Source organism: Lotus japonicus, chromosome 3 (genome assembly GCF_012489685.1).
Source record: "Lotus japonicus ecotype B-129 chromosome 3, LjGifu_v1.2".
Lineage (NCBI taxonomy): Eukaryota > Viridiplantae > Streptophyta > Magnoliopsida > Fabales > Fabaceae > Lotus > Lotus japonicus.
This window is the reverse complement of record NC_080043.1, coordinates 70,894,360-71,037,524: the sequence shown is the minus strand read 5'-3', so window position 1 is coordinate 71,037,524 and position 143,165 is coordinate 70,894,360. Positions and strand designations below refer to the sequence as shown.

The 143,165-nt window shown below is 38.1% G+C and overlaps 9 protein-coding genes, 1 long non-coding RNA gene and 1 pseudogene across 15 annotated transcripts; 7 read left to right on the top strand and 4 right to left on the bottom strand.

Moving 5' to 3' along the window:
* Positions 1–18,013: 18,013 nt before the first annotated feature.
* Positions 18,014–18,469, top strand: LOC130744637 (uncharacterized). Its single transcript, XM_057596805.1, has 2 exons — positions 18,014–18,175; positions 18,257–18,469. The coding sequence occupies exons 1-2, from the start codon at positions 18,014–18,016 to the stop codon at positions 18,467–18,469; spliced, it is 375 nt and encodes a 124-aa protein (XP_057452788.1).
* Positions 18,470–19,059: 590 nt separating this feature from the next.
* Positions 19,060–22,834, bottom strand: LOC130744635 (uncharacterized). Its single transcript, XM_057596804.1, has 6 exons — positions 22,668–22,834; positions 21,498–22,515; positions 20,618–21,397; positions 19,873–20,543; positions 19,491–19,779; positions 19,060–19,392 (listed from the first exon to the last, which is right to left on the bottom strand). The coding sequence occupies exons 1-6, from the start codon at positions 22,832–22,834 to the stop codon at positions 19,060–19,062; spliced, it is 3,258 nt and encodes a 1,085-aa protein (XP_057452787.1).
* Positions 22,835–28,901: 6,067 nt separating this feature from the next.
* On the top strand, positions 28,902–33,687 carry LOC130745615 (MICOS complex subunit MIC10). Its single transcript, XM_057597965.1, has 3 exons — positions 28,902–29,098; positions 32,489–32,628; positions 33,442–33,687. The coding sequence occupies exons 1-3, from the start codon at positions 28,966–28,968 to the stop codon at positions 33,460–33,462; spliced, it is 294 nt and encodes a 97-aa protein (XP_057453948.1). The 5' UTR covers positions 28,902–28,965; the 3' UTR covers positions 33,463–33,687.
* A 487-nt stretch (positions 33,688–34,174) lies between these two features.
* On the bottom strand, positions 34,175–36,154 carry LOC130745614 (uncharacterized). Its single transcript, XM_057597964.1, has 3 exons — positions 35,914–36,154; positions 35,119–35,413; positions 34,175–34,764 (listed from the first exon to the last, which is right to left on the bottom strand). Exons 1-3 carry the CDS (start codon positions 36,038–36,040, stop codon positions 34,242–34,244), a joined length of 945 nt encoding a protein of 314 aa, XP_057453947.1. The 5' UTR covers positions 36,041–36,154; the 3' UTR covers positions 34,175–34,241.
* Positions 36,155–37,653: 1,499 nt separating this feature from the next.
* Positions 37,654–42,829, top strand: LOC130745613 (uncharacterized). Its single transcript, XM_057597963.1, has 3 exons — positions 37,654–38,072; positions 38,910–39,058; positions 41,948–42,829. Exons 1-3 carry the CDS (start codon positions 37,841–37,843, stop codon positions 42,617–42,619), a joined length of 1,053 nt encoding a protein of 350 aa, XP_057453946.1. The 5' UTR covers positions 37,654–37,840; the 3' UTR covers positions 42,620–42,829.
* A 15,932-nt stretch (positions 42,830–58,761) lies between these two features.
* LOC130745611 (cinnamoyl-CoA reductase CAD2) lies at positions 58,762–69,389 on the top strand. Its single transcript, XM_057597960.1, has 6 exons — positions 58,762–58,941; positions 59,078–59,247; positions 59,351–59,542; positions 66,712–66,874; positions 67,556–67,742; positions 68,997–69,389. Exons 1-6 carry the CDS (start codon positions 58,821–58,823, stop codon positions 69,139–69,141), a joined length of 978 nt encoding a protein of 325 aa, XP_057453943.1. The 5' UTR covers positions 58,762–58,820; the 3' UTR covers positions 69,142–69,389.
* A 263-nt stretch (positions 69,390–69,652) lies between these two features.
* Positions 69,653–74,030, top strand: LOC130745612 (cinnamoyl-CoA reductase CAD2-like). The gene is made up of 7 exons (XM_057597961.1): positions 69,653–70,215; positions 71,200–71,371; positions 71,493–71,662; positions 71,747–71,938; positions 72,223–72,385; positions 72,842–73,028; positions 73,375–74,030. Exons 2-7 carry the CDS (start codon positions 71,251–71,253, stop codon positions 73,517–73,519), a joined length of 978 nt encoding a protein of 325 aa, XP_057453944.1. The 5' UTR covers positions 69,653–70,215; positions 71,200–71,250; the 3' UTR covers positions 73,520–74,030.
* Positions 74,031–74,260: 230 nt separating this feature from the next.
* LOC130745610 (basic leucine zipper 34) lies at positions 74,261–77,863 on the top strand. Its single transcript, XM_057597959.1, has 6 exons — positions 74,261–74,412; positions 74,935–75,244; positions 75,345–75,466; positions 76,270–76,345; positions 76,437–76,563; positions 77,364–77,863. Exons 2-6 carry the CDS (start codon positions 74,960–74,962, stop codon positions 77,540–77,542), a joined length of 789 nt encoding a protein of 262 aa, XP_057453942.1. The 5' UTR covers positions 74,261–74,412; positions 74,935–74,959; the 3' UTR covers positions 77,543–77,863.
* A 7,664-nt stretch (positions 77,864–85,527) lies between these two features.
* LOC130744634 (cytochrome P450 93A3-like) lies at positions 85,528–100,983 on the top strand (annotated as a pseudogene).
* LOC130745608 (uncharacterized) lies at positions 88,139–92,180 on the bottom strand. Of its 6 annotated transcripts, none has more exons than XR_009021823.1 (6): positions 91,619–92,180; positions 91,471–91,529; positions 90,629–91,402; positions 89,349–89,460; positions 89,157–89,254; positions 88,139–89,058 (listed from the first exon to the last, which is right to left on the bottom strand). It is a non-coding gene; the product is annotated as an uncharacterized LOC130745608 (long non-coding RNA). The 6 variants fall into 6 exon arrangements; XR_009021826.1 differs by having other exon boundaries at positions 88,142–89,058; positions 89,157–89,460; positions 90,629–90,739; positions 90,962–91,402; positions 91,619–92,178; XR_009021824.1 differs by having other exon boundaries at positions 88,143–89,058; positions 89,157–89,460; positions 90,629–90,727; positions 90,962–91,402; positions 91,619–92,178.
* A 19,561-nt stretch (positions 100,984–120,544) lies between the features above and the next one.
* On the bottom strand, positions 120,545–123,194 carry LOC130744633 (inactive poly [ADP-ribose] polymerase RCD1-like). The gene is made up of 6 exons (XM_057596803.1): positions 122,470–123,194; positions 122,136–122,389; positions 121,673–121,776; positions 120,849–121,001; positions 120,673–120,768; positions 120,545–120,568 (listed from the first exon to the last, which is right to left on the bottom strand). The coding sequence occupies exons 1-6, from the start codon at positions 123,192–123,194 to the stop codon at positions 120,545–120,547; spliced, it is 1,356 nt and encodes a 451-aa protein (XP_057452786.1).
* Between the last annotated feature and the right edge of the window lie 19,971 nt (positions 123,195–143,165).

The window sequence follows — 143,165 nt, the reverse complement described above, 5'->3', positions numbered from 1 at the left end:
TCAGGTTCATCAAGACTATCGGTCCTCTTGGGATCAAACTTTGGTGAGACATGGTTCCCTTTGGGTATCTACGACACCGGAGGTTTGAGTTTCTATTGGTCTAGCTCAGTCACTTCTTGCAATTTGGAGCAATCCTAGTTTTGGTTTAATTAAAATAAATCTTAATGTTGTGGAGGAATCGAAAAATGTTGCGGGTTTTGGTTATGTCGCGTGTGATTGTGCTAAAAAAGTTTTGGCAGCAGCTAGCAGCGTTGACGAGTCTGCTTGATGTCTTTTCGCCCGTGATTGTCGAGGCTTTAAGCATCTGTTGGGCCATATCTTTGGCCAACAATCTTTCCTTCTGTCCTGTGTGCCTCTGAGGCAGAGTGTTTGCGTTTGATTTAGCTTTGGAAGAAGCCCAAGGAATTTTAGTTATCTTGGGATCATCATTCAGAATTGTCGGGACTTAGCTTTTTATAAGACCCTGAATTTAATTCAAGGGTATTAGAGTCTTTTGATGGGCAATACTATAAATAAATAATGTTTGAACTCTTCTCTAGAAGATAAATATTTGTTGTCTTGCTTGATTTTATTTTGGGTTATTCTATTAGGGGATAAGTAAGGGGAAAATATATATATATAAATATTTATAAAATGTGAGTTTTGGTTGCTTATCAAGTATAAACAGTTTAAATGCTTCAAGTGGTCCGTTGGGTCATTGTGGAACAGAAATATAACTCCTTTTAATCATTAGAAAAAAGATTGGTTATCGATAAAAGAAAAATGAGTTGTTTTAAATTTGAAAGTTGGTTTCAGTGTAGAGAATGGGAGTAAACCAAATGACTAGATACATTGGTATTAAAACAAAATTTAAACTTAACGAAAAAGAAGGGAGAAAGCAACTGAGTTGTTGTTGTTGCAGAACAGGGTGTTGTTGAGAGGTTGTTTCTTTTATTGTCTTCCAGTAGATTATATATAACACTCTTCTCTATGGGAAAAATTCATCAGCTATCTCTCCTTCTTTCTGGAAAATTTGATTCAGAGAGTACATGTGATCAATGTTCTGAAAACCGGACCGATCATCGAACCAGTTAAGGTACTGATTTAAGGTTTAAAGGTTTAACCGGGGTTCAACCTGCAGTAACTAAATAATTTATTTGTAAATAAAATATACAATATATCGAAAGAAAGTTATTTTAATTTCATGTTAATATTTTTATAATTTCTTGTATTGCTATACTTTTCTAACTATATCACGTCACTAAACAAATTTTAATATACACTATATTAAATATCACATAACTCATTAATATTTTTGACTGTTTTTATATTTTCGTTAACGTTATAGTTATATGTATGTGAGATCAAATTATTGTTTTTAGATGTGTTAGCATTAGAAGTTTGTCACGCTCATGCCCAAAAAAATACTACTTTAAACAGATAAACTATATTTTGATCAAATAAAATACTAAATCAATAAAGAGTATAAGGTTTTAGGTCCATGCCCAGAAACCAGAATAAAGATTCCACTTTTCTTAAACCTAATATTCTAATGAAGTGAAAACACTCATTAAAGTTGTTGTGTCGTCCACTCTTTCATTTTCCCTTCCACTGTGTTGATATTGTTCCGTATTTTTCATTCTTTCTCCCCAGCACGTAGCTTCAAACCCAGATCACTCGCATGTCTCTTGGGAGATCATGCATACATGATTTGTGGAGAGGAGTTGCGCGCCTTGATGCTAGCAGGACACGAAAGAGACAGGCCAAGAGGGAGATCTCATATCTGCGCGTTGAAGACAGACAAAAGACAGTCCGGTTCAAACCGGTGGACCGCCGGTTTTTAACCGGTTACACCTGTTTCACACCGGTCTTTCTTCCATCCAGTTTTGGTGGTGTTCCGGACCTGCTAACAGTACGGTTCCCGGTCGAACCGATTGGACTGGTCGGTCCGGTTTTCAAATCATTGCATGTGAAACTACCTCCGAAGGTGAGGGTGGTGTCGGTCTAGAGTGTCATATATCTATCTATCATAGTGCTTCCTGAACTATTGATGTCATATCTGTATATATTGTCGATAACTTTTTCTTAACTATTTTCGTACCTTAGACATGCTATTATAACTTGGATTTTTGGAAGTCAACTTTTACTGTTTCATGACTAAATTAAGATAATTATTCTGAAATTGGAAGATATGCTTGTATTTGTTGCTGCCTTGTGAAACTCTATGTCCTCTATTATTAATTACAGTCAGTTCTATATATACATTTACATGTTATGATGCCTTGCAGACTAGTTTGTGGCCCTTGATGTTATATATTTGTTTTGTGTGCTTGTAGTTGCCTTGATATGCTTAGTCCCGTAAAAGTTATTTCAGTCTTCTCTATCATGGAATCACCTTAATAACTAATAATTTGCAATGTAATTATTTATTTGGAAAGGAAAATAAGGTTGTATTTGACCAGCATTGCATATGAAATAACATGTTATCCTTCTAGTAGTGAATAACTTTTCCTTTATGTATGTTGCTCGTGGGGCCTATGCCTTTCATATGCAAAATAAGTGAAACGGATTGATGAAGGTATATACTTGGTAAACCCTTGAATTGTTTCTCCATGAATTGTTACTGTCTTTTGATATCCCTACCTCTTAATTATCGATGTTGTTCTTTGCCATAATAAATTGGTGATAAATTGGATTGGATCTTATATCTTGTGATTGAAAGAGATTTGCAGATACTATATTTGGTTATTAATACTTGGAAAGAGGGCAGGTGCATACTATGGTTGATTACATAATGTGTTGACGTCCTGATTGAAGTGGCAATGTGATGGCAGTTGTCCCATCGATTGTCCCGCCTCTTGTGGCATTTGAACCGGTTGTTGGTAGTTGCATATAGTTCTCAGAAACTGACACCCCTACTTGACTGACTTTTGTCTTGAGTTTTATTTACTTGGGTTTTGATTATCTGACATATTGGTGCCATCCAAGGTTTTAGACTTGATTTTTTTGTTTATTCTTATATGGGCGCTAACCCTCTCTTTTTTGATGTGTGTTATTTGGGCACCTATCACCAATAGATAAAGAGGATGTTGCCCCGCGTGAAGTATAATCTCTTTCACAAGGATTCACCAGACGCGTGGGAAGTGAACCACGACACGCTCATGGATCTGAATTAGGATCTAATTGAAGGCCCGCGAAGCTGACTTAAAGAGCTACAACTATCAAGTTGACCTTGAATGAAGATTAGGCCTTATTGTGGGACCCGCGGATGCCTAAGTGTTCATCATCTTACTTCTTTATTTGTGACCGATTTTGTGAAGATTTATAAAAGATTTAGATAACAAGATATTGCTACTTGATAAACAAGTTTATCCATTAGTATAAATAGGCTAGTTGAGGCTCTTGTCAGGCACCTCATCTTCCATTTTCTTTTACAATCCTTATTTTAATTATGGCTTGCTAAACTTTTCAGTTAGTCCTAGGGTTCTAAATTTTCATGTGTTTGCATACCTGAGGTTCAGTTCTTAACAGTAATTCGTCTTTTTATTCAAAGTTGATTTATGATTTTTTCTCATGCTTGAATATGCTTTATGTTCATGAAGTCTGAATTTGAAGTCGTATTCCGTTCTAATTTCCTTATATAAGCGAGTGAATCAGCTGAGAGATTGTGAATGTTGATCTTAAAGGTACGTAAATCTCTAACTCTGATTGGTTGTTAGCTTTGAGGATCCTGAGTCCGTAGATTGTTCTTGTACTTTAAGGGCGTGATGTTTCTTTCTTAACTTGAACTAATCAAATTCTGGGTGATTGTCCGGTAGAGGATCTAGGATTCCAACTCACGATTGTGAGTTGAGTTTCTACTCAGAGACTTGAATAATTAATTGAATTAATCTCTTGTAACCGATGAACGTATGCTGCACTTGACTATTGAAACTTGAAGGCTAACGTTTTTCTCATTTGATAATTCAATCTTTTATTTTCCTGCTTGATAATCAATCAATCAACACCTTTTATTTGCTTTCGTCTCTAAATTCAGTTTATAATTCACTTTAGTCCTGGTAAGAACGATCCTGGTGTTACATCTTGTACTACACTAATCAGTTTTGTTGCAGGATTACTTTGACACACATTATGTGCAACTTCTTCCTGAAGGTTCTGGCCTCTCGCCATAACTAAGGAGCCCTGTTGATGTCCGTGGCGATTTTCTTTTCTTTATTTCTCTTGTTAGTTGTTTTCGTTTAGCACGAGTTGAGTACTAAAGACAATCTTCGACATTTGCTGGTTCCGATTTTAAGTGTTATTTTCTATTGAAGATATTTATTTTGGTTTATTATGAATAATGTGTTTGGAAGATATTTTTGAAAATAAAAAAAACTTGTGAAGTTTTTATATATAAATATGAAATCTCGTTTGGTTACTAATGTAACCCCTAACTTGAAATTGGGGCGTTACACTTTTGCTTTTGTTTCTTTTGATTTTTCGTTTGTGGGTGGTAGAAGTAATTATAATGCAGAGTTTTCAGCCCATAATATTTTTCCAACAAGGTTGGGTTGAAGAGGTTCTTTTGGGTCTTTTTTCTGTTGATCAATTTGATTTAATGGCATCACTGTCTATTTCTTCTTAATGTAGAAAGTGATTTTAAAAATAAAAATAAAAACATTCTCTTTCTTCTAGCAAAGGGAAAACAAAATTAATCATGTGAGAGGGAAAAACATGTTCGACGGACATTCGGTAGGTAACAGTTTATTTTCTTTATATTATTATTAAATTTTATATATAAATAACATCTATGAGTGTAACCACAACGATCTATCATGGAATTATGCTTTCACCTTTTTTTAAGGAAAGTATAACTCATTTCATTAATCTGAAGCTAAAATGTCTACAATTAGAGCCTGATTCACAATAGCTGGCGGGCTATCCCACCACAATTTATCAACAACACTAGCTAAAGCAGCCATTTTATGGGCAGAAGAATTTTCTTTCCTACCAACACGTGTAAGATCAAGTTTTGATCTAGTAGTACAACTCTATGTTTTGATGATTACAAGTTAACCTTTTGATATGAACAATTGTGGTACTCTAACGTGTTTTTCTGAGTGTGCTATTTACAGGCTCTGACCTCAACTCAATCTCACACAAATCAGAAGCACTGTGTATAAAGGGTAACCCAAGCAACGCTTTCGCATTCACCATGTTCAGTATGAACAGTGGAAAAGCTTCAGAAGTTCTGAAGCTATACAAACTCTGATGTGGACTCAGTCGCTAGAAGCTCTGAAGATCCAGAAGTTCTGATAACCAAGAAACACTGAAGGTTCAGATGTTCTGATGGTGTAGAAGACTCTGAAGATCCAGAAGCTGAATAGTGGAAACTCTGAAGTCCAGAAGCAAGAAACTCTGAAGGCCATGTTCTTCCCTCTGAGTTCAGAATCAGAAGATACAATGGTCAGAGGATCTGTGCTTTCCCTCTGACTCTGATCAACCGGCTTCACAAGTTCCAATATGAAGTATTCCCCTGATCAGAAGTCTCCTAGGTTAAAAGGTCAAGTCGCTATCCAAGTACAAAAGCAAGTGTACCTTCCTGACGACCTACCTAACGTTCTCAGCCACAGCAGAAGCTGGATTTTCCAGAACTGCCCTCCAACGGTAGCATTTCCCATGCAACGCTCAACCCTAATCCTTGGAGTATATATAGAGGCTGAAGATTGAAAGAAGCGGCTAGAAAGAAACACATATACGCGCAAGACATATTCAAAATATTCTAAGCTTTCTTTCATCTGAAATTCATTGTGTTTACTATTAGCTTTTTAGAAGCAAATCTCTTGTAAACAATTCTTTGATAAACAGTTTGTTTAGTTCCTTTAGGAGATCAAGGTTGATCGGATCCTAGAGAAGACTAAGAGAATGAATCTTAGTGTGAGCTAAGTCAGTGTAATTGTTAGTCACTTGTAGGTTTCAAGTGCAGTTGTAACTCTTACCTGATTAGTGGATTGCCTTCATTCTAAGAAGGAAGAAATCACCTTAACGGGTGGACTGGAGTAGCTTGAGTGATTTATCAAGTGAACCAGGATAAAATCCTTGTGTGCTTTTCTATCTCTTATCTTTAGCACTTAAGTTCTCGAAAGATTTGTCAAAATCTTTAAGGTGGAAGTTTTGTTCTGAAAACGTTATTCAAACCCCCCCCTTTCTACCGTTTTTCATACCTTCAATTGGTATCAGAGCGCAAGTTCTGATTACCACACCTAACAGTGTTCAGTGATCCGGGCCGGTGTGAAAAACAATGGCTGCCACCACCAGTGAAACTCAAAGAGATGGTTACAACGCAAAGCCTCCTATGTTCGATGGTCAAAGGTTCGAATATTGGAAAGATAGACTGGAAAGTTTCTTTCTGGGTTTCGATGCAGATCTCTGGGATATTATTGTGGATGGCTATGAGCGTCCAGTTGATGCAGATGGCAAGAAGATCCCAAGGTCAGAGATGACTGCAGATCAAAAGAAGCTGTACTCACAACATCACAAAGCAAGAGCAATTCTTCTAAGTGCTATTTCCTATGAGGAGTACCAGAAGATTACAGATCGTGAGTTTGCTAAAGGCATTTTTGAATCTCTGAAGATGTCTCATGAAGGAAACAAGAAAGTCAAAGAATCAAAGGCATTGTCTTTGATCCAAAAGTATGAATCCTTCATCATGGAGCCAAATGAGTCCATTGAAGAAATGTTCTCCAGATTTCAATTGCTTGTAGCTGGCATACGACCTCTCAACAAGAGCTACACAACAAAAGATCATGTCATAAGGGTCATCAGGTGTCTTCCTGAAAGTTGGATGCCTTTGGTGACTTCAATAGAGCTCACGAGAGACGTTGAGAATATGAGTTTAGAAGAACTCATCAGCATTTTGAAATGCCATGAGCTGAAACGCTCAGAGATGCAAGATCTGAGGAAAAAGTCCATAGCCTTGAAATCCAAATCTGAAAAGGCTAAGGTTGAGAAGTCAAAGGCTCTTCAAGCTGAAGAAGAAGAATCTGAAGAAGCATCAGAAGATTCTGATGAAGATGAGCTGACTCTGATCTCCAAGAGACTCAACCGCATCTGGAAGCACAGGCAGAGCAAGTTCAAAGGCTCTGGAAAGGCAAAAGGAAGGTATGAGTCCTCAGGCCAGAAGAAGTCTTCAATCAAGGAAGTCACATGTTTTGAGTGCAAAGAATCTGGGCACTACAAAAGTGATTGTCCAAAGTTGAAGAAAGACAAGAAGCCAAAGAAGCACTTCAAGACGAAGAAGAGTCTGATGGTGACATTTGATGAATCAGAGTCAGAGGATGTTGACTCTGATGGTGAAGTCCAAGGACTCATGGCAATTGTCAAAGACAAGGAAGCAGAGTCAAAGGAAGCTGTTGACTCTGACTCAGAATCAGAAGGAGATCCTAACTCAGACGATGAAAATGAGGTATTTGCTTCTTTCTCTACCTCTGAACTGAAACATGCTTTGTCTGATATCATGGATAAGTATAACTCTTTATTGTCTAAGCATAAAAAGTTGAAAAAGAACTTATCTGCTGTCTCCAAGACTCCTTCTGAACATGAGAAAATTATTTCTGATTTGAAAAATGAAAATCATGCTTTGGTAAATTCTAACTCTGTGCTTAAGAACCAGATTGCTAAGTTAGAATAAATTGTTGCCTGTGATGCCTCTGATTGTAGAAATGAATCTAAGTATGAAAAGTCTTTTCAAAGATTCCTAGCTAAAAGCGTGGATAGAAGCTTAATGGCTTCAATGATCTATGGCGTAAGCAGAAATGGAATGCATGGCATTGGCTATTCTAAACCAATTAGAAATGAGCCTTCTGTGTCTAAAGCTAAATCCTTGTATGAATGCTTTGTTCCCTCTGGTACCATATTGCCTGATCCTGTACCTGCTAAAATTGCTAAAAACCCTCTTAAAAAGGGATCTTTCTCTATGACTAAATATCATGCAAATATTCCTTTAAAATATTATGTTGAGACACCCAAGGTGATCAGAACCTCTGGGGTAACTAACAAAAGAGGACCCAGAAAGTGGGTACCTAAGGACAAGATTATCTATGTTGCAGATATCCTTGATAGCTCCACTGAAACACCAATCATGGTATCTGGACAGTGGATGCTCGCGTCACATGACGGGAGAAAAGCGTATGTTCCGAGAGCTGAAACTTAAGCCTGGAGGCGAAGTTGGCTTCGGAGGAAATGAAAAGGGTAAAATTGTTGGTACTGGTACTATTTGTGTAGATAGTAGTCCATGCATTGATAATGTTTTATTGGTAGACGGCTTAACACATAACTTATTGTCTATAAGTCAATTAGCTGACAAGGGTTATGATGTTATATTCAATCAAAAGTCCTGCCGGGCTGTAAGTCAGATCGATGGCTCTGTTCTGTTTAACAGCAAGAGGAAGAACAACATTTATAAGATCAGATTATCTGAGTTGGAGGCTCAGAATGTGAAGTGCCTTCTGTCTGTTGATGAAGAGCAGTGGGTATGGCATAGACGGTTAGGGCATGCCAGTATGAGAAAGATTTCTCAGCTGAGCAAGCTAAATCTTGTCAGGGGCTTACCCAATCTTAAGTTCGCTTCAGATGCTCTTTGTGAAGCATGTCAGAAAGGCAAATTCACAAAAGTCCCTTTCAAGGCAAAGAATGTTGTCTCAACCTCAAGGCCGTTGGAACTTCTGCATATAGACCTTTTTGGACCAGTGAAAACTGAGTCTATAGGTGGCAAGAGATATGGGATGGTTATCGTTGATGACTATAGCCGCTGGACATGGGTAAAGTTTCTAACCCGCAAGGATGAGTCTCATGCTGTGTTCTCTACCTTCATTGCTCAAGTGCAAAACGAGAAGGCTTGTAGGATTGTGCGTGTCAGAAGTGACCATGGTGGAGAGTTTGAGAATGACAAGTTTGAGAGTCTGTTTGATTCCTATGGAATTGCACATGATTTCTCTTGTCCCAGAACTCCTCAACAAAATGGTGTTGTTGAGAGGAAGAACAGAACTCTTCAGGAGATGGCTAGAACCATGCTCCAAGAAACTGGCATGGCTAAGCACTTTTGGGCAGAGGCAGTAAATACAACATGTTACATTCAGAACAGAATCTCTGTGAGACCAATTCTGAATAAGACTCCTTATGAATTGTGGAAGAACATAAAACCCAACATTTCTTATTTTCATCCTTTTGGCTGTGTTTGTTATGTTCTCAATACTAAGGATAGATTGCATAAATTTGATGCTAAGTCTTCTAAGTGTCTATTACTTGGTTATTCTGATAGATCTAAAGGTTTTAGATTTTATAATACCGATGCTAAGACTATTGAAGAATCTATTCATGTTAGATTTGATGATAAGCTTGACTCTGACCAGTCAAAGCTAGTTGAAAAGTTTGCAGATTTAAGCATTAATGTTTCTGACAAAGGCAAAGCTCCAGAGGAAGTTGAGCCAGAGGAAGATGAACCAGAGGAAGAAGCTGGTCCCTCTAACTCACAAACTCTGAAGAAGAGCAGAATCACTGCAGCTCACCCTAAGGAATTGATTCTGGGCAACAAAGATGAACCAGTCATAACCAGATCTGCCTTCAGACCCTCTGAAGAGACCTTGCTGAGTCTGAAAGGATTGGTGTCCTTAATTGAACCCAAGTCCATAGATGAAGCTCTTCAGGACAAGGATTGGATTCTGGCCATGGAAGAAGAATTAAATCAATTCTCCAAGAACGATGTTTGGAGCTTAGTGAAGAAGCCTGAGAATGTCCATGTTATTGGAACGAAATGGGTATTCAGAAACAAGCTAAATGAGAAAGGAGATGTAGTCAGAAACAAGGCAAGGCTAGTTGCTCAAGGCTACAGCCAGCAGGAAGGAATAGACTACACTGAAACATTTGCTCCGGTAGCAAGACTGGAGGCAATCAGACTGTTGATCTCCTTCTCAGTAAATCACAACATAGTTCTACATCAGATGGACGTAAAGAGTGCCTTCCTAAATGGTTATATCTCAGAGGAAGTCTATGTTCATCAACCCCCAGGTTTTGAAGATGAAAAGAAACCAGACCATGTGTTCAAATTGAAGAAATCACTCTACGGTCTGAAGCAAGCTCCCAGAGCATGGTATGAGAGACTTAGCTCATTCCTTCTGGAGAATGAGTTTGTAAGGGGTAAAGTAGATACAACTCTTTTTTGCAAGACTTATAAAGATGATATCTTAATTGTGCAAATTTATGTTGATGATATTATATTTGGTTCTGCTAATCAATCTCTATGCAAAGAATTTTCTGAGATGATGCAGGCTGAATTTGAGATGAGTATGATGGGAGAATTAAAGTACTTTCTGGGAATACAAGTTGATCAAACACCAGAAGGAACATATATCCATCAGAGCAAGTACACTAAAGAACTTCTGAAGAAGTTCAATATGCTGGAATCTACAGTGGCCAAGACTCCAATGCATCCTACATGCATTTTGGAGAAAGAAGATAAAAGTGGTAAAGTATGTCAGAAGCTCTATCGTGGAATGATAGGTTCACTTCTATACTTAACTGCATCTAGGCCAGACATATTATTTAGTGTTCACTTATGTGCTCGTTTCCAATCAGATCCAAGGGAAACCCACTTAACTGCTGTTAAGAGGATCCTAAGGTATCTGAAAGGCACCACTAACCTTGGCTTGATGTATAAGAAAACATCAGAGTATAAGCTTTCAGGTTATTGTGATGCTGATTATGCTGGAGATAGAACAGAGAGAAAAAGTACTTCTGGAAATTGTCAATTTCTGGGAAGCAATCTAGTCTCATGGGCAAGCAAGAGGCAATCAACCATTGCACTATCAACTGCAGAGGCAGAATATATCTCAGCAGCAATATGCAGCACTCAGATGCTCTGGATGAAACATCAGCTGGAGGATTATCAGATCCTTGAGAGCAATATCCCAATCTATTTTGATAACACTGCTGCAATCTCATTGAGTAAGAATCCTATCTTGCATTCAAGGGCAAAGCACATTGAGGTAAAGTATCACTTTATTAGAGATTATGTACAGAAGGGCGTACTTCTTCTGAAGTTTGTTGATACTGACCATCAATGGGCAGATATCTTTACAAAGCCCTTAGCAGAGGATAGATTTAATTTTATTCTGAAAAATCTAAACATGGACTTTTGTCCAGAGTGAAGATGGATCAGAACCTCTGACTATGATACTTCTTGATCAGAAGATGTCTAGTCCAGAAGGTAACTCAATCAGAGTGTGTGTGCCCACTGGTACTGACTCTGAAGCTGAGACAACAACACGTGTGTCAGAATTTCTGATGCATAATTCCTTGTGCCCGTGTGACAGTCTGTTATGATTGCGTGTAGATATGCTTATCTCCTGTGTGTGATTGTGTATTTTACTGTTACTATCTATCTTTAATTTTCAACCTTTGATCTTAAAGTGCTTTTTGAATCAACAACGGTTATTTGATAAAACCCACTATACACACACGTTCTCGTTCACTTCCGGTTTTCACTCTCGCACTCTTTGCTTTTCAAAACCGCCTCTTTCTTGATTTCTCTCTCGATCTCTCTTCATCCTTCAAACTTCATCTTCTACCTCAAACCTTCAACCTCTTCAAAATGGTGAGACAAACCAGAAGATCTACTGCAGATGCACCTCAGTTCCCTCACATGGTAGTTGGTTTGGCAACGGGTCAAAGGGGCTCTGAGAACCCGGCACAAGAACAAGTTCAAGCTCAAGAGCAGATTGTTCCAATTGCAGAACGGGGCTGTGCCGTTCACTGCGTATTTGCTCCTGAGGAACTCCAAGTCCTGGCAGAATGGAGATTCGACCTCGACAACCTGGCTGCAAATGGGTTTGATCTTCGTCCTGAAGTCCAAGCTCAAGGTTGGGGAAACTACTTCAACCGACTTCGAGGACCGGTGTATGAGAAGTTGGTCAAGGAATTCTGGAAGCACGCCGACTGCGATGATACTCAAGTGGTATCTCATATTCTTGGCAGGAAGATCATCATCACGGAGAAGTCATTCGTGAATCTGCTAGGTGCAGACACTGCTTATGGGTTTCGATTCCAATTCACTGAGTCGAAGCTGAAACCCAGCACCAAAGACAAAACCAACCAGGCCCTGTACACCACTTTCAAACCGGGCAAGACAAGTTACAAGGTGATGGACCTTCACCCCAAACTCAGGATCTGGCACAAGATCCTGCTCAACTGCATCAATCAGAGACCGAAGGGCAGTTCCCCAGATTACATCAACTTCAACCAGAAGGCGATGCTGTTTTTCATTCAAGACAAGAGGAAGATCTGCCTTCCCTACTTCCTGTTCTCCTACTTGAAGGAGTGTATCCGGAAGTCTAGGACTACTGCCTCAATCAAGTCAGCAATCAAGTATATCCCCTTTGGGAGACTGCTGTCTGATCTCTTCATTGAGAGTGGCCTCATTCAAGACCTGATCAATGCTGGTTGCACAGAGGACTTGAGCACAATTGTCAGCGATGTCTTCACTGCCAACTCTCTGAAGAAGATGGGTTTGGTCCAGAAGAAGATTGCTCCTGCTCATGAAGACACATCTTCTGAGATCAGAGGAAGAAGGATGCCTCTGAATGACTACCCACTGTGGACTCAAGCAGACAATCCTGAAGCCATCAGATGCTATGTTGAAGACCTCAGGGCTCAAGGATTAGAGATTGATCTTGATGATTTCTTCAGCAGACTGCCGCCAGCTCCAGAGTTTCCTTCTCCGCCCAAGAAGAAAGCTCAGAGGAAGATGGTTCTAGAAGAATCCTCTGAAGAATCTGATGTCCCTCTGGTCAAGAAGACAAAGAGAAAGCCTGATGATGGTGATGATAGTGATAGTGAGGATGGTCCTCCAAAGAAGAAGCAGAAGAAGGTCAGAATCGTGGTGAAGCCTACTCGGGTGGAACCAGCTGCTGCAGTGGTCAGAAGGACTGAACCTCCTGCCAGAGTGACTCGATCATCAGCACATTCAAGTAAGCCTGCACTTGCTTCTGATGATGATTTGAATTTATTTGATGCACTTCCTATTTCTGCCTTGCTTCAACACTCCTCAAATCCCCTCACTCCTATTCCTGAATCCCAACCAACCGCACAAACCACCTCTCCACCACATTCCCCACGATCCTCCTTCTTTCAACCTTCTCCTACCGAAGCACCTCTCTGGAATTTGCTTCAGAACCCAACCTCTAGGTCAGAAGATCCAACCTCTCTCCTTACCATTCCGTACGACCCATTATCTTCTGAACCCATCATCCATGACCAACCAGAGCCCAACCAAACAGAACCACAACCCAGAACGTCTGATCACTCTGCTCCCAGAGCATCAGCACGTCCTGCTGCCAGAACCACGGATACAGACTCTTCAACAGCCCTTACACCTGTATCCTTCCCAATCAATGTTGTTGATTCTTCTCCCTCCAATAACTCTGAATCAATTAGAAAATTCATGGAGGTTAGAAAAGAGAAGGTGTCTGCCTTGGAAGAGTATTACCTTACCTGTCCAAGCCCTAGGAGATATCCTGGCCCTAGACCTGAACGTCTAGTTGACCCAGATGAACCTATCTTGGCCAATCATATCCAAGAGGCAGACCCCTTAGTTCAACAAGCTCACCCTGTCCCTGACCAACAAGAGCCCATTCAACCAGACCCTGAACCCGAACAATCAGTGTCTAACCAATCCTCGGTTAGATCACCTCACCCTCTGGTTGAAACTTCAGACCCTCACCTTGGAACCTCTGAACCCAATGCTCCCATGATTAACATTGGTTCTCCACAAGGTGCCTCTGAAGCTCATAGCAGCAATCACCCAGCCTCTCCTGCACCCAACCTCTCCATAATTCCCTATACTCACCTTCAACCCACATCTCTCTCTGAGTGCATCAATATCTTCTATCATGAAGCCTCCTTGAGGCTCCGCAATGTGCACGGTCAGACTGATCTCAGTGAGAATGCTGAAAATGTGGCTGATGAGTGGAACAATCTGAGCACTTGGCTAGTGGCTCAAGTTCCGATTATGATGCAGCTCCTGCATGCAGAGGGCAGTCAGAGCATTGAGGCTGCAAAGCAAAGGTTTGCTAGAAGGATGGCTCTTCATGAACTAGAACAGAGAAATAAGCTTCTTGAAGCTATTGAAGAAGCCAAGAGAAAGAAAGAACAAGCAGAAGAAGCTGCACGTCAAGCAGCAGCTCAAGCTGAACAAGCCAGACTTGAGGCAGAGCGACTTGAAGCTGAGGCTGAAGCTCTTAGATGCCAAGCACTTGCACCAGTTGTGTTTACTCCTGCTGCTTCTGCTTCCATTCCAGATCCTCAAGCTGCTCAGAATGTTCCTTCCAGTTCTACTCAGACAAGCTCATCCAGACTCGACATCATGGAACAACGTCTTGACACTCATGAATCCATGCTGATTGAGATGAAGCACATGATGATGGAACTTCTGCGACGCACTGACAAACCTTAGTTTTAGGATCTCTTCTTTTTCTTCTTTTTCGTTACCTTTGTTTTCCTTTGTTAAACTCTGTTTCTTTTTATTTATTTATTCTCTTTTGTTCGTTTGTGATTATATATGCATAACTATATACTTATGTCACATATGTTTGCTAAACTCGTTTTATTCATAATTGTTTTGTGTTTACATCATATTTCTTTCCATCATATAATCTAGAATGGAGGATCTCTCCTCATTCTTCTGCACTCCTGGCGCTGCTCTGACCTATCCTTCTCCAGACGCTCCAGTACATGCTGGATGTTGCTGAGCCTGATCTTTAGCTCATCCCTCTCCAGAATCTCTTCTGAAGTCTTGAGCTTCTCTTCCAAACTCTCTTTCTCTTCCAGCAGCTTGAGTTCAAGCCGGCTGAGTTCTTGCACCTCCTCCACGAAGGCAAGAAATTCCTTCAGGTCTCTCTCCAACTCTGGACGCAGGTCCTCTTCCAGCAGTGTCCGTGTCAGCTCCGCGATGGTAGTTGCACCCTCTGGATGCCTGATGTTCAGGAACAAGTCCTCTTCAAAGGCCTTCTTCCTCAGCTCTTCTAGTGCTACGTTGTATGATGCCATTTTTTTTTACTGAAAATTATTCGAGGTGTGAAGCTTACCTTTCTCTCCAACGCTTTTTATAGGCTTCACTTTCTCTCTGAAAGTTAATGCTCTTACAGTTTCTCGAGGTTAAGTTCTTGGTAACTGACCCTTCTATTTACTCACTTGACCGGTGGTAAACGTTCATCCCTTGCATTAACTCTTCTATTTATTTTCGCCTAACTCTGATTCTTACATCGTTTTCATTTTCTTTTAAACTTAGACCTTCTCTAAGGGGGAGTACCTTGTACTTCAAGCTAAGTTTTTCACACCCCAAGCTTTTTGCTTATGACAAAAAGGGGGAGTAAACCCAGTTTTTGATTTGTAAGATGTGTTAGTGTGACTTATTTTTCTTTTGGAGATTTTAAGAGTTCCACCTTCATGACCATAGATGTGTCACTGGGCAAATACAAGGAATACATTTCACTTCTTCTGAAGTGATTCTAAGTTGACTCTGATACCCAAGACTCTGATACCTTGTCCATGACTCTGATCACTTATGCGCTCTGATTATTCGTTTTTCATCTATGTCATAAGCTTTTCACTCTGAACTCTTATATTTTTTTGCTCAGAATCTAGACTTTACTAACGTTTTCATCAAGTATTAGATTCAGGGGGAGCTAAGCTCAGAATCAAGCAGTGACTTGAATTCAGAATGAGCAAGATAAACTATTCACATCAGGATAAGTCTTATTCTATATCTCTAAACTCTGAGTGAATTCAGTTTAATGTTTAAGAATTGTTCATCAAAAATCTTAGTTTTGTCATCATCAAAAAGGGGGAGATTGTAAGATCAAGTTTTGATCTAGTAGTACAACTCTATGTTTTGATGATTACAAGTTAACCTTTTGATATGAACAATTGTGGTACTCTAACGTGTTTTTCTGAGTGTGCTATTTACTGGCTCTGACCTCAACTCAATCTCACACAAATCAGAAGCACTGTGTATAAAGGGTAACCCAAGCAACGCTTTCGCATTCACCATGTTCAGTATGAACAGTGGAAAAGCTTCAGAAGTTCTGAAGCTATACAAACTCTGATGTGGACTCAGTCGCTAGAAGCTCTGAAGATCCAGAAGTTCTGATAACCAAGAAACACTGAAGGTTCAGATGTTCTGATGGTGTAGAAGACTCTGAAGATCCAGAAGCTGAATAGTGGAAACTCTGAAGTCCAGAAGCAAGAAACTCTGAAGGCCATGTTCTTCCCTCTGAGTTCAGAATCAGAAGATACAATGGTCAGAGGATCTGTGCTTTCCCTCTGACTCTGATCAACCGGCTTCACAAGTTCCAATATGAAGTATTCCCCTGATCAGAAGTCTCCTAGGTTAAAAGGTCAAGTCGCTATCCAAGTACAAAAGCAAGTGTACCTTCCTGACGACCTACCTAACGTTCTCAGCCACAGCAGAAGCTGGATTTTCCAGAACTGCCCTCCAACGGTAGCATTTCCCATGCAACGCTCAACCCTAATCCTTGGAGTATATATAGAGGCTGAAGATTGAAAGAAGCGGCTAGAAAGAAACACATATACGCGCAAGACATATTCAAAATATTCTAAGCTTTCTTTCATCTGAAATTCATTGTGTTTACTATTAGCTTTTTAGAAGCAAATCTCTTGTAAACAATTCTTTGATAAACAGTTTGTTTAGTTCCTTTAGGAGATCAAGGTTGATCGGATCCTAGAGAAGACTAAGAGAATGAATCTTAGTGTGAGCTAAGTCAGTGTAATTGTTAGTCACTTGTAGGTTTCAAGTGCAGTTGTAACTCTTACCTGATTAGTGGATTGCCTTCATTCTAAGAAGGAAGAAATCACCTTAACGGGTGGACTGGAGTAGCTTGAGTGATTTATCAAGTGAACCAGGATAAAATCCTTGTGTGCTTTTCTATCTCTTATCTTTAGCACTTAAGTTCTCGAAAGATTTGTCAAAATCTTTAAGGTGGAAGTTTTGTTCTGAAAACGTTATTCAAACCCCCCCCCCCCCTTTCTACCGTTTTTCATACCTTCAACATGGACAAAACATATACCGCCAAAAGCCATGAAAAAACATGTTCCTAAAAGCCAAATCAACATTTGCAATTCAAGCATGAGCCATACAAGAATATTTCTTCTTGTGGTGGAATTCGGCAATTATTTTAAGGGTTGTCTAAATCATTTCAAGTAAATATGACGTAAAATTATGTTATGAAATATTTTGACACGTGTCACGATTGTAATTTTTCAAGAAACATATTAAAATATGATTAGACCATCTAAGACTACGATAATTTTACTCCATATGTACAAAGGATGACTTAGACAAGTTTATTTTTGAAAGCACACATAAACACATAATGATATACATAAGTAACTAACAAAACAAACATAATCAAATAGTTTCCCAAGCCTCTTTCTCTTAGATGTTTCCCAACGTGATCAGGGTCGTGGAAAATGCAAGACTATTTAGGCAATAGCCTTAGGCCCTCAAAATCAGTAGTTATATAATATACTACTAAGATTTAAGGGAGAGGTAATGGAACAATGAAAAGTTATGTCATAAAATTATTATCTTCAACTTGTATATTTTTTAGGCTAAAAAGCAGTTTTTGCCCCTGATGTTTCAGTTTTGTGCAAAATATACCCCCACCCTATTTTTGTCATTGAAACTACCCTCCATGTTATTAAAAGGTCCACCGGTTACCCTTCTGTTAGCCTGACGTTAATTCACTAACGGAGAAGCTGACGTGGAATTTTTTTTTATTTTTAATAAAGCCACGTGGATTAAAACAATGAAAACTAAAAAAAAAAAACAAATTGATTTGGGGCCCAGTTTGTAAACCCGATTTGGGGATTTAGGGTTCAAATCCCTAATTAGCAACCCATCATCGTGTTCATCGACGAGAGAGACAGGTTGAAAGAGTGAGGGAGAAAGAGCAGTGAGAAGGAGCGATCGGTAGAGGCTGAGATGGGTGGAGAAAGCCATATCTCGGGATGTAGCTCTGTGACTACTGGGTCTTCTCGGAGGAGGGTTTTCTGCAAGTGTGGAGTTCAGGCACCGTTGGTCACTACTTGGTCGAACGAAAATGGCAACATTGGAAGGCGCTTCTATGGGTGTGGAAAGTTCCAGGTAATTTCTCTTGCTAATCTTGTTCCTAATTGTTATTGCAATTCCTCCACCTAATGCTGCTCCTAATTTTACTCTTGACAGGAACAAAAGATGAGGCAATGTGATTTTTTTGTGTGGTATGATGAGAATGAAGGCAACCCACGTGACAAGAAGATAATTGCAGTCCTTCTTCGTAGAATTGAGGGGATGAAGAAGAGCCAAGCTGTGTTGATGAAGTTTTGTGTTCTAGGATGGTCCTTTTGTGCAGTTCTGTTGATTGTAACTGTGTCACTAATGTTGAAACTGATGAAGTAGAATTTTAGGGTTTTAGGGTGTGAAGGAATTATAGTGTTTAAGTGTTGTGTTTTGTGTTCTAGACTGTGGAGGAATTGTAATGTCTGGTTAATGTAATTGTTGAAATGTAATGCAATGAGTTTGCAAGTTTGAATGACAATATTGATACAGAATTGATATTGATACTGAAAAGAGAATGGATACTTAACTAACAGTATCAAAATTGTACACTTAACTAACAGTATCAAAATTGTAATGTTGGGTTAATGTAATTGTTGAAATGTAATGTAATCTGCAAGTTTAAATGGCAATATCAGAATGGATACATAAAGATGCAGAATTGATATTGATACTGAAAAGAGAATGGATACATAAAGATGCTTGAATTACAAGGCCATAAAGGTCCACACTTAACCAAGCTTTAAATTGTCTACATTTAAACTGGAACAATAAAGGTCTACACTTAACTAATAGTATCAAAATAAAGTGCAGAGTTACAAGGTCATACAAGGCCATACCAAAATATCAATAATCATAGGCCATACTAGTTTGGCTTCCCAAGTACATAGAAACAAAATACAAAATGCAGAAACAACAAAGCACTTTCCCATTCAGCTTGTGCTCTTTTGTGTTCCTAGTCCAGCTCTTGATCTCTTTCTTCCCCTTCTAGCTACACCAGCTGGTGGTAATGAAGCTGTAATTGTGCTACCTTGAGAGTGTGGTTGTGATGCATTTGGCTGACTTCCATTAGCTTGAGATTGTGGTTGTGATGCATTTGCCTGACTTCCATTAGCTTGAGCTGTCATTGGCTGAGAAGCAGTAGGCTCACTTGCTTTAGTCTTCCTCTTTCCTTTTGCAGCAGGCTTGTATGTAGGCTTTAGAGGTGCATCAGCAGTCCTTGCACTTCTTGTTCTAGGTTTTGGGTGAGTCTTCTTTGAGTTTTGCTGCAAGTGTGACATATGGTAATTAATGACAATAATTACCTTGTTAAGTGGATTACATAGAAACTTCAGACATTAATTCTCAAAGTTAAGTGGATTACCTTGTTCCCCCCTTTCTCTATTTCCCTATCCGCACCAGTTTTCCCTCCACAAGTTCTTATATTGTGACCCCACTTTCCACACCTACTGCACTTAACCTTGGTCTGATTCCTTGCAAGCTTGTAGGGATTCCTGGGCTCATCATTCTTTTTGTTTCTTTGAGTCTTAGGTCTTCCAGGTGCCCTTCTCACATATGGTGGATTTAGTGGTGGCAGATCACTGACAGACCAGAGCATGAGACCATTGTTTGGTTCAATTATATATGCATAAGTGGACAGAAAAGTATCTCTCCTACAAAACAAAACAATAAAATTGTGAAGTCATTATGATGGCAGCATTACCTATAGTATACCAACACAAATTAACACAAGGCTAAACCATTACCTATAGTAGTTGTCCACATATTCTTCAGGGTGAGTACGGTTATGCCACATGCAAGGAATAGCATGGCAGCATGGGATACCTGTCAAATCCCATCTCCTACATGCACAATGATTTTTGGCCAGCTCCACACGATACTTGTTAGTCCCATCTGTAACCTCAAATTTTGAATTAAGGGTATCACCATTCCAATGTGGTGCCCAGTTTTGTGCTGCTAACTTGTGAGCCTCCAATTTCTCCTGAATCATGGGGCATATGTTTCCCTTGTACCTCAACATTAAGTCCCTCTGCTTCACAATCCGAGAGCTGATGTAGTGCTTTAGGCCTTCAATGAGTGATATGATGGGTTTATCCCTGTGTTCCAGAATTGCCATGTTGAAAGCTTCGCACATGTTGTTCACTTGCAGGTCACACAAAGAATGAGTACTAAAATGTGCTTTTGCCCACTGCTTAAGAGGTATCTCACATAGATCCTTCCATGCTTCTTCATTCATCTCCTTAAGCTTTTGCATTGCCCTGTCAAATTGAGGCACAGTGCATGATCTAGCAGCTGACCATAGTGCATTTTTCATTTCCTCTCCTGGATACTTCTTTCTCCAGTTTCCATAAACATGCCTAACACATACTCTATGGTCCACATCTTCACTCAATGCTGCTAAGGTGGGAACCAAGCCCTGAAATATCAAAGAACATAGTCAAATACAATACAAACATAGTCATATATAATAGAAGCCTAGGGAAAACAGACCTTCTGTTGATCTGAAATAAATGACCACCTCCTTGATTGTATTGTGTTCAGATCATCCAGTAATAGGGACACAAACCATTCCCATGAATCTCTAGTCTCAGCCTCAACAACAGCAAAGGCAATTGGGAACATCTGGTTGTTCCCATCCTTACCAACAGCAGTAAGCAGCTGTCCACCATAAACACCCTTCAAGAAACAGCCATCCAATCCAATGAGTGGTCTGCAGTGTCTTGCAAAAGCCATTCTGCAAGCAGCAAAGCACACATAAATTCTCTGGAACACAGGGCCATCCGCTCCCATCTCACTTTTGATAATCACAGTGCTGTTTGGGTTGCTCCTCAATAGCTCATTAGCATAACTCCTTAGATGTTTATATTGTTCCTGCTCTGCCCCATCAATCATCTTTTTGGCTGCTGTCCTAATTCTTGATGCTTGAAATCTATTCAGCACTACTCCCCACCTAAGCTGGCCTTCAGCAACCACAGACTTGCACTTCATTCCAGGGTTATGCCTTATTGTTTGCATCAATTTCTTGGCAAGTAGCTTAGGCCTGGCATGGCGATTCTTGGAGGTCCTATAGCATGAGTGCTCATCAACCAGTGAGACAATCTGCCAGAAATTGTTCTGCTCATACTTGGAAAGCCTGCAATAAAATGGACACTCACCCTCGCATTTAATGACAACCCTTTTGCTATCACTCTTCTCTACAATTACATTCTTCCTCCTTTGAAGAGCATACTCTTTAATAGCTGTTTTAAAGAGTTTGGAAGTAGTAAATTTCTGCAACAAAAGACAAGTTAGAAAATGTTCTTTTGTAAAAATGTACTTAAAACAGCAAAGAAATGTTCTTAAAACAGTAAATGTCAAAGAAGAATAATACCTGCCCAACTACAAACTTAACCTCTGCACCATCTGGAGGGAGTTTGAAAATTGGGAACTTTTTCCTTTGCTGACCAATTTCATCATCACTGTCAGGTGGTGTTTCCAAGTCATCAGAAGCTCCATCCTCATTTGCAAATTCATCCAAACAAGCTGGATTTTTATCCTTGGTAGCAACTTGGTCTTCATCTACTGAACCAAAGGTTGGAAGGACTTTGGACCACTCCCACTTCTCATCAAAGTCACTGTCATCTAAACTGATCTCACTATCATCTTTTCCATCAAGTCCCTCACCAGCTACCTGACAATCCTCATTAAGAATCTCATGTTGTCCTTCATCAAGTCCCTCACCAGCTACCTGACAATCCTCATTAAGAATCTCATGTTGTCCTTCATCAAGTCCCTCACCAGCTACATCACAATCCTCATTAAGAATCTCATGTTGTCCTTCATTAACTGCCTCACCAACTACCTCACAATCCTCATTAACAATCTCATTTTGTCCTTCATTAACTCCCTCACCAACTACCTCACAATCCTCATAAACAATCTCATTTTGTCCCTCACCAGAACCACCCTGGCCATCATTAAGTCCCTCAACAGAACCCTCACCAACAGAACCCTCACCATTCTCCTTAACTCCCTCACCCTGACCAGCTTGTGTGTATTCAAGGAACTGAAAGTCATCTACAAGTTCTGGTACTTCCTCTACTAAATGCTCAACATAAAAGTCAACTTCACTATGTCCCTTTACATCATTCAGAAAAGCCACCACATCTCCATCATCCCTAAATGGCTTACAACCACTAGAAAGTCCAAAATCAGGGTGTCTATACCATATATTAAATGAGACATACCCCAACCTTTTTACAACTTTGCCTAAATCAATGGAATTTATCTCATCTACATCCCATTTGTCAACAGTAAAACATATACCATTTAAATAATCCAGACTAGGTTCTGACACCAACTTGCCACTATGCCAGACATGGACATTTACTAAATTTCTAGCAATGGGCCTACAAATAATGTAAACAATGTCAAGATTACATTCAATATCCCAATAAATTAAGCACCACAACTAGATAAAACCAGATAAAGACATCACTACCACATAGAGACAAACTAAAGTGATAAAGAAATTGACAAAGAATCTTGAAAAGGTACCTACCTAAACTTGAAATTGTCTGGAAATTTCTCCCCCCACCAAGAGGTAGGGTCATATGTTGGCTTTTCGCATGTGCCATGCTCAGGGACCACATGCTTCCCCTTCTTCTGCCTCGGGCTCCCCCTTCCTTTACCTCCTCGACATCCACGATTTGAAGACCCACCAGCCATGTGAGAATGTCGAATTCAACCAAGTTTTGGGACGGCTCTTTCTCCCTCAGCTCCACGAATTGCCTTCTCACTGCTCTTTCTCCCTCACTCTTTCAACCTGTCTCTCTCGTCGATGAACACGATGATGGGTTGCTAATTAGGGATTTGAACCCTAAATCCCCAAATCGGGTTTACAAACCGGGCCCCAAATCAATTTGTTTTTTTTTTTAGTTTTCATTGTTTTAATCCACGTGGCTTTATTAAAAATAAAAAAAAAATTCCACGTCAGCTTCTCCGTTAGTGAATTAACGTCAGGCTAACAGAAGGGTAACCGGTGGACCTTTTAATAACATGGAGGGTAGTTTCAATGACAAAAATAGGGTGGGGGTATATTTTGCACAAAACTGAAACATCAGGGGCAAAAACTGCTTTTTAGCCTATTTTTTATAAACCAAAATTTATGAAGTGGAGGTACAATGGATATTTTAACCCAACACAAATATGAATGTATAAAATAGATAGAAAGTAGAGTTGGTTCAAATATAATTGCCGCACTACAATAATATTCGTTTAACCTCACCAACATAAAAGAAATCCTACAATGTCAACTCATCCTTATGACAATATACATCATTAAGGGTTTAGATTTATTTTCAGTATTGAAATAATTAAGAGAAGTATTGACAAAAGAAATTAGCACTCTGATAGAGGTATCGAACTATATTAAAACTGTAGATTTTTTGGTGTGCGCGTGTAAGTATCGTGCGTGTGTGCGTGTGTGTGTATTGTCAATATAATTTTATTGTCAGTCCATGTAATTGCTATTGTTGAAAGAAGTTTTTCAAAATTAAAATTGTTCAAATCGTATCGAAGGTCAACAATGTTATAAGATAGATTGAATGTGTTAACTATTTTATCTATTGAAAGTGAAATATTTTAATTATAAAAATCTGATAAATGATTTCGCAGCTCAAAGAACTAAAAGATTAATATAAAAAATTTGATAATTTATATGATACTAGTATACCTGCCCGTGCCATGCACGGTAGTTATTTTCTGAAATTTTGTAAAATTATTATGTTTGAAATAATTGTTGTAAAATTATATTTGAGCTACGATATATGTATAATGTAGGAATTCTCTGGTACTTGTTTTGTGGTTAAATAATATATTATAATTTATTTCGACTATTGTATTAAACTGAGCAATGAAATAAATATATTGCAAATGAAAATTTAGATTATAAGAACAATATCTTGAATACTATTTTCCTTGACTAATTTCCTCTTGTCCTTGGGGTAATGGCTATCAAGATTCTTTCTTCCAATAAGTAGCTCTATAAGAAGTAAGAACATATCAAAAACTCCAAGCATTTCTTTGGAGAGTAAACAATACTCTATCCAATGTCTCAACGGGAAGGAATTTAACAGTCTGTACAGTAACTAATGCACGAGTATAATGAATGAGAACAAAACATCTATATGCATGTTTCATGGGTACAATAAAAATTTAGATCTCTGTCGCCTCTCCAAATGAATCATTTGATTGCAGCTAAAGCATCCTACAAAAATAAGATTTGACAATGGTAAGATCAACATAGTAAGAGAACAATTATGCAAATTCAGCTTGAGGAAATGTTAAAAGAATAGCAAATTTTACCTTTAATAGCTTATATGCCCCACAATCCTTGATCTAATCTGATGAAGATAGAGCAAACTTTTTCAAATTTATTGGAAATCCTTCTATGTCAATATGTCAGCTCTTGTTGAACCAAATGAACAAATATTCTATAAGTTCATTATTCCATAAAAGTGTTATGTTAAGAACTTATAATGCCTAGGAATTTCATACTCAAATGTGAATGACTCTTTTTCCACCCTCCTAAAAAACATCATCACAATCTGAAACAAAGTGTTCATGTAGTTCAACTTCAGAATCACATTGTTTTTTGTTCTATTTCATGAAGTGTAGATATAAAAAAGCAATGTGAGTTAGTACGTAGAACTGATGTGGCCGCAGTTCTACACGTCTAATAAATAAAATTATATGATGCACCATGTCATCCATGGATACCATTAATCTCATCTTCTTTTAATTACAGAAGCTCCACAAATACTTCAACACAATGTTATTGCAACTTCAGATTTCAGTAAAATGAAAAGAAACAATGATCACTATGTGATGAGCACCTTTGCCGACTCTAGAGAAAGTTTCACAAGAGCCATAACAGTGAAATTTATTGAGTAGGTGCAGTGTAATAGTGCAGCGCATTTTATAGTTCAACACATTCAATAAAAACGTGGATTAAGGAATAAAGCAAATGGTGCTTCTGTTTTCTTTAATGTAATATTGTTGTCCTCATTTACTTAAAATGAACCATAAAAAATGAAGGTATACATAAGAAAAAGGAGAAGAAATGGTCTGACTTTGCCTCATGAAAACCTCAGTAGCAATTTAAGAAGCAAAATCTAAAACCAAAGGGAAGAAGGTATACAATTAAATATAAATTTTTAATAAGAATTCAAGGAAAGAAACCAAGTTATCATCTGATCTTCCAATTGAGAACTTTACTATGTCAATTAACTCCCCCCTCCAACTCAAAAACCCAATGCCATCATTAAAGCCATTGTGTGCAGCTTCATAAATTTGAAAAATAATAAAACTATTGCTTGTTACAATCAAACTTGACCATATTATAAAAGTAAATAAAATAGTCAAAAAAGCCAAACATGTTCTCCATCATGTTCTGTTTAAAATAAAAGTGAAAACAACTAAATAGTAACCAAACACTATATTAACTTTGCATAAGAAATATAGAAAATAGTTCCAAATTATCTATTCTATAATGTACAAAATCCAAACCCAAGAATAATATAAAAGCAAGCATTAGATATCAAAGGAAAAGGCATCAAGGTATGCATTAGATTTATAAAAGTCTCTCTCAACGCATTAGAAAATGTGCTGATTTCAACAATTAGAGATTCTAAGAAAACTTAACAGATAGCAACAACATGTGCAAGTCTCCTTTTTAATTTGGACTGCAAAGGAACGTATATGTAAATACGGTTCTCGCACAGGACAGATGTCGAACGCGATGCTGGGACAACCGGTTCGACAACTGACTAACAGTAAAAAAACCAGAAAAATAATAAAGTAGAACACAGAAGATTGGTAACCCAGTTCGGTGAAACTTCACTTACGTCTGGAGGGTTTGCACCCAAAGAAAGGAAATCCACTATCTCAAGATTCAGGAATTACAGACACTCATGAACACCACAGTTCATAGTTCACTTCCTAATCTACCCAAGTGTATTTCTACTTAGTATCTCAACCTAAGTATGCGAGTCTCTCTCCCTTTCTCTCAATCACTGCCACAGTGATTGGTAACAAACAATCAACAATCAGAATTTGAAGAATTAAAGAACACATAACACAACTTTGCTTTATAGAATCAGGGAGCAAAGTTTGTTCACAAGAAACAAGGATAAAGAACAATGAACAACCCTAAAACACTTGATCTCTCTCTATTAGCTTCAGTGGTCTTCAAGCTTTAGGTCTTCATCCTTTTTATAGACTTCAGCAGCAGCAGGTAGGCACTAGGGTTTGCTTGGGCTGAAGTAACAGATTGCAACAACAAATCTAAACTGAATCTCCAAGATATTGTTGCAAAATTCAAACGTAAAGATAGAAACCAATCTTTTAATAAAGATTGTTTCAACAAATAACAACCCACAAATCAAAACCCTCCTGGAACAGCTACTTGATCCTCAAGTAACTATAAAAACATATCTTCATAAAATCTTCAAGGGCCCACAAAATCAAACTTAAGCAAAGGACTAATGTCCTACCTTCACGAAATCAGATGCCACGACATCTGCTTCGACAATCAGTTGTTTTTGACAAAATGCATGACAAAATGTACCAACAATCTCCCCCTTTGTCAAATTTTGTCTAAAACAACTCACAGATCAGAGAGGGTAAACATAGAGAACCAAAGCTCCCCATTAGCAGTAGAACTCCCCCTCAAATGATGCATCCATACCAACAACTTGCATAGTTGGAACATAGAACATAGCAGCAGAACATACTAACTATCCATAGAACATAGCAGCAGAACATACTAACAACTTTTGGTTGCTCTGATACCAATTGAAATTCTGGTTCTCGCACAGGACATATGTCGAACGCGATGCTGGGACAATCGGTTCTACAACTTACTAACAGTAACAACTGATGTGCAGCACATATTAAATCAACAAAAACAATAAAGAATACAGAGAATTGTTAACCCAGTTCGGTGCAACAACACCTACATTTGGAGGGCTTCGCCCAAAGAAAGGAAATCCACTATATCAAGATTTAGGAACTACAGACACTCATGAACACCTCTGTTCATAGTTCTTTTCCTAATCTACCCAGTGTTTTTCTACTTAGTATATCGACCTAAGTATGAGAGCCCCTCTCACTTTCTCTCAATCACTGCCACAGTGATTGGTAACAACAATCAACACATGTTTGAAGAGATTACAACTCAACTAAAATAAACTAACTCTATGCCATATGAAGATCAACGAAGGCAGTAGAGTGGTGTACAAAATAACAGAACAAGGACTCACAAAATACAATCCTAAAACCCAATCCTTGGGTGCCCAAGGCACACTTTGCAACTAGGGTTAAGCATCCTTAAATAGTCGTTCTTCTGGTCTTGATCTTCAATGGGCTTGCACGAAAATAGAGTCCATAAAACAGATATGGAACAAATATTTTAAACCAGTAATAAATCTTATCAAATAAGATTTGAACAAAATATAACATCTTTCACAATTTAAACCAAATCAAATCTTCTTCAACAGATTTGATTCCACTATATTATATTCCACATAACAAATAGAAGCTTCTTCAATAACCCTAACTTGATTATCACGAAATCAATCCAAAGCTTCTAGAAAAACCAGTCAAACACACAGCAGATCTGCAGGGACAAATGTCACAGCACGATGTTACAACATCCGCTTCGACATCAGGTTGTTTTTGAAAAAATGCAGACAACCAAAAGTAACAACAATCTCCCCCTTTGTCAAATTTTGTCTAAAACAACTTGAGATTCAGAGAAGATAAACATAACTCCCCCTCAAATGATGCATCCATACCAACAACTTGCATAGTTGGAACATAAAACATAGCAGCAGAACATACTAACTATCCAACAAGTGTAAACTAGAAAACCAGTAGCAACTTGGAGTACTACACAACCAGTTACTTGCCTTGTCTTGAAAGAGTCTTCAACTTATTACAGACCAAAGCTAACACTTGCAAATCACACATAGTCTTCACATCAACAGAAACAACGCAGATTCTTCACCAAACTACTCCCCATTTTTAACATAAATTTGGCAAAGGTAGCACAGCATAAACAAACCATCACTTCTAAGACCAGAATGACAACAATTCATGAACACTTTCAATAACTGACTTCTTATAACCGGTGGATGGTTCAGAACCCAAGGTAGATTGATGGATTTGGAAATCAAGTTCAGATGTGTCAACAATGGGGTTTGGATTTCCAGCAGAGGGTCTCATATTCACATCTGAAGTAGTCTCAACTAATGTCTCAACATGGGGTTCAACATTGGGAACAGAAACAGATTCAACTGATAATTATGCTAACGTGGCGCAAGATGGGGGTGAGTTCCTCTAGTGACACGTGGCAAATTTTCCTTCTAATGGTTTCTCATTTTATTTATATTGAGATATTAACTTTTTAAAGATTTTTTTCAAAAGACAGTCACTAATATTTTGGCCTTAAGCCCCAAAATGTCTATACACGATCGTGAACGTGAGCTTGAGCATCTTCTTCTAAAAGACTCTTTGCGAGACTTATAGTTTTTGCTTTCTTTTATCTTATTTTCCGAAGAACAAAATGGTGTTAAAAGCAATTTTCCAAACCTAGTATTTTTTTTGTAGATATTTCCTAAACCACATTTAGCTGGGCCAGGCCTCTAAACCAAAGGCCCAAATTGCAATGGTTGCTCGGGTAACCCAACCAACATCACATTTTTCCAGAACAAGTAGACCCATGTATCAAAGGCATCACTCACACCAGAATAAAGAAGAAGAAAAAGAAAAAGCAGAAATTGAAAGCAGCAACAACAATGGCTGACAACAAAGAAATTATTCCGCCGCAGTACGACCTCGATGCCAAATGGGACGCTTGCCTTGATCTCACCGTCCGCCGCTTCGTCTACTCCTCCTTCGCCGGTGCTCTTGGCGGTCTCCTCTTTTTCAGTCAGTACCGCTTCATCTTCTCTCTCTCTCTCTCTCTCTCTCTCTCGCTCGCTTCTCCTTTATCAATCTGCTAGTATTGTATGTGATACGTGCTTCAAATCTATTTCGATTTCGTTCTTTCTGTGTGTGATTGTGAGTGTTAGATATTGTTTTAATCTCTGAAGAAAATCTATACATCTTTGTGGATGTGATTCTAGAAGATAACAAGATATATAGACACATAATTAGGAATTAGGAAGAATGCTAGATGAGGCATAAGGTTGAAATCTGTGGTCTGAACCTTGAAGTTTGTGGGTGGGATAAGAATATAATTTAATTTAGTGGATTATGCAAGCATTTGAAGATTATTTTTGCTGTAAATGGATTTTGTTTTTATAGAAATTGTGATGATTTGTAGGAAAGTATTTTTCATGAAGAATTATTTGGGTCTGTGTTGTTTTGCTAATCAAATGGAAGAATGTAAACATGATTTATAAAGTGTTAATGAACTCTATGTTGCATAAAGAATAATGCCAGAAATGGGTTGTTTCCTGGTGCTGGTTAAGGGTTATGAAGAAACAGCGTTTCTGGAAAAGTGAAGGGGGGGGGGGGGGGGAGATTGAATATGCAAGTTCAATTTCTGAAGAGATCTACTACTCTATAAGGGTGGAAGTCTATGTAGAGTTGGAGAAGGGGGGGGGATTGACTATGCAGGTTCAGTTTCTTACATGAGGTCAACATCTAGCTACTGTATGTTTCTTGGAGAAAATCATGTAACATGGAGAAGTTAGATGCGTAATGTAGTTGCAAGGTCAAGTTTATAGGCATTTTTTTTTGGAGCGAAGGCAATGAGAGTTTGAGTTGTTGCTAATGAAGATGATTTTGGATGGCCTTAGAATCAACTATGAAGCCCCTATTAAGTTTTTTTTGTTAAAACAATCAGCCATTATTAGTATTGCAGTTAATCTAGTTTAGCTTGAAAAGACCATGCACATAGAGGTTGGCTGACTCTATCACAAAGAAATACTGGACAGTGGGTTGGTTATCATAGGATATATCCCTTTGGGTATCAGTTGGCTGATATGTGGATAAATAATCCACAAAGCAATTTAAAGAACTATCTGACAAGTTAAAAATGATATCTATTCACAAGCCTGAGGTGGAGTGTTGAGTTGCATAGATCATGGTAGTTAAAATCACGAGTCAACACATAAGACTGTTCCAGTTTAAGATCCTGATTCAACATCAGAACTCAATTTTGTGAAATTATCCGGATATGCGATTCCATCGTGTTGGCAAAATCATGTAGGTTTTCCATTTGGACCAATGACCCTGTTTCTGACCCTGTTCTATGCAAATCTTAAATGACCTGTACACTATTTCCTATCCATTTCATTTTTTTTTTCTTTGATTTGTTGTGGTGCTCTGTGTTTCTTTGTGGTTTGAGTCAGTTTGGGTTGATTTGCTGGTTCCTCTGCTATGCCTCTCTTCTCTACTGCTTAATCGTTCATTTGTACTGCCGGTGGATCTAATTATAGTGTCTGTACTTGTGGTACAATTTGCTAATTTAGGTTCCTCTGGTTAACCTCTCTTCCCTGCTACTCAGTCGTTCTTCTCTGCTGCTCTTAGTTTGATTTGTTGGTTTTAGGCTGTAAGTGGTGCTAGTTTGTGACTTACGAGTCTTCTAGATTTTGAATTCATGTTTAATTATGTGTTTGTGGTGACTTAAAGCGGCTTTCTTATTTATAATATTTGATTTGATATGCACATATACAAACTTTGTAAGATCTTACATTCCTCGTTATGATCCCACGAGTTAAGCTTTTCGCCCACCTTGATCCTTGATAGGATCTCAATTTCGTCTACCTTGGTTATGATCATACTCTCATTCTACATATTTCTCACTCTTTTACATTTATCAGGTAGTTAATTAGGACATAATTACTCAAATACTTTGCTTTTATTCTAGGAATCTAATCAGGACATAATTACTAGATGTTTGAGCTCGTTCACATGACCCATGATTCGTTGCTTGCTAGGTTCAGGCTGACCAGCACTGACCAGACATCTAAAGCTGCACACGCCCTTAGTAGTATTGAGTATTTGATCTTTTGGTAGGGGTGGTTCAGATTGTTTGCTGGCAAAACTGATAGGTCTGCCATATCTATGTTAGCATGTTTGAAGAGACTGACATTCTGCAGGTTATGTGTTTGCTGACGCTTTGGCTCCGGTTGTTTCCCTTAACCAAGCCACTACGGGCGTTTGTCCGTGGTTGGGTGCTTACTTTCTCAACACAGACCAAACCACCAATGTTCTGAGATCTAAAGAACCTTGTTTTAGGGAAGGCATCGATTCTGGGTTGTCTGTGTGTTCTTCTATTGTGTCTGAGATCTAAAGAGCCTTGTTTCCCTTCTCTTTGGGAATTGGGTGATAGCTTAGGCTATGATGGTTTGCATTATTTGTCTTGTGTTTGTTGGTTTGCTAGCTCGAGAGGGCAGTGTTAGAATATAATTAGAATTTTAGATTTCCTTAGGGTATCTTTTAAGAATGTAGTAGAATCAATTAGTCACATGATTGGGGAAGCAATCTTAGTAGCTGTTTCAATATTTTATTTTATTAGGTTATTAGTCTTGTTTTAAGTAATACTTGATCTGGCTATTACCTTAGAGTATCTTCTATAACTCTTTGTTTCCTATCAATAATATATTCACTGTTAGAACTTTCTCTCTTTGACTTCTTCTCCTAGCCAAAACCTATAATTGTCTTTAAAATGTAACTTGACTCAGATAAATGTGAACTGATGAGGTATGACTATGAACCACTCAATACCAAGCTTTTTATTTGCTAATCCAAAACAAACTCTATCAATTAGCACATTAACGAATTTTCTAATAAATCAGCATGTTTGCAGTTTCCTATTTTAGTTTGACAATTATATTGTTTGATAACTGAGTTATAATACCATGTGTTTGCTACATGTAAATTTGGATGAAAACTAAGTAAATTATCTACAATCATGTTAATCTTTTTGCTCTGAGAAAATGGGTTTTGGAAAAAAAAATTGCATCATTGGACTTGCCTGTCTGTCTGTTCCTCAGCCTGTTTTAGTTGCATCTGTAGTCTGCTATCAGCTTAAAAAGAATGTATGGATAATATGCATCCACTGAAATTACCCGATTTCGGTGCAAGCAGGGTTCATTTGGCATGCTGTATTAGACACTATATGATAAGCTAATATAATACATTATTCATCTACCACCCTAATGCATCAAAGTGATGGATATCTTAATCAAACCTTGAAGGATGGGATTAGGTTTTCATGTATAAGCTAATATAAAAACTTCCTCTTGATATCTCTGGTTTTGAGACTACCCCAAATAATTAATATGGAATTATCCTCTTGTTTACTAGGGAGTCCTGTGACTCGCTGGGCATCTATTGCTTTTGGTGCTGGAGTTGGAATTGGATCTGCATACACAGAAAGTTCTCGCCTGTTTGATGGACCTCCAAGGAAGTTGGCACTACCTGAGGTCTCAGAGACTCCTATTCAGGTTGGATTTGGCTATTATTTTCTTGTTTATGTATAATCATTTATCACAATTGTGCAAAGCATGTGTGATATGTCAAAAGCTACCAGTTGCGGAGTTATAGGGTTAAAAAATGCATACTTTTAATGTAACTGGGAATTGAGAATGGTAAAAATGAGAGAATGAATTAAGATGATGGAAGGTTTTTACTTTTTAGGCATTGTGGTTGTGATCAAAGAAAAAGGTTATTTGTGTGTCCTTGCGCTTTACCTACATGTGGAAGCGGTCTAAATTTGGATACAAACCTTTGGAATCTGGATATTTGAACTTTTCTTGTCATCATCATCTTAAAAGGGATAGAAAAGCAAAGCCACACGGCTTCAACTTTCGGTTATTTGCAAGTACATGCCATAAACAGAAAGGATTAACAATTAATAAACCTTCTAACCTTTAGCAATTTGGTTTCCATCGGATATTCATATGCTTGATATTCAGCATGAGGACATTAGTTATATGCCTTCCTCATACTAGTTTGGGGCGGATGGGTTTCTTTTTGGGGTGGGGAAGAATGAATGAGTGTATAAGGGAATGGATTATTTTTGGTTATAGAATTAATAAGAACATATATCGCATTGACATAGACATAGCATGCGGATAGTTCTTAATGTTCTTATATTTAATCTGAATGTTACAGTCATCACTCATCAGCCATGAGAATGGTGTAGTAAATGACAGGGTAACCCGTTAGTTTTGCTCATTATTTTCTTGCAGGCAACCTATGTCTTTCGTGAACTAGGTTGTAAATCTAATAAGCTTATTTTTTGCTTTTGTTTCCAGAGTGTGCAAGATTCTGAGTAGACGTTGTACCGGATCCTGGTGCGAGGACAATGAAACATAATTTTCGAGTGATTATTGATGGTTCCCTTAGTCAATTATAGTTGTTGAAAATGTTGCACTGCCATGATCATAAATTAACATCACGCAAGGAGATTCATTCCCAAGCTATTTTCTTTTTGTTCTCCTGTAATTTTGCAGTATGTTTATGTGATGAAGCATAAAAGAAAAAAAGAAGTTTTCTCCTCATCTGTTATATGTTTGCTTGGTTTTCAATTTTGATCTATAACTTTGCATGCCAATGTTTTAATAATTGGATCAGAGATTCAACCGGCAAAAGTATTGCATACCAAGATTAACTGGTTTGTTCAATGATTGAATTAGATGAAATAGTAATTGATAATCAATGTAATTATATGTTAATGAGTCTGATGACATTAGTTATAACCTTATTTTTGGTTGCATGTATGGAAAACTCTAGCAGAATTGATTCTGTGCAAGAATTGCATCTTTCTGAAGCTCAAAGTAGTTCTTTAGTTTTTGATGGAAAATGCACGACTCAGCCTATCACACGCTAATGCAAACATATATATTTTGGGGGTTAGAATGATCTTATTTGATAATCTGCCGGGTCCAGACCTGTGTTTGTAAACTGTAAACACATGCCTAAGTTTTTGCCTTAGTATCAAACCTATTTTCGTGTTATTAACATTCAGAATGTTCACAAAACTAATGGTGCAGAAAAAAAGAACGAATCTTATGAAAAAGTTAATAGACATTATGTATAGCCTCAGTATTTCATTTTATACCATCAAATGATCATGTAGCCAGTCTTTCATAATCACAAAGGCTTGTTCAGCATCCTCATCTTCTTCAAGAGATGCAGGCCGGTGTACAAATCCTTGACCTCTACCTGGAAATATCACTACTTTGGAGCCCCTATCTATTTTCTTCTCAATATTTTCAATTTCGCTTACAGCACAAAGAGGGTCATTGTCCCCTAAAATAAACAAGACAGGAACTTTTACATCAGAAGCAGCAAGTGGATCCATCCTTGTGCCATAGAAGGAGATTCCGGTGCCGAAATAAGCGCCTTGGTCTTGTGCCAGCACCTCTAACACTTTCCCACCTCCAAAGCAGAAGCCAATTATACCAAGTTTTCTGGAAATTCCTGCAGCTATGAATTCATCAACCAACCATTTTGTCCATGTGGTGATGTCTTTTGCAATCCTCTCAGGATCCTGACTTGCAATCCATTGTTCAAATGCACTCTTTGGCTGGTCCTTTGTCCATGGATTTCCGCGAAACAAGTCAGGAACTAGAATGCTGCAAATTGGTTTACAAGGAGATATGCTAAGAAGGGTCTTACAATGTGAAAATTGCCATCACACAATGTGCATTTTGAAACTTATAAATGCGTGTTTGAGTCAGTATTATCACAACTGATTTAGGTAAAATTGATTATTAGTAAAAGCGAGTTGAAAGTGAAGTGATTTATGTTTGGATACATTTATGAAAAATGTAATTATTTGTAGGGTGTCGTGAAATCCAGTTGCAAAATTTCGTAGTTGATTAGGTTCAATGCAGAAGCTACTAAAGAATTGATTTGGGGTTTCATAACAGAGAACCAAACAAGGCAAACACACTAAGTTGATGATATCTTGGGGTTGAGAAACATACTTGTAACCATTGCAAGCTACCCGGTATGCAAAATCTCTAGTGGAGGAATCCTCAAATCCAAAAATATCTGAAAGAAGCAATAGGCCGGTTCCATTATTATTTTTGACTGCCTTGAGCAGATATGCACTCATATTATCATCGTCATCTCCAAGTGAAACCTCTACTCCACTGACTAATTCACATGCTTCATCATTTATCTCATTTTCCACATTCAGTAAACTGCATGATATTTTCGAGACTGCAGCACCTTGAACTGGTTTTTGACTATTCAATTTGCATTTCTTCTGAAAACAAACTGAAGAATTGCATTCAACAAGGTAAATACAGTGCATGATTTATATTAGAAGCGGTTAAGTATACATTGGTGTAATTCAGGAGTGTTAAAGAGTTAATTATTTGTTACAAAAGCTGAAGCATGAACTGAATTTGATCTAAATTGCAAGATTTGGGGTCCAGTGTTGATATAAGCACTCCATAAATGGATATCTTCACAGGTTTAAAGAACAATTGAACCATTGGGATTTTTCTTTTATCTAGTATCTACAATATGAATTTGAAAAAAAGGGAACAGTGCTGTGCAGCACATCCTAGCTAGCAAAATCAGAAATCAAAAGAGAATTACAATTCATCAATAAATTCCAATTTAGTTTTTTGAGTAGTATGAAGTCAAAATGTGATAAAAGGGTGCTAAGCTGATAGTCATTCACCGTCACTCACAATAAACATAACAAAATGTGTTGTATTTTAAGTATAGAATAGTAATAAAGAGTGAAGGGAAGAACATAAAGAACGTACAGAAGAGAGGGGAAGCAGAAGCAAGGTTCGGATTTGGAAGGAAATCGCATTGACTCCGGAGAGGCTTAGTTACTGAAGCACAAACGCAAACTTGGACTATGCTTGCTCTTGCAGTTGCTAACTCCATTCTGGGCTTCTGGCTGAGTGCTAATATCTGCTCTCAGTAAACTCTGGCCATAAGAGGGAGGGAATATTTCTGTCAAAAATATCTATACTATGCTTTTGTCTGAATCCAACATATCTTTGTTTAATCATTAATGTGAACACCACCTATAAATGACGAAAATCCATAAATAACCGCATCTTTTGAAACCAGTATTTTGGAGGAAATCTTCGGTACTACTACATCCCTGTCTAGTTATTTACTTTTTTTTTAATTTTAGAAAAAAATTAAATTATGAATAAATACCATAAATCATAGGTGTCATTCTTTTCCTATTCAAAAAATAAAATAAAAACGATAGGTGTCGTGCAATGAGTGGGAGGAGTATGTGTTACATTAATACACATAAAATTTCCAATTTTCCTCAACTGCATCCAAAAAGGCAAAAACCTCACACTTGGTCGGGGACGCCAAATAGAGCAAATGACCTCGCTTGAATTTTTTTAGGATGTCCACACCCCCGAGGTTTATGGACGAGAGAATACCTGAAATCCTTATTAAGGACATCCATTGAGCCCCCCTCGAGTCAATAAACAACATCATTTAAACCCTCCAAGAGCAAGAAGGGACCAAAAGAAGAACCAATCTACGAAACAAAGCCTATGTCGAAAGCAGCGCCACCCACCACCGAGGAAGGAAGAACCTCAAACCTCCAACCTCATGGCACGAGGCGGTCTCCTCCGCCATAAAACTAGAATCATGACAACAACTAAACTCGGTTGCTTCGAGGAAGAGAAAATGGATGTTATGGGAGTTTTGTTCGACGAAGGCTAGGCCGACGAGTTTGGTGACAATGGCGATGGCTTCGGTTTGTTTGTGTGATGGGAATTTGGGAGGTAAGGAGGAGGTGGGGTAAATTTGCGCGAATGATTGAGGGTTGAATCCGAAATGTTTTGGAGCAAAAGAGAGGAACTTGGAGGAGTTTGTGTTGTGATATCAAGTGTGAGTAATTCCCACATTGGAAGATAATGACAACTTTGAGCAGTTTATAAGTGAGAGAGCTCGTACACCTAATACCTTAAAGTTTTGGATGAAAGACGTGGTATTCAACTCATTTGTGGTTTGCTCTTTAGCCCAATGTGGATAATCCTCCGTAGTTTAAATCATCTCCTTTTAGGCATAACAGTGATATTAGAGCCGATGTTTGTTTGGCCATGTTGACCGGGTCCTTGTGTCAAAAGTCTTCCTAGCAATGTTGTGACCAGGCAACAAGTCTTGTTGATCAGGCCAATGACGGTGCAAATATTTGTAGGCTTCCGCTTTCGTTTGAGATTGACTCACACTTGAGGGGATTGTTGTGATATTAAGTGTAACTAAGTCTTGCATTGAAACAACTTTAAGCGGTTTATAAGTGAGAGGATCCATACACCTAATGCGTCAATAAATAGAAATGAATTTAAATTGGTCAATGTAAAAAAAATTAATAATTGTGGCTTAACAATTTGGTTATATCCATGAATGGGCAAGATCCATTTATCATTGGGACTCACGTACACCACATCTACACCCTAAACAAACCCTGGACACAACACATTCGATTAAAATAAGGATATTCTGTTTCTTCCTTTCGAAAGCGTCACTTTCATAGTTCGTTTCTTCTTTGTCTCTGTGATCTTCTTCATCTGTTTCTCCACTCACCATTTTTCCTTCTTTTTTTAAATTTATCATCACTTTCCTCTCTTTCCCAATCCACCAATCAACCAATCTTCTCTCTGCATCGTTCCTACCTCACAAACCCACAAACGATAAAATCCTACTATCTCAATGGATCTGTGTGCTGTTCATGTCAAGACCCTTTTCCACACCAAGAATTCAATCTTCCATGGACCCATTTCCTCCAATTTTGGCAAGTCCGGGATTTCATTCAGAGCTGTTGATGGACGGGATTTCGAGATCACGGTTTTGAGGCGATGTAACGTCAATCGCTCTTTTGTTGTCACTGCTTCTGGCAAGAAGAATCATGATAACAACAACAATAGCAGTTCCTCTTCTTCTGGTTTGTAATAATTCGCTTTGATTTCATGATTTGAGTTAACTGTTTGTTTAATTGTTTTGGTATAGATGAGATTATAATTGCATGCAGTGAAGTGCAGGGGATTGGAAATAGTTACTTAGTAATATGACTGTGCAATTTTGTTTTGGTTTGATGAAAATATTGATGATTGACCTTGAATTTTGTTGATTTTGTGTTTTAGCTCACTACTGTTCTTTCCTTCCCTGGAATTACATGATTGAATTTTGAAAATAGGATCTGTAAATTGGTTTAGTTTTCAGTGACTTGCCAATTTGCCAACTTTTGTTTGTGACCTCTTATAGTTTTCAGTGAATTGAAAGAAATCTTGGTTTAAATTTGAAGAGATGCATCAAATGAATGAGTTAATCCAAGGAACTGGGTGGTTGTTGTTTCCTGTAGGAGTTTCTTCGTGACAAAGAATTGAAATTTCGGCCTTGAACTTCCTTCTTCTCATGTGAGAGAAAGCTCTGTATTGAATTCATGAAAGAAAATGAAGAATGGTGATCTAGTTCATCAAATTTCAGTTTCAAATTTGCAAACTTGGGTGCCATAAGGATGCTACTAAATTATATAGTGAATAGTTTTGCAACTGGGTCACTTAAATTTTTACTTCTTACAAACCTTGAGACATAGTTGTTATGTGAGAAAATATTTAATGTTGATTGTTGATAATAACTAGATGGAAATAATTGGTAATTTACATTTGTCTATCATTGTGTTGAGTAGTGCTTTTTCTTAGTTCTTCTAATTTACTGTTTTACATGTATAGACTAAAGGTCACTCATGCGTTCCTCTTTTGGGATATATTGATCATTGTAGGTAATGGTGAACAGTCTATACCAGAAGGAGATGGTATTAGAGGCAAAAATTCTTCTGATGGTGATAAACCAGATAACAACCCTGAAAAATGTCATCATACTAATCTGGATTGGCGCGAGTTCAGAGCAAAGCTGTTTAGAGATGAGCTGGTGATTTATTCTTCCTAAATAGGATCTATATCTTCCATCTTTTCTCATTAAACTGTTACTCTTTTATGCCATTTTAATGGACAGAGTCAACTTTGGGAATTTTGATTTGTTTTACTTGAATGAATCGGTTCAGCTTGAGAGAAGCCCTCTCAGCCCATGGTCCTGGACAACTTACAAATCTGAGATCTAAACCCCTGAGTTTTAGAAATTGATATACATCATAAATATAACAGGGTTCTATTCCTATTTACATGATATGTTAATATGAAATCAACAAATATTATCAACCTTTCTTCTCAAGCTCGTGCATACATCAAGCTTGTTACATTTATATGTTACCCTTGGTCCCTAAAGAAACTTAGCGAAGGTGTTTGCTAGTTATGATTAGAGTTTAGAATGGAGGTAGTAATTTCTCTAGATAGAGGCTTTCGTTGGATGAATTCACAGCCAATATGTATATGCTTAGTCCTCATGAAATATTGGGTTGGAGGCAATGTGTAAAGTTACTTGATTGTTGTTAAACAGTTTCATAGAGCCTATTTTGTTTAACTTTAATACTTGAAGCAGCTACTTTAACCATACAATTCACACGTAGAAAGAGCCAAAGTTCGATACTTTGCATTTTAACTAGATCGAGCGCCCACAATTCACCATAATTGAGTAAAAAAAATTGTATGTATGCTTTTGGCCATTAGATGGCCTTTTTAAAGGTTGACATACTCATCAGGGCCAGCTTTGATAGGAAAGACTTGATGACAACCTACATTATATTTCCTCAAAGAAAGTAACTAGAGTTTGTATTTGGTCGACTCATCAGGGCCAGCTTTGATAGGAAAGACTCGATGACAACCTACATTATATTTTCTTAAAGAAAGTAACTAGAGTTTGTATTTGGTCGGTGTCTAAGGCTGTCATTCCATCAGTTATAGTTTGTCACTGTCTTAGATGAGATGGTCTGGACAGTTTTAGGGTTGGAAACAAAGGATAGAGCATAAACAAAGGCATAATAGGATGGGGAAAGATGTTGATATTTAAGGAAGTTATCAACGGGTGAGAATTGTAGGTAAAGTGTGCCTTTGTGAAGGGCTATGGATAGGTTGCCAGAAGATTTAAGTGGGCCAGAGTGAAGGAAGATGCCTAAGCAAGAGGTGAATTAACTAATTCTGGAGAGGTAACCACCAAAGGATACTCAGGACACGGCTAATAATGATAGGTGAGGAATGGATATCGTGAAATTGACCCTGGAATATAGAGTAGAAGAGATAGGTTGATCTAGATGGGGAATACTTGGGAGATGGAGTCTAGATGGGGAATACTTGGGAGATGGAGTCTGACTCGATTTGTGAGGTGAAGTAAGGAGTGTCCTCAAAGAAAATAACATCTGTAAACATGTAAAAGCCGTGTATGGAATTAAAATATATAGGTATTTTTTATAATTCGGGAATAACCCAAAACATTTGTTCAATAAGATGGCCAAATAACTTATCACGTAATTGGAATACATGCTTTGGACTTCCTTCCAAATATGATAGCAAGTTTTGTAGGAGCAAAAAAGGGACTAACATTGATACCAATTGATAGTCTGCTTTCTTCCATTGCTCTTTGTCTTTTGAAATGATGTCCTTAGCCTTCTTCCTCAAGTTACCCAGGAGCCCCAATGCTTTGAACCATATATCAATAAAAGCATCCCAGTCCAACAATTTTTTCCATTGATTTCTCAAATGTAATGGTGGGAGTACCAGAGAATACGAAGTAAATCAGTCCCTTTATGGAGGTTTCAGAAGGCACAGAAGGTGTTTCATATTTGGCAGCCATGGGATGGGAGCAACAAATTAGAAGAAAAAGGATTGATCTTTAGAGGCTGTCATCACTGATGACTAAAACAGGGACAGAGAAGGCCAAATAAACTGAGAGAAGCCTTCTGTGAAAAGTTGCTGAATGGCAGTGCGTGAGCATCAAGCGTGGCAACTGGCAAGAGTAGTGCACATGTGACAGTATGTGCGGTTTTGGATGGCGGCAGGACTTCTAAGAATGGGCAACCATCACTTTATGAGCCTAGTAGGTGTGTTACACCATAACTGGATCGCGACAGTTAGGCTCTGCTGGAGAATTTCATGGTGGCTTAACTTTGCATGGGATGTCACGGTGATGGTTTTGATATTATGAGAACCTGGGCTCCCAATACCAACTTGAATGAATTGGTTCAGCTTTAGAGAAACTCTCTCAAGTCTCAACCCTTGATTTTATAATGCGCTATATACTATTTAGAAATCACATTAAAACTGAGATCTATATCTCTAAGTTTTAGGGATTGATATACATCTTTCTAGTCATTCCTGTGCTTTGTTACAGTAGTAGAAGTATGCTTGATAGTTGGAGAGTCATCTTTTGATGAATTTGTCATCAATCTAGGATATTTCCCTGGTTGAAGCACACAACTTGACAATACTTGCATGTTCAAGGTGTCTAATGATTTATATGGTGTCCAGGTTTTTGGCACTACATGGTTGATTTGTATCCTTTTTATTTGGGCTTGTTTGATTTAAGGGTTTTTTGTTTTATTAATATTTGAAAAATGCTACCTGATTTTTACGTTGTTTTTCTCAAAGATGTCTACAGAAGTGATAAAAACAGGAAACGAAAATAAATATTTGATAACAAGAAAACTGTGATTTTTTTTATAATTATTAGTGAAATAGAATGAAAACCAAAATATTTTCTCATGCTAAAGTCTTTTTTCCAATTTGTTCTTTTAACTTGTTGACTTTTGAAGTACTTTTATTTATTGATGTGGGAACTGAGTTTTGATTGAGCATATCTAAGATGCAATACAGTTCTTTACTGAATATTTAGGTTTCACTAACCGTTTTCCCTTCACTTCATTAACAGAAAGAAATATCAGATACTGACGCACACCAAGGTGGGACGTTGCACAATTCCAAACCACTTGGAACAAAATGGGCCCATCCTATTCCGGTACCGGAGACCGGCTGCGTACTTGTGGCTACCGAAAAGCTTGATGGTGTTCGGACCTTTGAAAGAACTGTGGTTCTTCTCCTCAGATCTGGAACTAGACACCCACAAGAAGGCCCTTTCGGAATCGTCATCAACCGTCCTCTTCACAAGAAAATAAAACACATGAAACCTACAAATCATGATCTATTAACCACCTTCTCTGATTGTTCTCTGCATTTTGGTGGACCTCTTGAGGCCAGCATGTTTTTGTTAAAAACAGGGGAGAAGTCAAAGCTTCCAGGATTGGAAGAGGTAATTCCCGGGCTATGTTTCGGAGCTCGAAACAGTTTGGATAGTGCAGCAGCCCTTGTGAAGAAAGGGATTCTCAGGCCCCATGATTGCAGTTTCTTTGTTGGTTATGCTGGATGGCAAATGGATCAGTTGAGAGATGAGATTGAGTCTAATTATTGGCATGTAGCTGCATGTAGCTCCAGTTTGCTATGTGGGGCTTTGTCAGACCCTTCAGAAAGTTTGTGGGAGGAGATTTTGCAGTTAATGGGTGGTCATTACTCGGAATTGAGCCGGAAGCCAAAGCAAGACCAGTAGGTACTAATATATATGGTTTCAGATTTAGAGACATATTGAAGCTAAGTGTACTGAGAGTTTCCTTTTATGTCAAATAAGTAGGTAATTTATCCTCCAGCCATGCTTTATAGTGTTTATCACAAGAGGAATCGTACTTTGTTGGGATCATGTAATTATGATTGTTAATATAGTTTGATATAAGTATGAGATTAAGCTGTGGTAGTTGAATTTCATGGTTGAACTTTAGAATTTAATCCAAATCAACAGAACTATGGCACCTCTAAGTTGGTATTTCCACGGCCAGTGAACGACATGAAGAAGTGGCCGGCCCTTTAAGTTCATGCCCAAAAGCAATAAAGATACTTATAAAAAATGAAATTATGTTGTAGTGTTGGGAATTAGATTTCCCACCCCCTCTTTTAGAATTGCCACCCTAGTCTTTTTAAAAAAATGTCGGGACTACCCTCCGGGACTTAAACCTCTATACCAGTCCAGAGGTTGATGTTTTGGACTAGTACGAGAGTTATAAGTTCGGATTCTTTAATTACAGTTAAAATAACATGACTTTAGTCCAATTGCAGCAAAAATAACATGACTTTAAAATTTAAAAGTTACATAATCCAATTTAAACAAAATTACAATACATAAATAATGTAATGGTGTAGGATGCCTTTGGTGCATAGGGGACTAATATAGGAAGTAAAGGGATTTATGGTGTAGGATGAATGAGTAATGGGGCTGGTGGTGGGGTTGGTGGTGAAGATTAATGGTGGTCAGAGTTGGTTGTGTGATAGGCAGTGATGGTGGTTGAGATTGTAATTGAGGAATATGCTTTTGGTTTGGTCTTAACTTACTGCATTCTGCTGCATTTGGTAAGAGTGATCCAGGACTTTAGGTTTCGGATCAATCCAGGACTATAAGTTTCGGATCTCATCCAGGACTATAAATTTCGGATCTCTCCAGGACTATAAGGTTCGGACTGATTGATAATTAAATTTACCACCCCTTTTTAAGACGTCCGAGAGTTGAAAAACTGGATTAAAATGAAACTTCAAGATTCGGATCTCTCAAACCAGATACTGTCACAAAGACAGAAACATGAAAATGCAGTGACAATAATATGGGACATGGGTCTTGGTCGCGATTCTTGGACGGATATTGGTACCTCAGTATCGCTTCTGGGTCGCTTCTGGGTCACACGTATTGAGAGCTCAGTGTCGCGATTCTTGGTCTTGGTCGCGATTCTTGGTCGGATATGGGTACCTCAGTATCGCTTCTGGGTCGCTTCTGGGTCACACGTATTGAGAGCTCCGAGTGTTGATGTTCTGTTTTGTTCTAAAAGTGAATCTGAATTGATTGTTCTGTTCTAATATTAGCAGAGTCCGAATTTTCAACCTCTGGAGGAATCCGAATGTTCAACCTCTGGACTAAAACACAGAGGGACAATTTTGGTTTTTTCCCACTTTTAAATGGGGTGGCAATTCTAAAACAGGGGTGGGAAATCTAATTCCCTGTAGTGTTGGATTGGAGTAAGGGACGGAAATAAGATGGGCTAAGCTAGACTCTGTGCAAATGTAAATAGGCCTGACTTAAAAAATATAAGACTCAAGTCTAACCTATCGCAAGTCATGAGCTTTTATAAGGTATCACCTGACCTTCTGATTGCCTAATAAATTTATGCTTAAATAAGCCAACAAGCTTATAGGTTTTTCAAAGGTTTGTTTCATGACAAATCATTTTAGAAGATCAACAAATTTATGAGAAAATAGGCGAATAAGTATATAGGTTAACGAACTAAAATGTATTAAAACATACTTATCTATAAATAGGCTAGTAATATTATAAGTTAATAGAGAATGTTAGAGGAGGAGACATATAACTATTATGGGTATGGAATCTTGTAAGGCTCCAGGTCCTAATAGGTTTCAATCCTCTTTTCTTTAAGTTTTATTGTCATATTATTGGTAATGATCTTTGGGGTGTGGCCAATGATGCTTTTATTAACGACCTAATGGATATTATTCGACTTGCAGAAGCTCTTGTCAATGTTGATCATCCTCACAGATTGAAGGAGTTTTCATCCAATTAACTGTTGCAATGTGGCTTATCAGGCCGTGACTAAAATCCTAGTTAATAGGGTGTGTCCTTATCTTTCTAATTTAGTGTGCCCTTTTCAGAGTAGTTTTATATCTGGGAGAGACCTGATAGACAATGCCATTTTTGCTCAAGAGGTTCTCCATCCTATGAAAAAGTGTAGGAAGAAGCATAAGATGCTTGCTTATAAAATTGATCTTCATAAGACTTATGATAGAGTTTCGTTGGGACTTTTCTAGAAGAAAGGTTTTCCTAAGCCTAATTGGAAATTCGATCACCATGTGGTGTGTGCGTACTATTTATAAGCTTTAGAATGTTACTAATTGGAGAGATTAAAACCTTCTAGGGTTCTTTGTCAGGGTGATATATTTCTCCTTATCTTTTTGTCCTTTGTCCAGAGAAGCTTGCTCTCAGAATTAAACAGAGAATTGATGAAGAGTTATTGGATCCTATTTGTCTCCCTAGGGATGAACTAAATATCTCTCATTTTTTTCTTTGTTGATGATATTCTTCTTTTCTGTAAGGATAAAATTTCTCAGGTTAATATTCTTCAAGATAATTTGCAAGAATCCTCATATTTCATATGGCTTGGGTGCTTATTGTTAGGATTAATGGCACTCAATTAAGTTTTCCGTTATACTATCAAAATAATTATAGCCTTAATAGTACACTTCACCGTTTCTTCCTTTCTTAATTATTTACTATTACTCGGTTGGCAAAATTGAAAGGTCTTTAAGGTGAATTGTACGTTGGCATCAGTTTCATTCTGGTGTTCAATTTTTTTAAGGCCTCCTTGACTACACTTTATGAATATTTGATAGTAAAGCAACGGATAAAAGGATAAAGATAATTCTTGATTTCTATATAAGAAGAGTTCCTAATCTATTTGAGGTACACACAAAAAATATTTCTTCCTCTCTTTTAGTGGTTCTGAGCATTGTTGTAGAGACTCCAGCACGTTTAGGTTCTGAGTGTACAGTACTTGACGTGCGGTTGTGTTAATCTTGGGGAGCAAACCCGGCACTGGATTGCACCGGAGGTCAGCCGGAATTTTTGCTTTCAAGGCAGTGGTTCTTCCACGGCGCAACCTTCATTATGTTTTCCAACAATTTGAAAGCAAAAATTTTAATTCAAGAGTTGCACCAATTCCAAATGGCATTGTTGAACAACAAGAACGCGCTGCCTGATCTTTCTCGTCTTGAACCTTTGGATGGCACTAATTTCAAACGGTGGTCACAGAAGCTGCTCATTTTCTTCGTACAACTTGAGATCGATTATGTGTTGTTTGAAGATCCTCCACAAGTTCCTATTGGTGATGATGTCGATCCCGAAGCAGTGACTAATGCTACCAAGAAGCTGGAGCTCTATGAAAAATACAATAAACTGGTACGTGGTCATATTCTTGCTCATATGCCTAATAATTTATTCGATCTGTTTTTCCTGGACAAATCTGCCAAGGCAATATGGGAGAAATTGGAGAAAAAAATATGGAGCGGATGATGCTGGGAACAAAAAGTATGTCACTGGTAATTGGCTACAATTTCAAATGGTGGACGACAAACCAGTCACTGAACAAGTTCACGAATACGAAAACTTGATTGCTGATGTACTAAAGGAAGGGATGGAGATGTGCGAAATTCTTCAAGCCAATGTTCTAATCGAAAAATTCCCTCCATCATGGAGTGATTTTCGAAATCACCTTAAACACAAGAAGAAGGACCTCACCCTTCAAGAGCTTATCAGTCACATGAGAACCGAAGAGGCAAATCATCTTAAGGATAAGTATCTTTATGAACCTCAAATTTTTCCTAATGCTAACATAGTTGAATCTGCTGTTGATTCTACTAGAAACAGGTTTAGCCAAGGAAAAAATCCCATGCAAAATAAGTGGCAAGATAAGAAGCATGGTAGCATGCAACATGCTAAAATACAGAAAAAAAAAAAAAAACTTTGATTTGCTATGTTTGTGGTAAGAATGGACATAAAGCTTATCAATGCACTGCTCGCAAAGATGCCAAGGAAAAATATGATGGTCAATCTTCAAAACCACAAGCAAACCTAGCTGAAGATGAAGAAGTCATTATTGCAATGGTGGTAGAAGCCAATTTGGTGAACAACATAACTGAGTGGGTCCTAGACACAGGAGCAACTAGACACATTTGTGTAACCAAAGAGTTGTTCCATGAATTTGAAGAAGCAACTGATGGTAACATGGTTTACATGGGTAACTCGGCAACTGCTGGAGTGTGCGGTAAAGGAAAAATTCTACTTAAGTTAACATCTGGAAAAACTTTAGCTCTAACTAATGTGCTTTATGTGCCATCCATGCGTAGAAATTTGGTTTCAGGGGCTTTACTTAATAAAGCAGGACTAAAAATTGTGCTACAGTCCGACAAAGTTGTTATCACAAAAAATGGGGAATTTGTGGGAAAAGGTTATTTGAGTGGGGGGCTGTTTATTGTAAACACCATTTAGATGAATAATAATGCTTTTGGTTTGTTTTGGTGAAAGTGCTATTGAGAAGCACTTATATGACTATGATTAAGTGCTTTTGAGAAGCACTTGATGTTGTTATTGAGAAACAATGTCATTAAATATGATAGTGCTTTTGAGAAGCATTCATGTATCCATAGAGAAGTGCTTTTGAGACGCACTTGATGAAGTTGAAGAGATACATATCCATTTTGGTGGTGCTATTGAGAAGCACTTGATGTATCTATGAGAAAGTGCTTTTGAGACGCACTTATAAGTCATTATAAATAAAGTTTATTCATAGTTGTCAAAGTGCTTTGTGAGACGCATTTAAATGCTTGTGAGACGCATTTAAAATTTATGTGAATAAATATGTGAGTGAAGATGGTAAAAGTCGTTGTCTATGAAAGATTTGAGAAATCTTTCTAAAACACTCACATGTATCCCAAGGTTCAGAAAATGACTTTGTTTTAATCGCGGAGTCTCTACATCTTAAAGTTATGGTGTGTGTAGTGGGGGTTCCAACCAAGTCAAACTAGTTCAAGATTAGTTCACTTTTTTGACAAACGTTGTTGCCTCACTTCACTACGTGTTAATTCAATCATTTGGACATTAACACTTAAGCACAAAAATTAACTTTCTTTGCTCAGACATTTTTTCATAATTGATTGCCATTAGTGGGGGATTGTAAGGATTAATGACACTCAATTAAGTTTTCCGTTATACTATCAAAATAATTATGGCCTTAATAGTACACTTCACCGTTTCTTCCTTTCTTAATTATTTACTATTACTCGGTTGGCAAAATTGAAAGGTCTTTAAGGTGAATTGTACGTTGGCATCAGTTTCATTCTGGTGTTCAATTTTTTTAAGGCCTCCTTGACTACACTTTATGAATATTTGATAGTAAAGCAACGGATAAAAGGATAAAGATAATTCTTGATTTCTATATAAGAAGAGTTCCTAATCTATTTGAGGTACACACAAAAAATATTTCTTCCTCTCTTTTAGTGGTTCTGAGCATTGTTGTAGAGACTCCAGCACGTTTAGGTTCTGAGTGTACAGTACCTGACAAGCGGTTGTGTTAACCTTGGGGAGCAAACCCGGCACTGGATTGCACCGGAGGTCAGCCGGAATTTTTGCTTTCAAGGCGGTGGTTCTTCCACGGCGCAACCTTCATTCTGTTTTCCAACACTTATAAAAAAAGGCTTGGGTGTGTTAATTTTATGAAGCTAGTGCTTTTTTTTTCTAACGATTTTCTTGGGGGAACTTCCAATCCTTAACAGGCATACTTATTGTCCAAGGTCTTTATAAGTACCTTTGTTTCCCTCTTATTCAAGTCACTAAGGCCATTTTTCATAGTGTTTTCGCAAGTATCCAATATATTTTACCTACTAGGAAGGCAAAATTGTTACATCGTGCTGGTCGCATTTGCTTAGCAAAATCAGTTGTCTTATATACCAATATACTTTGTGCAAATCTCCTGGCTCCCTTAGGGTGTTTGTGATTGCATTTGATCGGTCAATTAATTAGATCTTTTGTATGGTCCAATACTGGTAATTTCTGTGGTCTCAGTTTGAGTAAATTGGAACATTATGGGCATGGCTTATCCTAAGGCTTATGGTGGTCCTGGGCTACGTAAATCTAGCCTGCAAAATACTGTTTTGTTGGAAAAATTAGTTTTGAACTTTATTTCTAGTCTAAAGTACCAGCGTAAAACGCTCCATACGTGGTTCAGTGGCTGCGTTGATTATGAACTCTCCTCTTCTGATGTCATGTGAACTTTATTTCTGCCAATGTTTTATTTTGGCTTCAAACACGACTCTAAATTTTTGAACAAAAAATAACACGACTCTAAATACAAGAAAGTAATGAACTCTCCTCTTCTGATGTCATGTGAACATTGGCCTTTGATTCTATAATAATTGCAATAGTTTCAAGTTTTTGTTTTTTAAGATATATATGTATTGGAGAGAGTTTTGTTCGAGGCACGAACATCTACATTTTATGGATTAAATTGTTCTAACGGTTTTTTCATCTACAAGACTCGAATTCAAAATCATACTTAAAAAAAAATCAAACATGTATCACTTAAACTAACTGTCAGCTTAACATAAGTTCGATGGATGGCTGTACTAACTCACCTAACACATAATCATGCATTAAGCTATAACTACATACTTTTTGTGAGGCAGCTAGTTTTTTCAAAATAACTCCAAATCAAATTAAACAATAAACGACATAGACATCAGAGTAAATGAAGAACCGTTATTGAAAAGTTCTGCTTACACAGGCTGCTACCCACAAATACCAAACTCAAGCAAAACTGGCTATACAAGAAAAATAGAAGAAAACCAACGAAGACAAGAAAATTGTGAATGTACAAGAAAAGACTAAAGAGAGCAATTACAGTAACTTGATGTTTAAAACTTAAACAATAATTTCATAGTTTAGATATTTGTGAATGTACATATAGAGAAATTATATCTCTAAGAAATTTAAACAAACTCCTTAGACTATTTTAGAAGAATCTCCTGGTTCTATTAGGATTAGATGTTGGGTCTTCTCATTTGGGTTATCTCTTAATTTCTCTTATGTAAATTGTGATTTTTAATTGTGAGACGTTAAAAATAATTTGCAATTAGAGACATGAGTAAAATCAAAACAATAAACTTTAAATTGAAAAATAACTTGCAATTAGATGTTGGGTTTTCTTATCAAGCATATACATTTTTTTTTTAAAAAAAAAAACGCTTAGCCTTCAAGTAGATCCGTCCATGAATAGACTTGTGGCTTTTTTTTTTATGTTATCTTATGTTCTCTCCTTTTCTATATGTTTGAGGGGTGGTTTTTTCCTATCCATGAGGGGCTGGTCTCATGGCTCTCTTTTCTCCTTTCAAAATAGAGTGCAAAAATATTTAGGCTACATAAGAGTTTTTGTGTTATATATAACGGAGAATCCTTACAATTTTAAATTTACTATGTATGAAGTTGATCTCCCAATATTTATCGTTGGAGGCAGGGCCGACTCTGAGCCTGTGCAAGCAGGTCCACAACCCAGGGCCTCCAAAAAAAAATTCACATTAAACTTTTCCCAAAAAACAATTTAGTTATAATAATTAATGTTCAACATGTTATTAATGATATCTCACATTTTGACTTGTTATTTGTTAATTAATTTGAATTCAAAAATTAAAGCAAAAAGTCGCGTTGCTTGGATTCAAACACACGACTCCTGGGTAGGTTGCAAGAGACCAGTTGCCAAACAAACCAACATAATGGTTTTGATGAAATTTCTAACGTTAAATATATAACGGCATCTGACAGTTGTATTTCCAAGATATATATTTCTCTTTATTAGGAGTCCATTTTTATTATTTGCCCAGGGCCTCCAAAATGTCGGGACCGGCCCTGGTTGGAGGTTTAATACTTTCTCTTTGTATCAAGGCTAAAAAGCATTTTTTGCCCCTGATGTTTCAAGTTTGTGCAAATTATGCCCCAACTCTATTTTTGTCGACATTTCTACCCCTCATGTTTTCAAACAGTGCACTGTCTACCCCTCCATCAGTCATGCTTTCTTAGAAGAGGTTCTTGAGTCGATTGGAGAGATGAAGAAGAGTATATGAAGTTGATGATGATCAAGGAAATGATATAAATTAATTTTGCTTGATGTATATATCAATTATGCATGTAATTGAACTGGTTAAATGCATGTTTTGCTACTTACAGGTCTTGAATTTGAATCTCCCTTGCCATTTTTTCCAATTTCACTTGTAATTTCCACGTGGCAGTTCCAAAAAATATATAAAAAAAGTCACATCAGCTCATTCCGTTAGTTTTTTAACGTTTGACTGATGGAGGGGTAGACGGTGCACTGTTTGAAAACATGAGGGGTAGAAACATCGACAAAAGTAGAGTAGGGGCAGAACTTGCACAAACTTGAAACATCAGGGGTCAAAAGTGCTTTTTAGCCTTGTATCAATTCATGCATGCAGAGTACTGAAGCTGCAGGGTAAAAGTAAGTCCCCTTCCTTGCAGGTTCCATTTCAAACTTATGCTCAGTTTGGATGTAGAAGTGAAAATGAGGGGAAGAAATATAAGTGGAAAAAATATAAAAGGAAAGAATAAAGAAGGAAAATGAGATGATTTTCAAGTTGTTTGGATTGAGAGAAAAAGAAGGAAAAATTGAAGGAAAAGTGAGAGTAATATTTACAAGTTTACTGCATTGACCTTTTAAAAGAAAGGTATAATATAAAAAACACAAAGGACAAAAACGGTAGCAATGGTATTAAGGACAATATCAACATCATTGCACAACATTTTTCAGTTTTCCTCGCTCACATGGGCGGAAAACTTTTTAGCCACTGTAGCCAATCCATTTTCCTTGCCCCTCCGTTTTCCATGCCATCCAAACACATGTAAAAGTTGTTTTCCACTCATTTTTCATCCTACCAACTTCCATCCATACAAAATACACCCAAACAAACAGAGTGTAGAATAAATAATTTTTTAGATGCTTTTCCTTATTCTCGAATGAAGCAGTCACATCAATAGCTTTAGCTATTCTTGTATGAGAAAGATGATTAATTACTTGTAAGTAACTTTTCACTTGGGTAATTAAACATAGGATTTTTGTTTTCTTTCTCGGTGTTGAATATCGAAACAAGAACTTAATGAAGTATTTAACCTAGTGGAGTTTATACATATGAACAGTGTCTGTAGTTGTTCATGAAAAGAAAATTGAGTAGGAATAAAACAAATTTAAATATAAAAAAAACAATGATAGAGGGGCAATAATTTTCTTTTGGTCCTACATTTTTAAAGACCTGGGGAAAGCAATGTCGGAGAAGCCGCCCTATATTTAAAACTAGAAATTAAACCCGTGCGTTGCACGGGTTCGTTTTTAATTTGTATTTTTTAATTGTAATATTTAAATTTGCAGAAAGGTAAGAAAGCTATTATTTAGAAGAAGATTTAGAATTAAATATAATTGAGTTATGATATTCTCACACTTTCTTTCTCTAATAAGGGAAAAAAGGATCAAACAGGTAGATTTCTTTTTTTTTTCTTCAACGGAAGAAAAAATAGGTAGATTTCTATTGAGATTGAAATAAGAGTAGTTTTTTTTATATAAAAGAAATTTAATTACTTACTTAGATTAGTATTGAAATGAACGTGGTAGTCTACTATTTTTTTTTTCTAATATTGATTTAGTCATTGCAGTAATGTTATCAGTTGTGCTAATTTTTTTTTATCAAGATTGATGTGGTTGTTTACCATTGCTGGTGGCATAGAAGTTCTTTTAAAATCACTTCCACGAACATAAAAAATAGATTCTATCTAACTGCAAGATGGACGTCATTTGTTCCCTTTGAATGATTAAGTTGCTATTTTTTTTCCATAATATGACAATATTGAGGAGTGAAAGATTCCTATTTCTTATCAAGAATATAGTGAGTACTACATTTTACACTTATCTTTCTAGTGCAGTATATAAATTTATGTGGCTCACACTTTGTTACTAATTTGTGTCATATAAATATAGAAATGATGATATATTTGTATGATTTCAATTGAATGAGAAGAATTGTTTAGTAAATTACCATATATGTGAAACTCACAGTTTTATTTTCCAATCATCTGTAACGGGGAAATATCACTAAGTAATGTGTGTTTCTTGTTGTTGTTGGTGATCTTTCTCCTGCAATAAAGAAATAAGAATGAGTAATTTAAAAAAGCAATTTTGAAATTAACTAAAATAATTAAAAATGACATACTTGTTGAAGTAGTTAGAGACAATTGTCATTTTTTTCTCACCAACAACTGAAGTCTAAGAAATATGAATAATTTGAGTTTGTGAGTGATTTCACTGGTTTATTTATATAGAGATATAATAGATGCATGGTTCAATATAATACATTTCATTTTTTATTTATTTAATGTAGATAGTTGAATAGCCTCCTGACACTAACAATTTTATTCAGTTTTTGACACTGGTATTGCCATCATGCCACTATTTTTAATTTAATGTTAGTTTTTCTTCGGAGTTACTATGTTAAGGAATTCTAAGAGTTTGCGAGTTTAAGAAAAATAGACATATATTCCTGCAGAAAATTGGACTGCAAACTAAGACCATTGCATATCAAGATTTATTTTGGCGGAAGTATGCTTTATTGTTAATAGTTTTTTTTTCTTGGACTAAATTGATATTAGTTTAAAATTAACATTAAATTTGATTTTAATTTAAGGTACTATGCTAAAACCATTTGCAGATATAACTTTGTGGTCTGTTACACTTTTGGCATGAATGTTACTCTTTTGCTTATACATTTGATATTTATTAAGTTTAAAACTGAAATCGTTAGTGCACAAGTTTCCACTACCCGTTCATTCACTCACTAAGCTATCTCATTAAAACACCAGTTTTTTTACTAATATATATAGATAGATAGATATTTTTTTTTGGAAAAACCAAATATATATATATATAAATAATTACTTTGGGAAATAAGAGCCCCAAGTACAATATAGATAGATGTATATTGATAGAATTTTTTTTATTTTAAAAGTATTTTATCTAAATTATTTAAGAATAAATATTATTTTGTTTTTTATTTTGATTTTTTTAATTTGTCAAATGCAAAGCTCAAGCCAATTTTAAGTCTATGAATGTTGTTATTTAATATAAGTAGTTGAATAGGTTTTTATAATACAATTTTTTTCAGTTTTTAGTTTATTAAATATTTTATTTTTTAATGTATTTAATATAAAGGTATGTGAGCTTTTATGGTTTAATACATATGTGTATTTGTACTTAATACTTAGCTCAAGTGAGCTTTACTAATATATATAGATAGATAAAAAAAAGGTACAAGGGTCCTTTTAACTTTCTGTGCTGGAATATTATTCCGAGAAGACGGGAAATAAAATATTTTGGAAAACAAAATAAAAGATAATTTTAAAAGTATTAAGTACTAAAGTTTTAAAATAAAATAAAGATATTTTAATCATATATTTTATCATTTGGGAATTTTTATCTCTTTTATTTATAAAATCTAAATCAAGTAAGATAAATGTAAAAATCATTATATATATATATATGTGTGTGTGTGTGTGATTTTTATAAAATTTAGAGAATTTGAGTTTAGTCATTACCAATATTTTATTTATTTATAGTCTCTACAAAAGTAAAACTATTCGTAAAGAAGGACTAAAACCACAATTTTTACATATTAATATGAATTAAAAATGAATAAATATTTAATATAGATTAAAATTAATAATTATAGAATAAAATCTATCTATCTATATATATTAGAAAAGAACAACTTCTAGCATGACGTGTCGCTCTCACAGGCCAAGTTAGTGACGTGTCGCTCCCAGATTATTCTCACCTAATATTTTACATGTAAGCTCTTTCTCATTGGCCCCACTTGCCACATGTGCCCTGATTTTTCCTTACCTTATTTCTCCTTAATAAAAAAATACATTTTTAAATTTTAGATTTGATTAGGATTTAGGTTTTTTATTTCTTGATTTTATCTTAATTTATTTTTGATTTATTTTTAGAGTATTAATTAATTTTTATGGTATTTTTATTGAATTTTCGGATTTTTAATTAATTCCGGATTTTATGAGTTTTTATTGTGATTTGCTAGATTTTGATAGTTTTTATCTATCTTTATTTAGTACATTTTTAAATTTTAGATTTGATTAGGATTTATGTTGTTTAAAATACATTTTTAAATTTTATATTTGATTAGGATTTAGGTTTTTTATTTCTTGATTTTATCTTAATTTATTTTTTATATATTTTTAGAGTATTAATTAATTTTTATGGTATTTTTATTGAATTTTCGGATTTTTAATTAATTCCAGATTTTATGAGTTTTTATTGTGATTTGCTAGATTTTGATAGTTTTTATCTATTTTTATTTAGTACATTTTTAAATTTTAAATTTTAGATTTGATTATGATTTATGTTGTTTATTTCTGTATTTTATCTTAATTTATATTATTATTTATTTTTAGAGTATTAATTATTTTTTATGGTATTTTTATTGAATTTTCGGATTTTTAATTAATTCTGGATTTTATGAGTTTTTATTGTGATTTGCTAGATTTTGATAGTTTTTATCTATATTTATTTAGTACATTTTTAAATTTTATATTTGATTAGGATTTATGTTGTTTATTTCATGATTTTATCTTAATATAAAATCTGTGATAAGTGATTTAAATCAATAATACATCCCATCAGCAAAAACTCTCTTAAAACCCTGCCTACCTCCACTATCTCCTCCATGAAATTCATCTCCTCCATGCAATTTTCATCTAATCTCTCCACTGAACGGAACCACCCCCACAAAATCGTCTCATCTCTCAACAGAATCACTTTGCCATCGACTTGCAATCGCATCCCTCCGATTTGCTGCCTTGGATTAATTGGGAAGGTTGCAGATGGAGGTTTCAAATTATTTTCTTCCTTTGCTTGCATAATATGTTATGGTTTTTTTTCAATTTTATTTTACTTTACCTTTAACTTTCATTCACTCATGTTTGACTTTAAGGTCAATTTCGTTCATCACTTGCCATGCTAATTTCAAATTCTTTTCTTCAGGTTTTTTTTTATAGATATTCCACCAAAAGAGATTCTTTGGAAGCCATGGATGGTGAGTCCATTTTATATTCTAGATGGAATTTTGCAATATTTTGATTTGTTTTTTATGTTTTCTGATTCTCCTTTGTATGTGATTCTATTTTATTCGTTTTTCTTAATTTGCATCTAAAATTTGTGTCCTATGTTATAGGAAGTGAAACATTGATCTGTGTATGTTTTGATTAACCTAATCATTGTCAGTGAAGTGGATTGAGGGAGTGAAAGAATTGAGGGGAGAGAAAGGAGAAGTTGTAGATTTTTTTCTTTGCAACTTTTTTATTTGGTAATTTTTTCTTTTTGCCTGCTTCTTGCACCGAGGAAATTAATTATTATTGTTGGTGCTTGCCGTTACAACTACAGAACTACATATCATGGATGAGATTTTACTGCTTATCTTTGTTTGCTCAAGCTATACTATTGAGGTTAGACTTTTAAAACTGGTGCTATCCTTTCTAATATGCTAAACGCCTAAACCAATGTTCTAACAATAAATTGATTTCCTTGGCTTCCCTGGAAACATTTGACATGAATTTATCCGTAGGTACAGAACGAAAATGAGGTGCATACCTCTTTCTGACTACACTCTCTGATTCTCAGCTAGCTGAAGATGAAACATGATTGATGACTCAAGATCTTATCTTGCTCTCATTTCAAGTAAGCCACGAAACATGTGAGACCAGTACTCATGGAGGTTTTTCTCAGTCCATTATATGTATATATTCACCATATAAGAGATAGAGATGTGTGTTTGGTGTTGCACTACTGTGATGCATATATAGTTTTACTGACTTAGTTCATCAATTCTACATCTATCTATCATCATTACATATATTAAAAGTCACTTTTCGAAGGCAATATTAGATTTTATAATTAATCATTGTTCTACTATGGTTCAATTAATCAAACTTTAGTGTGATTGGAAGTCTTGCTTGCATGAGTGTGTAATTATCACATTACGATTTAGTATCAGCATATGTTTTTGATTTGGTTATTGTACTTTCAACAACAGTGCTACATAAAGCAAAGAGTTATTTTAGCCGTTCAACAAATATAATGGGTCTAAAATTTCTAGAGGGGTTTTCTTCCATTCATCTTCTTTAGTAGCATGTGATTAGTTTCCCCCTACAAATAGATCTGATTGGTTATGGAAACCACTGGAAGGCCATAGCCAAAAAGTGGCTTCAATTCATTATTTGGCTTTCATATCTGTCTGCAAATTTGATTGCTATCTTTGCACTATCATAGCTAGATTGATGTTGCACATATTACTATTATGTTTGGTGGTCTTTAGTCTATCCTACTCTAACATGTCTATCAATCTCACTTCATGAGTTCTTGATTTTCTGTTACTTAGAATGCAGATACGGCTGGAAGCTGCTGATTTGGAAGCAAGTTTCATTTGAATTATCATGGGTTCATATTAATTCATGTTAAAGTTGGACAACAATCAGGAATAGCACCTAGGATTGCTGCTGATTTGGAAGCAAGTTTCATTTGATTTTTTAATTAGAAATAAATATTTTAATGATTTAAATTTAAAATGTGATACCTTCTTACTTTATGAAGTGCTTTTTTATGCTAGAGAACAGACTCTGGTTGCAGTGAAAACAAAATTTGCATATGATGTTAGGTACTGTGTGGAATTTGTGAGTGTGTTTGTGGATAATTTATAAGAAAAACGGTGGTGATAGTGAGGTAGAGAAATCTGAGAGAGATTTTGATGTAAATGGAGATTTTTCTTTCTTATGAGATTGGACTTTTAACCCTTATCCACACCATTCGAAATTTCTATTACTATTATTTTCGACACTTATGTCACTAACAAATAATAATTAGGTTCTGATGTAATGTATATTCTTTGTAATGGAGAATTAAGTAGTTGTTTTTAAGAGTCTTTTATATATAATTCAGATGCAAACAGTATGCACTCAGCTATCACTTGAGCACTAGAGCAAGTAAAGGGAGCATACTACTACAACAAGCTCAAAAGTAGAATAGCATGATGAAACTACTAGATATTATTAATGAACCAAACCTTTCAGTTCCAAACTGTCAAGACCTTCGCTAGAAATTTGTTCTAAAGTACGTCCATTAGTACTACTATAAGAGCAAAGCAACATGCTTCTTATATTGGGAGATAGACAAAAGCAGAGGTTGCCTTAGTAAGCTTTCTCACCTGGATCAACAGAAAAAGCAACTAAAACTCGATCGATGAAAGTTGGAATGACAAGGTTTACTCTTAAAGTATTCGGCAGGAGGAGGATACAAGAGATCGACCTTGAAGCAAGCAAGGTATGTGGGTGTCATCATCTTCATCGATATTACCCACCAGATAGACTTGAGAAAAGACTTTCAGGCATCCTGAGAGTAAGGAGAAGCTGGATCTAAATGTATTAGAAAGAGCCTAAAAGCTTTTATATATAGGAAGAATATTTTACATGAAAATACTTCTACATAAAAATAAATGTTGTTGATATGAGTCAAACTTAGTTTATTTTATTGTGTAAAAAATGAACTCGCATAATCACGTACATAAAGAATATTTTCTCTTTTTTTGATTGTAGATTAAATCAGCTATTGTTTATTAACCATCATTAAACCACATCCCCTAATATGTTTTGCATAATTTGAGATTTGGTTAACCAATTTTTTTATTAGTTATTTAATTGTACGAAGATCAATCTATGCAACAAGGGTTTTAATTTAAGACTTTTTGTCCACTTTGCTCATCATTTCATACTTTTCTATTTCATCAATTGTTTATTATATTTTTAATGATCAAGGTATTAATTGACCTATCAAATATAATATAATAGATGTATTCCCCGTGCAACGTGCGGGTAAAAAACACTAGTAAATTTTATACTACTTACTTCAGTGCTCATTTAATTTCTTTAAAAAGAAAACTTGAGTGGTCTTTATATATATTGCTCTGAGTCACTCATTACAACTCACTAGTAAGCACAAGTTGTGAGAGGAAGAAGAAAGAGTTGCAGAATGAGCAGTGGCGTTGGACAGGTGGTGTGCGTGACTGGTGCTTCTGGCTACATCGCTTCATGGATCGTCAAGTTTCTTCTCCACCGCGGTTACACCGTCAAAGCCACCGTTCGCGACCCAAGTCAGTGTCCCTTTCTTCTTCTTCTTCTTCTTCTTCTTCTTGATTTCATCATCATCATCATCATCAATGAAAACCTAGTTTGTTTTCTTCGTAATCCTTATGCATTTTCTTCGATTTGATTGATTGCAATTTGCAGATGATTCCAAAAAGGTTGACCACTTGCTTAACCTTGATGGTGCTAAAGAGAGACTGCACCTATTCAAGGCGAATCTTCTTGAAGAAGGTTCGTTTGACTCTGTTGTGCAGGGTTGCCATGGTGTCTTTCACACTGCTTCTCCCTTCTATCACGATGTCAAGGACCCTCAGGTTCTTGATTCATTCATTCCCTTCTAGTTCTTGGAATTGCATTTGATTTTTTAGTTTTTTCTCATTATATGTGTGTATGTATGTATGTATGTTTTGATTTCAGGTTGAATTGCTTGATCCTGCTGTGAAGGGAACTCTGAATGTTCTCAAATCATGTGTGAATTCGCCAACTCTGAAGCGTGTTGTGTTGACTTCCTCTATTGCTGCTGTTGCGTATAATGGAAAGCCTCGAACTCCGGATGTTGTGGTTGATGAGACTTGGTTTACTGATCCGGTTCTCAATAGGGAAGCTAAGGTATTTGCTGTTTTCCATACAACTTATGATTTTGTTCAGAGTTTACTCATAATAATCTAGTGAAATTCTTGATATACCATTGGATTGGATGAATGATTGTGCCATTTTCTGTTCTTTGCTTTTTGTATGCACCTAAGACTAAGAGCCACAGCCGCATTATTTGCCATTTTCCATTATGCTTATGCTTTTGTAACATAATCTAGTGAAATTCTTGAGAATACATTGGATTGGATGAATGATTGTGGCAACAGACCCTTGCAGCTGAAAACATGTCTTTTTGTATGCACCTAAGAAAAGTTTGTATTTATGTCTCCTTTCTGTTCATATGTTCAGAGTTTGAAATTGGTTTGATAACTTGATATGCTTTCTATCGAAAAGGTTGTTTATGTGCCTTGCCTTGCCACTACTAAAATTTGGTACATACAAAACAACTTGTTTTTTTTGTTTACTTAATCATGAGTGTAAACCTAGAGGGTTCCATTGGCCAGGGATGCTTGTGCTCTGTTAAATGAGAAACATTACTTCCCCAATGAAACATAGAAAAAATGGTTTCATTTGATTGATGTTGGAGTATATTTTATACCTGTATATTAGAATCAAACCAAAGTAACCGGGGTGTCCTTGATCAGTGCCAGAAGTTAGCTTGTATTATATCTTAGTCTCAGCTGATGCTTATTATATTTTCTTTTAAGTTATTTAGGTGTCCTTGCATTGCCATGTGGAGAGATAAGTCAAATTAAATATCTCATAAGGACAGGAGTCACAGGACAACGACCAATAACTTTCAGCTTAACTGTCCTAGTCCTTACTGTCCATAGCATCTATTAGGATAATTCAGATTATATAACTTCTGTTAAGTTAGTTGATGAATACAGTAAGTTATGGTTTGTTAGTTAGTCACATACATTAACTAGAATAGTTAGCCCTTGTATATAAAGTAAAACCCTCTACACTTCACAGTTAGTTGAATAAATCATTTCCCTTTCTCATTCTATCTCCGCAAGATCATCATATGGTATTAGAGAATTTCTGTTCGCTCATCATCTTCTTGTATTTGTTCCTTAAAGTCATCTCTTTTTTCCTTCTTTTAAATTCTTGCACTAATCAAGCGATGGCCTATCCTTCAGTCAGTCAAGGTCCACAACAGCAGAATGTGGACCAATCTCAAAACCCTTCTAGCCCCTTTTACTTGCATCCTTGTAAAATTCCAGGTACGGTTCTTCTGTCTCCTCCTATGGATGGTAGCAACTACCACTCATGGAGCCATGCAATGAGAGAACTGATGTTGAAAAGCAAGCTGAAGTTCATTGATGGTTCTATTATTAGAGTATACTACTTGTGTTAAGTAAAGCTACTGATTGTAGCTGAGTTAGTGTGTTAGTTATGCTTGCTTAGCTGTCAAGCTTAGCTGGCATAACAGAATTAAGAGTTAGTTGTTAGAGTTTGTTAGAATTGTTAGCTTGTTCATCAAGCTTTATATTCTTCTATAAGTACTGAACTATGGTCTATTGGATCATAACCTTTGAAATGAATGAGAATTAGATTTACAGAGTTCTGAGTTTTCAACATGGTATCAAGAGCAGGTCACGATCCTTGAGATCTCTCTCGATTTTCTTTTCTTCTCCTTCTTCTTCGTCATGGCTGACGAAATTCCAGAGATTCCGATCCCGATTCCAGTTCCAGTGGCTCAACCGCAGTTGAGTTCATCCACGCTTGTTCACAAGCTTACGTTGAAGCTTGATGATACAAATTTTCTTTCATGGAAGCAGCATGTGGAAGGGATCGTTCGCACTCACAGGTTGCAGAGTTTCCTTTCTCATCCTGAGATTCCACCACGATTTCTCACTGAAGAAGATCGTGTGAATGCAGTGGAGAATCCTGCATATCAAGTCTGTGAGCAGCAAGATTCTGCTCTGTTTACGTGGTTACTTTCTTCGCTTTCACCATCAGTGCTTCCTACTGTGGTGAATTGCTCTCAGTCCTGGCAAGTCTGGGAAGCAGTGCTCGAATTCTTCCACGCACACGCTCTCGCGCAGTCCACACAACTGAGATCTGAGATTCGATCCATCTCCAAGGGATCGAAGTCGTGTTCTGAGTATCTCAAGCGTATTAAGTCGATTGTTAATGCGCTAATCACGATTGGAGATCCAATCTCCTATCGTGAACACTTGGAAGCAGTGTTTGATGGCTTGCCTGAGGAATACAGTCATCTTCAAACGATTGTGTACAATCGTGAATCACCGAGTTCGATTTCGCAGGTTGAAGCGATGATTATCGCACATGAAGCGCGTCTCGATCGCGCTCGTACTCGCCAGATCTCGACAAATCCTCCGTCGGCGCTCCTTACTCAGGCTCCACCGCCACCAGCGACTCAACCTCCGCTGTCGACACCGTCGCCGGTGGCCTCTGAAGCAAATTATGCTTCTGGATCTGTCGATTCTTCCTATAAGGATCGTTCTTATGATGATCGCAGTGATGATCGCACTGGATCCTATGAATCGCGTGGACGTGGTGGCTACACTAGCAACAATGGTGGAAACAACTCTCGTGGTGGCTACAATGGCCGTGGAGGAGGTAGAGGTAATAATCGCAGCGTTCAGTGTCAGATTTGTAAGAAGTATGGACATGATGCTACTGTTTGTTACTATCGTGGTTCTTCATCTTCATCCACTCCTTCTTCTGGCATTTCTGGAATGAACTCAGGCTATGGAATGCAATTTCCTAATTTTCCTATGATGCCTATGCCTCAGTTTGGCTTCTCACCTTACTGTGGATCTCCTCAGTTTGGTTTTCCCACTCAGTTTGGTCAGCAACAACAGTTTGGTCATGGAAATTCATTCTCTGGTTTTCCTTTTGGTCCTCAACAGTTTGGATTTAGTTCCTTTGCTGGTACTCCATGGAGTAATTTTCCTTCTCAGTTCAACAATGGAGGACAGAGGCCTGGAAATTCCATTGCAAGGCCTCCACAAGCTATGCTTACTGGCACATCACAGGCTGGAGGATCTGCTTCAGCAAACCTGAGCACTTGGTTCCCTGATTCTGGTGCTACTCACCATGTGACAAATGACTCCTCAGTCATCTCAGATAGTGTCTCCCTCACTGGTAATGACCACATCTTCATGGGGAATGGACAAGGTTTGCCAATCCTCTCTATAGGATCTGCTTCTTTTCCTTCTCCTTATCATAATACAACCACACTCACTCTTAAAAATCTGCTTCTAGTTCCCAATATCACCAAGAATTTGGTTAGTGTAAGTAAGTTTGCAAGGGACAATCATGTTTATTTTGAATTTCACCCTTCTTTCTGTGTTGTTAAATGTCAGGTCACATGTAGAGTTCTTCTTCAAGGTCATGTTGGACCAGATGGCTTGTATGTCTTTGAAGGCATGCATACTCCTTCCCTTTCCAAGACATCTCCTATTCCAGCTTCTGCTTCTTTGTCTCCAGTGGCTGTTTCAGACTCAGTTTCTGCTTTGTCAGCTGCATTATCTAGCTCTACTACACCTAGTCTTAGTCCTAAGTCTATAGTTTCATCTTCTGCTATTGTAAGCCCAACCTCTTATGGTTTGTGGCATTCTAGATTAGGTCATCCTCATCATGAGGCTTTGCATTTAGCTTTAACCTCTTGTAATATTCAAGTTCCTAATAAAACAAAGTTCAATGTTTGTTCAGCTTGTTGTCTTTCTAAGTCTCATCGCTTGCCATCTCATTCTTCTACTACTGTTTACTCCTCTCCTCTAGAGCTAATTTTTGCTGATTTATGGGGGCCCTCCTCTATTGAGTCTTCTTGTGGTTTTTCTTATTTTCTTACTTGTGTGGATGCCTTTTCTCGTTTCACATGGATCTTTCCTATGAGAAAGAAATCTGATACTTGTTCCACATTTCTACAGTTTCAAGCTATGGTAGAATTGAAATTTAGCAAGAAACTTAAGTCTATTCAAACTGACAATTGCACAGAGTTTAAACCCCTTACCTCCTATTTTACAAAGTCAGGGATTGTTCATAGGTTGACATGTCCCTATACACATCACCAAAATGGTAGTGTGGAGAGGAAACATCGCCATATTGTTGAAACTGGCCTTTCCTTGCTAGCACATGCTCATTTGCCATATCAATTTTGGGATCAAGCTTTTCTTGCAGCTGTGTTTCTCATTAACAGATTGCCTACCTCTGTTTTAGGCAATGCAAGTCCTTACCTTAAGCTTTTTAATACACAACCTGATTACAAGCTACTTAGAGTTTTTGGCTGTGCTTGTTACCCACATTTGAGGCCTTACACACAATCCAAGTTGTCTCTGAGGTCTAAGCTTTGTGTGTTCATGGGCTATTCATCACAACATCAAGGTTATAAGTGTATGGACAATGAAGGCAAAATTTATATCTCAAGGGATGTGGTTTTTGATGAATTCAACTTTCCCTATCCACACATGTTCACTTCCTCAGAGGTTCCTCACCCAGATCAAGGGCTTTCTTCTATTATTTCTCTGGTACCAGCTGCTGTTCATGGTCCACCTCAAGCTGTTAATGCTCCTCCACTTTCACCTCCCTCTTCAGGGGACACTCATCCCAGTGGTTTTTCAGTTCAGCAGCAGCCTAGTCACTCACCTAGTCATGGATCATCTTCTGGATCAGCACAGCCAGGTCATAATAATTCTGCAACTTCTTCTACTGGTGCAATTGCTCAGCCCATTGGGAATGTTCATCCCATGCAAACAAGGGCAAAATCTGGTATTGTCATGCCCAGATTATTTCCCACACTTCTCCTAACCCAAGCAGAACCTACAAACTCTACTCAAGCATTAAAGGATCCTAAGTGGAAGGCTGCTATGCAAGCTGAATATGATGCCTTGATGGCCAATGGAACCTGGACTTTGGTTCCACTCCCTAAGGATCGAAAGCCTATTGGCTGCAAATGGGTATTTAGGGTTAAAGAGAATGCTGATGGGACAATTAATAGATACAAAGCAAGGTTGGTGGCCAAAGGATATCACCAAGTGAAAGGGTTTGACTACTCAGAAACTTTTTCTCCAGTGGTAAAGCCAATTACTATTCGCATAATCCTCAGCTTGGCTATCACTAAGAAGTGGCACATTCATCAACTTGATGTGAATAATGATTTTCTTAATGGGGCACTTCAAGAGGAGGTCTACATGACACAACCCTCTGGTTTTCTTTGTAAAGACAAGTCTTTTGTGTGCAGACTGCACAAGGCTCTCTATGGCCTCAAACAAGCCCCAAGAGCTTGGTTTGAAAGGTTAAGGGCAGCTCTAGTTAAGTATGGTTTCACTCCTAGCAAATGTGATCCTTCCTTGTTCACTTTCTACACCAAAGGTTGTGTTATCTACATTCTTGTTTATGTAGATGACATTATTATTACTGGGAATTCACTGCCATTAGTTCAACAAGTGGTGAAGAATCTTGATTCAGAATTTTCTTTGAAGCAGTTGGGGCAGCTAGACTATTTCCTCGGTGTTCAAGTTCATCATTTGAAGGACAGATCCTTACTTCTTACACAAACAAAATACATCAATGATTTGCTTGAGAGAGCAGAAATGGGGGAGGCCAAAGGCATATCTACTCCCATGATTGGAGGTGCTAAGTTGAGCAAATATGGCTCAGATTATTTTGCAGATCCAACATTGTACAGGTCTATTGTTGGTGCTCTGCAGTATGCTACTTTGACAAGACCAGAGATTAGCTTTGCAGTGAATAAGGTTTGCCAATTCCTCAGCCAGCCCTTGGAGGATCATTGGAAGGCTGTCAAAAGAATACTTAGGTATCTTAAAGGCACCATACATCATGGTCTTCACCTTAGGCCTTGTTCCTTACACACTTCTGTCCCTCTTGTGGCCTTTTGTGATGCTGACTGGGGATCTGACCCTGATGACAGACGATCAACCTCGGGCACTTGTGTCTTTTTTGGTCCAAATTTGGTCTCTTGGAGCTCCAAGAAACAGACCTTGGTTGCTAGATCTAGCACAGAGGCAGAATATCACAGCCTGGCCAATACATCAGCAGAATTACTTTGGGTTCAGTCATTATTGCAAGAGCTTCAGGTTCCCTTTTCTCCACCTCGAGTATTTTGTGATAATATGGGTGCAGTTGCTCTCACTCATAATCCTGTTCTTCATACTTGCACCAAACATATGGAGCTTGATATCTTCTTTGTGAGGGAAAAGGTTCTTGACAAGACTCTTTTTGTTCATCACATTCCTTCTGAAGACCAGATTGCTGACATATTCACCAAAGCTCTTTCCCCTACTAGGTTTGAGTATCTTCGTTCCAAACTCAAGGTGCTTGAGCGGGTTCCTTCTCCCCCACCTTGAGTTTGCAGGGGTGTATTAGAGTATACTACTCGTGTTAAGTAAAGCTACTGATTGTAGCTGAGTTAGTGTGTTAGTTATGCTTGCTTAGCTGTCAAGCTTAGCTGGCATAACAGAATTAAGAGTTAGTTGTTAGAGTTTGTTAGAATTGTTAGCTTGTTCATCAAGCTTTATATTCTTCTATAAGTACTGAACTATGGTCTATTGGATCATAACCTTTGAAATGAATGAGAATTAGATTTACAGAGTTCTGAGTTTTCAACATCTATCACTGCCCCTTCCATGAATGACATGCTACAGAACGTGGGGGAGGTGCAATACCATGGTGGTTTCTTGGATCACCAGAACTTTGTCCAGCCAGATATCTCAAAGCATCATCTACGTAGAGAATGCCTAGGATTTGAAGGAAGACCTCAAGGAAAGATTTCCAAAGGACATCATTTTCGAGTTTCTGGCATGCTTCTAGCATTGCATTCAATAAAGCAAGGAGATGATGTGATTTCAAGTTTAATACTATCTCAGTTCTCAAACTAATTTCTTCCGTCCGTTCTGTGAAAACTAGATACTGATTCATAAGCCTAAATTGAGTTTGTTGTAATTTTGAGTTTCAGCTCCTGAAATTCTGATAATCCGATGGTCAAGTAAAGTTTTTAAACTTCACTTGTTTTTCCTAATTAATTGAGACATCTTAGCGTTTCAATTCAATCTTATATGCACACTAGATAATTGCTGTTGAGCTTTAATGCTAATGCATTTGTTCCAATTTCCGCAAAGGGTAATGGTTTACCATGTATATTATGTTACCATGCTCTTTGACTTCTTTCCTTTTCGTATTTATACTTTCAGATGTGGTATGTGCTTTCAAAGACCTTGGCTGAAGAGGCTGCCTGGAAATTTGTACGTGAAAACAACATTGACATGGTTACTATTAACCCAGCAATGGTCATCGGGCCTCTCTTGCAACCAGTTCTTAACACAAGCGCTGCTTCAGTTTTGAATTTTGTTAATGGTAATTACTATTTACATGTTATGCTGTACTGAAATTCTATTATCTGCTTTCTCCTTTCTGTGCTTCTGGATAACATATTGTTTTTCTACTAAACTGCTTTTTCTGGACCCAGCAATATGAAAAGGCGCAAATAGAAAATATCAAAATGGGAGTTAAAATTGAATATTGAATAAGGGTTATGATGAGAACAGTTACATATTCGGATATCAGCTTTTTAAATTCCCTTTTTATTTGTAGATTGATTATTGTCTAGTCCTTTTTCTTTTAATTTTTCAAAATATGTCATCTTCTTTTTCTCTAATGTGTCATTGGTTATTTACTTACATATTCGTTTATTTAATGGATATTAGCAGTTGCGATATGCTTCAAATATATTTGTTTTCCACATGACAAGATTTTGGGTTCGTTTGAGTATACAACCTAATTAACCTAATTCATAAGTTTATTTGAAAAGCTTAATGAAATAAGCTAATTCATAATAACTTATTGGTAGGTTTAAGTGTTTATTCATAAGTTAATGTTAGTTTATGAAAGTAAGCTCAAAAGATATTGTGAGTTGGTCATACACTATTATCGTAAGCTTACTCAAACACTCATATAAGGGCATATGCTACAAGATAAACTTCCAAGGCAGCCTTTGTCCTATGATAATAGAATAATCTCTTCACTGCCTTGATACAGGTGCACAAACATTTGCAAATGCTTCTTTTGGATGGGTCAATGTGAAAGATGTTGCAAATGCCCATATTCAGGCGTATGAGATTGCTTCAGCTAGTGGAAGACATTGTTTAGTTGAGAGAGTGGTGCACCACTCAGAAATCGTGAAGATTTTACGTGAACTGTACCCGACATTACAACTTCCAGAGAAGTAAGATTAACAATTTCGATAGCTTCTAGAATGCATACAATTTATATATTATAATGCAAATCATCCTCTTCTATACCCATTCTTTCAATGCTTTACTTATCTGTTTGAAAGCTCATTTCAGTGCAAAATGAAAGGAGTCAGCACTGATATTTGAGTTGGTATTCGTATTCGTATTCAATCCATATTGAAAAAGGAGTTGAGTGGGAAAGTGAAGAAAACATTCAGGATTGAGAGTCTGATGAATGAATTTGGAAATAACCCTCTCTTTATTTCAATCATTTCATTGAAATATTTCACTTTAGTATAGGCTTGTTAGTTATATTAAATTTATGGGAGCTGCTAACTTACTCCCATTTGTTTTTTAATAGTTCTGATTGTGAATTTTTATTGTTATTTACATCTCCTAATTTCAATCTTTCTCTTCTACTTCCTCGCTGCTATGATGTCGGACAGTGAGAAAACTATCCCAGTCACCCCATGTTCAATACCACCACTCTGCTACTGTTCTTCATACTTCCACCATTTTCCTTTCTTTTTTCCTAAAAGCATGTTATACTTGGAACCTCAGACAAAAACAGCCTTTGGCCCTTCTTCAGCCTTTCAATATGGATGAGTTGGAGCATTTGTTTATAATTATTAACTCTCTAAGTGCTGCCTTCTGGCACTTGTTCTTTGGCTATGGGCTATGGCTAGGAAGATCTTTCATTTTAAATGCTTTATTTCTAAGGATTTTTGGGTCATTGACCGTATAACCTTTTTTCTTCACACCTTTTTGTGGCATCAACCCTCATCAAGTATGCTACCATATTGGTTGTTGATGCTTCTAGTACATCACTTGCTGGCTATGGCAATTTAAAAGTTCAATCATCCTTCTCTTAAATAATATTCTTGCTGTTGAATTTCTCCATTGATCTGAAAATATTTATCAGCTACATTTCATTACCTTATCCATTCATTTGACTTGCATCTCCCACTATTTTTGTCTAGTGTATATTTATAGTTATGCTAATTTATGCTGAACTTTTCATTTGGAAATGTATTTCTGAAATAAGGCCAATTATAACCACTAAGCATGTGTAGGTCCTACAAATGTTTCATATGCAAAAATCATAGGTTAATGGTTACTATAACATGAATCCTACATGACTACCGTTCTGTCAATTTGTGTTTTACATTCATATAATTTAAATAATCCAAGTTCTTCATGTTTTGATTTTTCTAATACCATTTTCACTTTGTTAACAATATTATCAGGTGTGCAGACGATAAGCCATATGTGCCAACATATCAGGTTTCTAAAGAAAAGGCAAAGAGCTTGGGAATTGAATATATTCCTCTGGAAGTGAGCCTCAAGGAAACCGTCGAAAGTCTAAAAGAGAAGAAGTTTACCAACTTTTAATTTGTGATATCTCTTGGATGTGTAAACTTTTAAGTCTGAATCTTGTTTAGTTGGCGACTTGGTTTCTGATGCCCATGCTTGTGAAGAAATTAACTCTTAAATAAGGGGTTATCAATACTCGCACTAAGCACTGAAATAAGTTAGGTTTGGTTTGTACTCAGGATCGAGCAGATGAATTAAACTAGTATGAGTTTCAGAGATGCTGATCCAGATATATTTTGCAATAGAAATTAAAGTGAGTTTAATAATCAGTCATAGAAAATGCAAAGTTGTACACAAAGATCTAATTATGTTTCTTCATCCTGAGACGAATATGTTTGGATGCAAATCAAAGAATACTTATTGGATCTTATCTATAAGATCCAATTAATTCCAATAAATTTGTATTCAAATGAGCTCATATAATAATTAAATCAAAGTTAAAGATAAGATTAATAGACGATGTGATTGAATGTCTTTGTAAAATTGTTTACCTTAGGAATGTATATTAACTAAATTCTATTCAATCACCTTGCTTCAAAATGTTTGATGCAACTTATTCATCCCAGAATCACCCTTGTGCCTCACCCTATTTCCTATTTTCCAAGCTACCAACCACAGAACCACTTATAGAGGTAAAGGGTGCTCGACCGAAGGAGATGTATAAGCAGTGGAACAAAAATCTAAGGCACTTTTATATGGGATTGTAATCTCCACCATTCCATTGCCACCGGACGGTATCTCCGGCAAGGCCATGGCACCTCAGTTTTAGTGCGTGTCATCATGATTCCTTGCTCTGCTTAGTTTCACACTCCTTTTGCTCCCATTAACAACACCACTTGTGGCTCAACCTGGTGCCGTATCATGGTTCCAGCGGCGAGGGACACTCATGGTGGCTCTATATGGCAGCGAAGCAATGGGTGCGAAACTTGTGGTGCTGCCGCGGCCGATGCTCGGAGCAGGTGGCCCTGGGTGGATGAAAAGCTTGTCACAGTCAGTGGTTGTAGATAGAGTAGCCACCTCACTATTTGATGGCTGAAGGACGATGCCCTGCAATGCGCTTGGCGGAGGGGCGGTGATTGATGGCTGATTGAGGTAAAAAGAAGGATGCATGACATCAACCTCAACAATCTTTTGAATTATCATGCTTTCTCTAGTATCTGAAATTGCAAAATGCATCAACTTCTAGTGTTGATTGCCTGCCTCCTATATGTGCAAGCTTGCATGCCAACCATTTGATAAAATGTTTACATGAGTGTGTGAAGGGACACACGTTATTGATCTATTAGTATTTTATTTTTCATTGTTAATTTTGCAAGATTACACAGATATTATATGTTCTTAATGTTAATTTTAAATAAAACACAGCTTTTAGCTTAAAACTAGCTTTTAAGATATTCAAACCTCCAAACAACTTTAGCTTTATTTTTATTTTTAAAGCTCTTATTTTCAGCTTTAACTTTAAAGTAGCTTTCGAGCTCCAAAAAAGCTGAGCCAAACACTACCTAAGAGATTAAAAGGGAAAAGGAAATTATGGAACCATTTGAGTCGATTAACGGACCTTGGTGTCATTACTAATGTGGATTTGGTCCGGTCATTCATGTTGTGAATCAAAGTGTGAGTTGGAGTTCCACATTGATTTTAAATGAGTGAGGGGAAGGCATAAGAGATGTGACACACAAACACAATGTTTAAGGTTTTTGGTTAGGATATGGTGTTTGGATCTCTTGAGGGGTAAATCTTCAGTACTACAGTAGTACTGAGCACTCAGTTCTCTATGGCTCCCCCAATCTCCCCATCCCCAACATTTGAATATTGGGAGTCACTCAGTGTAAAGCACACGATACCATGTTAGAGTAGTGTTGTAGTTGGAATTGACAGCCATGACTCGAGGTTGTTAAACTGGATAGAGTAGACTGAAGCTACTCGTGCATTCAAGAAGCCATAGCTGCTCGTGCACTCAAGAAGCCATTATCCCTTATTCATATTGTATATATTTTTCTCTGCACACAGATGATAATGATAAAATAATATAATATATAACATAATACTACTTATTGTGCTCTTTGAGGTCACCAGTTAGCAGAAGTAGTGTTGGAATTGGATTAGTAAGGAAGGGAGGGGTGCACAATGATCAGTAGTACAGGACAGGTGGTGTGCGTGACTGGTGCTTCTGGTTATATCGCTTCATGGATCGTCAAATTTCTTCTCCAACGCGGCAACACTGTCAAGGCCACTGTTCGCGATCCAAGTCAGTGTCCTTTTATTTTTTCCTTTCTTGTTCATTTCATCATTGTTGTTTTCTTTGTAATCCTTGTTTGCTATATTTGATTTCCCAATTAAAATTATGATTTATGGTTGATTGATTGCAGATGATCCAAAAAAAGTTGGCCACTTGCTTAGGCTTGATGGTGCTAGGGAGAGACTGCACCTATTTAAGGCAAATCTCCTTGAAGAAGGTTCCTTTAACTCTGTTGTTCAAGGCTGTCATGGTGTCTTTCACACTGCTTCTCCCTTCTATTATGATGTCGAGGACCCGCAGGTTCATCATCCCTTCTACTTTTAATTTGTAAATCCATCCATTTGTCTTTTCATATATTTATAGTTTTCTTTATGTATATTTCAGGCTGAACTGTTAGATCCAGCAGTGAAGGGAACTCTAAATGTTCTCAAATCATGTGCAAACTCGCCATCTCTGAAACGTGTTGTCCTAACCTCCTCTATTGCTGCTGTTGCATATAATGGAAAGTCTCGAACTCCGGATGTAGTGGTTGATGAGACTTGGTTTTCTGATCCGCATTTCAATCTGGAAGCAAATGTATTTGCCATTTACCCGAAAACATTTTTTTTTTCAGAGAGTGTCTACTTATATAAGATAGTCAATTCCTTGAAAGAAACCATTCGATGAATGCATGTGGATTATGGGGCAAGGCAAAATACCCTTCCAACTGAAAACTTTTCTGTTCTTTGCTTTTTGAATGCAGCTAAGGCTAAGACAATGCTATTGTATTTGTTCCAATGTGAGCAAAGGGTAATGATTTATCATGGATATTAAGCTATCATGCTTTTTGACTTCTTTCCTTTTCCTATTTATGCTTTTAGATGTGGTATGTGCTTTCAAAGACCTTGGCTGAAGATGCTGCCTGGAAATTTGCACGTGAAAACAACATTGACATGGTTACTATTAACCCAGCAATGGTCATAGGGCCTCTCCTGCAACCAGTTCTTAACACCAGTGCCGCTGCAGTTTTGAATTTTGTTAATGGTAATTACTATTTAAACGTTATGCTGTACTCTTTTTTCTTTCAATTTTTCAAAATATGTCATCCACTTTTTCTCTAATGCGTCAATGGTTATTTAGTTATTTATTTGTTATATTAATGGATATTAGCAGTTATGATGTGTTTCAAATATATTTGTTTTCCGCATGACAAGATCTTTGGTAGATTTGGGTAAATAGCTAAATTAAGAGCTTATGACAATAAACACTTATTCATAAGCTTATCTGAAAAGCTTATGAAATAAGCACATAATAGTTTATAGGTAGGTTTAAGCGCTTATTTGTAAGTTCATCTGAGTAGCTTATAGGTAGGTCATATTATAAGCTATTTTTATAAGTTTACCCGAACTCATATAAGTACTTATGTTATAAAATAAGCTGTTTCAAACGCAATTTTTGTCCTTTGATAATACAATGATCTCTTTCACTGCCCTGATACAGGTGCACAAACATTTCCAAATGCTACTTTTGGATGGATCAATGTGAAAGATGTTGCAAATGCCCATATTCAGGCGTATGAGAGTGCTTCAGCTAGTGGAAGATACTGTTTAGTTGAGAGAGTGGTACACCATTCAGAAATTGTCAAGATTTTACGTGAACTGTACCCGACATTACAACTTCCAGAGAAGTAAGATCAATAATTTCAGTAACTTCAAGAATGCAAAAGAGTTATTTATTATATGTAAACATACAAATTCGGGCGGCATATAATCGACACATGCTAGCAGCAGTTTTAACCACCGCAAATGTGGTTTGCAACTACCACTAGATGTATGTCAATTGTATGTTGCCAAAATCTGTCTGCTAATCATTTTTGTATGCAAAAATCACAGATTAATGGTTACTGTAACATGATTCCTACATGACTCCCGTTTTGTCAATTTGTGTGTTTACATTTATATAATTAAAATAATCCAAGTTCTTCATGTTTTGATTTTCTAATACCATTTTCACTTTGTTAACAATGTTATCAGGTGCGCAGACGATAAGCCATATGTGCCAACATATCAGGTTTCCAAAGATAAGGCAAAGAGCTTGGGAATTGAATTTGTTCCTTTGGAAATGAGCCTCAGGGAAACCGTGGAAAGTTTGAAGGAGAAGAAATTCACCAACTTTTAATTTGTGATATCTCTTGGATAAGTCTAAGTTTATACAACCAGAATCTAGTTTAGTTGGTGACTTCATGCTTGTGAAGAAATCGACTATTAAATAAGGGTTATCAAAACCTTGCACTACTGAAATAAGTTATGTATAGCTTGTACTCGGGGGATCAATATTTTTCGTCTCCCTATTGTCTCACTCTCATTTACCGTTTAACCAATGAGATTGTATCATCACACCAGTTTTTTTTAAAGCCACAATAGGTCCAATTATTACTAATTTACTGTTATCCATTGGAAACATGAACGGCGGTGGACAATGGAGCTCCGGCAACATTGAACGGTGGTGGGAGAGTGTGAGAATGAAGCTCCGGCGAAACGGTGGTGGGAGAGTGTGAGAACGAGAGAAAGCATTTCAATTTTACATTTTTATCATCCAATTAATTCTAACATTTCATGTGAAGATGTTCCAAAAATCTCATGTCCAATGGTGGTTAATCAATGGTAATTATTCTTTAAATTACAACAAATTTGTTATCCACTTCTTGATTTAGTATCTGACTGATCATATCTATTAAATATCAGATTTTTTCTTTAAAATATTATATCATCTTAATTTTCCTTGAACAGTGATTTGTATTGTTCTAATACGTGTACATGCAGGCAGTACAGCAAATTGTTAATGTCAGCTGTAATTGCTGTTTTTAAAACATGTTCCTACGCAAAACACGCTCTTCCTATCTGTTTGGGATTCATTTCTCTCCCTCTCCTTATTATTATACAACAAGAAAACCAATGTTTTTCTTTTCAAAAGAACTTCATTCTGAGTTAACAGCCTTGGAAATTCACACAAACAAACTTACAACAATGACGAGGGGCTGACCAGTTTATTCCTAAGCCCCTGCGTCTCTGGTATCTTCTCTTCTCTGCCTCTTCCTTGTATTGGATTTTTTTTTTCAAATACTAGTTTCATGCATTTTTGGTCCCCTTAATGGTTAAGGTCAAGAAGAAACTTTGAAACTTGTGCATGTTTAGATGTTTAGATTCCAGTTTCATGTTTGAGTCAACGTGTCTAAATCTTATTTTTCCGTTGATGCATTGCAATGTGTGTTTTCTAGTCTTTTTGATTCCGGTCCTTCGATGCTCCTGGATTTGGATCATCTGCGGCCTCTGCAGCTTCTGAAGCAATAAAATATGTGTATAAAAGTCTTGACCAATTTATCAATGTGTAAACCATTTAATATAAAAATCAAGAGATAACATTTTGCAGTAGAGAGCGGTAAAGAATATGGCTTGCTGACGATATGTTGATTTCTGTTAAGACAAACTGGACACAAAATTGATGATTTAGATGGACATGTTTGAATTTGATATCTGCATTTATGGATTAAAGTTAATTTTTTTTTATGAATCATCATTATGTTCTCTCTCCAGGGTCATATACCTGACTAATTAAGACATGGAAGCTTCAAATAGTTTATCAAATTTGAGAAACTCTCAACAACACATAGGACCAGTTCTGCTGCCCCCTAACATGGCATATGAAACTGAATTTGAAGCATTCTCAGAACCCAAAGAGGGGTTGCGGCGCCACCAACGTACATTCTCAGATAGCATGCTAATTGAGGAAACACCATCTTGGGTGAAGGAACTCCTTGATGAGCCTGATACACCACTTTTCAGGAGTCATCGAAGATCATCAAGTGATTCCATTGCTTACTTTGAATTAGGACCAACAGCTGAGGTATCTGAAAGGAGGGAACATGAGAGCAAACAGAATATATAGTACTAATCAATCTAATAGTTGTAATGATGTTAAATTTCCATGTTTTGTCACTACGCAGGAGTCAGATGCCATATATGAAAAACAAAATGTATCAGATCCACAAGGCTCCTTTGTGCAGCAGCATCGTTGCTTGCAACCCAATCCTTCCTCAAACAGAACAGATTCAAAACGTGTCAAGAGGTATGTTTTTTGAGTCCTTCAAATTCTTGTGCTTATGGAAAGTACTAAGCTAAGAGGAAAGTTTTCTGAATCATAATAAGATCTGTTACGCTCTACAGTAGCGAACATGTTGAAAGAATACATTTAAAGACATTGGGGAGAAGACTTGATAACATAATTTTAGGTTGCCACAAGTGGTATAAGGCTACCACTAGGACAACTTGGGGTCGAACTGGAGCTCCCAAGATCGATTCCTGGTATTGTCAACATAATGTTTGGCCAACGGTAGCCACACACCCCAAGCGGAGCTCTAGCTAAATATAATCTGAGGTGCGCAAAAGCCAACCCTGACATCCGTGGTGAGAAAAAAAATCCTCAAAAAGGAGTGTGGAGACAAAAAATAATGCGGGAAGATATTATTAAAAACGACCTCATGGTTAATAATATTCTCAAAAATTTGATTTTATCGAGTGGAGTGACATCGGGTGAATTCATATAGCTGACTCTATTAACCCGCATAAGACTTTTGTATAAGACTTTAGTTGATGAATTTATATTTTGATATATGATATTCTTTTTTCGCTATAAACATCTTTAGTGCTTCTTAACAATATATTTTCATGTAGGATACATTTCTATTTTATATTATATCCTACACATATATGAAACTAATATATTTGGTTAAGGCTAAAACTAAGAGCAATATTGAAATAATACTAAACATGAGTGATTTATATAATAACAGATGAGGAAGAACATAAATGTTGTCAGTCATATGCTAGTCAATTATTCTGTATAATTGTAGATTTTGTTGGACAATACAGGCACTCAGCTCAACATTACCGGGCCAGGAAAGTTCAATACATTGCTGAACTGGAAAGAAGTATCCAAGTTTTGCATGTAAGATTGCAAAATTATTTGAAATTTTATCTCATACCTGTAGTAAATTGGCAGAAAATATTACACATTTGTGGTTATTTTCTTATTATAGGCTGAAGGATATGAAGTTTCAGCCGAACTTGAATTTCTTGATCAGCAAAACCTCATATTAGGCATGGAGAACAGGGCTCTCAAACAGAGGTTGGACAGTTTGTCCCAAGAGCAGTTCATCAAATCCTGTGAGTAGCAACAACTTGTTCATTTATTTATTTACATTCAACTAGATGGAAATTTGTCTGATGCCATTTCAAATTTGAAATATCACTAAATTTGTAAGATACTTTTCTTGTTTTGAAAGAGTTGTTATAGATGAAAATCTTTTGGGGAGCTCTCCATGCACTCTTCTAAATTATTGGGTAGTGATGTCATTTTCTTGTTAATCACTAAAATGTTAAAAATTCATTATTATCTCTCATGACATGTCGTTTATTAAGCAAATAATTACTTATTATTCAATTATGAGAGACTAGCAATCAGTAGCGCATGAAAAAGATTTGTCCTTAATTTGTATCTCATTGTTTGCCTGAATCAGCTGATCAAGGTACTCTCATGTGAAAACTCTATCATGTGCCCCATATTGTGTTTTTGTGTATATCTCTCTCTTCATATATATTAAATATGAGAGACTTTTTAAATATTTATTAAAAGAGGTAGACATAATGTCTCATTTGGCATTGTCATGTTACTTGAGAGGATCCAAATTCCTCACACATGACATAAATGCTTCAGGCGGATATAGAATATCACATAATATGGAGAGACAGGAAAATGAGAGAGATTGGGGATATGAGATTTCTATCCCATTGTTATACCATTTTCCATAGAGATTTTGTGATATTGTTACCTGCTCAAACTTCTTGTAATTGGAAACTGGTTAAATTCCACAGATCAAAGGAACCTGATAAATATTGTCATCTCATAAGTAATAACAAGATCTAACTGTATATTATTTGCTGATGATAAATCGTGTATGGCACAGTGGAGCAAGAAGTGCTTGAGAAAGAAATCACAAGGCTTAGAAACCTTTATCAACAGCAACAACAAAAACAACAGCAGAAACATCATAGCAAGCCTCGATCTAAACATCAAGATCTAGATGCCTCATTTGCCAAACTTTCTTTGAAGAACAAGGGAACCGAATTGCAGAAAGCTAGATAGTTTCCTCCAGAAAGTGCTACCTTGTGTTTCATAACTTTGATTCTCTCATTTTCTACAATTAAATGTCCTTTTAAGGTTTTGCAATATAGTGCAACCCCTCCATATATAGAATCTCTAGTTTACATGGTAGAATGTTCCCATTATAGTGGATCTCTTAGAAGAAAATTGAATCAAATTGGCAGCTGCCATTTGTGACATAATGTATGCCTTGCTTGGTGTTGTGCCACTGCTATGGACAACAGCATATGGTCACATTAGGCTGTAAAATTCTCTATGCAAAACTCTTCATGTTATGCTAAATAAATTTCCTATTAGCCATCCTTTTTACGTACAAAATTAGGTGTACGCACTGTGTAGTGCTCTATGAACCATTATGGTTTATTTATCTAAGTTTACCGGTGGCGTATGTCATGTTGTTTTAGTTTCTGTATATGACACGTTTGTTGCATATTTACAACTCAATGCCACATTTTAAAAAGGCTTAAATAAGTTTTTGGTCCCCAACCTTTACTAAATGCTTGGTTTTCGTCCCTCGCCGGAGTAAAGGTGGGTTTTAGTCCCTAACCTTTGTCAAATGGTTTGGTTTTGGTCCCTCCGGAGCTCTTGGTCAACGCCGGAGCTCCGGTGGCCCATGTGGCATGGCCATGTGGGATTAATGAGGCCAGGTGGAATAATTTTTTTTATTTAAATAAAAAAAAAACAAATTAACCTCTCCCTTCATCTAATTTATTTATCTTCCTAACTAATTAATTAGGTACATCATCACTTTCAACCCAATATAAATGAATCATAATAAAGTAACATTGACTCCAGGTGCTAATTGTTTCAAAACAATATCTCAAATTATTTTTCCAGATAAATCTTAGTAGCCACACCAGTTAGCTCCTACGCAGATCTCAACATACAGAGCACTTTAATTCGCCAACCAACAATAAGCCAAAAATTCATCCTTGATTGATCCTTGACTTCTTCATTGATCCCTTTTCCCTCATCCCCTGTTGCAACACAGAAATTCATCCCAATCTCCTTCTCCTTACCCCGACCCAGACCAAAACAAATTAACCCACACCCATCTCTGTTAATAAAAAAGAAAAGAACATATAGGAATTGGAGAAATTAAGCAGAAGAACAAGTTCAGGTTGAAGACCCAGATGTGCTACGTGGGCTTCGGGTTTCGATGGATCTTGCAGCTCTTCTCCGTCGACCTTCCCAGCCCCAATTTCAACCCACCCCTCTTCTCTCTGATAATGGCGATCCCACCCACCACCGCCACCCTTCACCACCCAATTTCAAACCACAAGACTCTCTCTCTCTCTCTCTAACTCACTTCCCTCTCTTCCCTTCTCGCTTAGAAGTGGTGTTAGTACACTTGAGTCAAGAGGACGACAGATCTGGCTGATCCATGACACAGCGGTGGTAGATCGACGACAGGGAAAGATTACGACGGATCTGATTGTGGGTAGATGGCGTAGTGGAGTACCCACCATTTTCACATTCATGGGGCTGGGGGGGGGGGATTCGCTGGTGATATAGGTGGGAGTGGGATGAGAAGAAGGAAGAAGAAGATGAAGAGAATTATGGGTGCCTGGGTTTTGAAGATGAAGAAAATGGTTAAATTTCTAGGTTTAGAAGATGAACTTCTGCCTTATGGTGTTTCAATGTTAAGGAATGAATGAAATTAATTAGGAGGTAATTAGGTTTTTATTACTGAGATTAATTCTCATCTGTTTTTAATTTAATTTTTTTATTTCCACCTCACCTCAATAATCTGATGTGGCAATGCCACATGGGTCACCGGAGCTCCGACGTTGACTAAGAGTTCCGGAGGGACCAAAACCAAACCTTTTGACAAATGTTAGGGACTAAAACCCACCTTTGCTCCGGCGAGGGACGAAAACCAAGTATTTAGTAAAAGTTAGGGACCAAAAACTTATTTAAGCCTTTTAAAAATGTCATAGGTTAATATTTTAAGTGTGAATTGGAGTCTTGTATGGGTTAAAAGTGAGTTATGTGAAGACTTTATAACATATGTGACTCATAAACTCAATGTCTTAAGGTTTTTTGGATAATGATGTTATGTTTTTTTGATGGTCTTCGATGTTAACTCATGGGCTCCCCTTATTCCTAATAAGTGATATCAGAGCCGATGATTGACGTAAGAATGATGGTGACTCCTTGTGTTAAAATTAAGACATGGTTGATAAATGGAGAGTGGACACAAATAGAGAGAAGAGACAAAGACGGAGGGGAGGAAGTAGAGAGAGATTTTTGTATAAAAAAATCAAATATTTTTGTACAATTTTATTTAGAGAAGTGCTAGCAACACACTCTTCTAAATACACACACCAACAAACTCACTGCGATTGGTTCATTTTTTAAAGTCAACAAATTTATCTTTCTTCTTAAAAATGTGTTGACTTTTTAGAATAAATGTGTTGGAGCGTGTCCATTTTATTTAGAAAACAGAAGTTTATTTGTAACTCATTTTCTCTCGAAACCCTTCGAAGCAGCCTTTCCCTTTCCTGGGTGGTTGCAGCAACACCGTCCCTTTCGACACAGCGGCAACCCCTCTTCTTTCTTTATATATTGCCCTTTTTGCGTTCCGTTTATCATTCTCTCAGTTTCCTTTCTGCCTTCTCCCCTGTTTTCACTTCCAAATTCGGCCATGTTTCCTCTGCCTTTCATTGCGCTTAGATCTGTGGTGGTCTTCGCCGCCTCCAGTTCTGGTCTCCCATTAACATAACAAGTTTGGGTTTAGCTCTCTCGCATCTTCTCTCCTGCTATTCACGATTTTTCTTCGATGAGAGAGAGAGAGAGAGTCTCTAATGTTGCAAATTGCTCTTCTGATTTGCTTCGTGGTTGCGCCATTTGTTCGTCTCTAATGTGTTTGTGTCGTGGTTCGTCACGTGCGAGGTTTTGGCTGTGCGGATCTCCCTCCGGCTCTGTTGACGTGGGAGTTCTGACGTCCTCCGTCCCTGATGTCCTTTCCACTATGACAGGCTTGTTTGAACCAGGGATTTATTGGGCAGAATGATGCTCCTCCTTTTGCATAGGTTGGATCTCTGTTCAGGTTCGAGCACTCTTGTTTTGGATTTTTGGTGTGCAGTTTGGGATCGTCGATGGCGGATCTAGGCTTGTGTTGTGCAGGATGGGCAGGGTGGCAATGATTTCTGAGTTTTGTGGGTTTCGTGTTGCTCATGCTTCCGGGGGTGTGGTGTATTGACTTTGCTCTAATCTCGTTGTCTGGTGTACTGGTCCAGCCAAATTAGAGTGTGTAGGAGGTCCTTCGGGTGTGGCTCGCTCGCTCCTTGAGTTTTGGACTTGTTGTCAGTGCTATCACACCTGGAAGTATGACTTGGTTATTGTAACGCCCCAATTTCTCAACTGAGGAGTCACATTAGTCACCTAACAAAGTCTAAGGACTATTTCGTAATCCTAAGAAAACACGATATATTTTTTTCTTTTCAAAACAACTAAACATAGTTGAATACATAACATAGTCTTAATTAAACAACCCGTTCCCGACATATAATAATAGTGTCTTACAATATCATAAGCAAGTTTCCAAAATAAGTATGCACACTTAAACAGTGGCGAAAACAGGGTTTTAGTAGCAGAGTTTTCAGATAACGAAGAAGACTCAAAGAATAAACTACTAAGAGGAAACTATACAGCTTCTTCCATCCTTGCTCCGCCGGCTACTATCCCTCCTCCATCTCAGCATGGCTAAGCATCGCCAGAAGGCTCTTCATCGCCTAATAGCGTTAAGCGCCCAAATAACAAGTAGCAAATAGAAAGGGTTAACTCCATGCAATTACCATGTATAAAAGAGAAAATCATGCTATTCAAATTTAATTACCTAGCATGGTAAATAAACTAGCAACATAACTAAACTCATATATCAACAACTTAACATAGATTAACTCAGATAATAATAACCTCAACAATGTAACATCAAATCAGATATCAATAAACCAATAACTAAAATCCAACAACATAGGGTTAGGTGTTAGTTCCCTATAATGCAACTATATGCTGCTACCAAAATGGATCGATCAGCAACGTCTCTCAAGACGGGACGATCACGTGGGACAATCACCACCACACCGCCACTTAACGCCACTATGGACGGGACAATCAGGTGGGACAATCACCACCACATTGCCACTTTAGGACATCTCGAAAGATGGGACGATCACGTGGGACAATATCCACCACATCGCCACTTTATAACGCCTTGGTAGACGGGACAATCACGTGGGACAATCACCACCACATTGCCACTTCAAGTTCAAGCCCTAAATGTCAAGTTAGTCAACAACAATCCTTAACCTCAGTCGAGAGTTTTTGACTCAAAAAGCGGAACCTCAGCATAAAATGGGTATTTTGAGCAGAATTGAAGTTCTGCGGCGATTCGACGAGATTCGGCGAAATGTAATCCGCTAAACATGCTCTTGGGCATGCAGGGAATAAGTTTAGACAGAGAAATCAAGTTATTTGGACAGTTTTACAAAAAGCTCAAAACTTTGAGCACAGAAAGACATAGAGAAAAGCGACAGAATTTACGATCAGAGGTAAGGAAAAGCATCAGTACCTCGAGGCCAACGCGTAGCAACGAACGGAGCGACGATCAGACAAGAATCGGTGAAAATCTTTTTCTCCTCCTTCCTCCTTGAAGCTCACGGCCGTGTGTGTGTGTTGGTGGTGATGTTTTTGTTTGTTTTTTTTCATTTTTCAAGCTATTTATAGAAAATGGAAAACGCGGGAAAAAGAATATTTCGTGATTCCGATTTTTCCTGCACATTCCTCCGTGAATTCTAAGATAGGTTCTGGCGACAGAATTCCAGAACTCAAAACGTTTCTCAGAATTAAAGCAAACGATCCAAAGTCGGTGTAAATATATTTTACCCGAAAAACTACATTTTGCAGTTGATGTCGGATGAGAAAACTTCTTTCTGAAGAAAGATTAGAAACATCGAAAGAAATGGGTGCACGCGTGTGGAATCTTCATTTAAAGCTCCGAATAGAAAAAGTCTTCATCGACAGTTTACTTTAAGGTTCTTGAACTAAAAGGAACTCGGTTTCAGCAAACTTCCGAGAATCGAAATCGATCGTTCGTACAGTCCAGGGTTTCTTGTCGAAACACTCGTCGTGGAAAGGAATAAGAGAAGTTCTTATATTCCTCTGAATATTTTTGAATATCGTTTCTACAGTGCTTTAAGAGCAAATTAGCCATTTACTAACGTTTTCACCCTAAGGCGGAAGTGAATGAAACTCGTGCTATAACCTATAGCGACTATATAACTATTCTTAACCATTTCCTGAACTTTCTTCTTCATAACGCTAATCCAAACATTAAACACGAGTCAAGTTCCTCTCACGCTTACACATAATCCTATGCGTGAGTTGGAAATTAATTATTTATTTAATTCTAAAATCTTGGGTCTTCCAGTTATGTTGCTTTTTTCTTTGATCGATGTCTCGTGTTGTTTCGTGTTCCCTCCAATGCTGAGACGAGGCTATGTTTTTGTTGGGTTTGCGAGGCTTTCTCCTCACCACATCTAGGTCCCCGATGAGTGCCTCTTCTCGTTGTTCGTTTAATGCTTGATCGGGGGCTTCACCCTTATAGTTGTGGCTTTGGGTTTGACTTGCTATATATTATTTACAAGAAAGATTATGTTGCTATCTTGTATTGCTTTATGAGGCGACCTTTGTTTTAGGTTTTGCTATGTTAGTATTGGGGGACTTTGCTCACACTGTTATTTGTTATTTGTATTATCGAATATCGATCATTATCTATAACGCTAACAATCATTATCTATCTAATAAGAGTTTCTGTTTTAAAAAAAATGTAAGAATAACTATCTTATGATAAACATAAAACATCCAGCAAAAAGTCAAATAAAACGCCCACCAATTCTAACTTTTAATTAAATAAAAAGGCACAATACAAAAAAACCACCCAAAGACTCTAAAGCCATAACTGTTTTATGAAGTGAGTTTATAAAAACCACCCAAATGTGTTGCCAATATTTCTCTTTTTATTTTAAAAGTTCGGATGAATTGGATTAATTAGAAAAGTTATACTAGGCCATAAATGTAGCATATTGTTTTGGTAATTGTTAAACGCACCGCCCCACAACTAAACGCACCCCCATCAATTTTTCTAAATCCCAAAACACCCTTCAAATTTATTGGTACGCACCTCCCGGTGCGTCAATCATGTGCGTCTTATTGACGCACATGCATGTGCGTCTAGTACACACATGAAGGTGTGTGACCGTCCATTTCACCAAGAGCACGAGCCCATTCTAATACTTCTTCCCGACTAACAAACACCTAGAAGCACATATTTAAATGGTCAACACAGAGTCAATTATGATTAAATATTTAATGTCACTGAAATAGTCAATAAGATACCTTATCTGTCTTGAAAAATTGCGTAAAGTCCACTGAAAGTGGATCAGGAGGATCAACTTCCTCTGTCTTTATTACTTTGGTAGATAATGCATTTTCTTCGGGCTTGTCAACTTCGTAAGACTTCACTGGGCTCATTGTAATACCTTATGTAAAGTAAAAAACCAATACATACTCAGATATGCAATTGTTTGAATTTTATCCAACTTGGAATGCAATCTACAAATTTTCTGATAATTTTCGCACCTGCAAGTACGTTGAACACGCATCTCAAAGTGTGTTACCAAACGCACTTGCAGGTGCGTTATGGCACGGACCATAGTGATCGCACCTGAAAGTGTGTTCCACACGCACATGGACGTGCGTGTAATTTGAACGTCAAAATGAAGAAAACTAAACGAAACGCACGTTAACGTGTGATGCACACGCACTTGCATCGCACTTTAAAGGATGAGGAGAGTGAGATTTGTGGGTTAGAGAGTGGAAACGAAAGGGAGGTGTTTGAGAAAGGCGGGGGTATGAGGAATAAGGGTGGGGGGGACGGTGGGAACAACATTGGAAAGTTTTGTTTTTAAAGGGGTATTTTTGACTCTTCACCATTTTTGGTGAAGAGTCAAAAATAAGGGTGGGTGGGAGGGTATGAGGAATAAGGGTGGGTGGGAGGGTGGGGACAACATTAGAAAGTTTTGTTTTTAAAGGGGTATTTTTTGACTCTTCACCATTTTTGGGGGGTGCGTTTAGCTGTCAGGGGTGCGTTTATCAATTACCTATTGTTTTTTATTCATCCACCGCATCTAATTCAAAGCCCATCAAACTCATCCATTTGTCATCTCTAAAATTAAGTTGTAAGTGGTGGAATTGCGCACTTAAAATATTAGTAATACTCACTTTTTTTTTATAACCTAGTAACACTCACTTAGTCACTTTAACATTATCACTCTTTTTTTAATTGGTTAAAATTAATGTGAAGTTTATTAAAAATATATTCTTCACTTTCAATTTATAGTGAGAATTTACATGAATCTCAACAAATTAAAGAAAGAATATTAGAGTAAGTGTTGCTAGTACTTTGATCCTTGCACACAACCTGTAGTTGAAATCCTATATATTTGTTGAGCAAGTGACCTATATTAATTTCAACAATCATATATATATATGTTCACACTTTACTTTTACTTTCGTCACATATTTACTAATTTTTTTTCTTATCTCTCTTCTCTTTACTACTATATCACTCATTAAATCGCTCAATTCTCCTTCTTCTTTTCCTATCCTTCTCATTATAAAGTGAATATGGAGGACTGTGCACAAACTCATTTTCCTATTCATTTACACGCACATGGCACGAAGCACATGCAGCATCACCAGGCATGATATATGTTATATTTAGCCAATGGGAATATTTTGGTTTCGGAAATTAGGGGGAAAAATGGTAAAAAAAAAAGCAAGAGCGGGTACTAGGTATAACACTTGTTATTTCTCCATGTCAGAAGTCACATAATGACAAAGTCAAGAAAACATAAAACCACCATATATAGTATGCCTTTTTCCTGAAAAATTATTAAGCAATGGCTGTGACTGAGATTCAAGCCTATATGTAACTTTTCTTCATTTTGCTACTCTCCACCATTGTGGTTCAAGCCATACTAACCAGGAAAAAGAACAAGGGCCATCACCCCCCGAGCCCTCATATATTACCTATTGTTGGACACCTTCGCCTTATTTCTAAGCTACCTCACCAAAGTTTTCACAAGCTCTTAACTAGTTATGGACCCATAGTGAAACTTTTCCTAGGATCAGTTCCTTGTGTGGTAGCTTCCACTCCAGAAATTGCCAAGGAGTTTCTCAAAACCCATGAATCTTGCTTCTCCAACCGTGTTAGAAATCCAGCCATTCACTACTTATCATATGGCTCTAAGGGCTTCTTATTTGCACCATATGGAGGGTATTGGAAGTTCATGAAAAAGGTATGCATGTCCGAGCTTCTTGGTAGCAAAACCCTTCATCAGCACCTTCCCTTGAGGCAACAAGAGACTCTGAGGTTTCTTAAAGTTTTAAAAAATAAAGGGGAGGCCGGTGCGACCGTCGATGTCGGTAGCGAGCTCTTGACTCTCACCAATTGTGTTATAACAAGAATGACTATGAGCATAGTGTGTTCTGGAAATGATGGCAAAGATGTGGATGATATAAGGAAGATGGTGACTGACACTGCAGAACTTGTAGGGAAATTTCATGTGTTAGACTTTTTTCGATTTTTTAAGAATTGGGATTTTCATGGAAGGTATAAAAAGCTCAAGGAGATTCGGGACAAGTTCGACACCATAATGGAGAGGGTGATAAAGGAGCATGAAGTGGAAAGGAAGGAAAGAGGTGATGATGGTGCTCAAATTAGGGATCTGCTTGATATTTTGTTGGAGATACATGAGGATGAGAGCACCAAGATAAAATTGAGCAGAGACAATATCAAGGCTTTCATCATGGTAAACATCTCTTCTAACTTTAATTCTCTCTTGTTTGATTTGTTAACTACCCCTTGTACTCCTTTTTATATTATTCATTGGCTTATAAAAAAAAAATGCAAACGCTGCTATGAACTTACTAACGAGTCCCACTATAATTAGTAGATATTAGATATAATTGAATTTCTTAAACATTTAGTTGAGAATTTAAACCCTAGACAGTATGTATGGAGATCGAATAGTTTTTAAGTAGATGTTTACCCATTTAATTATGTGATGTCAAAGTCTCAAGAAAATTAATTTTATCACTCTCAACTAAAGATATAGATTAATAATAATGATAATAATAAAATATTTGAACTTAACCCGTGACGGATTCAAAAAATTTAAATTTCGGAGCATTTTCAAAACTTGATGAGTTGTGATATTATGGTTAAAATTAAAAATTAAGTAAAAGTTAAAGAAATTTTTTCTTATTAATTGAAAATATTCACTCATCATTACCAAAAAAACTAAGACTTATACAATAAAATCCAAATGCAATGAATTATAGCAATCAAATCAATTTAGGAGTAGTTCTCAGTGGGGTCTTTAGGTTGGCAGCCATACTTAATATGGGGCTAGCCTCTAGAAGTATGTCGTTGGAGGTTTAATTTGAGTTGTAGGTTTTCACCAATTTCTTAAGAAGATTTTTCTCTTGGATTACTTCTTCAACAATATAATTATGATTTTTTTTTACATTGAAAAGATAAATTGTACCAGTCAAGAATCGATCATTGGACCTCTCTCTACCCAACACATATGTCCCCAACTTCTATCACTTAAGCTATCATAAGGGGACTATAATTAGGATATTTACATTGAAAAAATAATTTGATTTTGAAATAAAATCTTAGTATATAGCTGTCTTTAAATTGGTGAAACGGTTTGAAACAGCTGATTTGAAATCTAAAAATTTTAAAAATCTTTGTGAAAATCTAAATATCCTTTTTTCATATGATTGGACATAATGTTTTACAGAGTGCATAAGGTTGGGGAGAACACGTTGCACACCAAGAATTTCCGAACACAAGATATTAGAGTATGTTAAACATATAATGTACTAGACCCTGTGCCCGTGCTATGCACGGGGTAAGTTGGTTCCTTGGAGTTTTTTTGTTTGTTTGTTTTCCTTTTCCATAGAGGTTCATGTTTTTTATTGGGTGATTAAGCCTTTGTGTATTAATTCTTGAGGATGGTGGGAGTTTTTTGGTTTTTGTTATCTCTATTATCCTATTCCTGAGCTTAGTCTCTTTCATTTTTATTAATATATTTGGATTTCAAAAAAATAAAGCACACAATGGAATATTTTTTAAGTGAATATAGTATAGTTTGTTTTGTTGACAGTTGAATACATAATTATTATTTTTCATTATGTAATTATAAGATAAATGTTTTCTAATATATATAATATAGAATTTGTATATCAATTCATATATAAGTAAAAAAAAATTGTTATAACTCACAAGTAAGGATATTAAATCACTGCATAAACCTGTATAAATTAATGAAGAACAGGTATATGTATAAGTTTTGTAGCTTACCAAAAAAAATGTAGAAAGTCTTGTAAAACGTTACTCCGAAAAAGAGCTTTTACCCTGTCAATTGTATAAAAATTAAAGTAGACTACATTGTTATAAAATGCACTTCTAACATGAACTTATATTGTAAAACAGTGAAGTTTTATTAACATTTGTATTTCTATTAATGTGTACATGAAAATATTTTCATGTATAATGTTCCTCCCTATTTTAACATGAAATTTTTTTCATGTAGAATAATCCTCATCGTGAGAGCTTTTTACCCTGTAGTTTTTGCCCACCCTCCGATGTGTGATTGCTTCACCATGCAAAGCAACACTTAGACCAATGAATATATTTGGGGGAGAGGACAATTTGAGGCCACAGCAATGAAGATGCTAGCCTAACAGATGTACCTCTCATAATAAGAAAAAAAAAACTAACACTAAAACTTCCATCTTCTTAGTGACAATGTTATAAGCATTTATTGATTACCCTTCTCTGTTTCTTCTTTGTCCTGCACAATTCAACCTAACCACCATCAGAGAAATTCAGTGTCACCTTATTAGTCCCCCTCCCCTTCTCAAAGATTTTTCAATCACATTTATTCCCCATTAGAATTCTTCTTCTTCTCAATCCATGACAACGACACCTAACGTTCCTGTGAATTTGGTTTCCTTATTCAATTGACTTAATAAGACTATTGTCCTTCTAGATCTACTATTCTTTCATCTTTTGGATGGCTAGCAAACTTTAAGTTGTGGATTCATACATCACTTGACTAATTTCCTCTCTTCCTTGCTATCAAGATTCTTTCTTCCAATAAGTAGCTCTATAAGAAAAATTCAAAAACTCCAAACATTTCTCGTTGGAGAGTAAACACAATTTTTTTTCAATATCTCCACTGAAAGGTTTTTAACCGTATGTACAGTAACTAATGCATTAGAAGAATGAATGAGAACAAAACATCCATATGCATGTTTTGCGGGTACAATAAAAAGTGAGATCTCTGCCACCTCTCCAAATGAGTCACCTTGGATTGAAGCTTTCACATTTACATTTACAACTCCACTAATCGCCACTAACAAAATAAGATTTGACAATGGTAGGATAAACACAGTAAGAGAACAATTATGCGAATTCAGCTTGAGGAAATGTTAAAAGAATAGCAAATTTTACCTTTAATAGCTTATCATGCCCCACAATCCTTGATTTGATGAAGATAGAGCAAACCTTTTCAAATTCATTGAAAATCCTCATATGTCAATATGGCAGCTCTTGTTGAACAAAACAAACAAATATTCTATAAATTCATTATTCCATAAAAGAAATGTGAGGTTAAGAACTTGTAATGCCTAGAAAGTTTCGTACTGAATGTGAATGACTCTTTTTCCACCCTCCTAAAAAACGTCATCATAATATGAACCAAAGTGTTCATGTAGTTCAACTTCAGAATCACATTGTTTTGGCTCTATTTCATGAACTGTAAATTTAAAAAAGCAATGTAAGTCAGTATATAGAACTGATGTGGCAGCAGTTCTACACCTCTAACAAATAAAATTATGTGATTCACCACATCATAGTGCAACACATTTTATACTGCAACACATAATAGTGCAACACATTTTATAACAAAGTTTGTTTCCTAGTTTCTTAATTTAGTAACATTAATTCGCCAAGCTATTTACTAATTGTGCACAGAAGAATTTTGATTGGAAAAAGTTTCAGTTTGATAAAACCATACACCAATCAAGAGCGACCGATACACACCAACAGAGACATATATGCAAAGCAACATAAACATGGAACTTCATAAACATGTTAAGCCCTTAAAATTCTAATTAGAAATTTCTATATAGAAAATCTTCCCTTCAAACTCGTTAAGCAACTTTCTTTTTGTATAGAAAATAGTGGCACCTACAATGCTTAGTTATTAAGCAAAGACAATCGTGTATAAGTTAGACTATGCCACTTGGTCAAAGAATATTTCCAATTTAACATACTCATCGAGCAATACAATTTTTTTTTATAAGCCATAAGAATAAATGCTAACACACCTTGATCAATAAATGCTTTGGTTAATTTAAGTCACTTACTAACATAGAGAATCAGAGAGCTTAGTTAAAAGTGGGAAGACATGACATATAAAGCATCGAGGTTTATGTGATTCTTGTAGCCTACACCATGATGTTTCCTGCCACTTATATTGTCGTTATTTTCCAAAGCTGATCTGGTGCTGCTTCTGCAGCCAGATTTGGAGATAAATCCCATGTATGTTTATCAAGAATGACCTCAGGATCATCTCTCCACTCCAACAATATAGGAAAAATTGCATCAAACACAAACAATTAACATAAAAATGTAAGGAGAATGTTTAGAGACGACAATTAACAAACTCATTACTCAACATGTTTTATATTTTATTATACAGATTTTGTTTTCATCCATCAATAGCTCCAGCTACAGCATGTTCATTTCTTATAAAGATAGATCAGTGATCACATGGTTGTAGACAGCAGCAGGACACAACATGTTAGGTGACCACAGTACAAAGGAAGAAGTAGATAAACACAGCAAGAGAAAATAATCAAGCTCTAGATCCAACAAAACTCAAATCAAATAAGTAAAATAAAATAAAAAATCACACTTACAACACTTGCCATTGATTGCATCCCATCTGATCAGGTCCCAAACCTCCGTCTCTGCACAACCAACTTCCCTTCCTGCAACCTGTCACACATTAAGACCATCTGCACATTGGACTGTAAATAAATGAGAAAAATAAAATTTGCAAGGAAGGAAAGGAGAAATGAAATTAACAAATCCATCTGACAATCAGATAGACCCCAATGCAGCTAAAAAAAGCAATATAATAAAAGCAAAATTAGCTAGATACTGCAAATTGTGTTCACCAACCCCATCGTCTCAAAAAGAGAAATTGAAACTGCATGTGTAAAATTTGAAACTTGAAACAAATATAATACCCAGAAAAGAAATTGTTGAGAGATAACATTTCCACCGACATAGATCCTCTCCATCTCCCACGAGAGCTAGATTTGCCACCCCAACCATTAGATTTCACACCCCCAATTTTCGGATTTTCATGTTTCGAATTATTTCGGAATCTTAGATTCCGAAATTAATTCGTGATTTTTAGTTCAAAATACATCTAACACCACACTTTTGAGTAAAAAACCACACTTTTGAGTAAAAAACTGCTTCGGAAACCTTATTTCCGAAATATTTCGGAAACTGAGTTTCCGTAAGTGGGGTGACATTTCTAATGATGGGGGTGCCAAATCTAATGATTATCTCCCACGGTTGTAGCTCTGATTTGTCTCAAAAGGCTCCTTCTTTACTTTTCTCTCTTCATCTTTGCTATCAGACGCTGCATCAATGCGAATCATAGTCTTCCGTCTTCAAACCTGTCCCACTCTCTCTTGTTATGATCTATGAAAACGAAGAATAATAAAATGGTTGAAGAAGATCTTACACTTCTCTTTTCTTAAGGAAGAAGTAGCATCCACTTTGAGTATGTTACTTTGATATCAGCTGAGAACAATCAATCAAATGGAGAAATAAATAAGGATGGACTCACAAGCGCATTATAAACGTACTCAAAGGGGCAAAGGATAAAATACCTTCTTGAGTGACCCAGTAGCAGGATCATACATGTGCTCACAGATAAACACATGATTTAGGTTATATTTGCTCCACATCTGCATCTGATCCGACTTCAGCATTAGACTTTGCAGCTTTACCCGAATCACAACTGTAGTGGTTGATGTCTAATTAACGATTATAATCTACATGCACAAAATTACAAAAAAAAAAAAACTGTGTTTTGTGAGGAACTTCGAGCGGAGGGGCAGAATCGGAAGCCCAAACGGGAGCTTGTTCAGAGACCGCACCGCCACCTTCTCCACCTTACACGGTGGCGGACAAAAAAGAGAGGAGGTTTATAGGTTTTCGGGAGGGTGGTGAATGGGGAGAATCTGAAAGCCTTCAGATGATCCTAAAAAAACATCAATGAAATATGCATTAGAGAATAGGGGGACTGCACATAGGCAATTGGGCGAAGGGGCGGTGCTGGAAGAATGCACGATAATAATTCCCATTCCCATTCTATAATCTCTAAACATCAAGACTTCAAAGTCATGGAACTATTATTTAAACATTTTCCCTGCATATCTATTCAATGACCCATTGACTTTTACGGCCATCTCATGTGCATATATTCAAAATAGACTTAAAGCTTCACAAACTCATGTTAGTAATATCCTTTTGTCAATTGTTATTAAGTCCAACATGTCAGATATTCCATTATTTCTCTATACACGTGTTACTTAAGTTGCATGCATCTAGACATCTAGTCTTACAAATGAAGATAAAATGAAAACCTCCCCATACATCCGAACACATATATGCATACATCCACATACGGAGCCATGGAACTTCATCCATTTTTTCCGCGAAACAATTCCATGAAACCACGTGTTCAATCCTAGTTTATTGAGCAACACAATTGAGCTTGCATAGGAAGGGGACACGTCGGACAACTTTGTCTTGAAGATAAAATGAAAACCTCCCCATACATCCGAACACATATATGCATACATCCACATACGGAGCCATGGAACTTCATCCATTTTTTCCGCGAAACAATTCCATGAAACCACGTGTTCAATCCTAGTTTATTGAGCAACACAATTGAGCTTGCATAGGAAGGGGACACGTCGGACAACTTTGTCTTATAAAGACTTCTGAATTGTATCTATATATATATAGATATCTATATATAGATATAGATATAGATATAGATAAATATGGTTGGGAGAACACGTTACACACCAAGAATTCAGAACACAAGATATTGGAGTATGTTAAACATATGATGTATGAAATAGAGCAACCACAAGAAGTGAAACTTATAATCATAGGACAAAATAAACATTTTCGTGTAATTCAATTCACAAGTCAAACTATCGTGTTTTAGTGGGGCACAACTACTACTTTATTGGGAGCAACTGCTTGCTTAACCTTGTGTATTATTGGCATAAAATTTTCAATTACTTTCTACCAGCTGAATCTTTGTATATTATTGGTGTATTTTTAGAAAATTTAGTGGGGGTATTTGCCTCCCTCATGTCACACATGCATCCGTCCCTGAACTTAACTATGGAGCCTAATAAAATATAGGCTAAAAAGCACTTTTAACCCCTGATGTTTCAAGTTTGTGTAAATTCTGCCCCTACTCTATTTTTGTCGATGTTTCTACCCCTCATGTTTTCAAACAGTGCACCGTCTACCCCTCCGTCAGTCAGACATTAAAAAACTAACGGAATAAGCTGATTTGACTTTTTTTTAATATTTTTTGAACCTGCCACGTGGAAATCCATAATATATAGAAATAGGAATCGTTCAGGATCCCACTATTCCATGTGGCATTTCAATACATATTCTTCATCAGGATCCACGTGGCATCTTTTCAGCATTTTCCATTTTCTTTTTTCTTTTCTTTTTCTTCTTCTCTCTCAACTTTTCAAATTTCACGTTTCAGCAATTTTTCACAGTCATTTCTCTCTCTCTCTCTCTCTCTCTCTCTCTCTCTCTCTCTCTCTCTCTCTTTCAACTCCTTACGCTGCTAGATCTGAGCGACATGGGAAAGGAGAGTAGCAGCGTTTTGCGCCTCACCTCATCCACCATCTCCTTCATCGCGAACTCTCTCTCTCTCTCTCTCTTTGTTTCCTGAGTGTAGATCGCTAATTACTTTCCTTTCTCTGATGCATTTTTAGGAAATTTCATCGTTTATAGCGTTCGTCGTGCTGCCTCTCATCAAGGTATCACCGTTCTCTCCGCTTCATCCCGATTTATTCTTCATCCTGTTCTTTCAACATGGCCAGTGCTATGACTATGATCAAATATTAGGAGTCATAGACACTCAGATATGAAGACTTGATTTAGGAATTTTGTTTTTCAGGACTTAATTTAGGGATTTTGCTCTATGGTATTTTAGTTTTCCCCTGATTCGATATAAACCTGGATTTCTTCGATTGTGCAATGACCATGGTGGGTTGATTTTTGGTTACACAATTCTTGATAATAATAGTCTATGGTGGGTTGATTTGTATTTACCTTAATTTTGTGGTCAATTATGTTAAAAATGATTCATTTTTATGATGCATTGTTGTATTCTGCTGCAGCAGTGAAGGAAACAGAACATGTTGAAAGTGAATCATGTGCAGTGTGTCTACGCCTGATGTGTAAGGGGGAAACGGTCTGGTCGCTTCCTCTATGTAATCACAGGTACTATGCTGATTGTATTGGTGCTTGGTTGGAGAAACCCTTTAGAGAATCTATGATTGGTGTGGTACAGATTTTTACTGATCTATTTGTAGCTCTTCTCTGCACAATTCTTCCATCTAGCATCATTGAGCCTTTCCCCTTGGTTCATTCATATTTGTAACTATTTATGTAATGTGTATGCAAAATAGATTTAAATTGGGATTAGTCCCATACATATCAATTGCTGATTTTTTTGAGTCTTCTGGAAACTTGCAATTTTAGGTAGTTTTGCAGTTTGGCTTAGGTCTATACTCAGTGATGTGATCACTGTACCGAAAAGACATTTTCTCCACTTTTGTATTCACATGAGTTCTACATTGTCAGATAAATGATGGTTTGTTACTTGTCTTTTTTATAAATCAAGAAATTCATCATCTTAATTAAAAAATGTATAGTTATATCTGTCTGACTGAATTTCTTTTTATGTGACTGTGTGTTGATCAAATTAACAATGTTTAATGGAGAGATTTTGTGCCAGGTATAATTAATTTGTTTGTAACTGTTGTTTGGTTTATTTTAGATACTAAAACTTGATTTCTATGGGCTACTGTTTTCTTTTCTAATCTGAGGCCAGAGAATACAAATATAACTTTGCTTTGAATTTTCTGTAGCCAGATGCATTTCTTTGCTCTGTCAGTGACGTGAAAGTCAGCAACACAGTTGATCAGAGGGGGCGAAATGTTATTGCTGGTGCTGAGGTGAGATATTTCGGATTATAGTACATGATTTCTATGTTTCTGATTTTTTTCTTATAATTCTACACAAAATCACTGTAAAATTTGTTATAACCACTTCCCTTGACAAAATTTGAATTTCGAACCTCCTTCAAATTAGGGAATTTCAAACCCGGTTCATCTCAAGATTCTTACTTCCAGTATTTGATAAAATATCTGAATTAATTTTCAATTATTTTCTCTTTTTTGACCCTTCTCTTAAATTACTCCACCTATCAACCTTCAGATTAGGGAATTCAAATTGCGTTTGACCAAATCATTCCCTCCTATTCCTATGAAAATCAAACCCGATCTTTTTAAAGTGGAAAATTGGGATTTAAATTTTGGATTATTGGTATCAATTAGTAAATTAGTAATAATTTGTTCAAAAAATAAGAGAAAACCTATCAGAAATGCGAAATTTTTTATTTGAGTTTTTCATGGTGCAGCCTCAGATTACAACAGCTGTTGTGAAGTTCACATCCAAAATTTACTCATGCTGAATGAGAAGAAACAACATAAGGAAAAGAGTAAGAACATGCGCTATGAGAATAAATGGCATTTACAAGACTCAATGAATGTATTAAGGTGCTATTTCTGTAGATTTAAAGACCACTGCCAAGCAACCTGATCTGAAGGTCATATCCAAGGCAAGTCAAGATTCAATGGTTTACTTTGTTTTTGTAGAATCTTTTGTTACAATTCTCACGATATTTAGCTACCATTTTGGTAGTAGGCAGAGGAAGAGTATCCTACATATGCTTATGTTTGGTGGTCTACTGGTCTATCCCACTCAAACATGTCTATCAAATCTCCTTTCCTCCTTTCTCTCTTGATTTTTTGTGACTTTGAGTGCAGGGTCTGAGGGAAGTAGTTCTAAGTGAAAACTTAATTTAGATGGGTTGTTGGAAGCTACTTCTTATTTGTCTGTTTGATTTTTCATTTTGCAACCATTTGTTTTTTATTCTTTATTTCTCTTCAAATGTTTGGTTTTGGTTTTGTGCTGTTTTTCCTATTCATTTGATCTATTTCATATATTGTTTTTTCCCTCATTCTGTAGGAAACAGCTTGCAGAAAGCTTAAACATGAACACGACTTAGGTTCTTGCTTTCAAGAACAAGCCACTTGAGCCATTTGACTTGGTCCCTCATGAGATCTACAACTCTTCCCAAGGTACTCATGCTATTGCTAATAGATCACTTATTCTCTTTTTGCAAGAGGCATAGAGTTCAAGTTTGAATTGCAAGAGGAAAATAAGTAATATTTTGCGCATTAAGTATTTCTGTGAAAGGGACTCTTTCCTCCAAGGTTGGGCTGTTTCATGTCTGTCCTAGCCTTTCTCTTCTTTAGATTTATAATAAAAAAAAAGTTAAAAAGCAAGATATCTGCTATAGCTGGCTAATTGTTTGCTCAGATTTTGTATCATTGTACTCTTGTGCTTCTCTTTTCATAAGTCTTCCTTTAAAAGAAAGGGTTTTTTATCCAAATTTCATCTTTTTATGTTTCGAAATGGAGCTGTTTCAATTCGAGTCAGCTTTGTTCCTTGCATTGTTATTAAAAATATCTAATGATTTAAAAGACTTCAAATTACAAGATGGAGCATTGTGGGAGTGATACAAAACTCCATGAAAACTGAAAAGCCATTAAATTTGCAATCTTTGGAGGCCAATTTGCTTAAATTTTGTGCTCAACTGTTTTGTTTTTTACACAGATTTTGTGTTCATTTGTCAACATGGAGATCGACAAATCAATTAGAGTTTGATGATCGAAGGCCTTGGGCATCACCTACAATTTTTCTTTGTGGCAGCAATATGTATATGGCTGATGCATATGCAGGATTTTCCTATCAACCCACCAATAAATGAACGGTGAGAGATTGAATGTGTAGCTGAGCTTTGCCTCCAAATATTCGAAAGTGTATTAATTCAAAGATCAATGAGATTGTATTAAAAGGGTTGACCTATTTTGAGGGAATTGTAGTTTACCGGGGAAGTTGCTCAGATTGTCATTCTTTAGATAACGTGATATACTTCAATATTACAATATTTGGTTCAATATTTTGTACCAGTTCCAGCCTTGCTGGACCCGGAATATAATCACGAGAACAAACCAAATTAGGGTGTTTGATTACTGTTTTTGAAAATTGTTTTTTGTTTTTAGAAATTAAAAATTTAAAAACCTGTTCTAAAATATGCAAAACAGTTTTCAAAAACAATTTCTGAAAACAGTTTTTAAATACAACTTTCAAAAACTGCAATTAAATAGGTTCTGATTTTATTTTTTAAAAATGATTTGAAGGATATTTTACAACTTAATCGAGACAGTCTCTTCTCAAGTTTTTTTTAGGGGCGTCTCTTCTCAAGTTATTCCAATTTATACTTAATGAAAAAAGTGGGCATAAAATGAACCAAAAACCAATGCAGGTTCAAGCCATCCTTGATCCTATCCTCTAGCCAATGAACCAAAAACACAATAATTCTCTTATGTAATTTTTCTTTATTTTCAGGGATTTCCAATCTACTATAGAGCCGTGTAGCAATGATGAACCACTGTCCAGTGATCATATCAAACAATGTGAAATTCATAAGGATGATGCTTTTGAAACATGTAGCAGAATGACCTTTTTTCTTTTAGTTCATTATCAGACTATGAAAGCCAACATAGTTTTTTTTTTCTTGCTTATAAATGTGCATTTGTTTTAATATGATGACATATTTGGAATTAAACTTTGGAACGTGACAATGTGATTAATTGGACCTATTATGGTGTCTTCTAATTTCAAGATCTTTGAATAATCCATGTGACACATTTTATAGTATGTTTACAAAACAAGTCTTTCAAAAATGATGCTCATGTTTTAATGTACAAAGAATAGTCCACTAACCTTAACTTTTAATTTTAGACAAAATGTCTAATTAGTACTAATAGTTTAGATCTTAATAAGTGTATAATAACGTTTCCACTATTTCAGTTAAACTTACATTGTTGTCTACACTTTATAAAATTAATTTACAATCTATAAACCATATCAAATTAATACTAATATATACCAAATGTCACCCGTGAATGCACGGGTATAAAACTAGTTACAAGTGAAATTGGAAAAAGGGGGCATGAGAGATTCAAACTCAAGACCTGTAAGTAGCAAAAATGCATTTAACCAGTTCAGATACATACATAATTGATATATACATCAAACAAATTTAATTTATATCATTTTCTTGATAATCATCAACTTCATATACTCCTCTTCATCTCTCCAATCCACTCAGGAACTTATCCTAAGAAAGCCTGACTGACGGAGGGGTAGACGGTGCACTGTTTGAAAACATGAGGGGTAGAAACGCCGACAAAAATAGAGTTGGGGCAGAATTTGCACAAACTTGAAACATCAGGGGCCAAAAATGCTTTTTAGCCTAAAATATACTATGACCCAGTTTGGAAGATCTTATTTGAGCTTATCTGACAACATAAGCTCTTATGCTAGTGTTTGGGAGAGCTTATGCAAACAGCTTATGGTCTGCCATAAGCTATTTTCAGCTTATTCTCATAAGCTACTCAGGATAGCTTATGAAAAACAGCTTATGCTTATATACAGCTTATTTTTAATTTATTTCAATAAATTTTTAAAAATAGCTTATGAATAAGCGCTTATGTCATAAGCGTTTATGACCTGAAGCGCTTAATTAAGCTATTTTTTCAAACGGGGCCTATGTAATTGATATTTTATATTATGATGGACGAGGAGAATCTGATAAAAGTAGGGGTAACTTTGTTTTTAAAGAACGGGCAAGCCCCAAGACGAAAGAAAAAAAAAGGAAAAACAAAGAAGCTGCATCCGGACAAAACTAAAGCCTATAATAGTATAGTATCAGCCGACAGCCATTAACAAATGAGTTAGCTCATGGGGAGGTTTGCGCAAATAAAAACTCTTCATTGTTGCACTTTAGAAAGAAAAAAAATTAGCACAAGTTACATCTTTTGATTGTAAGGTCTCATTGGTTCGTTATATAGTAGAATGTCGGATAGAATAAGACTAATTGAATGAAACATGATAGAATAAGATCTGATAAAAATTTAATACTATATAGTGTTTGACCATACATTTTATAATTTATATAGTATTTGACTATACATTTTATAATTTATCCTATCGTTTAAATTAATATAATCATATATTTCGTGAAATATTGAATAATTATAAATAGTATAAAAATGAAGATGATGTCAGTGAGTGGTTAAGATGGTGGTGGTAGTGGCGATGACAGTAGTGGTGGTAGGGGCGACGACAGTAGTGGTGGCGTTGATGGAGAGTGGGGGTCCTGCGGTGGTTACAGTGGTGATGCTGAGAAATGGCGGCGGTGGAGCGAGGTGCTTGTGGTGGTGGTGACGGTGATGGTGGGTCATGGTGGTAAGTAATGGTAGTGGTGGTGGTGACGATGACGGTGGGTGTTGGTTTTTTTTTTTTGATAGACAAATGTTAATTGTTAGTTTTATTCGCTAGGATTTGAACCTTAGTCTGTCACCCTGCAAATCCCTTCATTTCCCTTAGCTTACCAAATGTGTTACCCTTCCCTTCAACGGTGGTGGTGGTTGCAGTGTTGTGGGGCGGTAGTGGCGGTGGCAATTCGGGTGGTGGCAACAGTGATGATATTGGAAGATGATGGTGATGATGATGGTGGTGGTAGTGCATGACAGAGGGTGGTGATAGCGGCGGAGACGACGGTAGCATATATTGGTGATAACGATGGCAGCAAAGGTTGTGTTGGCAGTGGTGCCGACAGTGGTGGTGGTGGCAGTGGTGGAGGGTGGTGGAGTTAACACAATTGATTAAATATTTTCATGTAGCTTATACATCACAGTCTTCTCATGTCTTATCCATCATCTATATAGTGAATTAAATAATGCAAAATTGTATTGTATAAAAGTGGATTGACGGATAATCTTATACAATACAATGTTAGAACTAACGATAATTAATACCATAATATATTGTATAAGTTTATACTATTATACATCATACGATGTACAAAACAAGCGGTAATATATTTTAATAGATATATACTTGAGTTTTTGTAGAACTCTAGTTAGTCCTTACCCTACCAAATTCACTTGTCTTCAAATACAAATTTCATTTTTTTTTTGAAGTTAAGGCCAAGATTCAAAATTAATTTTATACAGTTAAAAACAAAATTGCTGACGCACAGTATCATTTGGGACAAGAAAAAAAGTGTTTTGATTTATTTACATGAACTTTATATTTTATTTCATTTTCACTCATTTTGAATCATTGCCATGTAGGACATATTTATGGCCGGAACTGACTCATCTGCCGTAACTATCGAGTGGGCTATGGCAGAGTTAATCAACCACCCGCAAGTGATGGAGAGAGCAAGACAAGAGATCGATTCAGTAACCGGGAATAACAGATTAGTACAAGAGTCAGATCTTCCCAACCTTCCTTATATTCGAGCTATAGTCAAAGAATCACTAAGAATCCACCCCACATTGCCACTTATAGGCAGAAGATCAACAGAAAGTTGCAATGTTGGTGGTTATGATATCCCAGCAAAGTGTCCATTGTTTGTTAACTTGTGGTCTATGGGAAGGGACCCCAATGTGTGGGAGAACGCACTTGAGTTTAAGCCTGAGAGATTTATGAGTGAAGAGATGAAACAATTTGATGTGAGGGGACAGAATTTCAAACACATGCCATTCGGGACTGGGAGAAGGGTGTGTCCTGGAGCCTCACTAGCACTTCTGGCTGTGCAACTAATCTTGCTGCCATGATTCAATGTTTTGAATGGAAGGTACTTCATGGGGAAAGGAATGAGATTGTTAACATGGAAGAGAAACCAGCCATTTCTCTTCCCAGAGCTCATCCTTTGATTTGTGTCATCATGCCAAGGAGTGTATCCAAGATTTTAGTTCAAGAGAGCATCGTTTAGGGCATGTTTGAATACATGATAGAAAATTACGTAAAATTAAGACAACAGTGGATAAACATAAAAACGATTTAAGGAAAGTTGTTTTTATCCACTGTAATCCATCTCCTTCGCTTCCACTTTCTTTTAAGTTCAAAATTGTTACATGGTCATGTATTGGTATAATGTGCTCGTGGGTGATTCATGCATACCAATATACCATGTCCATGTGTGTGTTTTTCTTATTATTATCTTTTTGCTGTTGAATAAGGGGAGATGAATAAATTTTGGCAATTTCTTTGGTACCCCTTTAAAAGTGAAGGGTTCCAAACCTTTTAGTTATGTTCTCTCCCCAATAAACTTTTTAAAATTTACAAATTCGTCTTTTATATGGTAAAAAATGAACTAAAGGGTACTATACCCTCGTATTTGCAATGCCCATAAATTTTTCCCAACTTTCTATATTCTTGTTACTGAACTTATAATAATTTCAAGGCCACTTAAATGGATTTGAACTTTTTGGTACTATTGTGTCCTACCACATTTCTCTAGACTTTTTTTTTGGCACATCACAACTCACAAGTTAAAAACAGAAATAAACCAAGTTCTCATATCACTACAAGCATAGGAAAAACTTAAAAGAAACTATGTTCTTATATCAGCAACAAGCATGAGAATGATTGTACTAGGAAGAAATTGTCAAGTCCTCCTACTTATTAAGATATTTCATTCTTTATACTAAAATCATTATTGATATAAACGATTTTTTTTTGAACAGAAAAAAAGAATGAATGAATAAAGATTAGCATTTAGGTTGCTAATAAACCATCGTACATAAGAGCAGGAGAAAGGAAAAAAAAAAAACAAGTTAAACACGCTACAGAGTTACAATCTTCAATTGAAACAGTGCAGCGAAAAAACCAGGCAAAACATATCCCATCATCCTCTCCTCCCTACTCTGCAATTCACGCCTTCGAGGCTTGAAACATTAGAACGGTCCCCCCTGTAAGATCAAGTTTTGATCTAGTAGTACAACTCTATGTTTTGATGATTACAAGTTAACCTTTTGATATGAACAATTGTGGTACTCTAACGTGTTTTTCTGAGTGTGCTATTTACAGGCTCTGACCTCAACTCAATCTCACACAAATCAGAAGCACTGTGTATAAAGAGCGACCCAAGCAACGCTTTCGCATTCACCATGTTCAGTATGAACAGTGGAAAAGCTTCAGAAGTTCTGAAGTTATACAAACTCTGATGTGGACTCAGTCACTAGAAGTTCTGAAGATCCAGAAAGTCTGATAACCAAGAAACACTGAAGGCTCAGATATTCTGATGGTGTAGAAGACTCTGAAGATCCAGAAGCTGATTAGTGAAATTCTGATGTCCAGAAGCAAGATACTCTGAAGACCATGTACTTCCCTCTGAGTTCAGAATCAGAAGAAACAATGGTCAGAGGATCTGGGCTTTCCCTCTGACTCTGATCAACCGGCTTCACAAGTTCCAACATGAAGCTTTCTCCTGATCAGAAGTCTCCTAGGTTTAAAGGTCAAGTCGCTATCCAAGTACAAAAGCAACTGTACCTTCCTGACGACCTACCTAACAGTCTCAGACACAGCAGAAGCTGGATTTTCCAGAACTGCCCTCCAACGGTAGCATTTCCCATGCAACGCTCAACCCTAATCCTTGGAGTATATAAAGAGGCTGAAGACTGAAAGAAGCGGCTAGAAGCATTCACATACGCGCAAGACAAATTCAAATTCTTCTAAGCTTTCTTTCATCTGAAATTCATTGAGTTTACTATTAGCTTTTTAGAAGCAAATCTCTTGTAAACAATTCTTTGATAAACAGTTTGTTTAGTTCCTTTAGGAGATCAAGGTTGATCGGATCCTAGAGAAGACTAAGAGAGTGAATCTTAGTGTGAGCTAAGTCAGTATAATTGTTAGTCACTTGTAGGTTTCAAGTGCAGTTGTAACTCTTACCTGATTAGTGGATTGCCTTCATTCTAAGAAGGAAGAAATCACCTTAACGGGTGGACTGGAGTAGCTTGAGTGATTTATCAAGTGAACCAGGATAAAATCCTTGTGTGCTTTTCTATCTCTTATCTTTAGCACTTAAGTTCTCGAAAGATTTGTCAAAATCTTTAAGGTGGAAGCTTTATCTTGAAAACGTTATTCAAACCCCCCCTTTCTACCGTTTTTCATACCTTCACCCCCCCAGGCAGACCCTTGGATTATTTATCCAATCTGACCAAGAATAAGTGAAACTCTTCTGTTTGCAGTATAACCATTTGCAGGCCTTGAATTTTATGAGATCAATTACCTTTTCTGGGTTCGATTGTCCTCCTTTAAAAACAGAATCTATTAGAAATTGGGAGACATATACTCAACCACAAAAGCTAGCTCAAGAGTTGAGGTTTGCACTACCCTTATAAAGACTATCTATGCTCTATCTCTAGCCAATGTGAGACTTCTAACACCCCCTCACGTCCAGGACTGAACAACCTGGAACGTGGGATCAACAACAACGGGTGGCCCAATTATAGGAGGTCTCTACAACAAACAAAAAATGGATCTAGGACAAGCTCTGATACCATATTAGAAATCGGGAGGCCTATACTCAACCACAAAAGCTAGCTCAAGAGTTGAGGTTTGCACTATCCTTATAAAGACTATCTATGCTCTACTTCTAGCCAATGCGGGACTTCTAACATAATCGTTTTTGTGCATCCAAATCATCCAGATAGTTGCGTCCCGGACGGTCCACCACCCTGAATCCAAAGACTGAAACAGTAATTGTCCATGTTGCTCGAAATTTGGGGCAGCTTCCTCATGAAGAACAGTGTCAATCCCCAACCAAGTATAGATGTGCATCCAAATTTACCAGGCGAATTGACAAGAGAAGAACAAATGTTTCAAGTCTTCTTCTGCTTGACCCTTACACATGACGCATTTACTCAATAAACATGTCTAGAAAATTCCTATTTTCATGAGGTTTGTCTTTGTCAGTATTCTATCCCTCATTACCCTCCAAGAGAAAGCAAGAATATTTGAGGGGCAGTGACTCTCCAAATCTTTTTGAAAATTGACAAGTCTTCAACTGATTCTGGTCCCAAAAGCACTTCATACGCTGATTTAACTGAGAAAATCCCATCTGCAGATGCCTCCCAGACCTATGAATCTTTCCTCCCTTTCTCTAGAGGTACAGAATTAATGTCTTGCATCAAGTTTTCCAGTTGCAATTTCTCCTAGTCAAAAAGGTTTCTACGCCAATTGAGTTGCCAAATCCAATGAGTGGCATCCCACTCGCCTACTTCCTTCACCAAACTGTGTTGCTGCGTGGAGACCGTGAATAATCTTCGGTATTTACTCTTCAGAGTTTGACCTGCCCTTATCCATTTATGCTCCCAGAAATTTGTTTTGTCCCCTTCTTCCATTCTCTTACCCAGTTGCGTCTCGAACCACCCTTCCTCTTCTCCACATATCTTTAACATATATCTCCACCATGTTGAACCTTTTGTCGCAAATTTCCCTGCATTGTTGCTGCCATTGTTATAGTCTCTCCAACTATTGTCGCCATCACTCATCACTACACCACCCTCATTATCACTTTTCAACACCACCACACCACCTGAACCGCCATCGTCATTGCCGCCACCACCACCCTACAACATTGTCACCACCATTATATCTCCACCAACACCATCCATCACCACCCTCCACAACCACCGCCTCCATTACCCTCCACACTAACCACCACTACCACTACCTACCGCCACAACCCACCACTCACTGTCACCATTACCACCATAACCACCCCCTCCACCGTTGTCATCACTCAACATTACCACTGCCACTTCAACCGCCACTGATGAAACCACCACACTCCATCACCGCAACCACCACCACCGATGAAACCACCACACTTCATCACTGCAGTCACCACCACCCATCGCCACCATCTTCACCAACCACATTTGTATACTATCTAGTATTTGTAAATATTTCACAAAACATGAGATTATATTAATTTAAGCGACATGATAAGTTATAGTGTATGACCAAATGATGTACAGTATTTAACTTTTATCAGATTTTATCCTATCATGCCTAATACAATCGGTCATTATACGAGGCATTATATTATACAACATATAACCATTAATTTAAAAAAAAAATTGTGTTCCAAAAGTTTAATGTACTACATTTTTTTTAGAACATACATAGTGCGGAAACTCTAAAAATTGGTCCAGTGAATTATGGGCTCAAGCCCATTTTAACGTTTTTACCTCTCGCCAGCGGAAACAAATTCACGCCGCCTACTTCTCATTCGGTAATCTTCATTCATTCAATTGTTCTCTTCTCTTCTCTTAGGGGTTGGTTTTCTAATCTGCTTACTGAATTTCTATTCATATTTGTGTGATTTCAATTGTTAATGTTGGTCTTGGAATTATATATATAGAGATGATGAAGAAAGTGTTGGGTTTGTCCCAATCTTTTAATGATCATATTAAAAATCTGTTGTAATATGGAACCAGCAAGAGCATAAAGAGAGGAATTTGAGAGAGAGATGCAGACCAGAAAAATCAGATATCAGAGAAGGGTTGTATTTTTTCATACATTCAAAATGCTTAAAAGTCTTGTACAATGGCAACAACTCAAAACAGTACAAGATCTTGACACAACAATACATAATCTACATAAAAGATAGACCCACACACTTTTACATAAAATGTATTATATTTCAAATTTCTCAACTAAACTGACAGCGGCAGTTGAGATAACAAAAAGATAAGCTTTGACCAAAGCAAGGCCAAACCATTAATCTAACACTCCTCCTGGTTTGGCTTGCTGCATAGACCCATCATGTTCCTTAGATACAAAAACTTCCTCTTTAGCAATGGTTTTGTTAGAATATCAGCCAATTGGTCTTCAGATCTGCAGTGTTGAATAGAAACTTCTCCTTCATTTTCAGCTTCCCTAATGTAATGGTATTTGATCTTTATGTGCCTTGTCCGACCATGGAAAATTGGATTTTTAGCCATGGGGACAGCAGATTGATTATCACACCAAATGATTGTAGGCTCCTCCTGAATCTGCACCAAGTCACCTAATATTTTTCTCATCCATACAGCTTGATTTACAGGAGCTGAACAAGAAACATATTCTGCTTCTGCTGATGATTGAGCAACAACTTCTTGTTTCTTGCAACTCCAGCTAACCACACACTTGCCAAGTTGAAAGATATAACTGGAGGTGCTCTTCATATCATCCAAACACCCTCCCCAATCACTATCACAGTACCCATACAATTTGTTGTCATTAGAACTTGTATACAACATTCCAAGACTCATAGTACCTTTTAGATACCTCAGAACCCTTTTGGCGAATGTGAAATGTATGACACTAGGAAAGGACATATATCTTGAGAGAACAGAGGTAGCAAACAATATATCAGGTCTAGTGACTGTTAGATATAGAAAACAACCTACTAAACTTCTGTAAGTAGTCGGATTGATCTTCTTAGCACCATCTTCCTTCATTATTTTCATATCAGCAGCCAAAGGGGTGTCCGCACACTTACAAGTCTCCATGCCAAACTTCTCAAGAACCTTTTTAATATAACTCTCTGGACATATGAAGATTCCTTGGCTGCTTTGCATGACTTCAATGCCAAGAAAATGAGTCATTAAGCCTAGGTCAGACATGTCAAATTGATTCTTCATGTCTACTTTGAAGCTTTCCATGAGTTCTACACTGCTGCCAGTTAACAGAACATCATCCACATACAGAGAAATAATGAGCAGGTCATTGTTAGCCTTGTTAGTGTACAATGTTGCTTCATTAGGACTTTTGTTGAAGCCAGAACTTAGGAGGTAAGTGTTTATTTTCTCATACCAGGCCCGAGGAGCCTACTTGAGGCCATATAAAGCCTTTTTCAGCAAACACACTTTGTTTTCCATCCCTTTCTCAACATATCCTGGTGGTTGTTCAAGATATATTTCTTCCTTGATATCTCCATTAAGGAATGCAGATTTAACATCTAACTGCATTACTTTCCAATTAAAAATTGCAGCAAGAGAAATCAAGATCCTTATGGTGTCATATCGTGCCATAGGAGCAAAGGTGTCACAATAATCAACTCCAAACTGTTGAGAAAATCCTTTTGCCACCAACCGTGCCTTTAGCTTCTTGAGTGTACCATCTGCATTCAATTTAGTTATGTAGATCCATTTAGCTCCTACAATGTTTTTGTCAACTGGTCTGTCCACAAGAACCCAAGTTCCATGCTTATGGATCATTCCAAGCTCCTCTTCCATGGCTGCTCTCCATTGAGGTGAAGCAGCAACTTCTTCATATGTGATAGGATCAACTAAAGACACATTGCACCGATCATATATATCTTCCAAAGACCTTTCTCCCCTCACAGGTTGCTCTTCATCTGAATCAGAGTTATCACCTGCAATTTCTTCTTGGTTTGTTGTGAGGCTTGCCATTTGCTCAACATTTTGTTTCTCCCAATTCCAGTAGGAGCTTTCATCAAAAGTAACATCTCTTGATACAATAATCTTTTTTGTCTTTACATTCAAGATTCTATACCCCTGTGCTTGGCTGCTATAACCGACGAAGATTCCTACTTCAGCTTTATCATCAAGTTTCTGTCTTGTCACTGCTCGCTTAAGGAAGTAACACACACTTCCAAACACTCTAAGGTGTTCAACTGAAGGTTTGACACCAGACCAAGCTTCAATTGGTGTTTTGTCTTTGACAGCTCTTGTAGGGAGTCTATTTAGCAAATAAACGCTTGTACTTGTAGCTTCTGCCCAATAAGTCTTTGGCAAATTTTTCTCCAATAACAAACACCTGGCCATCTCAACTACTGTTCTATTTTTCCTCTCACAAACACCATTTTGTTGAGGAGAATAAGGTACAGTTAGTTGATGATTTATGCCAGCATCTTTGCATATTTTGTCAAACTGAGAGTTCACATATTCACCCGCATTATCACTCCTCAAGGCCTTTATCTTCTCACCACTTTGATTCTCAACCATTGCTTTAAATTTCTGAAAGTTTTCAACAGCCTTTGACTTGGTTTTAAGAAAATAAATCCAACACATTCTTGTTGAATCATCAATGAATAGCATAAAATATCTACAACCACCAAGGGAAGGATTTTGCATAGGACCACAAATGTCGGAGTACACAAGCTGGAGTTTGTTAGTAGCTCTCATTGCTGAACTTTTGTTAAAAGGTTTCCTGGTCAATTTCCCAAGTTGACAAATTTTGCACACACAACCAGCATCTTGAACAACAGGCATATTCTTCACTAAGTCCTTATCATGCATAGACTTTAGGCTAAAAAAATTAAAATGTCCATATCTTTTGTGCCATAAATCTGAATCAGTAACCAAACTTGATAAAGCATGATCAAGTTTTGGTTTCCAATGGAAGCTTCTATTTTTCATTGCCACAGTAATCAATAAAGAACCTCTAGGATCATGTATGATGCAGGTTTTATTTTTGAAAGTAAGAGAATAATTGTTTTCCAGCATTTGTCCTATGCTTAGCAAATTCTGATCAATCTTTGGAACATAGAGAACATCATTTATTACTTTGATACCTGAGGGTGTTTTGATCATGACAGAACCTCGTCCTACAGCATCAACGAACTCCCCATTTTCCACCTTCACTGTTGAGCAAACTTTCTTCAAGTCCACAAACAAACTAACATTTGGTGTCATATGATTAGTGGAACCGCTATCAATGAGCCAATCTTCTTGGCTGCTGTTTACACTAATACTGGAGGCCAAGGCAGTGAATACTTGTTCCTCATGTGGCGGAGTACAGTCTTCAGCTGCATTAGCTTGTTGGTGCACTTGTTTCCTCTTGGCTTTACACACTTTTTCAACATGCCCAAGTTCCTTGCAAAATCGGCACTGGATGTTGGGTCTATACCAGCAGAATTTCTCCAAATGATTTGTCTTTTTGCAATTAGGACATGGTGGAAATTTTCCACCCTTCTCAGCTGAGTCCTTACTGCTGCTGCTGCTGCCTTCCCTTTCATTTTTGCTCTTACCCATCTTCTGATTGTCGTGTTTCTTGCTTCCAACATTTGCCCTTGACTTGTGGTGAGCCAAATAAGCACCTTCTTGCTGATCTTCCATTCTCAATAGTCTTCTTTGTTCTGTGGCTTGGAGGGAGTTCACTAACTCTGACAAAGACATTTGAGAAATGTCCCTAGAATCTTCCAAAGAAGCAATCTTTGACTCAAATCTCTCAGGAAGACTTATTAACATTTTCTCCGCCACTCTTTGATCAGAGAGTTCATCACCCATGAGACGAATTTGGTTGACAATCTTCATCATCTTCCCTGAAAAATCTTTGATTGTGTCACTCTCCTTGATTCTGAGAGCTTCAAACTCCCTCCTAAGATTCAGAACCTGCATCCTCCTTGTCCTTTGGTTCCCATGAAATTCCTCCTTCAATCTGTCCCATGCTTGTTTTGCTCTGCCACAGTCCATTATTCTTGTGAGAACTTCATCACTAATAGCAGACTGTATTAGGACCAAAGCCCTCCCTTCCTTGGCTTGTTCTTCACTATGATGTCTGATTTGGGCAACAGTAGGGTTATTTGGAAGTGGTGGAGGTTGAGCACCATCATTTACTATCTCCAAAAGGCCATAAGATGTGAAATAACCCCGCATTTTTGCAGCCCAAAGCTCATAGTTCTCCCCTGTAAATACAGGAGGAGGTGGAAGAGGTAGATTTGAGGAGGCCATTTTCGTGGGTTTCCTTGTTTGTTTTCTCTCAGAGTTTCAGTGTTTGGTGTCCCTTCTAAGATCACAAAAAGCTCTGGATACCACTGTTGTAATATGGAACCAGCAAGAGCATGAAGAGAGGAATTCGAGAGAGAGATGCAGACCAAAAAAATCAGATATAAGAGAAGGGTTGTATTTTTTCATACATTCAAAATGCTTAAAAGTCTTGTCCAATGGCAACAACTCAAAACAGTACAAGATCTTGACACAACAGTACATAATCTACATAAAAGATAGACCCACGCACTTTTACATAAAATATATTATATTTCAAATTTCTCAACAGCGGCAGTTGAGATAACAAAAAGATAAGCTTTGACCAAAGCAATGCCAAACCATTAATCTAACAAAATCTCACTCTACTGTCGGCAGCAACCACCACGTCAAGGGAGATGGTTGAACATACTCTCAAGTCTTGCTAGATTTACAGCCCTTAAGGTGGTGACATATGTCTAACATACAGAGATCATGAAGACACAGATGTTGCTTATGTGGTTTCTCCAATGCCTGCGGCTTGTTACAGACTAGTTCAAGGGGTATGCATGAATGTGGGAAACATAATCTATGTAGGGGACAAATAAACGAAAACGTATAATAAACTTCTTTGCAAGGCATCCTGGTTTCTCCAATGTGAGATTGATGCATTTGAAAATAATCTCAATGAAATTCCTTATATTATGTCTTTTTAGGTTGGTGCAAGGCATCCTGGGACTTGTTCAGCTTTCTGGTGGTAAAGGACTCTTAAACTTTAAATGTTGAATAATCAAGTTGGATATTATTATAAGTCTTAGTGATGTTCTTGAATTAATTTATTGCCTTTCAAATCTAATGATATAGGGCACTGCGGCAAGTTTGGCCAAAATCTTTAGAGTCAATGCAACGTCAAAGTCATAGCCTCATACAAGGTAAATGTCGATAAACTTCTTTAAACAAAGAGGTTTCTTTTCATATTACTTTCTAATTGAGTGGTCAGAGGAAGTGATTGTAATTATCTAAGTAATATTTTGTATTTTGAGCCAAACAATACTAGAAGATTTTAAAGTTTAAGAAAGAGGGTGACAAGTTTCCCTATATATATATATATATGTTTGATTCTTCAATGGAAAATTGAAATACTTGTTTCTAGTGATGCCTAATTCATAGCCGTCAGTGCTGCAATTAGGGATGGCAACGGGTAGGATCGGGCACGGGTTTTACAATTATCAAATCCAAATCCCAGAACCCAAACCCAAACCCAAACACAAACCTTATGGGCGATAAAATGAAATCCATGCCCAAATCCATTGGGTTTCGGGTAAATTCGAAACCCAAACCCAAACCCATTAGTTACGTAGCAACTCAATCTAGAACTTACTTTCATATAAAAAAAAGTGAAATTCATAGAAAGAAAAAAAAAAAATACTATTCATCATCCTCATCCATCACTAAAGTGAGACAACAATAGTTTAGATTTTACTTTCTCAAACATACAAAAGTACAATTAATCATCAAACACTAAGAACAAAGTTTATAAATATATATATATATATATATATATATATGAGGGTTTTTATGTAATTTTATGTTTCGGGTATCTTTGGGTTCGGGTTTGGGCGGGTATGGGCACGGATTTAACTAATACTAAACCCAAACCCATAAATGGCTACAGTAATCGGCAAAACCCAAACCCAAACCCAAATCCAGTCAACTCGGATTTTGCCCGTCAAATCGGATCGGGTTCGGGCGGGTACCCATGGGTTTGGGTAAAATTGCCATCCCTAGCTGCAATGAGTCAATAGTCCTGACCTAGGAGGCTATGGATCATGGAGACTAAGTATAAACTATTTCTTTCCATTAATTCTTTAATTGTTTATTGCTCTTGGCTTTTTCAGAGGACTGGTTGAAGTTGCAAAATGCTGATGATGTAGTAGACAAAGTAACTTATGATTGTGATGCTATGGAAAGAAGTGGTGACGGTGATGGTGATGGTGATGGTGGTGGTGGTGGTGGCGGAGGTGGAGGAAGTGGTGGAGGAGGTGGTGGAGGAGGTTGTGATGGTTATGGTGATGGTGATGGTGGTGTTGGTGGTGGTGGTGGTGGAGGAGGTGGTGATGGCGATGACGATGGTGATGGTGATGGTGATGGTGATGATGATGGTGATGGTGATGGTGATGGTGATGGTGATGGTGATGGTGATGATGATTTTGATGGTGGTGGTGGTGGTGGTGGCGGAGGTGGCGGTGATTGTGATGGTGATGGTGATTTTGATGGTGGTGGTGGAAGTGGTGGCGGAGGTGGAGGTGGAGGAAGTGCTGGAGGAGGTGGTGGTGGAGGAGGAGGCGGCAGTGGTGGCGGATTCGGTGGTGGCAGTGGAGGAGGCGGTGTTGGTGGTGGAGGAGGTGGTGGTGGCGGTGGTGGTGGTGGGGGAGGAGGAGGAGGTGGTGGCGGAGCTGGTGGTGGAGGAGGAGGCGGCGGTGGTGGTGGCGGAGGTGGTGGTGGTGGAGGAGGCGGTGGTGGTGGCAGAGGTGGCGGTGGAGGAGGTGGTGGAGGCGATGGTGGTGGGGGAGGAGGCGGTGGAGAAGGTGGTGGCGGAGGTGGTGGTGGTGGTGGTGGTGGTGGTGGCGGAGGTGGTGGTGGAGGAGGTGGTGGTGGTGGCGGTGGTGGTGGTGGGGGAGGAGGAGGTGGTGGCGGAGCTGGTGGTGGAGGAGGAGGCGGTGGTGGTGGTGGCGGAGGTGGCAGAGGTGGAGGTGGCGGTGGTGGTGGTGGAGGAGGTGGTGGTGGTGGTGGCGGTGGAGAAGGTGGTGGAGGAGCTGGTGGTGGTGGTGGAGGAGGAGGAGGCGACAGTGGTGGTGGTGGTGGTGGAGGAGGAGGCGGCGACGGTAGTGGTGGCGACGATGGAGGCGGCGACGGTGGTGAGGAAGATGAAGGGGAAAAGGAAACAGCTATTGCTGATCTTGGGGGCAAACGTTTCTTGATGAATGAATTCAGCTCCACCGTAGTAGATGCCTCAGAGGGTTCTTATGACCAGGGACGAATTCACTTGAGGGGTTATGGGGTCAATTGACCCCACTTGATTTTCAATTTTTAATAGTAACATACTATATTGTGATAATATTAAGGGTTTAATTACCCCCACAATGAGATAAATGCCCCCATAAATTTGTAGATTGATTTTAAAGGCCCCATAACTTTGTCATTTATTATCCAAGAGACTATCACATTGTCCTTTCAGAGAAATCTTCTCTATTATATTAGTTACAATATGATTATGACTATCATTCTAGTGAAAATTTACGGTGTTTATATTGGGTTAAAACCATATTTTAAAAATAATTTTGTTATTAATGCATTTTGAATTCCATAGCACTTGATATATTTTATTTTATTTTTTATGATTAAATATTCTATGTTGTTAGTGAAAAAAATTGCAATGTTTCTAAAATATGAAAAACTTGTAAAGAACAATAATGGTGAGTGCTTAAATTTTAATAGTAATAAATTATTTTTATATAAACTATGTGTATATGTTGCCCCCACAATAATTAAAGTCTGGATCCGTCACTGCATATGACCGTACTACCTTGCAACAAGCTGATGAGGATGCTCCTGGTGAAGTAGTAGACAATAGACACGGTAACTAGTCATGATTCTGATGCTATGGAAACTAATAGTGGTGGCGGTGCGGCTGATGATGATGATGATCCGGGAAAGGCATTTGAAATGAGAAGAGTTAGTTCTGATCTTGAAGGTTGCAGACATTGCAAGCTAGAGAAGGCTTTCAGAGCCCGATCGGGGAGCGACCAAACTTCCCGGAGACAAGGGGTAGGTGAAAGGAGAGGTGGGGCGGTGACGCGCTGCAGCTGGGCGATCCCGGAAGGGGCTCCGGCAAGGGACTCCAATGCCAAAGTCAGAGGTTGAAAAGGGTGAGTGAGTAGTGAAATATAGATAGATAACTTACTTTTACAAGGAGGGGTAGCCCCCCTTATATACTTGCCTTGGAGCTAGGGTTTAGTCCGGTGACGTCATGCATGGCTTGTACCTTAATCTTTCCCAGTCGTTGGATCCTCTGTTATTCCTGCGGTGGTACAGTGATCTCACGGTCCAGGGTTCCTCGTGATGTGTGCCTACCCCTTAATCCCCTAAGGTAGTTGGCCGAAGTCAACTCCAAGGTTGTAGGACCAGCCATTGTCGTCCTATCGGGTGACCGTCCGTACCCGGAGGCGATCGACCTAGTGTGGGGTTCCCATAACAGTAGTCCCCCAGCTCTGACCCACTAATTCAGTGGGGCATGAGTTTAGTGGTAACCACCTTTCTTGGGTTCCCAGAATAGTAGTCCCCTAGTTCCGGTCCACTGGGTCAGTGGAACGGGGACTATGTTCGTCGTGCCCGAGGGGGGTCCTTGTCTTATATAGAGTTTGCGATTGCGTGGTTCGAGGCGGTCATGAGCGCCTAGTGCATCCTTGAGCTCTATGCCTTTGTCTCGGTTGTTGGTCCATAATTACTTAGTTGGCCGGTCGGGGTTGATCGTCTCTATAGCCGGTCGATGATGAGACAACGTGATCGACCCGGGCGTGATCGGTTGGAGCGTCTTCAGAAGAGGACATGGACGATCTTGCCGACTCCCACGTTCGTCCTATCATGGTCGAGTGGGTAGTGGACGATCTTGTCGACTCCCAGAACAGTAGTCCCCTAGTTCTGGTCCACTAGGGTAGTGGAGCTTGAACTAAAACTGTAGTTGTTATATCTTGGTTGGGCGGGGAGTAGCCGATCTTGCCGGCACCCAGAACAGCTATGAGAGTCTAGAAGTCGGGTAAAGAGTTGGCACGTGAAGTGAGGGCCGTGTGAACCGATTGTAGATTCAGAGCTAAAACCGGTTGGGCCCCAGCCCGATCGCTCGTGCGGTAAGGAGTAGAAATGTTTTGACACTTGGCTGTTTTGAGACAGTAGAGTTTCTGAATTTTCGGGACCGGTGGGGCCCTAGCCCGATCACTTGGGTTTAGTGGGATGATTGGTCTCGACTAAGCGTTTTGGCACTTAGAGGTATTTAAATGTTCATTATCCGCTCGATGAAGAACTTATGATTTCTCGACGACCATCCTCGACTAAGCGTTTTGACGCTTAGGAGGTTTCTTAGCTTGGGCTTCCACAAACACTCAATTTTAGGGGTTATGCTCGTCCTCAATTAAGTGTCTGAACACTTGGAGATTGGTCCCCAATCCGCTCTCGCTGAGTGCGCATACCCACGCTCGAGGGAGGGGGGGTTTGTCTTTATACCCCTCTCGTTGAGCGTATGGCTTTTTATCTTCTCGGCCCCTCAACCAATTAATTGGTTTTACGAGGTCTTGTCGTCCCCGGTTGGGTCTATGCCCGTCGTGTATTTTTTGTCTTCATCTTCTCCCTCGCCGAACGTTGAGGCGCTCGGGGGGGATTTCTTCTTCATTTCCCTCTCACCGAACATTGAGACGCTCGGGGAGGATTTTGTCTTCCAATCCGCTCTCGCCGAGCGTTGAGACACTCGGGGGGATTTTATCTTCATGTCCTCCCCCGTCGAACATTGAGACGCTCGAGGGGGGATTTTGTCTTCATCCAATCCGCACTCGCCAAGTGTTGAGACACTTGGGGGCGATTTTACATCACCTTATGCCTCGTCGAGCGTTGAGGTGCTCGAGGGGTCTTCCTTCTACATCTCCCTCCCATTGAGCATTGCGACGCTCCAGGGGATTTCTTATTCATGTCCCTCTCGTCGAGTATTGAGATGCTCGAGGAGGATTTCTTCTTTATATCCCTATTGCTGAGCATTGAGACACTCGGTGGGTGGGACCTTCAGCTCTTGGTTGATGCTCCAGGGGATTTCTTATTTATGTCCCTCTCGTCGAGCATTGAGATGCTCGAGGAGGATTTCTTCTTTATATCCCTCTTGCTGAGCATTGACCGGGTGAAGTATGCGACGAGGGCTTGTCGTGCCCGGTTGATTCTGTGCCCCCGGTGCTTTTATCTTCTCAGCCCCTCTACCAATTAATTGGTTTTACGAGGTCTTGTCGTGCCCGCCGAGCTTTTTATCTTCTTGGCCCCTCAACCAATTAATTGGTTTTACGAGGTCTTGTCGTGCCCGGTTGGGTCTGTGCCCCCCGGGGCTTTTATATTCTCAGCCCCTCAACCAATTTATTAGTCATGGGAGATCTTTCCGTACCCGATTGGGTCTATGCTCGGCAAGACTTTTAGTTCTTCGGTGTCTCAACCAATTAATTGGTTTTACGAAGTCTTGTCGTGCCCGGTTGGGTCTGTGCCCCCCCAAGGCTTTTTATCTTCTCGGCTCCTCAACCAATTAATTGGTTTTACGAGGTCTTATCGTGCCCGGTTGGGTCTGTGCCCCCCCCCCAAGGCTTTTTATCTTCTCGGCCCCTCAACCAATTAATTGGTTTTACGAGGTCTTGTCGTCCCCGGTTGGGTCTATGCCTCGGGTATTTTTTGTCTTCATCTTCTCCCTCGCCGAACGTTGAGGCGCTCGGGGGGGATTTTATCTTCATCTTCTCCCCCGCAGAGCGTTGAGACGCTCATGAGGGGGAATTTTGAGTGCCTTATGAGGTCTTTGAGTGCCTGATCGGGTCTTTTTTATCTTCATCTTCTCCCTCGCCGAACGTTGAGGCGCTCGGGGGGGATTTTATCTTCATCTTCTCCCGCTGAACGCTGAGACGCTCGGAAGGGGGGATTTTGAGTGCCTTATGAGGTCTTTGAGTGCCCTGATCGGGTCTTCTGCCCCTGCCAGTTGATTGGCCTTATGAGGTCTTTGAGTGCCCTGGTCGGGTCTTTTAGTTCTTCGGAGGATTCTTTGAACCTGCTACCCGCTTACAAAGTCATGCTAATACATTCGTTCATATAAGACACGTGTAGCATGTTAGTGGAAATTCTAATTATTAAAGAAAACAAAGCATATTAGAAAACATAGCATAAGAAATATTGGTTCAGTCATTTTCATGGCATTGAACTAGCCGTGATATGTGGAACTTGTTGGTCGCCTCTTGATCGTCAAAATTGCCCTTGGGTGCTCGGAGGTTGTTTTCATCGTTCCTCTTTCACTAAGGGAGATGCCCTCGGGGAAGCTTTCTTCTTGAATAGTTGCTTCGCTTGATGTGGAACTTTTGCTACTCGGTTCCATTATTTTTTGTGTAGTCGGTGTGAATGCTAGCTTCCCTTCATTTTTCCTTGATGGGATTCATGATCCTGGAGAATTATTCCATGTGGTCTCCTTAACCGATCATGTGAGCACATAAAGGAAAAATATGCTGGAAAAAACAAGTCTATAAAATGATAGTGAGTACAATAATAATTATGCAGCTTTTCTCCCATATAATAGTGAACATGACAAGTGACAACTATATTTGTTGGTGCCGAGCTTCATACGAAAATAAATAGTCACAAGAGTACCTCAGGCCCAAAATTCAAGCATATTAAACTTCCTTTTGATTTTTGAGGTGTTGAGTCTTGACTTCTTGTTTGGGTAGAAACTTGGCTGGTCTTTGTTTTCCTTCGTGTGGAAAAGCCTGGTCTCCTCCCTTTTTTTTTGTATGTAAGTGACTTTATCATTCACATTGGGTCAGATTTAATAAAGACAACCTTAACCTCTTCTTCTTTCTCATGCAAATGCCAACATTATTTTTATAGAAGACAAAAGTGAAGGTCACATGCTTCACATAATCTTAATATTGTGTGAATTGGATTCACATTCATATAATACAAAATAATGAGAAAGAGGGATGGTCATATGTTTTAAGAGTGCTCAATTAGCAAGCAGGGAAAAAGCTAATATACCCAATAAATATCATCTACTAATTTGACAGGAAAATTCTTCGAACGTTATCTACCAACCAAGATGGTGCTAATATACTTCTAAGCATATATATATATAATCATATTTCAAAATCATACTCCTATTCTCCCTTAAAAAATTTAGCCAGCATATACCCTAATGGGTCTTTGGTCATGGGAAGACATTTTTCTTTCAAGCTTCTCCCCTTCACGTGGGACGACATGAGGTGTGTTGGTTCCACATTTTAAAGGGCATGTATATGTTGACATAGTTACTTATAAAAGCTGATTGACAGTACGGTCATAAGATGTTTGGATCGGATGTAATTATTATAACCAGTTTTTCTAATATATATTCGTACAAAAGAAAAGATAAAAAGCTCGGCGGGCACGACAAGACCTCGTAAAACCAATTAATTGGTAGAGGGGCCGAGAAGATAAAAGCACCGGGGGGCACAGACCCAACCGGGCACGACAAGCCCTCGTCGCATACTTCACCCGGTCAATGCTCAGCAAGAGGGATATAAAGAAGAAATCCTCCTCGAGCATCTCAATGCTCGACGAGAGGGACATAAATAAGAAATCCCCACAGACGGCGCCAATTGATCGGGGAGCGAACAAACTTCCCGGAGACAAGGGGTAGGTGAAAGGAGAGGTGGGGCGGTGACGCGCTGCAGCTGGGCGATCCCGGAAGGGGCTCCTGCAAGGGACTCCAATGCCAAAGTCAGAGGTTGAAAAGGGTGAGTGAGTAGTGAAATATAGATAGATAACTTACTTTTACAAGGAGGGGTAGCCCCCCTTATATACTTGCCTTGGAGCTAGGGTTTAGTCCGGTGACGTCATGCATGGCTTGTACCTTAATCTTTCCCAGTCGTTGGATCCTCTGTTATTCCTGCGGTGGTACAGTGATCTCACGGTCCAGGGTTCCTCGTGATGTGTGCCTACCCCTTAATCCCCTAGGGTAGTTGGACGAAGTCAACTCCAAGGTTGTAGGACCAGCCATTGTCGTCCTATCGGGTGACCGTCCGTACCCGGAGGCGATCGACCTAGTGTGGGGTTCCCATAACAGTAGTCCCCCAGCTCTAACCCACTAATTCAATGGGGCATTAGTTTAGTGGTAACCACCTTTCTTGGGTTCCCGGAACAGAGCCAAACCCCAACCCTGCCTCAAAACTGTCAATGGCAGATATTTGCCTCTAAGACTCTCTAGACCACAATCAGAGTATTATGCGAGGAGGCTGCAGAGGCTTGACTTAATAAACCAAACCCCGCATCAGAACTGCCAATGGCAGATTGTTGCCTCTAAGAAGACACTGTAGACCAGTTTCAGACATTGAAGATATGATGAGGCTGAGGAGTCTGAGGAGGACCAAACTTTGGAACAAGGAGTAGTAGTTTATGATTCTGTTCCTATGGCAAAAAAATCTATTTGTGGTGATCTACGGCATGTGTACTTTTCTATTTTTGTCATTTTATGCGTATTATATTTATAACAGTGTTTAAAGGTTAAGCCTTACAAACTGGGTTAAAAAATTAAGTTGCCATTATGATCTACCTTTATTGTAAAACCAATTCAAGTAATGAATGCATGACAATTGACAGAGGAATCTGCACTAAACTATGACAAAGCAACTAGTCCAATTTTTAAAAATAATAGACAAAACCATTTGATACAAGCTTTAAGACTTGTTATTTAGAGGGACTCGAAGGCACTGCTTAAGAACCAGATCACAAAAATCTATTTGTTGTGATCTACGGCCATTTTGAAGCTAAACTATAACACTGTTTAAAAGGCTAAGCCTTACGGATTATTACAGAGATCAAAAGCTAGTTAACCTTAAAGTGTTTTTTTAGACTTTAAAAGGGAATTTGAACAATCACCAAACTTCTTTCTTATAGATTTTGGTAATATTGGTCTACAATACTCGAGAGAATGACAATCTCATCCCAAACACGAAACTAATAATTTGCAAACCATTCAGCACAAAATGGGACATGGATATACCAATACCTAGGAAGCAATTAACCAAGTTTATCATGACAATTGGAGCACAAGGATGACCCTAAAAGGCAACCAAACCTCATAGTGAAAGGCCCAGCTTATAGCCTCAATCTTGTAACTCTTCAATTGATTTATAACTACTTGATAGAAGATATTGAAAAGAAAAAAAATTGATGAAAAGTGCCAAAAAAAATTAAGGTGTAAAAATCAATTTCATCTTTTTTTTTCGAAGGAGGAATTATATATTGATAGAGAAACTTCAAAGTGGCTAAAAGCTAAAAGAAGCCAGAGTAATTACAAGGAAACAGAGTAAAAAGAAAGACAGGAACTAGCGAAAATAAAACAGCAATATAAAAGCAGAAAAGAAACAGGTAATTAATGGTTTTATGGTAACAAGTGGGTCTTTCAAGTGGGTCTTTTGGATTTTTGGAGATGATTCGCACCATTTAGTAGGAGGATATAGCAAGGCTTTTTTTTTTCAATCATGACACCCGAACTCTACTTTATTTGAAGAAAACTAAATTTCATTCACTTATTCCAATAGGCAGCATGCAAAATTCAATACAAAGTGCGTTCATTTAAAAAGAAAAAAATGCAATTGCCAATATTCCACAAACTATCACAACTTTTTTCTTGAGCCTAGGAGCTGTAATTGCCAAATTATAAATGATAAAAGATTAAAAGGTAAAGAAAAGCCCAATTTGTCTAGAAGCTAACAATCTTCCACTAAATGCAATTGCCAAATTAAATGAAAACCCCAATTTGTCTAGGAGCTAACAATATCACAACTTCTTCATTTTTTATTTTTGTTAAGCCAAAAAAATATATATATATATATATATATATATATATATATATATATATAAAAGAAATAAAGCACAAGAATGTAAGCACAAAAAGTTGACAACATTTAACTTCTAGGGAAAATAACTTCAACTCCTCGTAGATAAAAAGACTCAACCTTCATTCTGTCTTGAGCCTTACAATTTACCATTTGACGGTATCTGCAAGTAGACAATCAAACATTTAAGAGACATAAGCACATAACAAAAGACTGCACATAAGAAAGTTAAATTGAATCTTTATGAAAAAGAAAAAAAGTAGGCACCTTGAATTGAAGACTTGTTATTGTAGCTCTCAATACAGTATCTCCAACTATCAACCTCAACTCATTCACAAAATCATGACGGGAAATTTGTTTTGCCTGAACTAGAACGACATGATATATTAGAGACATTTTATTAATCAAGACAAACAGGCAAGAATTGGAGCTATTTTATATACCTTGTATAGTTCATAATGTTCTTTGATAAAACTCATATCACTTCCAGAAACCTTGTCATTGATAGCATTAATAAGCATAGGAAAAGGAAGCCAAGGAGATTTTGGAATCTTCCGGGTGCTAGCAATCCCATTAGCAGTTATTCCCTGAAGTATCTTACAATCAAAAGAAGTTCTTCATAAAGGAATTAAAGCTAAAAATCTTAGGATTTAAGACCATAAGAAAAATCTAAAAAATACAAAGCGCCTACAAGTTGTATGTGAACACATAAATATGTTTATCAAACAATCAATCTCACACGTAAAACATTACAGGAAACAAAATGAGTTAGTAGAGCAATGATAACTTAAAGAGCTACATTTCTTAAAGGTGAGAATAATTAAATGTACTCAATTACATAAAAAAAAACTTACATGATCACATTCCTTAAAATCGACAACATATTTACTAGTTCCATCCAGAAATTCTTCCATAAAATAAAGGTATATTAAGCTAACCACTTTTAATATTTAAGAATAGAACAACCACAATTTTTTTTTGGGTAAGCCAAATTAATAAAATAAAGAATGAAGTATTTTGGGGATGCTAAAACCATTTACAGAGAAGAGATGAAACAGAATAACAGAAGAACAAAACAAAGAGAGAAAAAACCACAATCTTTCTTATCAAGAGAATAAAACTGAACAAAATTATATTTAAAGTACAAGTTAAAAAGGTGTAAGTATTCTTAGATAAAAAAAAAGCAATTAAAATATTGGTATTAACATTGTCTTTTACATAGAAACTTCAAAAACATAAGATGCGTAACTCATATCAAGTAACTTACAGAGGCTAGTTGTAACATGTCACCAGAATGATAACTAGCCGAATCATCCATAGAAAAATTAGCATCAGAATCATTATTCTCTCCCATGGTTCCACAAAAGTGTCCTATAACAAAGCATCATGCATGTTTAGTGTTTGAGAAGAAACTTTTTCTTAAAAGGAATAACACTAAATAATTTAGCAGGTTGGTTGTTTCATTTAAACAGAGTGAGCTCATCAATTTGTTGAATGTAAGAGAACCAAACCACAAGGAGATAATAATCTATGAATGAAACCGTATTTCCTAATACCAAAATGATTTTTTGATAGATTTTTCATCTAAATGGAAACAATGAATCGTAGATATGAATTGGTTTTCCTTTGATCAACCCATTGAGCACTAATTATATATACAAAAATGTACAACTTATCAATGCTACTATGTCAATATAAAATTCACACAAAAAAGGAATAATGTATATTACCTTCAGCATCCTCAGAGATCTTGAAACTAACAACAAATTGTGGATAGATGTGAGTGCTTATATTCATATTCCATACTATATAGTATCTTGGACATTGGATGTCATCCACCCCATTATCATATACAGAGCTGCTGGGTTGAAACTGTTCATTGTTGGTGCCAATGCCAGCATGAAGGACTTCCATGTTCCCCATTATTACACGACAAAAGACCAAATGTCGAACACCATTTTCGTCAATATCACAATAACGAGCACTGTAAATATGGAAAAATGAATCTTATTATTAGTATGTAAAAGATATTACTTTTCATAAGTTGATCATCTGAAAACTAACCTAGCATAAGGGCAAGTAACAGCTGCAAGTAAAACACCAACACCGTATGTGCATTTGGTTGTACATAGTGCACAATGCCCAAGTCCACATTCCATCATTGTAGATAGTTCTCCTTTAGAAAAATGAAGCCAAGCATATCTAACATTAGCTTCCCCATGGGATTCCTTTGTAATTTTAGCTTGCATCTGAAATAGCTTCAATTGTGCTTGCATTGATTCACCTAGGCAATGATTTATCTCTATTATCTCAAAATCATAACTGCCAAGACAACTCATTCCATTAAGGAACATCTCTTTTACAGAATTTAAATCTGGTTTTCCCTGTGCAAATTCAATGTAAGGAACTAAACCTACATGATTCAGCGAAATGGCTTCACCACCACTAGACTCCCTAGCACACTTCCTCGACATGGATTCATCAACCCCATTCACTTTTATTTCAATACGCAATTTCATACACTCGTGTTTGTATGAGTGATAAGATTCTTCATAAGAAGTAACATAGAGTTCAGGGAAAAAGCATCTCCCTGCTTCATCAATCCATGCTATGGGTTGTTGCAAACCAGTTTTCAAATCCACCTGACACATATGTAGAAAATTTAGCATAAGATCACGACCATTTAACCTTATTTCCATAGCTGCCTTTTTTATTTCAAAGTCCTTCTTAAACAAGTCAAAGACTTCTCTAGGATAGTCCAACCATTCGCCATTACTATAGAGCATCATATTTACAAATCTTCCACTCTTCTTATAGTTTAAATACTGCCTAACAAAGAATTGTCCACATGAGAACCAATAATTGTCCTTTGGTTTTCATAATCACCCGATCTCATTTTTTGACAACTCTACTTGTGGGTGATGCAAGTGATGGTTGTTGATATATCGTCGTTCGCAAAGCTCGGTTTAAATGTGCATCACAACATGCAACCTTCTTTTTCTTCATTTCAGGTTTAACTTCCCCTTTTGTATACTTATGAATATCTATGAACACACAAATAGAAAAACTCAAATACAGTAGTCAAATAGAACCCTATACCTTGAACAATTTTGAAGTCAAAATGGCAATGACGAAGACAATGACATCAAGAAAAATTGGCAATCCTTGGATGTTTAAAACTTTTCAGAACATAGGATAGGACTAACACGTAGGATCGCGTATAAATTTTTTGACATAAAGGATCATGTGCTCCAAAAGGATTGAAAAACTTTATGTGAAAGGGGAACAAATAACATAACAACCATAGTAGTAAAAATACAAATATTTCTTAAATACAAAGAATGAAGCACAAACATCAAAATTAAAGCATATGGAAAAAAATCATATAAACTTGAAATATGTCACTAAATTGACAAATCTACACATAAATGATTTTATGCATACTAGCACTACAGTTAGCATTCAAATTGCACGTGCACTTTGGATAAGTTAGAAAACAAAACTAAACGAAGTCATAGCAATAGCTAGCCTGAGCCAAATACACTCTTCAAAAAGATCAAAACAAATACCAAAACAAAATCCCACCCTGTCCCTGTCTATCAATATCACTTTCAATAGAGATATTAGCTCTGAAGAAGTTAAGACAAAAAAAGGCTCAACCACAGAGAATAATACAATCTGAGTATCTGACTCAGAAATGATGAACCCGAATCCCAAATTAAAAAATGAATTAAACACGAAAATTTTGCAAAAGATCCAATAAATCACTGTAATTCTAACCAGAAACAACGTGGAATGAAAAAAACTGATGTACGTAGAAAGCTTGGGAGTTATACCTGAGCCTCAAAACAGAAAAGCAACACAGAAAAAGCCTTGACAAATTAGTCTCTAACCATTAACTTTACTTTTACTAAGTGTTTTCAGGGGAGAAGAAATCCTATATATACACAAAAATTCTTAGAGGGATGTGCGCAAATCCGCAGTTATTGAAGAAACAAGGCTGTAAAGGAATTTTTTATTTTAGTAATATTTTATTTCTTCATACTACTAAAGTAATTTTTATTTTTGAAATACACTATTTCCTTTTAAACTTCTTTTTCCTTGAATTTAAAAAAAAAAACTTCTTTTTCCTTGAAATTTACCCCTGCGTGGGTTGCAGGGATTCTAATTCTAAAAATGCTAAAAAAATTATTCTGAAAATAAAATGATTCAACCAATCATAAATTAAATGAGCTTTGAATCAAAAAAAATTAATGAATTTAATGATTTATTTCAATGGAATATTTTTCAATTCAATTCATCAATAATTTATCAAATATATTTTAACAATTAAATTCATTAATTTTCAAATGGGTTCGATACCACATTACACTTCCTTGTTTATTTTTTTCCTAAAATATTTTTATCTAATAAAATATTTATTTTATATAAATAAATATTGATTAAAATATAAAATATTTACTAAAATTATTAATTATTTAAATTTATACTAGAAAGTAAATATTTTTTGCTTTGTTACAATAAACTCAATAAATTTTGAATCCATTAAAATCAATCCAATAATAACAAATATTTGTAAAACCATTGTGAATTTTTTAACGACAAAATAGTTTAAAAATTAATAGTTCTAAATAAAATATAATGTTTTACCTTTTATTGTTTGATGGCATCACCTTCTACTTTTGAAGGTTGTATTCAAGTTTCCTTATAATAATCAATAAAGAAGATTTTTGCTGTCAAAAAAAAAAAATTTACATTTTCATAAAACTATTAGTTCATTTCTCGGGGTACTAACTATTTTGATATTATATATGTGTGTGTGTGTATGTATATATTTTCCTATGAGATTCATTTTTATTAAAATTATAATAATTATTTTCCTTTTAAAGTTTCATATCTTTCAAGAAATTAACTATCAAAAGTAATCCAATTACATAAGTTACTTTAATTGATAAGAATTGAAAATATTTTAATTTGATAAATTAGTAAAATTATATAAAATAAATCAAAAAATTCAACAATTAAATCAATTGAATGATTTATTTAGAAGGAAAATTTACATTCATTTAAATTTGTTTACCCAATATATTTTTATATCTAATTTCAATTCTACCATACCGCATTTATTCTTTCATCAATAAATAATAAATTATGTCATTCGAAGTTTTTGGCATTGAATTTTTTAACAATAAATTTAAATTATCTAATTGATATTAAATACAAATTCTTTGTCTTTTTGTAAAAAAAATGCAAATTCTTTTTTTTTTTTGGTTGATTTAGTATCAACATATAAATTTTATTTATTTATTTTAAAATTAGAATATAAATATATATATATATATATATATATATATAATTAATATGTTAAAGAAAATAATTCAGTGAGTTACACATACATTGCACGGGTTAAAATATTTGTTATGAAATATTTATAATTTAATGGAATGACATTTAAATTATATTATATAATTTTTTATGGAAATATGTTAATAAGTTTTATTATCATGAGAAATATGGAGTTGAATAGAAATATTTTTATGAAATATAAACCGTTTTTTATTTTTATTTTTATTTTTAACTAAAGACATGTTTATATTATGTTACTATAAGATATAGCATTGAAAAAAGGCATTTAGTATATATAAAATAAAAAAATATTAAGGTAAAACAAAAAATTATCTAATTATAATTGCTTGTATAATCCAAAGAAACTACTTGGACTGGGCGAGCCTCTAGGGGGGCAACGCCTAGCATATAGCCCGCCCCGAGGCGGGGCCCTAACCTTAAGATGGGCCTTGGCTTCGGAGGCCCAATTGGCCCAAGAGATAGTGCCCGAACTCTATAAATAGGAGGGAGTGACCAATTGTAAGGGACCTGGGCTCATTTGATGAAATGATACATGAAATTCAGCATTCTCTCTCATTCTCATTCTCTCTCTAGCACAATTCTCCACTCTCTAGGTACTATACCTTTCTTCAATGTTCATTGCTAGAACATTTGACGCCGTCTGTGGGGACCGTAAACTTTCTACTCCCATTCACGTGGATTGATTGTGCAGGAAGTTATCTCTGTTGGTGATTAAGCAATTCTCTGGTCTTTTGATTTTGATTCTGTAACCGGTGTTCGTTTTCCGATCGAGTTTGCATCGTTCTTGGTTTGGATGGAGACTCGACGCAGGAGGCAGCATCATTCACCGGTGCGACAGCGAATTTCGCCGCCTCGGCGGCCTCATCGTGTGATCCTGGATTCTCCGGTACGAACGGCGGGAGTACAGCCGCCTTCTCCTCCTCCGTCACCACCACCTCCTCCATCGCCTTCACAGGTGGGATCTCTGGAGCGCTCACCAGAGAATTCACCTGCTCCGGAGCAACAACCGGCGGTGACACAGGAGCAATAGCGCCATCTGATGCGCAGCATTGGCAACATCCAACAGAGGAATGAGCATCTACAGGCTCAGTTGGATTTCTACCGTCGCGAGCAGCGGGACGATGGAAGCAGAGAAGCAGATTCCGTGGCTGAGTTCCGTCCGTTCTCGGAGGATGTTGAGAGTGTGGCGATTCCGGATAATATGAAAACGTTAGTTCTGGATTCTTACAGCGGAGATTCCGATCCGAAGGATCATCTTCTGTACTTCAATAAGAAGATGGTGATAATTGCGGCGTCAGATGCGGTGAAGTGTAGGATGTTTCCATCGACGTTCAAATCGACGGCGATGGCGTGGTTCACAACTTTGCCGCGCGGATCGATTTCAAATTTCAGAGACTTCTCATCCAAGTTTCTAGTGCAATTCTCGGCGAATAAGAATCAGCCGGTGACGATCAACGACCTATATAATATTCGCCAGCAAGAAGGAGAATCACTGAAAGAGTACATGGCAAGGTACAGCGCAGCGTCGGTCAAGGTTGAGGACGAGGAGCCTCGAGCTTGTGCTCTAGCATTTAAAAACGGTTTGCTACCGGGAGGGTTGAACAGCAAATTGACACGTAAGCCGGCGCGTTCGATGGAGGAGATGCGTGCTCGCGCCAGCGCTTATATTCTTGATGAGGAGGACGACGCTTTCAAAAGAAAGCGCGCGAAGTTGGAAAAGGGCGACACGTCGCCCAAGCGCGCGAAAAAAGATAAGAATGGCGAGGATAAGGGGGATGGCAAGCAGCAAAGGCAAGATAAAGGGAAGGCGGCATTGAGGCCGACCAAGGAGCAGTTGTATCCACGGCGTGATGATTATGAACAACGCCGGCCATGGCAATCCAAGTCCCATCGCCAGCGGGAGGAAGCTGACATGGTAATGAATACTGAATTAACGGATATGCTCCGCGGGGCAAGGGGCGCAAATCTAGTGGATGAGCCAGAGGCCCCTAAGTATCAATCACGGGACGCCAATCCCAAGAAGTGGTGTGAATTCCATCGGTCCGCCGGGCACGGCACAGACGACTGCTGGACTTTGCAGCGGGAAATTGATAAGTTGATTCGGGCGGGATATCAAGGAAATCGCCAAGGCCAGTGGCGCAACAACGGCGATCACAACAAAACGCATAAGCGAGAAGAGGAGCGAGTGGACACTAAGGGCAAGAAAAAGCAAGAATCAGCGGCTATCGCCACAAGAGGAGCTGATGACACGTTCGCTCAACACTCAGGACCGCCCGTCGGGACCATAAACACCATCGCTGGGGGATTTGGCGGCGGTGGCGACACCCATGCGGCGCGGAAACGCCATGTTCGTGCGGTTAATTCTGTTCATGAGGTCGCTTTTGGATTCGTACACCCTGACATAACAATCTCGATGGCAGACTTTTAGGGGATAAAGCCTCATAAGGATGACCCGATCGTAGTGTAGTTAAGGATGAACAGTTTCAACGTTAGAAGGGTACTCCTGGATCAGGGTAGTTCGGCTGATATTATCTATGGTGATGCATTCGACAAGTTGGGACTAACTGACAATGATCTGACTCCATATGCGGGAACCTTGGTAGGTTTCGCGGGGGAGCAAGTAATGGTGCGAGGATACATTGATCTAGACACAATATTCGGGGAAGATGAGTGTGCCAGGGTTTTGAAGGTAAGGTATCTGGTTCTCCAGGTGGTGGCATCTTACAATGTCATTATTGGGCGAAATACATTGAATCGCCTTTGTGCTATAATTTCAACAGCCCATTTGGCGGTCAAGTATCCGCTAAGCAGTGGAAAGGTTGGAAAGCTGAAGGTGGACCAGAAGATGGCGAGGGAGTGTTACAATAATTGCCTTAACTTGTACGGCAAGAAGAGTGCGTTGGTCGGTCATAGATGTTATGAAATTGAAGCTTCGGATGAAAATCTTGACCCACGTGGCGAGGGGCGGGTAAACAGGCCCACGCCAATTGAGGACACGAAGGCGCTGAAGTTTGGCGATCGCACTTTGAAGATTGGGTCCAGACTGACGGAAGAGCAGGAGACGCGCCTGACAAAGCTGCTTGGGGAGAACTTAGATTTGTTTGCTTGGAGCTGCAAAGACATGCCTGGAATTGATCCAAACTTCATTTGCCATCGATTAGCATTGAATCCAAGTGTCAAGCCAGTTTCACAACTCAAGCGGCGCTTGGGAGGAGACAAGGGAAAGGCGGTTCAACAGGAAGTTGACAAGTTGCTGGCGGCAGAGTTCATCAGGGAAGTGAAGTATCCGACGTGGTTGGCGAACGTCGTAATGGTGAAGAAGGCGAACGGGAAGTGGCGAATGTGTGTAGATTACACAGATTTAAACAAAGCATGTCCAAAAGATTTGTATCCCCTTCCCAGCATTGATAGCCTCGTTGATGGTGCCTCGGGCAACGAACTGCTTAGCTTGATGGATGCTTATTCTGGCTATCATCAAATCCGCATGCACCCGGCAGACGAGGACAAAACGGCTTTCATGACCGCCAGAGTCAATTATTGCTATCGCACCATGCCGTTTGGACTAAAGAACGCTGGGGCGACCTACCAAAGATTGATGGATAGGGTTTTTGCTGGGCAGGTGGGGAGAAACATGGAAGTTTACGTCGATGATATGATCGTTAAGTCAGTACGTGGTTTGGATCATCATCAAGATCTGGAAGAAGCATTCGGCGAGATCAGGAAGCACAATATGCGCCTTAACCCGGAGAAGTGCTCTTTTGGTGTTCAGGGTGGCAAGTTTCTGGGATTCATGATCACATCCAGGGGAATAGAGATAAACCCGGACAAATGCAAGGCGATTCAGCAGATGAAAAGTCCCTCTAATGTGAAAGAAGTCCAACGTTTAACCGGGCGAATAACAGCTCTATCTCGTTTTCTCCCTAAGTCTGGCGATAGATCTTTCCCATTTTTCAAGTGTCTTCGAAAAAATGCTGCATTCGAGTGGACAGCGGAGTGTGAGGAAGCTTTTGTTCGCCTCAAAGAGCTCCTGTCATCACCGCCGATCTTGTCTAAACCAATGCAGGGGCACCCGCTGCACTTGTATTTTGCTATGAGTGATAGTGCTCTGAGTTCTGTGATATTGCAGGAGGTGGATGGCGAACATCGAGTTATTTATTTCGTTAGCCACACACTCCAGGGCGCAGAGGTCAGATACCAAAAAATCGAGAAGGCAGCATTGGCGGTCCTTGTCACCGCCCGGCGGTTAAGACCTTACTTTCAGAGTTTTCCAGTAAGGGTGCGAACGGATTTACCCCTGAGACAAGTGTTGCAAAAACCGGATTTGTCAGGCAGATTGGTCGCCTGGTTGAATTGTCCGAATATGGTTTGCAATATGATAAACGAGGCAAGGTTGGCGCACAGTCGCTGGCTGATTTTGTGGTGGAATTGACCCCAGATCGGTTTGAAAGAGTAGACACTCAGTGGACTCTCTTTGTAGATGGATCCTCCAATAGCAGTGGCAGTGGCGCGGGAGTAACGTTGGAAGGACCAGGAGATCTAGTACTGGAACAATCGCTGAAATTCGAGTTCAAGACCACAAACAACCAGGCAGAGTATGAGGCTCTCATCGCCGGGTTGAAGTTGGCGCGTGAAGTAAAGATTGGAAGCTTGTTGATAAGAACGGACTCGCAGTTGGTGGAGAACCAAGTGAAGGGCACTTTCCATGTCAAAGATCCTAATCTGATCAAGTACCTAGAGCGAGTGCGATATTTGATGACACTTTTTCAAGAGGTTGTGGTGGAATATGTTCCTCGGACTGAAAACCAGCGGGCGGACGCGTTGGCCAAATTGGCGAGCACGCGGAAGCCCGGCAACAATAGAAGTGTGATTCAGGAAACGCTGGCGTTCCCCAGCATTGAAGGCGAGCTCATGGCATGCGTGGACAGGGGAGCGACGTGGATGGGACCTATATTGTCCATCTTAGCGGGGGACCCAGCGGAAGTGGAGCAATGCACGAAGGAACAACGGCGAGAGGCGAGCCACTATACTCTCATCGACGGACATTTGTATCGCCGTGGTTTTTCGGCGCCATTGTTAAAATGCGTACCGCCGGAAAAATACGAGGCAATAATGTCTGAGGTGCACGAGGGAGTGTGCGCAAGCCACATTGGGGGGAGATCTTTGGCTTGCAAGGTGTTGAGGGCGGGATTCTACTGGCCCACCCTCAGGAAAGACTGCATGGACTTTGTGAAAAAGTGCAAAAAATGTCAAGTGTTTGCTGATTTATCTAAGGCACCGCCAAAGGAGCTGGTAACGATGAGCGCCCCATGGCCCTTCGCCATGTGGGGGGTGGATCTAGTAGGGCCTTTTCCGATCGCCAGGTCGCAAATGAAGTTTATATTGGTAGCGGTGGATTATTTCACTAAATGGATTGAGGCCGAGCCCCTGGCCAAAATAACCTCTGCAAAGGTAGTCAACTTCTACTGGAAGCGAATTGTTTGCAGGTTCGGGATTCCAAGGGCGATCGTATCCGACAACGGGACCCAGTTTTCAAGCAACCAAACTAGAGAATTTTGCAGGGAAATGGGCATACAGATGAAGTTTGCCTCTGTGGAGCATCCGCAAGCAAACGGGCAAGTGGAATCTGCAAACAGGGTAATCCTGCGCGGATTAAGGCGACGGCTCAAGGAGGCTAAGGGAGCCTGGCTGGAGGAACTCCCGGTGGTGCTATGGTCATACAACACCACTGTGCAATCCACTACAAGGGAAACCCCCTTTAGAATGACCTATGGGGTTGATGCTATGTTGCCAGTGGAGATTGACAACTTCACATGGCGAACCCAGCCAGATTTTGAAGGGGAGAATCAAGCCAATATGGCGGCGGAGTTGGACCTTTTGTCGGAAACGCGTGACGAGGCGCACATTCGGGAAACAGCGATGAAGCAGCGCGTGGCGGCAAAGTTCAACAGCAGGGTTCGCGTCCGAGATATGCAGGTCGGCGACTTGGTCCTCAAGTGGCGATCGGGAGCCCTGGGAAACAAGCTCACGCCTAACTGGGAAGGGCCCTACCGCATTATTAAGGTTCTTGGTAATGGGGCCTATCACTTAGAAGAGCTCAGCGCGCAATGTTGCGAGCTCTGACTCCTTAGCAACCAGCGCTTCGCCGCTGGCGATCAGGTCCTTCTCAGCTTGCTCTTTTTCCTTTTTGCAAGCTTGAAGACTTGCATCAAGATCATCCGCTTCTTCCTTCATCAACGCCAGCTGATCCTCTAGTTCGCCGATTTTAATTCCCGCCGAGCCAATCAACTTGTCGGCTTGAACTTTGTCTTTCCCTGCCTGCGTCGCCAGTTTGTCGAAGCGTTTTTCCCAAGCGGCGGCGGCTTCTTGGTGCTGAGCGCTCTCGGTCCTCAACCGCTCAGCTTCGACGGTGGCGGCGTTGAACTTTTCAAATGCATGAGCAAAGATGCACCCAGCGCATAGGAGACAAGCAAGAGTTTCCTCCTTGGTTTCATTAATGTCCCGACTCAAAACTTCTTTCTCTATGACTTCGCGATTGAGGCCGGTAAGCAAGAATTCTGAAGGTTCAATGGCGTTGGAAGCATGTTGTAGTAGCTGGAAGAACCGCTCTCTTTACCAGGAGCCTGCTCGATCTGGGTAGCGGCGACATCAGAGGGTCCCTCTTCGCGGCGAGGTGGAGAAGACACGGGGCACCCATCATCTGTTGGGGGCGGGCTAGGAGGTGCGTCCTGGCGGGGAGGAGACTGGGGGGTTTCATTTTCTTTTCCTTTCTCCCCGGCATGAGCATCAGACGACGCGGCAGCTGTTGTGGCATTAATGGTGGCGGGCTCCTCAACAGCTGAGGGTTGGGAGATGTTGGCGGTTGTGTCAGCGGTTGGTGACTGATCAGCAGAGGTAGTTGCGGCACCGGTGGAGGCAGCTGTAGCACCTACAGTAGTGGACTTGGCGGCGGCTGCGGAGGCCACATCCGCGGTAGCAGATTTGGAGGCCGAGACAGTGGTTGTCTCGGTAGCTGCGGCGGCGGAGGCTTTAGCAACACTTTTGCCTTTGGACGCAGCGGCAGTGGTGGGCTGAGCGCCAGGGTTTGAAGTGCCGGCGACGGAGGAGGCTTTGACCAATTTTCTCCTCTTAGGGGCTTTGGCGCCCTCACCTTGGTTCTCGGCACCGCCCCGTTTTTTCCCATCGCCCTCAGCGTTGAACTTTGGGGAAAAGTGGGCCATTCTCCTCTCGCGAGCCTTCAGGAGCTCGGCGTTCGTGAAGTTCATATCTTCTGTAACAATAAAAAAGGGTCAGTGACAGCATAGGAGACGAGAAAGAAAATGTTGACAATAAAAGTAAGCTATGGACAACCTAAGTATTTGGGAGTTCTTGAGAGGTCGACGCCCTCAAGGACTGTTGTGCAGTCAAGGATGGGAAGTGGGGCAAGGAGATTAAGAAAGGCTTTGTCGTTGGCGGACAAGGATTCCTCTGAAGGATCGGTGATCCCATTGGGCTTCTCCGTCCAGTAAAGAGGGAAAAGGGCGGTCCCGTCCCGAAGGGTGAACGCCTCTGGGTAGGCGGGGTGAACCGCCACACGAAAGTACTTCCGCGCGAAGGAGGACTTCGCGTTACTTTTGTGGGGATGCAAGCACTTCCGGCCGGCCCGGGCCTTCAAGGAAATCCATCCTTTGTTTTTGATGGACTTGGGGTCAACATCATAGAGGTAGAAGAAACTGGTGGGGGATGGGGCGATGCCAACAACGGCGCATAAGATTTCAAAGCACCGAATGAAGGCCTAGGCGTTAGGGTGAAGTTGGCAGGGAGCCGCGTTGATGTCGCGGAGGACGGTTTGGACAAAGGGCGAGAAGGGAAGCCTGATTCCAAGCTCACTAAACATGTATTCGTACGCAAAGAAAAAGTGGGATCTCTTTACGTCGCTGTTTAGCTTATGAAGCCAGGGGCGATCCTCATAACTGCAGATCCAGATCCGGAGCTTGGCGTTAAACTCATCGTCATTAGACAAACCACCCAGGGAGCTCACGAATTGCACAATGAGATCGCTATCCTGGAAAATGGAAGGTTGGTCTATAGCCTCGTGGGTGGGGGCATTTTGGACTGGAAGGGGCAGAGTGGCAAAGGTTTTTAATCGGTAAGAAGGGATCTCTGGGACCTCTAAACGGAGGCCGCCGGCGGCGGTGGAGTCGGGGTCGCTTCCGGAGGAGGAAGATGAGTGATTAGGGGAGGTAGGATTTGAAGCCATTTTTAGAAGACAGCGAAATGAAAGAGAGGAAAAGATGAGTATGTATATGATGCAAAGATAAAGGCAGTAGGACTCACCGGAGTAAGATGTGAAGAGTGGGTAGCGGAAAGGGTGATAAGCAACGACTCCGGAACGGAAGTTGGCAGAGGGGGTTTGGTAAGCGATTAGGGAGGTGAAGAGAGGTTTCGGAAAGTGATGTTTGTAGGGAAGGAGGGTTTTTATAGGGAAGGGGGAAGGGCCGGAAGAGTGACGCGTGTTGGACGCGTGTGGAAGGTTGGGAGTCATGATGGTTTTTTGGGGAAATGGGTTGCGTGTAATGGGGAGTTATTGCGCATGATGGGATGTAATGGGGAGTTACTGCGCAAGATGGGACGGTTATGAAAAGTGAAGTGACGTTTCCGGAGAAAGAGGGAAATTGATGTAACTGGCGCATCACGTGGGGCAGTTGAGGATTCGAAGGGTTTTTGAAATAGGAGAAAGCGCGAAAGGCCTCGCCACTGTAATAGCCAAACATCATCGCCCGATAGGTGATACCATCAACGTTTGGGTGATCGGCACGTGACCAATGCTTGCCACCTTTCCCGCCGGCGGATGATCATGCACCTGTTCCAGCTGATCGCCAGTACGGAGCGATCGCTCTCGCCGCTTGTGGACTTGTGGACTTGCCGGCTCGGGTTGCTCGCCGCTTGTGGACTTGTGGACTTGTCGGCTCAAGTTGCTCGCCAAGTCAGTGGACTGGAGATGCTAGTTTCCTTTTGCTCACGCCATGTGGGCAACGTAGTTTGCTTCTCTTTTCTCAAGCCATGTTGGCAGCTCAAATCCCAGTGTATTATAGGGCATATGTAAAGGCATTTAAAAGACACACTTAGCTCTCATACTTCGAGCTCGGTGTCTTGTGGACTAGTGGACTGGGCGAGCCCCTAGGGGGGCAACGCCTAGCATATAGCCCGCCCCGAGGCGGGGCCCTAACCTTAAGATGGGCCTTGGCTTCGGAGGCCCAATTGGCCCAAGAGATAATGCCCGAACTCTATAAATAGGAGGGAGTGACCAATTGTAAGGGACCTGGGCTCATTTGATGAAATGATACATGAAATTCAGCATTCTCTCTCTCATTCTCATTCTCTCTCTAGCACAATTCTCTACTCTCTAGGTACTATACCTTTCTTCAATGTTCATTGCTAGAACACTACTGAAATGTTCAAAAAAAGAAACTAATGAAGCAATTTACTTCAAACCAATCATTATGAGTCTTTTAGAGTGTATCCTTAAAAGAGCGCATTATTAGCTTTCCTCACAATTTGATAATTTTCAAATGATGTAAAATAGAAGAATATTTATATGTCGATGAGAAATAGAAAATAAATAAATAAAATTTAATAATTTTCAATTTAAATTTAATATCTATATTTTTTTCTTCATTGTGAAATATTATGAGTCTAACTGATTTTAAACATTTCAATGCAAAAAACTGACTTTATAATTTGCATTAGCTTGCTTCATTGTTCATACAATTTTATAATGGGCATAAGAATATATTTCATATGAATACAGAATAGAAAAAAATATTAAAATTAATACTTATTGAATTGATAAAATAATTTAATATTTATATTAAAATGAAAATATTGTTTGCTTTATATTGTTGTAAAATCATTCAGTTCTGAATTAATTATAATCACATAAAATCATACCAAATATTCATAAAATAATTTTGAAATCAAATTTTTAATAATAAACTAAATTTGAAATATTTCTAAATAAAAAAATAATACTTGACCTTTTATTTCAATCTTTTTACATTTCCATATAAAACAATCTGTGCATTTCGGGGGAGACTAGCTTTTTTTCTACGGATGGTGCAATTTGAAAAACTATTTAACATTATAGTGCAACTTTTTTTATTTATGTATATACGTAAATCACCAATCATAGTGGTATTTTAAAGAATAAAAAAAATATATAACCTCTAAGACTGACGATTTGCACTATGTAGGTAATTAAAAATTAAAAGATGCACTATAATGATAAATAATTTTCCAAATTGCACAATGAATATAAAATGGCCTACTTCATATAAAATAAAATATTTTCACGAGAGATTCATAAATTTTGTTCAATAATTCAAACCAATGCGGTTAATATTATGAGTGCAAATGAGATGTGAAGACTGTCATGCTTTAACCGCTATTTATAAGCTCAGTTCAGTCTCCAGAAGTTAATGTTGAAGCAGTTTCTCGAGAATTGTTTATTGGTAACAGATGCTTACCTTTAACTCCTTGGCCGGTAGTAAATGTTCCACTCTTTCATTTAATCTTCTGCATACGCATTAATTAAATATGTTTTCTTTAATATTTTTTTTTCTCCATCTTTTTAAACTTAGACCTTCTCTAAGGGGGAGTACCTTGTACTTCAAGCTAAGTTTTTCACACCCCATGCTTTTTGCTTATGACAAAAATGGGGAGTATACAACCTGTTTTTGATGTAAAAGCTGTGTTAGTGTGATTTCTTTTTTCTTTTGGAGAATTTAAGAGTTCCACTCTTTATGACCATAGATCTGTCCGTGGGCATTTGCAAGGAATATATTTTCACTTCTTCTGAAGTGATCATATGCTAAATCGGTTGACTCTGATACTTTTACCTTGTTCTTAACTCTGAATATTTATGCGCTCTGATATTTACATAATTATCTATGTCATAAATTCTCACTCTGAACTCTTTTATTATTTAGCTCAGAATCTAGATATTACTAATGTTTTCATTAAGTCTAAGATTCAGGGGGAGCTAAGCTCATAATCAAGTTGTGACCTCAGGATAAGTTTATCTCTATTCTCTAAACTCTGAGTGAATTCAGTTTATTGTTTAAGAATTGTTCATCAAAATACTTGGTTTTGTCATCATCAAAAAGGGGGAGATTGTAAGATCAAGTTTTGATCTAGTAGTATAACTCTATGTTTTGATGATTACATGTTAACTATTGTGTATGAACAATTATGGTACTCTAACGATGTTTTCTGAGTGTTTTAATGACAGGCTCTGACCCTGATCTGATTACACATAATTCAGAAGCACTATGCTCAAAGAGTAACCTCCGCAACGCTTTCGCACTCACTATGTTCAATCTGAACAGTAGATTAAGCTTCAGAAGATCTGAAGATAGTAAAGCTCTGATATGGATTCAGTTCACTTGAAGTTCTATAGACCAGAAGTTCTGAAGACCAGAAGCTCTGAAGGATCAGAGGCTCTGAAGGTCCAGAAGCTGAGAAGTGAATATTCTGAAGTCCAAGAGTAAGCTGGCTCTGAAGACCAAGACTTCTCGTCTGAGTCCAGAAGCAGAAGGTACAAAGGTCAGAGGATCCAAGCTTTCCTCTGACTCTGATCACCAAGCTTCACAAGTTCCAACATGAAGCGTTGCTCTGATCAGAAGTCAACTAGGATAAAGGTCATGTCTCTATCCAAAGTACAAAAGCAATGGTACTATTCCTGACGACCTTACCTAACTTATTCAGCCACAGCAGAACTTGGAAAACCCAGATCTGCCCTCCAACGGTAGCATTCCATGCAAACTTCCAAATCCTAATCCTTGGAGTATATAAAGAGGCTGAAGATGAAAGATGCCGCCTAAGAAACTTTGTTCAAGCTCACGCGAAATTCAAATATTCTGTTAAGCAATCTTTCTTCATATTGTACTTATTGTGTTTACTATTAGCTTTCTGAGAAGCATTTCTTTGTAAACCCAAACCTAGGAGACCAAGGTTGGTCAGATCCTTGAGAAGACTAAGAGAGTGAATCTTAGTGATAGCTAAGTCATTCTATTGTTAGTCACTTTGCAGGTTGCAAGTGCAGTTGTAACAAACTCTGATTAGTGGATTGTCTTCATTCTAAGAAGGAAGAAATCACCTTAACGGGTGGACTGGATTACTTGAGGGATTTATCAAGTGAACCAGGATAAAATCATTGTGTGCTTTCCTCAACTCTTATCTTAGCACTTTTATCTTCAGTGTTTGAAGAGATTTGTTAAAATCTAAAGTGGGAAAAGTTTTAGATTGAAAACGCTATTCAACCCCCCCCCCCTTTTATCGTTTTCCATACCTTCAATCCCCCACCGTCACGCCGTTACGCCAGCCCTCCCCCCGCTCTCTCTGTCTCTAGCGAGTTCACGATCCACACTGCCTGCGCGACTGCTTCTCCGTGAGAGAGAATCGATTCTCTCTTATGTGAGTAGTTTCCAAAATCTGATTTTATTTATACCCTTTCCTCCTTGCACCTTGGCTATGTTTGTGAAGATGAGAAGAAGAGATGAAGACAAGAAAAGGGATTTGTGATGATAAGAGTAAGAGAGGTTGAATCTGAAAACTGAGACACTCCTTGCACCGTGCTAGAGTCGTTGTCGCCACTCCATCCTCAATCGCATGCCGTCAAGCCCAAGTCGTTGTTGCTGCTCTGTGAAGCCCCTATATCTCTCTGCCATTTTCCATTTTCTGATTTTTCTATGTTATTCACGTTTTTGGTAATCAATTCAGAAAGGGGATTTATGTGGCTCAGTTTCTGTAACACCCCGGTTTCCGGGTGTCACTTTAGTAACACAAAAATAAACTTTACGCGAAAAACAGGTATATTTTTTTTTCTTTTGATTCCTTTAAATCAAAGCGATAGAAAATAAAGACATAACCCAACATCTAACTAACCGATGTACAACATATATACATGTACAGCCTCAGCTGCACTCCAACGTCACGCGCACTCGCAGTGACCCCAAAGTAGTGTGCCCGAAGGCAAATATATACAGATCTAGAAACGTGAGTAAGAAAGTTATAAGTACAATCCACTAGGAGAAAGTCGGCCTCAAAATGGCCTAGGCAAAGACCCCTACAGTCCGACTGACTCACTGTGATCCCTCAGTAAGAGAACCACACGAAAAGCCATGCGTAGGGAACCTACCCTGTCCCAAAAGCAAAACGAATCAGAGCTCTACACAAAATATGACGCCTGCCTAAACCTACCCTCCCAGTACCGAGTCCACAGCGAACTGAAGTTGGCAAGTTGAAGCTCAGCTCCATGCGTCGTAAAACTCCCTTCGTCAGACGTCCACGCTCGTCAGTCCGGTCCTCCATGACCCTTCCCCGGTACGTCGCCTGATGATCCACAGGATCGATCACCCAAGCGGTGGGGGCATAACGGTCAACCAACTCAAACCTGATCCCCGCCGAGGGAGAGACTATCGAAACCCAATCCATCGTCGACATCTGGCAGCAGGCCGACCGCCCAAACACAAACATGAAACCAAAGCCAAGGCGCTAGGGTCAACTCACGGAATAAAGTAAGTATACATACAACATGTGATATAGGAATATATATATATATATATGTTATTATATATATATATATATATATATATAAATATACTCCTAGCATGTTATGGGCTCTAACAATAATTCAGTAATGCAAACAGCACACAATTCCAGTCAGGGTGAATGTATGCATGAAATGCAATTCAATACGATCCGGATAGTTGTTTGGGATGGGCACCATCGAGTCAGTCCTAACACCGGCCTAGTGTTTAACCATTTCCGCTCGGGTGTCGCTTACAAGCCCATGCATAGTCGGATCAGCCCGCTATGCCGAAGATACACCCAGGTGTTCTTCGATGAAGGCAATTCCCCAACCTCCGTGAAGCATTCCCGTTCTTCACTTGTGAAGCATTCCCGTTCTTCACTATTGGTGAAACATTCCCGTTCTTCACCGAATGATGCATGATGCAATATGGTTAGCCAAACATCGAATCGTCCTCACAACACAAGCGTTTAGCTTAAAACCCAATTTCAAAACCCAAGAGTTTAGTGTCGGTCAATACAACACAACTCCAACAACAAGAGTACTAGAGTACTCGGTGACTTTCAATCATCACCGTGGCTCATCCCCGTGATGTCCACCAATTCCCCAAAACCCATGACAAAGTCGACTTTTCCCCGTCTTTCGCAATCATTTTCCCATTGAGACTCCCTATGGTTTATTCGTTAATGAAAACGTTTCGAATTGAATTAGTCAGGTTATGAGTTTATTTCTCGAAGTCTAAGTTTCCTAAAGTCTCTAGCTTTCAAAATTCTATTTTCTTTCTAAGTTTTCCAAAAGCCCACCAAATGTAGATCCCGAGGAAAGTCTAAGTATTTAAACGATAGCTAAGTCTCAAACCTTGTGTTTGGACTTGCCTAGGGTTGTTCATCCAACCCGAAAGATCAAAAGGAATCAATTCAGTGATTCTTCGCTCCGAAGTCGCGTCAATACGCACAATTCAATAACATCTCAATATCATAAGTCATGAAAAACATCATAACATTAATTCATCATCATAATCAATATCAAAGTAAAGCATAAGTCGAATTTATCGACGCCTATCATGCAGTCTTAGCTAATAGGTAAGTTGCCCTAATCTCGAGTTGCTCCAGCCTCGTGGTCTAGGTTTCCTTCACACAATTGCTCTGAGAAACCCAAAGTTCCTTCAACTGAACCTCGGAGAAAACAAAGCAGAAATCCAAACAAAATCGATTAGCTCGATCACAATACAACTCATTAACGATAGACAAAGCATTAAAGCTTCAGAATCCAACAATCGGGTACGAAAAGACAAGTTTTCGAAAACGAAAAACTCCCCCCCCCCTTGACTAAGCTCTCGGCCATAAAGAGAAAAGAGCTCCGGCTATTTTTCTTCGATCTAATATGATTACAAGGTAGTTTTAGGGTAAAACTAAGGCAAAGAGACTGTCGGAAAAATTTTCGAACGATCGGATCGAAATACGGCTATTCAGGGGCGTTTTGGTCCAAAATAAAAGCTCAAAACCTCAAAGTTAAAACTTCGGAAAACAAATTTGACAGCGATGTTCCTAACGACATCCGTAGCAACTAATCCTAAAGGCACGAAGTCGGATTGCGATTTTTCGACATTAAAGTTTCGATATGTGCACAAAAAGGGTTTTGAATCAGTTTTTCAGATCCTTGACAACTCGATCAAAATCGGTGAACATCGGCGAGTGATCTAGGCTCTTGGGCAAGTATAGAAGATACCCCAAGCAAAAAAACAAGAAAAACGGATAGTTTTACGAAAAGCTCGAAACTTTGAGCACAGAAACGGCTAAAGAAACGCAGTAGAAACGATGATCAGAGGTAAGAATCAAGCTAGTTACCTCGATACCTTGAAGTAGGGACGAACTGCGCGAAGATCGGTCAAGTTTCGGCGAAAATCTTCTCTCCCCTTTTCTCTCCTCAAACTCGCGGCCTCTTGGTGGGTTTTGTGAGATATTTTTTATTTCTCAACTATTTATAGGAAGGTGAAATCGCGGGAAAATGAAAATTTCGCGATTCCGATTTTTGCAGCACGTTCCTCGGTGAATTCTAAGAGAGATTCTGGCGACAGAATTCCAGAACTCAAAACAAATCTCTAACATTTGGGAAAAACGATCTCTAAAATCCCAAAAGCGGTGTAAGTTAATCTGTCCCGAAAAACTACTTTTTGCTGTGAAGGTCAGATGACAAAACTTCGTTCTGAAGAAAGATTGGAAACATCAAAACAAATCTGGTAGTGCGGACGGAAACTTCGTTAAAAGCTCCGAATAGAAAAAGTCTTCATTCAGTGATCGAATCTAGGGTTTTGAAGCGAAGAAATAAGCGTCGTTGGACTTCCGAGAAGTGAATACTATCGTGCGTACAGTCCAGGGTTCCGGAATAAAACACTGGTCGAAGGAAAAATAAAAAGAACTTCTTATTTTTCCAAGGATTTGAAATCTCACTTAAACGTTGCTTTAGGAGCGGAATTAGCCTATTCTGGACACTCTCACTATAAGGCAGGTGTGCAGACAACTCGCACTAACTCCTAAAACGACTATGAAACAAACCTCAAGCAATTCCTGAACTTTCTTCTTCATTAATCCTTCTCAAACGGCGAACTCCTGTCACGCTTACACAAATCACACGCGTGAGTCGGAAAAATAACTAGTTCTGCAAATCCAGGTCTTACAGTTTCCAGGTTGAAGAAGAAGAAGATGAAGGTGTGAAAAACGACTAGAAGGGGGGGTTGAATAGAGTTTTGAATATAAAAACTTTCCCCTTAAGATTTAAAGTAAATCTTTTCGGTTTATCTGAGATAGATGGTGCAGCGGATAAAGATAGAGAGAAGAGAGAAGCACACAAGTATTTTATCCTGGTTCACTTGATAAATCCCTCAAGCTAATCTAGTCCACCCGTTAAGGTGATTTCTTCCTTCTTAGAATGAAGGCAATCCACTAATCAGATAATTGTTACAACTGCACTTGAAACCTACAAGTGACTAACAATACACTGACTTAGCTCACACTAAGATTCACTCTCTTAGTCTTCTCTAGGATCCGATCAACCTTGATCTCCTAAAGGAATCACCACTAAGATACACAGATCCTAGTCTTCTTAAGGATACTGACCTACCCGGTCCCTTAAGGAAAATCAAACAACTGTTTGAGGTTGGTGTTTACAAAGGTTTGCTTTTGAATAAGCTGAGTGTAAACTAAATAAGAACAGATGAAGAAAGTAGAGGCTTGAATCTTTTCTTGTATTGCAGGCGGGGTGGAAATAGGCCAGCCGGCTCGTCAGGGGCCTATGGCTCGGCTCGTCTGAGGCTCGGCCCGACCTGGCTCGTCTATTAAAAAGGCCAGGCTTAGGCTTTTTAAAAGGCCTATTTAACTAAAAAGGCCAGGCCCAAACAATTTAAAAAGCCTATTTAGCCTGATAGGTCGGCCTACTTATATATTATTTTTATTAATAATATAAATAAATATAATTTAATTATATATAATTTAATTTTTTTTAATTTGATGTATACTTTAGTATAAAAGAAAACTCTAAGTCCCTACCCTAACCTAGATTAGAAACGTTCCAAACATATTCAGCATAGCACATCCTCAGCCACACAGGATGCAGGCTGTAGCCAGCCGCCACTACCGATCTACCGCTGCCAAGTCCACCTCTCCTCCAATGATATAGGTTTAGTTTTTGAAATGCAATGATACAGTTTTTTTATTTGAAAAGAAAGTGCAATGATATATAAAAGGCTTATTAGCCCGCAAGCCTATTGACCTTCTTTTGATAAAATTGTCTGTTAAATAGGCTTTTAAGAAGGCTTGTAGGCCAGGCT

What these genes read in the sequence shown, in the direction of transcription:
- LOC130745611 (XM_057597960.1), top strand. Translation starts at nt 58,821, where the DNA reads ATGAGCAGTGGCGTTGGACAGGTGGTGTGCGTGACTGGTGCTTCTGGC. An exon ending in AGTTTTGAATTTTGTTAATG is followed by an intron (nt 66,875 to 67,555) that starts GTAATTACTATT and finishes GCCTTGATACAG; the next exon opens with GTGCACAAACATTTGCAAAT. An exon ending in ACATTACAACTTCCAGAGAA is followed by an intron (nt 67,743 to 68,996) that starts GTAAGATTAACA and finishes CAATATTATCAG; the next exon opens with GTGTGCAGACGATAAGCCAT.
- LOC130745610 (XM_057597959.1), top strand. Translation starts at nt 74,960, where the DNA reads ATGGAAGCTTCAAATAGTTTATCAAATTTGAGAAACTCTCAACAACAC. An exon ending in AATTAGGACCAACAGCTGAG is followed by an intron (nt 75,245 to 75,344) that starts GTATCTGAAAGG and finishes GTCACTACGCAG; the next exon opens with GAGTCAGATGCCATATATGA. An exon ending in GATTCAAAACGTGTCAAGAG is followed by an intron (nt 75,467 to 76,269) that starts GTATGTTTTTTG and finishes TGGACAATACAG; the next exon opens with GCACTCAGCTCAACATTACC.
- LOC130745612 (XM_057597961.1), top strand. Translation starts at nt 71,251, where the DNA reads ATGATCAGTAGTACAGGACAGGTGGTGTGCGTGACTGGTGCTTCTGGT. An exon ending in GGCCACTGTTCGCGATCCAA is followed by an intron (nt 71,372 to 71,492) that starts GTCAGTGTCCTT and finishes GATTGATTGCAG; the next exon opens with ATGATCCAAAAAAAGTTGGC. An exon ending in ACATTACAACTTCCAGAGAA is followed by an intron (nt 73,029 to 73,374) that starts GTAAGATCAATA and finishes CAATGTTATCAG; the next exon opens with GTGCGCAGACGATAAGCCAT.
- LOC130744635 (XM_057596804.1), bottom strand. Translation starts at nt 22,834, where the DNA reads ATGGCTGGTGGGTCTTCAAATCGTGGATGTCGAGGAGGTAAAGGAAGG. An exon ending in TTAAGTTTGTAGTTGGGCAG is followed by an intron (nt 21,398 to 21,497) that starts GTATTATTCTTC and finishes CTTTTGTTGCAG; the next exon opens with AAATTTACTACTTCCAAACT. An exon ending in TAGAGAAAGGGGGGAACAAG is followed by an intron (nt 19,393 to 19,490) that starts GTAATCCACTTA and finishes TCACACTTGCAG; the next exon opens with CAAAACTCAAAGAAGACTCA.
- LOC130745615 (XM_057597965.1), top strand. Translation starts at nt 28,966, where the DNA reads ATGGCTGACAACAAAGAAATTATTCCGCCGCAGTACGACCTCGATGCC. An exon ending in TGGCGGTCTCCTCTTTTTCA is followed by an intron (nt 29,099 to 32,488) that starts GTCAGTACCGCT and finishes CTTGTTTACTAG; the next exon opens with GGAGTCCTGTGACTCGCTGG. An exon ending in TCTCAGAGACTCCTATTCAG is followed by an intron (nt 32,629 to 33,441) that starts GTTGGATTTGGC and finishes TTTTGTTTCCAG; the next exon opens with AGTGTGCAAGATTCTGAGTA.
- LOC130745613 (XM_057597963.1), top strand. Translation starts at nt 37,841, where the DNA reads ATGGATCTGTGTGCTGTTCATGTCAAGACCCTTTTCCACACCAAGAAT. An exon ending in TAGCAGTTCCTCTTCTTCTG is followed by an intron (nt 38,073 to 38,909) that starts GTTTGTAATAAT and finishes TGATCATTGTAG; the next exon opens with GTAATGGTGAACAGTCTATA. An exon ending in AGCTGTTTAGAGATGAGCTG is followed by an intron (nt 39,059 to 41,947) that starts GTGATTTATTCT and finishes CTTCATTAACAG; the next exon opens with AAAGAAATATCAGATACTGA.
- LOC130745614 (XM_057597964.1), bottom strand. Translation starts at nt 36,040, where the DNA reads ATGGAGTTAGCAACTGCAAGAGCAAGCATAGTCCAAGTTTGCGTTTGT. An exon ending in TTCTGCTTCCCCTCTCTTCT is followed by an intron (nt 35,414 to 35,913) that starts GTACGTTCTTTA and finishes GCAATTCTTCAG; the next exon opens with TTTGTTTTCAGAAGAAATGC. An exon ending in GTAGCTTGCAATGGTTACAA is followed by an intron (nt 34,765 to 35,118) that starts GTATGTTTCTCA and finishes ACCAATTTGCAG; the next exon opens with CATTCTAGTTCCTGACTTGT.
- LOC130744637 (XM_057596805.1), top strand. Translation starts at nt 18,014, where the DNA reads ATGGGTGGAGAAAGCCATATCTCGGGATGTAGCTCTGTGACTACTGGG. An exon ending in ATGGGTGTGGAAAGTTCCAG is followed by an intron (nt 18,176 to 18,256) that starts GTAATTTCTCTT and finishes TACTCTTGACAG; the next exon opens with GAACAAAAGATGAGGCAATG.
- LOC130744633 (XM_057596803.1), bottom strand. Translation starts at nt 123,194, where the DNA reads ATGATGCTCTATAGTAATGGCGAATGGTTGGACTATCCTAGAGAAGTC. An exon ending in AACATTATGAACTATACAAG is followed by an intron (nt 120,769 to 120,848) that starts GTATATAAAATA and finishes GTTCTAGTTCAG; the next exon opens with GCAAAACAAATTTCCCGTCA. An exon ending in TAACAAGTCTTCAATTCAAG is followed by an intron (nt 120,569 to 120,672) that starts GTGCCTACTTTT and finishes GTCTACTTGCAG; the next exon opens with ATACCGTCAAATGGTAAATT.